This window comes from Cervus elaphus, chromosome 21 (genome assembly GCF_910594005.1).
Source record: "Cervus elaphus chromosome 21, mCerEla1.1, whole genome shotgun sequence".
Taxonomy (NCBI): Eukaryota; Metazoa; Chordata; class Mammalia; order Artiodactyla; family Cervidae; genus Cervus; species Cervus elaphus.
Window position 1 is genome coordinate 77,244,833 of NC_057835.1, and position 144,179 is coordinate 77,389,011.

Genomic DNA, 144,179 nt, shown 5'->3' on the forward strand with positions numbered 1-144,179 from the left:
GAGTTGGTGGTGCCATCCAACCATCTCATCCTGTCATCCCCTTCTCCTTCTGCATTCAATCTTTCCCAGCATCAGAGTCTTTTCCAGGGAGTCAGTTCTTCACATCAGGTGGCCAAAGTATTGGAATTTCCGCTTCAGTATCAGTCCTTCCAATGAATATTCAGGATTGATTTCCTTTAGGGTGGACTTGTTGGATCTCCTTGCAGTCCAAGGGACTCTCAAGAGTCTTTTCCAACACAGCTCAAAAGCATCAATTCTTCGGCGCTCAGCTTTCTTTATAGTCCAACTCTCACATTCATACATGACTACTGGAAAAGCCATAGCTTTGACTAGATGGACCTTTGTTGGCAAAGTAATGCCTCTATTTTTAATATGCTGTCTAGGTTGGTCATAACTTTTCTTCCAAGGAGCAAGCATCTTTTAATTTCATGGCTGCAGTCACCATCTGCAGTGATTTTGGAGGCCAAAAATAAAGTCTGTCACTGTTTCCATTGTTTCCCCACCTATTTGCCATGAAGTGATGGGACCAGATGCCATGATCTTCATTTTCTGAATGTTGAGTTTTAAGCCAACTTTTTCACTCTCCTCTTTAGCTTTCATCAAGAGGCTTTTTGGTTCTTCACTTTCTGCCATATAAAATAGACTTATGAGACTATCATGCTCAAGTTCTGGGTATTGATGCTTGACAACTGGATGAAGAATTTAACATTGATCAGATATCAACATAAATTAATCTTAGTATAGCTGTACACATCAGAAATTATTTTGGGGATTATAGTATTTTTGGAAGATTATTACTATTCATTGCTGATAAAAGATGATACAAATGCTTTCAATTTTAGATCCTAGAAATTCATAAGTATGAAAAAAATCCAGTGCAAAACCAACTTTAAAAAACTGAAGAAGGTGGTAGAAAATCATGCTTGTTTTCCAATTTTCTGTCTTTGCCATATAATTTTTTCACTATTTAATTATGTCAGCACGTATTCAAATATTTTTCTTAGCTACCCATGGTAGAAAATCAGTTTGGACTGTATTCTTTTACAGTCAGAATAATCTTGGTTCAAAAGGTTATTGAGATGCCAAGGAGTTTTGAAGCTTAGTTAAATAGCCTCTAATCTGCTGCTGGGTCACCCAACAAAAAGAATATGTGTATGCTGACATCATTGTAGGTTTTTACAAGTTGATACTTTTTTTTTTTTAAACCTTATTCTAAAACTCATGGAATTATTCACTATGAGGGACTTGTCAGATTGAGTGTAGCGTAGCCTAAAGCATTTGCCCAGGTCCAGGAGAGATTTGAGTCAGGTGCAGGGTGTCTGTTTTTCAGAGTTGGTCCTGGGTCTGCTTTGTGTATCAAATCAATGGCTCCCTTGTAGTCAAGGCTACAGTGACGCATTCAGAGGCCAGGGAGACATGCAATCCCAGCCCTGAAGTTGGAGAAAAGAATACAGACTGTTAGAACTCAAATTAGTCTCTCGGATGTTTTAGTGATAATCAGGTCATTTGTTTTTACAGATAGTTTTTAAGATAGTGCAAGTATTAACCCAAAGCAAAATTACCCTATTGTTTTCAAGCCTAACAGTTTTCTCTCTTAATAGGTCACTTGTGTAAGAACAGGTCTCTAAATATTCACTCAGACTTTATGTTGTTTCGGGGGTAAAGTGAAAGGAAAAATTATGGTTTCGAGAATGTAAAAAGGTACTGATACATTGCTGCCATTATACATCTCCCTGTAAAGTTATTTCTTTAATGGGCTGCCAAATGGGTAGAGATGAGACCAGGAGGAATAATAGCTGGTTAACCTTTAAGTATTTTGTTTCTATTGACTCATATTTTAGCTCTAAGTTAGATATTCCTATAGGAATATCCCTTAACTTAGAGCTAAAAAATGCTCCTTTTAATTGGTTGAGAGATATCACCCTAAACTGATCTAGTGAGCATTGCTTGTCTTCACATATCAGCTGGAAACTTACTATACTTAAAAAAAAAAAAGTAGTATTATTTCTCTCAGAGAGATCCTTAGAGAAGAACTATTCCAGACCGTGTTATTCCTTGTCTTTTTTTTTTTTAAACACACATAACCCTCCCCCCCCCCCCCCCCCCAACACACACACACACATGAAAAAAATATGTAGGCAATGAATTGACTCTAGTCATCTTACTTGGGGTTCGGGGGAAGTGGAAGATGTTCAAACTGGAAAAGAATCAAGCAGCATGAATCTGCTCGTAAAGCATGGAAACAAATTAGCTAATTAACTAGCAAATTTGCAGTTTCTACCCAAGAGAAAAGGTCTTTGGCTACTAACACATGAGCAGGCTGAAGAGCTTCTGGAGACACAGATGTGAATAAAAACTCCAAGACAGTTCAGCTTTACCAGTAAACAATCTGATATGTGAAGATGATTAATCAGTTTCCACTGATGGGGTGGGTGTCTGACTTTTTTGTGTCAAGTGCTTCAGGATAAAAAAACAATATATCCCTTTAATAAAATCTTCTTTAGCTGGGAAGTGTCTACCTAGGAAGAGAAAGGTAAAGAAGATTGGATGGGGGCTGGGAATAATGCTTAAAGGGTTCTGTTAATACCGGACAAGGCTGTAGTTGTATCTACCTTGCTATCCTTTATGTGCCATAATATCCGTATAATGCATAATTTGAGAAGATGATTAAGATGATTCTAATTACAGTTATACAGAAGTAAATGATTTTCCCAGATGTCAACAGAAACAAAGAAGTTGAGTCTCTGTCCTTTCCACTGCTTCTCTGTAGGGAAAGAGCAGTTGGCCAAGATGGTGGCGGGCATGCATTCTCGCCCGTCGCCCTCTCGCTCTGACCCCACGTTTTGTGAATGCGTGGTTACGTAACGGCTGAGCACGCTCATAGCACTGCACATGCGCATCGCAATGTACCTCTTTGGCCACCGGCCGAGTAAACACGCATAAGCTGCCCCTGAGAAGCTCTGGCGTCCGCATCACGGAGGCGTTGTGGCCGTGTCCGCTGGGTCAGTCAGGACGGAATGCAGCGTGTCTGCTGCTGTGGCGGCCGTGCCGGTCCGCAGAGGGTAAGCATGTCCGAGTTTTCTTCCAGCTTCCCCGCTCGTGCCTTGCCTACCTTGGGCTCAACGGAACAGTGAGATACAGCAAGACATTTTCCAAACTCCATTTCACATAGAAGCCAGTTTAATAAGATTCAGTGCACTTTCTTTATTTAGGTATAGAAGACTTCACATTTTGGGATGTACTGTTCTAAGATTTTTGACACGTGTGTAAAGTCTTGTGACTACCGCCAAAATCAAGGTGTAGAGAAGACAGCCAAACACCCTCCACCACCCCTCCCTGCGGTATTTTTAGTCACCCCTCTCTCCACACTTAATCCCTGGCAACCACTGATCTGTTTTTTCATTCCTGTAGTGTTGTGTTTTTCATGATGTCATGTAAATACAATCATTTACATACTTTTTTTTTCTTTGTCTTCAGAATCTCAGGAACATCTAGGTGCTTTTTTTAAAAAAGGAAAGAGATAGGAGGGAAGGATAAATTAGGAATCTGGGGTTAAAATAGTCACATTACTATTGCATAAAATAGATAACAACAAGGACCTACTATATAGCACAGGAACTATGCTCAATATCTTGTAATAAACTATAATGGAAGAGAATGTAAAAACACTCTACATATATATGTATAACTGAATCACTTTTCTGTACAACTGAAACTAACACAACATTGTAAATCAACTATATTTCAATAAAAATTTTTTTAAAAGGAAAAAATAAACTGAAGATGTCATAGTTGCCAAGGGTACTAAATTGTTACATTGGCATTTAATTATTAAAAAAATAAATACATGGGGGTATCAGTTATGATTCCTAGGCTATGAATCTCCTCTTGGTCCATGAAAGATAAGATAAGCTCATGTACATCAAATGAAAACAAAGAACTCTTGCCTCTAAAAGGATATTGAGCTGAGTGCTTTTGAGACAAGAAAGGATGGTTATTCAGTGAAAGAGGCAAGCTCCATTTTCTGCTGGCTTGTGAGTGAGCTGATTGTAGAGTTAGCACTTGATGGATGAATGGTCTTTGGAACCTTCAAATGTGCTTGTGAGGCTACATTTCTAGGTGAAATTGCCATTCACCTGACCCCTCTGATCAAATCTGCTGGCATGGCTTTCTTGATGGTTTCCAGGACAAGTAGACCTTTGCCTGCGTGGTCTCAGGGAAGCACCAGATCCCATGTGCTGGCGGAGGGAAGCCTGTCACTCATCAAGGACAGACGGGAGCTGCACTGCCTTCTGAAAACTTTGAAACAAGTTTGGCTGTAAGTTTCACAATTTTTCCTTACCTGCAAGCTCTTTCTTTATACAGGATGGCTCTTTCCTTTTCCCTGCCAAGCCCCTTGCTTTGCTCAGGGATCAAAAATGTTCCCATCAAAGGACGGTGCTTATCTTGAGGTGATCCTCAGGGCCTCATTGCACATTCAGCCCAACTTGACTTCACTTGCTCAAAATAGCAGACGTGCTACATATATTTGGTAAATAGTTTTGGATAATAAGGATATCAATTTTAAAAAATTTTAAAAAGTGTTCATCTTCATAAAGGGCTGCAGAATAATCTTTCCATTTAGCCATAGCTAAGGAGGCTGTCTGGGGTCAAAAAGCATATCTTGGACAGGTAAATTTTATTGTTATATTGTAGGTATTTCTAAGACTTGGAGATGTTTTACTAAATTCTGTTTAAAAATGTTTTTAAATACATTAATATTAAGGGATTGCAAATACATGTAAATTATTTAAATACATGTAGTAAAACAGTATCTTGAAATATTCATAAAACACACATATTCATTTGTATTTTACTTTTCCCCACTTATTTATGCATGATCTTTCTTCCACATTAATCCAAGAATAAGATTATTTTACTAGGACCAAAAGATTAATAGTTCGTCCATCTTTATTATTTAAACAAAAAAAAAAGATCCAAGTCACACTCTTGTTAATCACCAGGAAGAAATATGTGAAGTAAACCAGCCCCAGATGGTGTGAATTAACAATAGATTTGGAAAGACATGGAAGAAGCAAGCACTCTACCCACACTGTCCTCCAACCCCTTGAGATCAGAATCGGAGTTTTTAGAAAGAGGCAGAAATGACGGAGGGCGAGCAGGAGGTAGGAACTTCACTTCCAGGAGACTGGACGGAGGGGAGGGGGGGCGGGTGGGAGCTAGCCAGACCCCAGGTGTGGAGCTGGGGTGTGAAACTGCTGAGAACCACACGGGCTGAGCGGTGCCAGCCGTCTCTTGAGGGAAGCAGAACTCCTTGCTTTGGGGAAACTGCCAAGCGTCTCTCCACTGTCAGAGACCCGGATGATCCCAACTGATGCCGGAGACTCTCTGATGCCCGTGAACTCTCAGCTGTCCAGGACAGGCTTAGGCTCTGGGCAACGGAATAGTCATCCTCAGTACTCAAAAGGGCATGGGAAGGTGTCGGAGAAAACCCCAGCCCTGGCACTTGAATGAGGCCGGCTGGCAGTGAACCTGAGAAATAAGGAAAGGTAATTATTCAGTTACTGAAAATAGGGAACGTAATTCGAGTAGCCATAGCTGATAGGCTGAGTGTGGACATCACTGGAGCAGCAAAAACTCAACATTTCTCTCTGGTGAGTCCCACTGCCATCATCCCTGTTTCTATTTTTCCCTTGGAGCCCTTCTACTTGCATCAAATTCACAGCTGGCTGCCACCAGCCTCTCAACGAAGCTGCCAACTGACACATTTTAGGTAGAGGTTTGCCTTTTTAAATGTGGCAAGTTAAACATGAAAAACTTTTCTTGACCCAAAGCGGAGTTTCATGGTGGGATTAGAAGTTTTTGGAGGTTGTGTAGGAAAACTTAATTGAGTAATAAAAAGGATTGAGCTGTTGATACATATAATAGTATAAATGAATAAAAAAATATGCCGAGTGAAAGGAGTTAGACCAAAAGGGTATATATCATATGACAGTATTTATGTAAAACTTTAGAAAGTGCAAAGTAAATTTGAGGGACTGGGAAGGGACAGGAGGTAGGGGTTTCAAAATGGCACAAGGAGACTTTGGGGATGATGGACATATTTGGCGTCTTGATTGTGATGATGGTTTTGTGATTGTACATGTATGCCAAAACATATCAAAGTGTACATATTAGATATGTACAGTTTACTGTATATAAACTGTGCTTCAATAAAGCTATTTGAAAAAGAAACAAATGAACAAAACTTGATGGAGTAAGGAGCCTTGAACCAGAGCGGACAGCTGCATGCAGCACCTACCTATAAAGATGTTACCTGAAAACTGCCTCTTGGTAGGTATTGAGCCAAAAGGCACAACTAGGCCAAAGAGCGGGAGAAGGAAGGATTTAGCACTTGGAGCAAGTAAGGAGAATACCGGGGGTCTTTCCCAAAGCAGTATCTTATGAAGGAGCTTGGACTGTTGACAGAGCCCAAGTTTTAGTTGATTGAAGTGATGAGCATCAGAAAAGAGCAACATAATCATCCCTTCAGCTCAGTTGCTCAGTCATGTCTGACTCTTTGCGACCCCATGAACTGCAGCATGCCAGGCCTCCCTATCCATCACCAACTCCTGGGCATGCTCAGACTCATGTCCATCGAATTGGTGATGCCATCCAGCCATCTTATCCTCTGTCTTCCCCTTCTCTTCCCACCTTCAATCTTTCCCAGCATCAGTGTCATTTCCAGTGAGTCAGCTCTTCGCATCAGGTGGCCAAAGGATTGGAGTTTCAGCTTCAGCATCAGTCCTTCCCATGAATATTCAGGACTGATTTCCTTTAGGACGGACTGGTTGGATCTCCTTGCAGTCCAAGGGACTCTCAAGAGTCTTCTCCAACACCACAGTTCAAAAGCATCAATTCTTCTGTGCTCAGCTTTCTTTATGGTCCAACTCTCACATCCATACATGACCACTGGAAAAACCATAGCCTTGACCAGATGGACCTTTGTTGGCAAAGTAATGTCTCTGCTTTTAACATGCTGTCTGGGTTGGTCATAACTTTCCTTCCAGGAGCAAGCATCTTTTAGTTTCATGGCTGCAGTATGTTTCAGTTAATCTAGTGGTTGAGAACTTCAGGCTAATCTTTACCATGGAAACAGAACTGGGAGTCTTGCCAACTGACATATTATTTTTGCTGTGGTTACTTTTCTTGCCTGATAACAGTTGTTTGTTTCTGCATTTTCCTGCTGCCATAAGATTATTAATTATTGAGACCTGTTCAAGGATGAGCATTGTGGCCAAACTTAGATCACAAAATGGCTCAGACGAAAAATGGTTTCTCTTATGTCAAGAAAGCCCTGCCTCGTTCTCCTTCTCCAGGGATTTTCCTACATTACCTGCTTGCAAAGTCACTTTTGAGAACAGTTCTTACTTTTCCTTGCAGGATACAAAGCCACTGGGCAAGCTATGTCACTGACGGGAGAACACACGGTTTGAGCGTCTTCCGTTGTATTCCTCATAAAGCCACAGCGCTGGGGGCGGTGCTCAGGGGTGAATGGTCTCTGAGAAGCAGGGACTGCCCTTCCCGTGACCATGGAAGTATCACTTAGCTGTAGTTAAGTAGTGGTGTGTCTGACTGAGAGTGTCGAGGGAAAATACACAATCATTTAAATTAGGGAGTTAGACTGAGCCCCTGTAGCTGAATTAGTAAGTCCTTGTGATCTGTCATTCACTTTCCTTCTCTTTGTATTCTTTGTCTGAATTGCTTAATAAGCATTTCTAATTAGCCTTGACAGAAAACAGAATTTCCTACCCATCTGTGTGTGTGTGTGTGTGTGTGTGTGTGTGTGTGTGTGTGTGTATTTAGGACCTTGTTTGGGCTTGCCTGGTGGCTCAGAGATTAAAGCATCTGCCTGCAATGTGGGAGACCTGGTTCAATCCCTGGGTCGGGAAGATCCCCTGGAGAAGGAAATGGCAACCCACTCCAGTATTCTTGCCTGGAGAATCCCTTGGACGGAGGAGCCTGGTGGGCTACAGTCCACGGGGTCGCAAAGAGTCGGACACGACTGAGCGACTTCACTTTAAAAACTCTGAGTTCCTGCACAGGTAGAAACCTTCTTTAAGGTGTTTGGGGTTGTGGGGATACCACTTAGTTCTAGAATGTTTGGATAAAGCCCTTTAACCACCGCAGCTCCTCTGGCTTCTCACACTGCCTCCCTCCTCCCCTCCACCTCTAGAAACGGAGCCAGTCCCTGTGATGAAGGTCACAGCTGGCCGGAGAAGGCCCAGGAGAAGACCTTAGGCTGCCCGGCCTTTGCCCAGAACCCTTCCTCAGAGCTGGCTTTCCTAAATGATCCTGTTAGTGTCCTCCACCATGACCCCCAAACTTTACCCCAGCTCCTCACAGCTTAGAGTTTATCTTATTCATAAGCAAATTCCTATTTCTATTATTCAATATTTCAGTATCTTCCCCTAATTGAACATTCTCTCATTCCACGTGCAAATTGTAAAATTGGGAGGCTTAGAATATTTTTCATTAGCAATGTCTCAAGTAAACATCCAGTGGTTAAACATTCTATTGTCTCTAAGGGATTAATTATTGAGTTCCTGAGCTGAAGTCACACCGAATATCAGCTTCTCCCTAACAATGAGTTTAAAAGGTATAGTCTGTGTAAAGAGTATTTTATGGAAAGAGGATTTAAATTATTAAAATAAACCCCTATAGTCTTTCCTTCCCAGAAGAGATAATGAGTCGTTTTTCTGTTCATCTTTGTAGATATGTCAAAAAAGACCAAGAAAACCAAAAAACAATGTCAAGTGTCAAACTTCATCAACATCTGAGACACCCCCATGGGTTTAAGCCCTTAAACAATCCCTTCCTCCCTCCCAGAAAATTAAGTTAATCCCTGCCTGGAAGCATAGCCCTGTTTCCTTTGCTTATTTTTGTCCCCGAGCACGTCTGATCTCTCTCTGCCTGTGCCTGTCTAATCCTGCTTGTAGACCTTAACTCCCTGAGGTCAGACAGGGATGCAGCTCAGAAACTAATTTCAGTGTCCTGAGATAAAGCAGCTCCCTAAGTTCTTAATGCATTTTCAATATGTTTTGAGGTATCTCTTCACCTTTGTTGATTTTTTTTTTTTTTTTTGGATAAATGTCTTCTGTGAAGACAGCAAAACAAACCATCAAGAAATCAATGAATAACTGCCCAGAAGCCAAAGAGTTCCAGGGCTCGGGGAAGTGGGGAAGGTCTCCAAGTGAAGGGCGCAGCAGCTTGTCTGGGCTCTGCCACGTGAGGGAGGGTGGGTGCTGGTGAAGGATTATGCAGTCATGCTCCTGAAATGGGAGAAGGGGCAATGTCTCGGTTTTGTGCAAGGGCAGCTAAGTTATCTTTGCTACAGCCTCCAGAGAGAAGGAGGGGAAGAGGAGGATTAGGTCTGACAGTGAGGGGAGGGGTGTGGGATAGGAAATGATTCAGCTGGCACCTTCTATGAGCCTGGTCATCAGGGAGTGTTTCAAATCCTTCTTGCCCTTTTCATTGAGATCTGTAAGATCGCTGGTTTGATATTCTCAGAGTAAATAGATCATTTTTCATCTGCTCAGAGACGCAAAGTTATGCTTGCTATTTATACTAAATATATATTTCATGGATAGAGCAACTATCCTCTCTACGTTGTCTGACAAAGGAAACAGTCTTCTGACTGAGCAGTCAGCGGAGCAGATTGCCTTCTGCAGAGCTGATGACCAGCAAGCACTGTAGTGGTTCGAAAGCATAATGAACTTCACATCCCACCATCGGTATCCAAAGCAGTTCTAAATCTAGCACAATTCTATGTTTGGTAACATGGGCCTTTCCAAAAGAGTTGCTTTACTGAGTACCCTAAAGAATAATAAAAAATCACTTGAGAGTCAGAACAGCACAGAAGGAATTTCGTAAATGATTTTACTATTTTAAAAGGCAAGCACAAGAGAAGAAAACTAAAGTTTCTTATTCACGAAATTATTTCTAATAGCTTTATTTTAGATTTTAGCAGATTTTACAACTAAAATTTCGCTGTATGGAAGAATTTCTATGATATAAACTTCAAACATGGGCAAAACTGTTAAATACATGAAGGTGGATTATAGGGTGTCTTAACTCCACTTTTGATAATAAGGCTTTAAAAATTTTGATTTCAATGACTTAGACTCAGCATTCTATAAATAGACTTTCCCTAACATATATGTGAAAATTATTTGCCTAGGAGGTTTTGTGGTATTAGACCTAGGAAGCTAGAAAATTTTTTCAGTATCCAGAGGAATTAAGTATTGAAACTTTAGCAATCTTGTAAAGTTTGGCACCAAGGGCCATCCCATAGGAGTCACATAGGTGTGGAATAGGTGGACATGCTGGTCCCAATTTGATTGTCTTTTTATATATGCTGTGCAAGAAACGAAGCAGAAGGCAGTCACAAGATTATCTAGATACCCTTAAGGAAGGGAAGCCTGGACTAACAGCCAGGAAAGGTGTGTAAATATGAAAAGGAGACTTGAAATTTAGACTTTTCTCCAAGCAAAGATGACGGACACTGCTTTCAGAACTGGATGCATTTTGAATGGAAACTTGACCGGTTAGCTTAGAATTCAGCCTCTTGTCTATCCAAGTCCCATGTGCTGTGTGTGTTAGCCGCTCAGTCGTGTCCGACTCTTTGTGACCCCATGGACTGTAACCCGCCAGGCTCCTCTGTCCATGGGATTCTCCAGGCAAGAATAATGGAGTGGGTTGCCATTCCCTTCTCTAGGAGATCTTCCCTACCCAGGGACTGAACCCTGGTCTCCTGCACTGTAGGCAGATTCTTTACCGTCTGAGCCACCAAGGGATCCACCCAGGTCCCATGTTCTTAGTTGCTCAGTCATTCCAACTCTTTGCGACCCCGTGGACTGCAGTACGCCAGGCTACTCTGTCCACGGGGATTTTCCAAGCTAATACTGGGGTGGGTTGCCATGCCCTCCTCCAGGGAAACCTTCCCAACCCAGGGATCGAACCCAGGTCTCCCGCATTGCAGGTGGATTCTTTAGTGTCTGAGCCAGGTCCCATAGACAGCTCTTGATTGCTAATGTAATCATGACTTCATCAATAGTAATCAACATGCAGGCCTATATTTTCATATTTGAAAATGTGGATGCAATGCCAGTTGACCTCTAAATCCCTTTTCCAGATCCTACTTATCAGTGTTGAGGACATGAGATGTCAGAACAAGCTGTGTGCTAGAGCTGACGGCAGAGCTCTGGGGAGTCATGACTCCTCCTCTTTCCAACTCCACACTCAGTGAAATCACTCTGGTAGCCTGATATCCTCCAGGGTGGGAGGAACAGAAATTGGAAGACTCTACAAATCAGTGCTTAAACCACCTCTTCTACTCAGAGGGGATTGTTTAACATTTACCAGCCTTCATTGAATAAGTTTATTGTCTTTCAGTAGCTCAGTCATGTCCAGCTCTTTATGACCCCAGCGACTGCAGCACACCAGTCTTCCCTGTCCTTTACTATCTACCGGACTTTGCTCAAACTTATGTCCATTGGATCAGTGATGCCATCCAACCAACTCATCCTCTGTCGTCCCCTTCTCTGCCTGCCCTCAACCAGCACTAGGGTCTTTTCCAATGAGTCACCTCTTCGCATCAGGTGACCAAGGTATTGGAGGTTTAGCTTCAGCATCAGTCCTTCCAGTAAATATTTAGGGTTGATTTCCTTTAGGATTGACTGGTTTGATCTCCTCACTGTCCAAAGGACTCTCGAGTCTTCTCCAGCATCACAACTCAAAAGAATCAATTCTTGGGCACTCAGCCTTCTTTATGGTCCAACTCTCACATCTGAACATGACTGTCAGAAAGACCATAGCCTTGACTATATGGACATTTGTAGGCAAGACTGAACAAAACTATCATAGCCATGACTATATGGACATTTGTTGGCAAAGTGATGTCTCTGCTTTTTAATATACTGTCTAGGTTCATCATAGCTTTTCTTTCAAGGAACAAGCTTTAATTTCATGGCTGTGGTCACCATCCACAGTGATTTTGGATCTATTTGCCATGAAGTGATGGGACCAGATGCCATGATCTTAGCTTTCTGAATGTTGAGCTTTAAGCCAACTTTCTCACCCTCCTCTTTCACTTTCATCACGAGGCTCTTTAGTTCTTCTTCACTTTCTGCCATAAGTGTGGTGTCATCTGCATATTTGAGGTTACTGATATTTCTCCCAGCAATCTTGACTACAGCTTGTGCTTCTTCCAGCCCAGCGTTTCTCATGATGTACTCTGCCTATAAGTTAAATAAGCAGGGTGACAATATACAGCCTTGATGTACTCCTTTTCCTATTTGGAACCAGTCTGTTGTTCCATGTCTCGTTCTAACTGTTGTTTCTTTACCTGCATACGGGTTTCTCATTGAATAAGTTGATACATATATAAAGTATTTAGGACAGTCCTGGTACACTGTAACTTCAACCCAACAGTTTATTTTTAAAATACACTTTCATGGGAAGTTATTACTTTCAATAATTAAAAGGTACTTACTCAAAATTATAGAATGGGAAGATAAAAAATAGTTTCAGTAGAATTCTGTTTTAACATAAAATAACGAGAAGCCTCTTGCAAATCAGTCATTTCTGTATCCAAATTAGGCATGGCTGTATGGAAATCGCTGAGACAATCCTATTTTCTGGAACCACAAAGCTCACTGTTGTGTTTTCTGTGTTCACGATGGAGATTATGTTCTTAAAAATACCCAAGGTCGTAGGACTATCACAAAACCCTGGGTTAACTGAACCCATTGCCCCAGCAGTTCCAGGGGACTCTAAGTCATGTGATTTCCACAATACCTGCAGCCCCCTTCTCTGCACTGTGCAAGGCTTTTGAGTTCAAAGGAATTTAAAGAGTGATAGTAGGACAATCCTGGGAGAGCTGGGCTTTGGTGGGATGGTTGGCTTGTGGCATTCATGCGCTTATTCATTCCTGTCTTTGTCAATTCACTAAACATTTATTTAGCATCCAGTATTTCTCTAGGCACTGTATCAGCTGACACCAGGAATAACTAGGGCTGATATTTAATCTGCAGAAAACTCTGACCACGTTGGTGGCTTACAGTCAGCACTTGTTCTGACTGGTCAAAGTCTCTCCCTTACTGGTTGTAAAATACATTGACTAGCATCCCTGAATATGAAGGTGGGTAAGATATAGTTCTTGCTCTCAAGAAGCTTATAGTTTTGTAGAAAGGACAGAAACATAAATGAAAGCAACATGATACAGTAATAGTTATTCTTTGCCTGATAATTTATTTTTTAGTTTGGTCTGTTTCAAGTTTCTGGACTAATCTTTTATTTTTATTGTAAAAATTAAATCCACCCAGGAACAAAATAATAGTATACTACATTAACAGTCAGGACATTGCTGCGAGGCTCTGTCCTCTCCCAAGGCAAAGTCTCTCTCGCTCTAATAAATTCTTGGAAGTGATTTATTTTCCCAGGGCTTGTATGATCGTACAGGCATAACTAATTGTGTAGTGAGAGATCAAGGCAGAATATAGCAAATGAGCAGCTGTATTCTCTCTCTTTCCCAGTTATTGACTACAGCAGATTTTCCTAAAACCCTAAAAAAACAATATCTGCTGAGAACCTACTAAGTGCCAGGCAATAGATGTGGGGACTGGAAAAATATTTAGCAGAAGTGGTCCCTTCAAGAAATTGAAAATAACTTAGTAGGACTAAATTCAGGCTATGTGTTCTGTGAAATCTGAGTCCTCAGTTCAGTTCAGTCGCTCTTTGTCCAACTCTTTGCGACCCCATGGACTGTGGCACGCCAGGCTTCCCTGTCCATCACCAACTCCTGGAGATTACTCAAACTCATGTCCATTGAGTCAGTGATGCCATCCAACCATCTCATCCTTTGCCGTCCCCTTTTCTTCCCACCTTCAATCTTTCCCAGCATCAGGGTCTTTTCAAATGAGTCAGTTCTTCGCATCAGGTGACCAAAGTATTGGAGTTTCAGCTTCAGCATCAGTCCTTCCAATGAATATTCAGCACTGATTTCCTTTAGGATGGACTGATTGGATCTCCTTGCAGTCCTAGAGAAGTTAAATAATTTCCCCAGGTTTGCTGACTCGCTACTTCTTCAGTTAATCACTTAGTAGTTGTGACTGCAGCCATGAAATTAAAAGAAACTTGGTCCACGGAAGAAAAGTTATGACCAACCTAGACAGCATATTAAAAAGCAGAGACATTACTTTGCCAACAAAGGTCTGTCTAGTCAAAGCTCTGATTTTTCCAGTAGTCATGTATGGATGTGAGATTTGAACTATAAAGAAAGCTGAGTGCCAAAGAATTGATGCTTTTGAACTGTGGTGTTGGAGAAGACTCGTGAGAGTCCCTTGGACTGCAAGGAGATCCATCCAGTCCGTCCTAAAGGAAATCAGTCCTGGATATTCATTGAAAGGACTGATGCTGAAGCTGAAACTCCAATACTTTGGCTACCTGATGCAAAGAACTGACTCATTGGAAAAGACCCTGATGCTGGGAAAGATTGAAGGCAGAGGAGAAGGGGACGACAGAGGATGAGATGGTTGGATGGCATCACCGACTCAATGGACATGAGTTTGAGTAAGTTTCAGGAGTTGGTGATGGACAAGGAAGCCTGGTGTGCTGTAGTCCATGTGGTCGCAAAAAGTCGGACACGACTGAGTGACTGAACTGAATAAATTTTTAGAGTGTTATGAGTAAACCATAGTCAAGACAAGTCAGTATCTTTATTTTTTTTCCTGCATTTAATTTTATTGGAACCCTTGTCACTCTGGATTTATTTGTGAGGGGGCGAGGTAAGGATGGGTTAAGTGCTATCCCATGCAAACTAGTATCTTTCAATGTGACCTTAGTTCAGTCAACAAGTGAATGAAAAGGAAGAAAATGGCTACAGCATCTTTTTAACTGGCTTTGTTAGAAAGAGATGGTCATTAGGATTTTGGCTTCTTATCTTTTTCCCTTTTTGCTTGGAGTCTATATCATCCTACCAGCACACATGCTTGCTTGTATTCTGCTGTTTAATTTTGTCTATGTTTATGTTATAGATAACTGAAGCCCATGGCCTATGGGGGATGTTCATGTGTATAGGACACACATTTTAAAGGAGCTGCTGGTGCAGTGAGAATGTGTTAATACACCATGACAGACAGAAGATACTTCTATCTGTCCCAGTAGCAACATGATAATGTGAAGTTCTAAGTGGTGGTGTCTGCAAAGGAGACTGGAAAGTGCAGATTATGCATCTCATACACTCATGTGAAAAGCTTCTCTGGGAGCATGAGATTTCTAGTACTTTAAAGAAGCAGCAGCATCTGTCTTTAGCAGGTTGGTTGGCGAGAGGTAATGAGATGTTTGCAAATAAAATTCAAGTTAATATGTTAGATTTCAAATCCCATGAGAATTAATTACTTCAGAGTGCTTCCTTCTGTTTCATATCTCGCCTTAAGGTGAAATGGATGTGTCTTCATTCCTACACATGAAGACAGCCAGCGAGCTGCTGCTTGCTATGAGAACACAGTGAGGATGATTGAAAGCATGCGTAGTTAATATTATTGACACTCTACTTTCTCTTAAACATGGCAACTGATATTTAGTTAAATAAGAAGAAAAATTATATTTTAGAGTGAGAAAACAGACTTTTAAAGTCCTTTAAAATTACCGCCATGTTTGCTACTGGAAGCTTGCTGGTCCTGTAGGTGTTTAATGCTGACCACGAGGTAGGATGTTGGCGAGGAACAGGAAGGAGGGGCGAAGAGGCGCTGGAGCAGCAGAGCTGGAGAGTGCAGCCCCATCCCAGGTTCAGGCTTTCCCAGTTCAGATTCCAGCTCAGCCACCTTTCAGCTGTGCGATCCTGAAGCAGCTTTTCAATTTTCCTGTGCCCTCGGATACAAAACTGATTAATAATAATAATAACAATTTCACAGGGTTTTTGAAAGATCAGTAAGTTAATATTTACCGAGCACCATGGTAGTGCCTGGCTCACAGTAAGTGCTCAATAGGTGTTTGTTCAGCAGAGTTGCAGGGGTTACAGTAGTAATAGCTACCACTGCTGAGCCCGTAGCACTGCGCTGAGCGTTTTGTGGAGATTCCCTCCTCTAGGCCTCACAAAACCCCTGTGAAGGTGGTATCATGGGTTTTCCCAGTGGCTCAGATGGTAATGAATCTGCCTGCAATGCAGGACACCCAGGTTCAGTCCCTGGGTTGGAAAGATCCCCTGGAGGAGGAAATGGCACCCCACTCCAGTATTCTTGACTGGGAAATCCCATGGACAGACGAGCCTGGTGGGCTACAGTCCATGGGGTCACAGAGTAGACACGACTGAGCAACTGACACTTACTTACCAGTTTACAGATGTGGGAACTGAGGATTAAGGTTCCCGGTAACTTGGTGATGGCTGCAGAGAGATGAGTGAGCAACAATCTGGAATCTAGACGACTGGAATCTAAAGAGTTTGCCTCCTCACTCAGCTTAAAGTTTAGTATAATGTATATAAAATAAACACGACGACTTCCCTAGTGGTCTAGTGGTTAAAAATATGCCTGCCAATGCAGGGGACATGGGTTCGATCCCTGGTCTGGGAAGATACCACTTCCCATGGAGCAGCCAAGCCCTCCCGCCTAGAGCCCCTGCTCTGCAACAGGAGAAGCCGCTGCAATGAGAAGCCTGTGCGTTGGATGAAAAGAAGCACCAAAGAGTAGATTAGCCCACCCCTCCCCACAACTATGGAGAGGGAAATGGCAACCCACTCCAGTACTCTTGCCTGGAAAATTCCATGGACAGAGGAGCCTGGGAGGCTACAGTCCATGGGGTTGCAAAGAGTCGGACATGACTGAGCAACTTCAATAAAGCACCACAACTGGAGAAAGCCGTCATGCAGCAAAGAAAACCCGCTGCAGCCAAAAAACACAAAGTCGTTCTTTTAAAAAAAGTAAACCAGTAGTAAACATTTTTATGAGTATGGGGAGCTGTACATCCAACTGGGCAAACCCACACACACACAGAATAGTTCAAACATATCGCATCTCAACCAGGAATTTACTTGATCCATGTATAATTTATGTAGGCTGTCTCTGCCTTTGCTTCTTCTTTTTCATTCTTAATTTTAGTGAAGAGAAATACAATGGTAGAACCTCTAACATGCTTAACGTCTTTGAAAGGAAAGTGGCAGTTTCTTGTTTTTTTTTTTTTTTTTTTTACTTATAAACACTGTATTCAATAAACATTATCTGTGCTGGACACATAGAAAGTGGAACAAAGGTGTCATTCTATAGAAGTCCCAGGGAGACAGTCTCAGGAAGGAAAAGAATGACATTTTCTGAACTTCCTTGTGCAATTTTGCTAAAGTTGCTTTTATCAGTGGTGGAGCGAGAAGGCTGATTACAGAGGGCCAAGGAGTGACTGAGAAATGGAGAAGCAGTGAGTGGAGGTGGGTGCTGCGCCTCCTGACAACGGCTCTGGATTTAACTTGGGGGTGAGTCCCTCCCAGAGCCTACAGGGTTCATGTGGGGCTCAAGTCATTCCAGGACGAAGGCAGATTCCAACTCTTCAGTGTGAACTAAGTGGAGGTGATGGAATTCCACTTGAGCTATTTCAAATCCTGAAAGATGATGCTGTGAAAGTGCTGCACTCAACATGCCAGCAAATTTGGAAAGCTCAGCAGTGGCCACAGGACTGGAAAAGGTCAGTTTTCATTCCAATCCCAAAGAAAGGCAATGCCAAAGAATGCTCAAACTACTGCACAATTGCACTCACAGCCAAAAACAGAGAAGCTCTGTACAGTCAGCAAAAACAAGACCAGGAGCTGATTGTGGCTCAGATCATGAACTCCTTATTGCCAAATTCAGACTGAAATTGAAAAAAGTAGGGCCAGCCACTAAACCATTTAGGTATGGCCTAAATCAAATCCTTTACGATTATACAGTAGAAGTGAGAAATAGACTCAAGGGATTAGATCTGATAGAGTGCCTAGAGAACTATGGACAGAGGTTTGTGACATTGTACAGGAGACAGGGATCAAGACCATCTCCAAGAAAAAGAAATTCGAAAAGGCAAAATGGTTGTCTGAGGAGGCCTTACATAGAAGCTAAAGGCAAAGGAGAAAAGGAAAGATATACCCATTTGAATGCAGAGTTTCAAAGAATAGCAAGGAGAGATAAGAAAGCCTTCCTCGGTGATTAATGCAAAGAAATAGAGGAAAACAATAGAACGGGAAAGACTAGGGATTTCTTTAAGAAAATTAGAGATACCAAGGGAACATTTCATGCAAAGATGGGCACAATAAAGGACAGAAATGGTATGGACCTAACAGAAGCAGAAGGTATTAAGAAGAGGTGGCAAGAATACACAGAAGAACTTACAAAAAAGATCTTAATGACCCAGATAACCATGATGGTGTGACCACTGACCTAGAGCCAGACATCCTGGAATGTGACGTCAAGTGGGCCTTAGGAAACATCACTACGAACAAAGCTAGTAGAGGTGATGGAATTCCAGTTGAGCTATTTCAAATCCTAAAAGACAAACCTAGACAGCATATTAAAAACCAAAGATTACTTTGCTGACAGGGGTCCATCTAGTCAAAGCTATGGTTTTTCCAGTAGTCATGTATGGATGTGAGAGTTGGGCCATAAAAAAAGCTGAGTGCCAAAGAACTGATGCTTTTGAATTGTGGTGTTGGAGAAGACTCCTGAGAGTCCCTTGGAGTACAAAGGGATCCAATCAGTCCCTCCTAAAGGAAATCAGTCCTGAATATTCACTGGAAGGATTGATGCTGAAGCTGAAGCTCCAATACTTTGGTCACCTGATGTGAAGAACTGACTCACTGGAAAAGACCCTGATGCTAGGAAGGATTGAAGGCAGGAGGAGAAGGGGACGACAGAGGATGAGATGGTTGGATGGCATCACCACCTTGATGGACATGAGTTTGAGCAAGCTCCAGGAGTCAGTGATGGACAGGGAAATCGGCGTGCTGCAATCCATGAGGTCACTAAGAGTCAGACACAACTGAGTAACTGAACTGAACTGAAAGAACCCACCTGTCAATGCAGGAGACATAAGAGATTCGAGTTTGATCTCTGGGTCAGGAAGATCCCCTGGAGGATGGTATGGCAACCCACTCCAGTATTCCTGCCTGGAGAATCCCATGAACAGAAGAGCCTGGCGGGCTACAGCCCGTAGGATGGCAGAGTCAGACACGACTGAAGCGACTTAGCACACATGCATAGTGTATAAGAAATTGACACATTACTACAACTGATTTTAAAGAAATTTGAGACCTATATAAAAGTATGTCTTCCTGATTAATTTTACTCATACTGATCAACATGCATTTGATCCAAGGCTTTTTTATTCTCTCTGCTTTTCTGTTAACAATGTACTAATAGTGTGGGAAAGTCAGTTTGCTTACTTTCAGCTCCCTCTTGATCCAATTCAGGCTGCAAATCCTAATTGGATTTGAAGAGCTATGGCATCTTTAATCACCAGCATTTAGTACAGACTGGTCATTATAGTTTTGTTAGTATCCGTGTGCCTTAGAGAAAGTTTCTCTGTTCCTTTACATGAGGGAAACGTCCCCTCTGAGGACATATCATCCATTCAGATTCCTCCAGCTCTCTGCTCCTTTAGTTGGAGGAGGGCACACTGCCTGCCCCACCCAACATCCTCATGCATCCACACTGTATTTTGGCAGCCTTTGACCACCTGTCTCAGCTTCAGGCAGATTTAGAGCTCAGCTTCTGCAAAGGTTCTAAATATAATACAGTAATAATGTCTACCATATACTGAATATGTGCCAGGCTAATTGCTTCAAAGGTATTATGTTGAAGCTTCAGGACTCCACAGGTAGATATGTTTATTATCTTTATTTCATAGAGGAACAAACTGGGAGAGATTAAGCCACAGCTCAAGGCCTCTTGGCTGGTAAATGCCCAAATCAAGTTTTTAATGTTCCATGTGATCCCAAAGCCCATTATCTTCTATTAAAAATGTTATACTTTAAAATTAAAGCTTGTTTTTATTGAAGTAAAATAGGCACATAATTTAAAAGCCAAATAAGACCAAAAGACTTACAGACAACAAAACAGCAATTCCCTGCTCACCTCGCTTCATGCCCTTGTTGTACCTCCCTTTGGCCAACACTTTCAACCCTTATTAGTCTCCGTGGGACTGAACCTCACACTTCTGAGTAATATGCTTACAGCACTGTTTCTTTTACATTTTAATCTAAAATTCATTAGAAATTGCACGAGGAATACATATATTTGCATTCCTATTTAAAATATTCAAATAGAATTGAACTGCATTTACTAGGAAGTTCTCTTTTCTTCCTCCCAACCTTACATCCCAACTCATTTTTTCTGTTAACAGTGAAAGATCTCAAACACAAACAAATGTACAGAGACCACTGCTCTGAGCCCTGTAGCCACCACCCGGGGATCCTTGATTGTGTCCTGGTTTTCCGCTGTGACAAGTTGTCCTGGGCTCATTTTGTGCATTTCCTACTCCAGATCTGAAACCAAGCATTTCTCCAAGAAACTCTCCTCTTGGGAGAATCCCATGGACAGAGGAACCTGGTGGGCAACGGTCCGTGAGGTCACAAAGAGTCAGACATGAGTGGGCATCTCAGCACCCTGTACTGTATTTAGAGACTGAGCAATATCTCTTGACTTCTTTGTCCATAGATGAGGGTTTTACTGTCTATGATCATTCCCTGTCCATCAATAACTATACCATGATTTAGGTTAAATCAACATTCACTGATTACATAGTGTGTTGTGATTATGTTTCTATTCTTGCAGAACCTTTTTTCTTTTTCTAGGCTTTCTGCGTAGCTCAGTCGGTAAAGCATCTGCCTGCAAAGCGGGAGACCTGGGTTCAATTCCTGCATCAAGAAGTTCCCCTGGAGAGGGAAATGGCAACCCATTCCAGTATTCTTGCCTGGAGAATTCCATGGACCTGGCAGGCTATGGTTCATGGGATTGCAAGAGTCAGACATGACTTAGTGGTTTTTTTTTTTTTGACGTAATTCTTTTTCCCTTTTTAATTCATTTAACTTTCTATGTACCTTATTGTATATGCTTGTTTTTCTCCAGTCCCTCAGCTGTTTTTTTAAATGAAATTTTCCTCGTAAATACATCAGAAAATCTATCACTTTCATTTTTTGGATTGTTTTCTTTTGGACATTTCTTTCATTCTGTTACAACTTATTCTGGTTGCTTACATGGCCTCCTGTGAAGTGTTTGCCCTGGAACTTTCTTTCTATCATCAAGGGATCCCCTTTGACATTCCTCTGTGTGAGACCTCATTTCCTCTTGGATCTCGTGTCTTCCTCTTGTTGGTTTATTTCATTATTTTGAAGGAAAGCATCCTTCAGAAATTCCTGAGAAAATTCCGGAATGAGAGTTTCAAATACTTTAGTAAAGTTTCAAAGAACTTGAATGTTCAGAAAGGTCTATTTATTCTACCATTGCTCTTGATTAGTGGCTTAGCCGGGTTTGAAATGCTAGACTGAAATTGCTTTTCACAAATAATTTGATGATGTCTCTTTTTCTTTAAGTTTCTAGTGTTGCTTTATAAATACAATGTTATCCTTAATAGGTGATCTTTTTATTCTCTGAACATTTTGGGGTCTTCTCTTTGTTCCAAGGGTTGTAAAATTTCATAATGATGACCTCTAGGTGCATCATTGTCTTGTTGTTCATTGTATGGGGTACTCAGTGGTTCTTTTAATCTAGATTTCAAGTCCTTTGGTTTTGTAAAATAGTCTAGATTTATGGCTTTTATAATTTCTTCTCATCTGCCTTCTTTCGTCTTTTGGGAACTTCAATTATTAGGTATTTGCCCTGTTGATCAAATTTCTTTATCTTTAACCCCTTTGATGAATATTTTTTTCTCTATAATATTTTATTGCATTTTATTTTCCAAAACCTTCTACTTGTTGTGTTCCTTTATTGAAAAATAAAATAAAAACCTGTTTTTCCTTGATTCAAAACCCAATATCTCTCTAAAGATAAGAAGAGTATGTCCTTTACATGGTTTTGTATATACATCCAAGGGTGTATGGAGAAGGCAATGGCACCCCACTCCAGTCCTCTTGCCTGGGAAACCCCATGAACGGAGGAGCCTGGTGGGCTGCAGTCCATGGGGTCGCGAAGAGTCGGACATGGCTGAGCGACTTCCTTTCACTTTTCACTTTCATGCACTGGAGAAGGGAATGGCAACCCACTCCAGTGTTCTTGCCTAGAGAGTCCCAGGGACGGCGGAGCCTGGTGCCATCTATGGGGTCGCACAGAGTCGGACACGACTGACGTGATTTAGCAGCAGCAGCTGCCAAGGGTATATGTCTGCTGAATAAAGTACAAGCCAATTCTAGTATTAACAGTTGTTTAAAAAATATTATCAAGTGTTTTTGAGTTGGAGAAACAGAACTCTTCCAAAGCTAACAGAATTGGTTAGATCATACAAGAAAGACTTTGCCATCCATAAAAGAAGACTTCTTGTTTTAGTAAGTTGTGGTTCACAAGAGCAGTTATAAAAATGCAATGTCAACACCCATCACATATTCCCCTTTGAAGGGGATGTGGTTGAAGTAGAACGCAGGGCTGTGATCTATGGGTGCCTTGCCTGCTTACCCAGGACCGTGAAACCCTATAGGGAAGCAGTGTGTATTGTGACCGACAGGCTTTAATCTGGAGATTTGTGCCTGCTAGCTCTCTGTAAATTTACCCACGGACTCACATCAAAGGGGAAGTTGTGGCTATGATCATTAAAAAGTGTCTATTAGTTTATATTTCACAAATATCAATAATAGAATATACCCTGTGCCATTCTATGATTTCTTCTTTTTTTTTTAAACTCTCTGGCTTTTGGGACTTCCCTGGTGGTCCAGTAGTTAAGAATCTGCCTTGCAATGAATGCAGGGGACTTGGATTCCATCTCTGGTCTCAGAATTAAGACCCCACGTGACTTGGAGCAACTAAGCAAGTGAGAAGCAACTACCGAGCCCGTGTGCTGTGGGGCTTGCTTGACACAAATAGAGAGTCTGTGGGCCGCATGGAAGATGCCACGTGACACCGCAAGGATCTCACACGTCACAATGAAGGCCCAACACAGCCAAGTAAATAAGATAAATAATTTAAAAATTCGCCTTTTGTCTCCTCGGAAATCTGGAAGCTTCATTTACTCAAAGAACCACTCTTAGGTTCACAGTATACTTATATTCCAAGTCTAGCTGTGTTAAACGTGGCCGATTAAACACTTCCACAAAATTTAGTTAAATGAATCATTCTGTTGGTATATCAATAAAATGAAAGTCACTCGGAACGGCCATTGTTCAACAGCCTTGTTGATACTCTGGATTTTCTCAGCTTCCTCTTCCAACAGGTAAGTCTTGATCCTCAGATAATTTTTTACCTGAGCAAAAGCTGTTTTTTATCCTAACTTTTTCTCCATTTAGGTGAGAAACTTCTGAAGACATCAGACTTGACTTTTTTAAAAAAAAAAAAAATGAAATTTCTATTTCCTACTAAACACTAAACTTAATTGGCAATTTTCTTTGCCCCTTTCGCACACTCCAAAGACTTCTTCCGCTTCTTTTTACACCTTGTCCTCAGCTTTCTGAGCCCCTGTTCTCTGTGAAGAAGAACTGCTTCCTTTATTGCAGTACCAGTGTTCCTCACCATAATGTTGGAATAGCGACAATCAGAAAGAAGAAGAGTTTAGACAGCTGGAGTTCTTCCTCTCTCTCTCTCTGTGTGTCTATGCATGTGTGTATGCTGGTAACGAGTGCATGGTTGGAGAGCCCTGCTTATCTCTTAACTCACTTGCATGGGATTCAGTGACTTAGTTCAGCTGGTAGAGAATCCACCTGTGATGCAGGAGACCCCAGTTCTATTCCTGCGTCTGAAAGATCCCCTGGAGAAGGGATAGGCTACCCACTCCAGTATTCCTGGGCTTCCCTTGTGGCTCAGCTGGTACAGAATCTGCCTGCAATGTGGGAGACCTGCGTTCAGTCCCTGGGTTGGGAAGATCCCCTGGAGAAGGGAAAGGCTACCCACTCCAGTATTCTGGCCTGGAGAATTCCAGGGACTGTATAGTCTATGGGGTTGTAAAGAGTCGGACAGGACACAACTGAGCGACTTTCACTTTCACGTGGTACGCAGATATGGGATCTTGCTTCTGAGTAGATCAATGTTGTCCATGGCTGTTTCTAAAGTTTTTAAAGAGGCCTCAGAGAAATCTGAGTTTGAATCTCAGCATTGCCACTTCATAACTGTGCGCGTTATTTACTTACATATAAAACAGAGATCTATTTCCTTTCACCATAAAAGTGACATAAGGACTAAACAAGCTCATGCAGGCAGTGTCTAGAACAGCAGCTGGAATGTTAATAACAGTTTATTTTTCATTGGAACATGGTTGCTTTACAGTGTTAGTTTCTGCTGTGCGGTGACGGGAACCGACTGTATATATACACACATCCCCTCCCTCTGTTCCTCCGTCCCGTAACCCACCCCCAGCCCACACATCTCGGTCGTCACAGTGCACGGACTGAGCTTCCTCTGCTTTATAGCAGGTTCCCCCTAGCTATCTGTTTTACACAGTAGTGTATATATGCCAAATCCAATCTCGAGATTCATCCCGCCCTCCCTTTCCTCCACTGTGTTCACATGAAGAAAGTCAGAGAGAGAAAACAATACTGTATATTAACACACACATATGGAATCTAGAAAGATGGTACAGACGAACCTATTTCCAGGGCAGGAATAGAGACCCATACGAGGAGAATGAACTCCCAACAATTGATTAAAGAAACTATGCTTTTTTTCTAGCCTGTTTTTAATAGGTATAAAGCAATATTGAGAAAAGGTATACTTCACCCAACTCTTTTTAATGATTTTTTTGTAATTAGGCAGGAAATTACTTGAATTGCCAGAGACTACTATTGGCAAATAATCCCTTCTCAGGGAAAGCAGGTAGGGAATCCAAAAAGAGAAACAGAAAATTTTCATCGGAGGAATACTGTCTCTTGAACATGCCAGTCTTGTTCCTTTTTCTCTGGCTGTTCCTTCTCCTGAAAGGATGTTTATAGGAATGATGTTTGCATGACTAGCTGTTCTTGTTCAGATCTTAGATTAAATTTAAATTTCTCAAAAAGAGTTCCTGACCAATCAACTCAAAGCACACCTTATCATGGTCTAGGTCTTGTTTGTTTCACATGTCAATTTACCACCCTCCCCAGCAATGCACGATGGCACTTTGTCCATCTAGGTCCCTGAAGCCAGTGGGTCACCGAATCCACGTGCATTTAGTACACTGCAGGCTGTAAAAAAATACGTGTTGAATGAGTGTTTAAATGAGCAGACCATATTTCAACACTAAGAATGAAAAGAAGAGTGATGAAATAAAGTTCATGTTTTATGGAAGACAAGAAAATCTAAACAAAACTTTTCCATCTTCTTGGGCTCATCCTTCCCCTGGTAGTGCGCGCTGTATATCTGCATCGATCAGACGTCCTGAAGGGGCAGCATTTCTTCTTAGTCTGGTGAGGGGTCAGGATGACCCACTACTCACTGTCATGCAGGTCTGGATTGTGTTAGCTGTCAGAACATCATTTCAGGTATGACTCTGTCTCAGAAACATATGTAATTGTGCGTCACCTCTAACAGGTGGAAGAGTCCTCAGAGTTTTCTGAAAGACTATTTCCTGGGTTATAATCCTCAGTTAGGCATGAATAAAATCTATTTCTTTTTTAGGTTGATTATTAATCTTTCATCAACAATTGAAAGTCAGTCATTGACTTATTGCTAGTAATTCACTACTCTCTGTGTATAGAGAAACTGCTTAATGATGGTGGTGGAGCAGATACTCAGTAAATATTTGTTGAATAAATCAAAAAGCAGGGAGTCAATTTAGTTTGTAGTTGATGGTGGAATTATAGTCACCGAGAATGTGTTTCAAAAGTAAAGTATCAATTGTTGGCCCCAGGATGAGGCAAGATACAGTGAATAGAGGATGTCACGATCTTTCACGCCCAAGCAGTCTCTCCTCACATTTTGCTCCAACACCGTCCAGGCACCTTCCTGCCGTGGGACTCAATTTCTTTTAGCAGTACCTGCATGCCGTTCTTTGAAACTTTCTGCTGCTCTGAGCTTTCAACAATCAGATCTCGTCTACCGTGTGCTCTTTCACAAAGAGCCTTGTTTAACAGACAGTGCTTTCAACAGCTTTCCTCCTCTTTGACTTCTCTTGCAACCAAACTAATAAATTAGAATGTATTTTAATGGCGCTCTCCTTTGTTCATTGTTCAGTAGTGAATGGTGGCCTGGCTCAAGCACCATCAGCAGAAAGCAGAAAGATAGCTTAGTAAACAGTTCAAGAATGGGCCACTATCCATCAAAAGGCTGAAAGAGGGGTGTGTTTTGGGCCCCTGTCCATTGAGGCAGAAATTCCATTTTGCCACCACCCCTCCCCATCCATTGTCCAAATGATGCACTCTTGATGACTAAGTGGGCCTAAGTGGCCCCGGCCGAGCCTTTGAAATTCCCATGGAAATTTGTAAATTCTATCTATTCTGGGAGTAGCCAGCCACAGCAAATGGCAAGCCTATGATGTTCGTGGTAAAAAACTTTGGTATTTTATATTGACTTGATTGAAAAACTAGGTAAATAGGGAATTTTTGCAATTTTTTTTAGTTTCATAATAATTAACCTGCCATTTAATGAGTAGCTGATTTGCATCAAGGATTTTTATAACTGCTTAATGTGTGCTTTCTTATTTTATCTCCTGAAGGCCAGAGATCTTAGGTAATTTTGCCAAAGGTCATTCAGGTAACAGAAAGCAGAGCCAGAAATCTGATCCCAGCTAATCTGATCCTTATTCAGAACACTTAATCCCTGACCTACTCTTGTTCTGGCAAGAATGTGAATGAGCAGTGATTACATGCTGATCTAAAACACAATAGCGATTGTCTCCAGTGAATTTACATATAAAATTCAGAGACACAACTTTCCTTTTACTGCAGATAATCCTCTAGATAAACACAACTCAAAGTTTATTAAAATAATTTCAAACAGTTTAATTATTTATAATAAGAAATGGTATATCTCATTAAGTATTATTTCAATGATGAAGGACTATTTTGTCAATTGTTCTCTCCGAAAGGCTCTCCTGTTTTATTTTTCTGTGTGGACTTTTCCCACATGTTACCACTAGATGGTGCATGGGTTATGCAAACACCTCAAATCTCTTAGGAAAAATTAGCCCTTAACAAAAATAAAAAAATTCAGCAGTTAGATGTCGAATTTGGATTAAGTTGAAGACAGCAATAGCCGACCTAATGGCTTTCTACGGTTGGATCTCTGGGTCTCTAGTTCCATCCTTTTTCTTTTCAGAATAGATATTAGCATCTGTTTCACCTGAGATAAAGAAGATTTGAATAACAGTCAAGTGCTGTGGGAGACTTTTTCTCAGAAGACTGAATGCCCATAATTGCAGCTAGGGTTGGCATTTTGAAAAAGAGGAACAAATTCCAAGACACCAAGCAAGGCTTCCTCTAATTTTGTGTTTTCTGGAACCGTAAAATCTGGAAATAGTTATTTCCTCCTAAATTTCTTCAATTAGTCTATAATAAAAATGGTCATGAATAGCCAGTTACCACTTTTTAGCAATCATCTGATCAACAAAAATTCTGATAATCTACAATTTAGGGTAGTTTAATGAGTAAGACTGGAAAATTCTTGGAAATCTCATGAGAAGGATTTTTAAAACTCACAAGAAGTCACTTTTTTTTTTTTTTTAATATTCTTCTACCAGGTGAAAGCGTGGATCACTTATTCCCTTTGCAGACAGCTCTATGACATTAAAGCAGAGAACGGCATGGGTGCGTATACCCACCAACACACACACATACAGATCCCCACTGCTGTCTGGTTTTAACCTAGAGTTCTGTTGTGTTTCCATATTTAAGGGTACATTATATTTGCTGAAGGAATAAGGAGAACAAAGCCTCACTCTTCACCACATCAGGTGTGGTGGCGGCTGGAATGAGGTATTGTTCCAAGTGTGTGTTAGCTGCTCAGTCATGTCCGCCTCTTTGTGGCCCCGTGGACACAGCCTGTGCCCACCAGGCTCCCCGGTTCATGCCGTGATGCCTTCAGTTTTTCACAAGGCCTGCAGACTCGTGAGGGAAGTGATGGAGATGGGATAAGAGGTATTAACGTACACTTTAGGCGGAGATCTTTCCTCTAAGTTTTTCCCTCAGGTAAATATATTTGGCCATCTCTTAGTGGGTAAATTTTAAAACTACCCTGTTGTTATTTTTACTGTGGACAAGGTCCAGGCTTTGGGATTAAAAACATAATTGGAAGTGACCCGGTCACAAGCACATGGATGAAATACTGTCCACACAATCATTCTTGCCATCACGATGCCTATTTGCACACTCAGATGGAAACTGTTGCCCCAGCACCTCCGCCTTTGGTGGCGTTCCGAGTTGTGACAGAGCCAGAGCGCGTGGTTTGCTCACGTCTCCGCTCGGGCTGCCGCTCTCGGTCCTGAGTTGGGAGGGGGCGCCAGGGCTGTGTGAGTGAAAAACAGCAGGGTCGCTGTGAGAAGGGGCTTTTCTTTCCATGTGTGCGTGCTCAGTGGCTTCATTCAGGTCTGACTCTCTGCAACCCTCTGGACCATAGCCCTCTGCTCCTCTGTCCACGGGAGTCTCCGGGCAAGAATACTGGAGTGGTGGCCGTCCCTCCTCCAGGGGATCTTCCCCACCCGCGCTGCAGTTGGATTCTTTACCTCTGAGCCACCAGGGGAAGCCCTTTCTTCCTCTATTGGGGTATTGAAGTGTAAATTCCTCTCTAAAGAGGAGAGGAACCAATCTCCCTGCCATGCCCCCGCCCCCCCCACCGGTAATCTGTGAAAGCAAATTTGGCTTCATGTTAATTGCATTCACTGTGCTGAATTTTAGCAGCAATTGTTTTAAACTACTTTTAAATTTTAAAGCATTCATCACTCTATTGAATGTTGGTCATTTGTCCTTACGATTATCAGGCAGCTGCCCAAGTATTAGCGGGCTCATGGGGTGCCTAAAAAAAAATCAGCTTTCTAAGAACACCCACTAGGAGAGAAACATGAAACGTGGTGGATGGGGAGAAAAGGGATAGGAGATCAAAAGGCATCTGTGTTTCTTCTCTCTGAAGACTTCTGACATCTCCGTCATCTTCATTCTGTATTTAGTGTCTCTGAAGATCTGCTAGGGCCACCCCGATGGTTAGTCATCGGTCTCACCTCAGCCCGCTTGTTAATGGGTCAGGACGTGCTCCAGGCCCAGGCGATGCTGGGTGATCTGTTTGGTACAGAGTGTAGAAAGGATTCAGTACACGTTTTCAGGATGTACTACTGAATGCATAAATGGTTATTCGTTGCCCAAAAAGACTTTTACTCCTAGAACCAATCCTTAATTGGAAATATAAAGAACATTTGATTACAGTATCATCGGTCACTTTATATCAGAATACGATGCTTCATTTTCAACAAAAGTGAAAATAATAAGGTTCTGTGTGTCTCTGTAAAACTTGGATGTAATTAATCTTCAGTTCAGTTCAGTTCAGTTCAATCGCTCAGTCGTGTCTGACTCTTTGTGACCCCATGAACCGCAGCACGCCAGGCCTCCCTGTCCATCACCAGCTCCCGGAGTTCACCCAAAACCATGTCCATTGAGTCGGTGATGCCATCCAACCATCTCATCCTCTGTCGTCCCCTTCTCCTGCCCTCAATCTTTCCCAGCGTCAGGGTCTTTTCAAATGAGTCAGCTCTTCTCTTATAGGAAGAAAAAAAAAATTAATGTATGGTTTCAGAGTTGGGAGTAGTTTGGCATCAGATCCCTGTGTTGCAGGTGGAAGATCAGAAAAAAAGAGATTCCAAATGCCGTACGGAGCCACCCAGGTATCTCAAATCTTCAAAGGACTAAGATTAACCTTAAAATGAAAACTAGTGTTTCAAGAGCCTGTCATCCAGCGTAATCTGCTTGTGTTGAAAATGTCCTCTTTTTCATGGAAAAATGTGTGCTGGATTCCACAACGTGAGGGAAATGGCAGGATTTTCTTTGACTTATAGTCTTCTTGGCATTTCCTGTTCCAGGAGGTCTTCCCAACCCAGGGATCGAACCCAGGGATCGAACCCAGGGATCGAACCCGCATCTCCGGCATCAGCAGGCGGGTTCTTTACCATTGAGCCATCTGGGATGTCACTGCTTACAGTCTCTTTTGGAACCACACGCGCGGTAACTTCAGTGGCCATTCACCAAGTGGCCACTCAGGGCCTCCAAAGTGCAGAGGGCTGAGCTCTGCCCTGCTGGTCATCAGCCAGGTGATAGGCTGTGAATTGATTACAGTTAATAAAAACCATGACAATTCAAAATTATTTGAATAAGGAAAATGGCCTTCCCTTGGAGTTCAGTCGGTAAAGAATCTGCCTGCAGTGCAGGAGACCTGGGTTTGATCCCTGGGTTGGGAAGATCCCCTGGAGAAGGAAATGGCAACCCACTCCAGTATCATTGCCTGGAAAATCTCATGGACACAGGAGCCTGGTGGGCTACAGTCCATGGGGTAGCAAAGAGTTGGGCACGACTGAGCGACTAACACGTGATAGTAAGACAGAAAAAAAAGCAGTGGCTAGTCAAGGAAACACCCAGCAAACAAATCCTTAAGAAAAGCCTCCAGTTACTGAGTGTGGGAAGGTAATCTCTAAAGGACTAAGGGCATTCCTAGGAGCGTTTTGTAAACTGCTCCTTAGGGAGTGCTAATATCGGATCGCTTCCTCCCACCTATCTCATGCCCCATTATGGCATATTCTTATTTGGGGGGAAGTGGTCAGCTCCCAGCTGGACGCCGGCTTAGGTGAGGCAGCTGGCTCTCTCGCTTACTGGGTTAAAGGCAAGAAGCGCAGCGGTGGAATCTTTGAGCATGGAGATGGTATATTGGTGGAATAAGCTCATTGGCTACCTTACTTCTAAGGTCTGGATAATACCTTTTTAATTTCTACTGCATATTTCATTGACTCCCCAGGTAAAAAGCGTGGGTTGAGACTGTAGACAAATTATGCTGCCTGCCTCAGCACTAAACCAAGGATGCTGGGGCCACTGAGCCTCAGCCACTGAAGCCCCCAGGCCCGGTGGTGTAGCCCTGAGGGGATTCAGGATGTAGGAAAGAGGATACTGGCCCCAGAGAGTTAAGGGACATATCAGAGAAATGATTTCAATGACTCCAGTCTTCTGCATCTTCCCTGATAGAGAAAAGTACTAAATCCCTAAACTTGAGATGTCTGGTTTTCTTTAATTAACAGTAATCTTTTGAAGTTTCAACAGCCTGTTTTGTGTGTGTGTGTGCGTGTGTGTGAAAGCTCCTATATATCCTGGCTGCTTCCTTATCTCTTTGGAGCAACCCCTCGGAGCCATCTGAGAGGCCGTCCCTAGTCCCTGCTGGCTCAGTCATGTCTGACTCTTCTGCGACTCCATGGACGGTAGCCCAACAGGCTCTTCTGTCCGTGTGGTTTCCCCAGGCAAGAATCCTGGGGTGCGTTGCCACTTCCTCTTCCAGGGAATCCTTCTGACTCTTGCACTCCTGCCCTGGAAGGTGCATTCTTTACCACTGTACCACCAGGGAAACCCCTGAGAGGCTGAGTCCCAGGCTGAAGTCCTCAGTATGTCTGCCAAATAAAACATTATCCCCAACTTTTAGATCGTGCATTTTTGTCAGTCGATAAGACCCATAAAGGAGATACCTCACACAACCTAAGCTGATGAGGGGTTTTGGACTTGCATCCCCAACTAGAAATGTTAGGCCTTTCAAAAACAGCATTACTTATCTTTAATAGAATTTTGATCCTTCAAGTTAAAAAAAAGCAAAACAGTGTAGCAATGAAATGCATAGAAACCAAACAAGTATTCCAGAAGGAATGCAACATTTACAATTCCTATTTTCACTTCACTGGTGTGATTCCACTCCCACCCCCCCTGCACTGGTGTGATTTTTAAACACAGGAATTTATTTTGTAAGATGACCAACACCTTGAATATATTGATTTCATATTTTTCATTCTTTGAATCTTTTCCTCTCAATTTTGGGCAGTGAATATAAATATTTCCTGAACTTTTTTTTTCTAATTAGAATAAACACACTTTAAATGGATTGTATTTTGACTTAAAACATGTTTTCTTGGTAAATATCATAGGTATACTCAGCACTATAATTTCTGGAGATAATTGAAAGCATTTCTATTATCATAAAAAAGTAAGCTTATTGCCACATAACGCAGTACCATACAAACCATGTAAAACAAAATTTTTTTCTCCTTTCAGAAATTCTTTCTCTAAGAAGTTTGCAATCTGTGGGGAAAAGGGTGGGGTTATTTTCACTGATTGCCCTTAATCATCAATAGCAAGATTATATTCATATAAGTGTAACCTTGGTAATATATGCATTATTAATTGTTTTAGATTATATTTGTTAGGCAATTTTACTTAGGTCTCCAGAGCATTTAAAAATTTTGTTATCTAATTTAGTCCTCAAAAGATATTATTCCCTCTTTTTTCGTATAAGTACACTGAAGCTTGGGGAAGTGAAGGAAATTTGCTTAAGATGTACAGATGGCACCTGGGTTCAATCCCTGGGTCGGGAAGATCCCCTGGAGAAGGAAATGGCAACCTGCTCCAGTATTCTTGCCTGGAGAGTCCCATGGACAGAGGAGCCTGACAGGCCATAGTCCATGGGGTCACAAAGAGTCAGTCAGGACTGAGCGACGAAGACACACACACACACACACACAGATGGCAGGCAGCAGAGCCAACGCAGAAGAATCTCGTCTACATCCCCTGTGCAGCGCATCGGGGTTTGCAGAATACATATAAGACATGGTTTCTGATTTTCAGAAACTTAAAAGATTGATGCCCTGAAAACAGCTTGCACAGATGGCAGATGAAGCACAGTCCTGGGGCCAGAGAGCCCTTGCAGCGCCTGAGAATGTGCTTCTCTGAGTTGAATTAAGTCATGTGTAAAGGATAAGGCAGCAAAGCTTTCAGCTGATAAAGGTGCTGTCACAGGCACTTGTTGTCTAAGGATCTCAGAGATAATTTGAGATAATCAAGGCTGGATTTACCTGCATGTAAACGACCTGGGTTCGATCCCTGGGTTGGGAAGACCCCCTGGAGAAAGGAAAGGCTACCGACTCCAGTATTCTGGCCTGGAGAATTCCATGGACTGTATCGTCTATGGGGTCGCAAAGAGTCGGACACGACTGAGCGACTTTCATTTTCACTTTCTTTCAAACGCTTGTCAACCACATAACCATGTCTTCCCAACAGCCATGCAGCACCCAGGATAGCTACACAAGAGAAGCCCGTTGTGTCCTTCAGAAACCCAGTTTTCACTCCAGGCCTGTGGTGGGAGCAGCAGCAGGAGGCATGTCAGTCACGTTGGTTGAACACAGTGCTCTAAGGGACCTCAGGCTCTGTCCTTTGTGAAACCAATTAGCGGTTAATATTCGGCTGGGCTGTTAACTAGAGCACAAAAGTGGGACAAGATTTGCAATCTGTTAATGTTTCCTTAAAACCTTGTTAAGTAAAAGCTAAATCCATTATTAACGGGAGCAATATAAATTAGGTGCTGTCATTAGCAGTCCAAATGTGTATGTACCTTTGCAAAAGGTTATCTTTAATGCCTTTTAAAAAAAATTAATGTAACTGTGTGTTTTGGATAATCATAGTCACAGGGAAAAATTAGAAACTTCGAAAGTACTGTTGCTTAGCCAAACAGAAGTGACAAGGTAATGTCTGCCCATGCCTTGTGCCTGAGAAAGGAAATGAATACTGGATAAGACATTCATGTATCTAACAAGCTAGCTTTAACACATTTTACCACACTTTCTTCAAATTGGTATTTTTTTAAGTGAAATAAAGTGTTTAATGTAGCTAAAAAAAAAAAAAGAAGAAAAAGAATTGGATGTAGTCCAAATGAGCCACCACGTAATTACAGAATACTGTGGGATAGTTGGACTTCCCAGGTGGCACTAGTGGTCAAGGACCTGCCTGCCAATGCAGGAGACCCAAGAGACTCAGGTTCGATCCCCGGGTCGGGAAGATCCTCTGGAGAAGGAAATGGCAACCCACTCCAGCATTCCTGCCTGGAAAATCCCATGGACAGAGGAGCCTGGAGGGCTGCAGTCCATGGGGTTGCAAAAGAGTCGGACACGACTGAGTGACTAAACACACACACTACAAATATAAGTGGACACACACACACGTGTTCAAAACGTGCTAGCTCTTGTGAAGTTGGTGTTTGTGATACTCAGAGAACATGGACCCTCCCTCACTGTTTCTAGGGCCTTCCATGCTTCGCTGTAGCCCTTGTTGGGTGCTGCTGCTGCTGCCTTGATTTGTCCCACTCCTCAAGCTTGGAGCTTTCTTAGGACAAGTACGAATTCCTCCCTGGCAATTGCCACGTCATCTGGAGGACAATAGATACTAAATCAGTATCTGTTAAAGTTAAGCCTTAGGTCTAATTTTTCTCTGTTCATTACTTCATATTGATCATCAGCTAATCAAAGAGTCAAACCTGAATCTGTTCAGATCAGGATAATATCATCTCTCCCCTGTGTTATTTCGGCAGCTTCCCTTACTGTCTGTCTTCTGCTTTCCCCACCCTCTCCTCCGTTATCATTAGTTCAGCCCTCGGGATGCTGTCAGCAGATGTCTATAAAACAGTATCTGATTCTATTATTCTTTTGCTGCTTTCTCATGCCCCCTGGGGTAGATGTGTACCCCTTTTGCACGAGATGCAAGGTCTTTCCGCGAGGAGACTCCTCTTCCTCCAGCTTCTCAGCCCCCTTTCCCCTTTCTTTGACTTTCATTCTATCATACGAGTCCTGTGCCGCATCCTCCTCTCTCCCGACTTCCGCCTGCCCGTAAGGGTCCTCCCTCCCCAGCCTCCCGTCTGGCCCGCTGGCCTCCCCGCTGAGCGTCTCTTCCCGATTCTCTGCCCCGCGGCCCAGTTCTCATCCGTCTGTGGACTTCCCTTCACTGCTCGCCGCAGAGGCAGGCTCCTGCCCTCTGCTCCTCCCACCCCACCCGCCTCCTCCCCCTGCCTGGCCCAGGCCGACACTTATCTTTATGAAATCAAAGTTCTTATATTGAAGTTGTGTTTTCATGCCTATCTTTCTTCAAAGCCACAAGCTCCTTGAGGTAGAGTGCTATTCGGCAGGTAGCAGAAACTCGAGACGTATTTGTTGAATAAATGAACAGATGAGTAAATGAATTTGATATATTCAACTGTAAAAATGTCTTCATGAAGTCAGACAATTAAAAAAAAGCAAACCCCTGTGATCTGGAGATTTGCTGAAATGACTGATTCTCCACGCCGTGGTGACAACGGCGGCAGTGGGAGGAATAGAAACTCAGCCCTCGGGTCTCGCTCGTCACAGGCGCGCACACCAGCTGTCCGATGCGCTTCCCCTCCGCTTCCGGCTTTTCACAGACAGGACAACACAATTCGGAGGAAATTTTCCATGACATTAAAGAATATCGTGAAAGCTGCCGTACAGCTGGTGCGAGGAGTGAAAATAAACTCAGTGATTTAATACAAACTGTCACTTACTTTTTCCAGAAAAGAAGCGTTGCACAGGTGTTCACTGAGAATGACGCCGCCTGCAGGGGCCCCTGTCGCCGAGACTGAGTCCCTCGGCTTCCCCGACAATGCCCACCGTGCGTGTGCATGCAGTAGGTGTTTGCTAAATGCATGGAGGAAGGACTCAGCGGACCCAAATATAAAATCGGGCTCTATTTTATAGAAGCATTAGGTAAGTGATTTAAAGAGTGATAGACATGGTCCTACTTTCTGGATTATGGTTCCAAAGTGATAAGGATGCTGTTGATAGATTTTTCACTCACATATGTAAAATGTGGTCAATAAAAATGAAAAGGGAATGTCTGTCAATGCCGGAACCACGAGAAAGGAAAATGAATCCAAGACTGCTGTTTCCTCTCTGGCCAAAGGTATTTTGCAAAGAAGGTTCCTTGTGTGTTAGAAGCGGCCTGTTCCTGAATCATGTGTCTGCTGCTCTGCTGCATCTTGTTAACTCTGGCCTAAAAAATGAAGCCTGGGACACGGCGGGAATCAGCAAGGCTTTCTAATGTGTTCCAGCGAGAGCCTATCTGTTTTCAGTCCCTAAAGCAGGGATTTTTCTCTTTTTTTGCACCTAAGTCTTTCTCTCATCCAACTACCTATTTTTAATTTTGCTTGAAATCGGAATTGAAATTATTCAACAAATATTCAATGATGAACACTTACTGTGTGCCAGGTTCTGATCCAGGCCCTGGGGTCACAGCAGGTTTCCCCGGTGTCCCTCATCTCAGGAGTCTGCAGTCTCGCTCTGCAAGACCAAAGATCAACTATTAATACATCGCGTGCCTGGGGGAGTAAGACTTTTGGAGGAGCAGAAGGCAGAGGCCCTGAGACTGAAGGAAGAAGAGCTCTCTGAGATGAGGTTACAGGGCTTCCCTGGTGGTTCAGATGCTAAAGAATCTGCCTGCAGTGCAGGAGACCCAGGTTCAACCTCTGGGTCGGGAAGATCCCCTGGAAAAGGAATGGCTACCCACTCCAGTATTCTTACCTGGAGAAGTCCATGGACAGAAGAGCCTGGAGGGTACAGTCCATGGGGTTTCCAAAAATTTGACACGACTGAGTGACTAACACCTTCACCAGGAAAGGCAGCTACTAGGAGGTAACATTTTCCTTTGTTTTATCCCATTTTTCACTTCCAGCCACATGATTGCCATGAAGTCTAGCTGATTTGAGTCTGATGTTATAGCTATTTATTACTACCTCATGGACACCTGTAAAGGTCTTACTGAATCTCAGACTTTCTCTTCTCTAAGGGCTGTGGGGAGCAGTGGGGCCCTGGAGAAGACAGAGCTCCCATCTCTTTGTTGCCTGTAAGGAGTCCCTCCTGGTATTTACCACTTTGAAAACGGGGGAAAGACCTTGTCCACGAGAGAGGGGAGTTGTGCTCAGGAAAAAAAATTTGATTGATTCAAAGTAACTCCAAACTACTTGCCATATAACTCCACTTTCTTTCTGGGTTTGACTCTTTTGCAATTTCACTTGGGTAGTTAGTTATAGATTGAAGAAAATAAGATTAACCTTTATGATTTAAATGTCTCAATCTCTACGCCAACTATGATCTAGAGTTTGCAACATCCTAATGAGAAATAGTGGAACTTGCCAAGCAGAATGTCTGTGTTTAAATAGACTTTCTCCAGAAATTCTTCTGCCAATCAATTTCTGAAGCGGGGGTACTACTCCAATTTGGAATTTACTTTCTTCTCGGTCCCCGTGTTCTAGTTATTATTGCCATGTAACAAAACACTCCCAAACGTAGTCGCTTAAGGCACACAACTATTTCCTTATCTCTCCTGTTTCTGGGGGACAGCTGTCTGGGAAAGGGGCTCTGCAGGAAGGTTCTGGCTCACGGTGCTCATGTGGTTGCAGACAGTGTCTGAATTGGAGAAGCGGGGGCAGGAGCAGCTGGGGTTCTGGTCACGCTCCCCCAAGTCTTCTTCAGAGCTTCTTGTGGTGGGTGAGGTTGGGCTTCCTCACAGCGTGGCTGCTCTGGGGCAGAGGGCCTCCTGCAGGGGGGTTCAGGACTCGGGCACGAGCGTTCCAGCTCACAAGGGAAAGTGAACTCGGCCTCAGAAATCAGCCAGCATCACTGCTGCTTCATTCCGGGGCCTCCGTGTGACATAACCCTGCTCACGATCAAGACCGAAAGGGGAGTTGCAGGCCCTTCGGGGAGCGTTTGGGATGGGTCAGAATAATCTGCCGCTGCCTACTGATAGCAGGCTGCAGAAGCAGACCTATTTTAGGAGACAGGCAACTTCTGGCGGAAAGAAACCGTGGCCACTAGCGTTTGTAGTGGGAAACTAGAAATAAGCAGTCAAGAGGGCCCAGACACAGGTCAACGAAACATTAAAGGGTGAAAGGTAAACCCTCTACTGCTTTTTTTCACATGGGGATAAAAATACCACAGCTATTTTTAACAAAATAGAAAAGTGATTTTTTTTTTCTTTTAGTACTGCCATGTTTTATTCTGTGATGAAACATGATCCCAGATCTCAAGAATAACTTCACTCTTTCAAATGCTGACAGTAGACCTAAAAAGAAAAAAGAAAAAAGTTGATTTTGATAAGTTTTATCCTCTGCCCGAAAGAAGAAGAAAAAACTCAGGCATCTTATCTCACAGTCACAGGAGGAATGTGAGAAAGCTGCATATATTATGCAGTGCTGAAACTGGGGCTTGAATTCCTGGTTTATACTTCTGACTTTGTTATTTTAAAATTGATTTGGTTCTAGTGGGGCTGACTGGAAGTATAATGGAAGCCACATGTTCCTGAACTATAAATTAATATGAGCTAGTTTTCAGATGTGGGATTCTGCCAGCTGAGAACTGAATTATGATTCAGAATTATTCATTTCTTTTTCATCCTATGTAAACATTTTAGCCCTATTCATAATTGTATTCAAGATGACTTGGAACACACGACACTGTGGTTTCAGATTTATTAATGGATGACGACTAATCTACTCTTGACCTTGACTTGTGAGGAATTGGTATTTGTTGTCTCTTTCATTCAGTTATGATTTTGAACATGTGCTCTCATTCAGGGGTTCCCAGGAGAAAGCATACTTGCCCACAAATAATGATACCTTTGGATTCATCTCAGGCCCCAATGTATTTTCAAAGTTAGCACAGTATTTACTTTCATCTTTTCAAACCATCTTTCCAATATGGCTTTAAAATCTGTGTTGTGTGTGTGTGTGTGTGTGTGTGTTATTTGAATGGAGGAGAATGTCTCCAATGGGTGTGAAAACTTGTAGAAACAGTTGCCCCTCATTTCTCATTCTCCTTGCAGTACTTTCAGCAATTCTGCTCTGCATCTCTAGAAAGACATTTGGAGCAGGGCTAAAGGAAGGATGCACCCCAAATGAAGGAAGGAAGTTGGTCCTTCCTTGTGATAAACACCTTGGAATGAAGACTCTGCCTCGAGTGGTGTGATGGTGTTCAGAGCCCATGCCCCTGCAGCAGATTACCCCCGCAGACACCAGAGCCCATCACACTGAGGCGGTGTGTCTGAGAGCAGAACACTTCCATCCCCCCAGCCTCTTGTAAACAGAACACATGGGCAGCTTGTTCTGCAGCGGTGCTGCCTTTGAAAGGGGCTGCCTGGAATCCCACTCGGAGAGCTTGACTCAGACAGCTCTTAGCACAGATGGTTTGTGGGATTTTTTTTCCCAATGCCAATATACTCAGACATTTTCTCAAAAAGAAAGTGGGAGCGTCACCAGCAGGCATTTCTTCATTGTACCTTATTTAAGCTAAATTGTGTGCGGCCCAGACAATTTTTTTCAGATGCGCCTTCAGTGACAGTTAGGGTGTCAAGGCAGACTGGAAAACAGCTTGTTCGTTCGTCACAAAGTAGTTAGATAAACGCAGCTTATACAACTCTTCTGTCATTATCAAGTTATTAGATTATTCTGGGTTAGATTGACATGTCACAGCTGTCTTTAAGTTGAACTGAAAGATCATATCGCATCAAGTTCCGCCCACAATTCCCAAAACCAGAAATTACTTGCAGGGGGTCCACTTCTTACAAAGACCTTCATCTTCATGTCTCCAGGAAAGAATCTGGCTTTCAGTAACTTACACAAACTTCAAATACACACAAAAAAATTAGGCAGCTTGAAAAGAGCGGAAGAATGGCAAGTTTTATCTTCGGTGCCCAGCCGGCGGGTGCTAACGTAGAAAGGCAGTGGACGGAGTTTGCAGAAGAGGTGAGGGACAGACGCGAGGGTGAATGACGGGAAGTGAGGCAAGGGATGTTTCTGTCTGACTTCGGAAGCTTCGGTCACAAAAGCATTCAGGATGTTTGTGCATGTCCAAGGAGAACAAGCAAAATTAGAACACTTGGGTCAAAGAAGCATCTAAAATCTGATGACTCACTTTCTCTTTCATTTGAATCAAAGCTCTGAGCTCAAATATGTGGCCTCAATACATCTAAATATGGCACTGGGGAAAGAAAACAGGTTCTCAAATAAAGTAACAAAAAGGTGAGTGGTAATTAGCAGCTTCTTAAAGATCTCTATGTCTAGGCAAAGAGCCTGTTAATTCAATCATTGAGAGTAAATGTTCAGTCTAGGCTCAGGGATCAGACTGTGTGGTCAACACAGAGCCTGTCCCTTAGAGGTAGCCTGTTTTTGGACAGCTTACTTAGCTTTTGTTCACTTCAGTCTCTTCATGTGTAAAATGAAAATACTAGGAGTACCCATCTCCTGGAAAGTTACTCCTTGAAAGAGTAGGTTAATTAAGTAATAGATACACAGCACTTAACAAAGGTCCAGGTGACTAGTCAGTAAATGCTGAGAGGAATGATGATGAGGGCTTTCCTGGTAGCTCAGCTGGTGAAGAATCCGTCTGCAACACAGGAGACCCTGGTTTGATTCCCGGGTCGGGAAGATCCCCTGGAGAAGGGATAGACTACCCACTCCAGTATTCTTGGACTTCCCTTGTGGCTCAGATGGTAAAGAATCCGCCCGCAATGTGGGAGACCTGGATTTGATCCCTGGGTTGGGAAGATCCCCTGGAGAAGGGAACGGCTACCCACTCCAGTATCCTTGCCTGGAGAATCCCGTGGGCAGAAGAGCCTGGCGGGCTGCAGTTCATGGGGTCACAGAGTCGGACCTGAGTGAGTGGCTAACACAGCACAGCAATGACGATGATGAGCATCTTTTGAAGAACTAACGTTCTTGGGATCCTAGGACCCAGAATCCTGAAAGATTCCAAATATTCTGGGCAATGAAATATATAGGTTTACCTTTGATGTTTTTGTGACTTTAAAGCAATAACAGGGCTTATCCAAGCTTGTTTTCCCTTTTAAATGAATTAGGTTATTGTGTAACTAGATTAAAGTTAGTCAAAAGATTAACCATGTGTGAAAACCCCAGGCAGTATTTCTCAAGGTCACAATCAGAAAATAGCAGACTATAATCCCGCAAGGTGCCCGAACATGAATCAGGCATATTAAAGATCCACGAATGAAGTGAAGAATAGGATTAACTGCTTCTGGTCTTGACGACTCTCTGCCCTGAGTGGAAACCCAAGGACAAAGAAGCCAAATACTCAGCTGTAATGCCTCACACCCTTAATCATCAAACAAGGGTGTGAGGACAGCCCGTTTCCTCCTTGGACACAGTTCCCGTGTGTTGCTTCCCCTTCATCCTCTTCAGCGCTCCTTAGCCAAGTCCTGGTCACTGTGGGATCAGATTCCTGCGATCCGCTAACTGTTTACCCTTTGTGAGATGATTTGTTTCATTACCCAGAAACCCCAACTTAACTTCTGCTTTTAGTGGTGTGAGATAGTGAAAGTGAAAGTCACTCAGTCATGCTCGATCCTTTGTGACCCCATGGACTATAGAGTCCCTGGAATTCTCCAGGCCAGAATCCTGGAGTGGGGAGCCTTTCCCTTCTCCAGGGGATCTTCCCAACCCAGGGGTTGAACCCAGGTCTCCCACATTGCAGGCGGATTCTTTACCAGCTGAGCCACGAGGGAAGCCACAAAATACTGGAGTGGGTAGCCTTTCCCTTCTCTAGGAGATCTTCCCAACCCAGGTCTCCCACATTGCAGGTGGATTCTTTTCCAGAAAGCTTTGTAAACAATTAGGAAAAGCTTTGGAAAAGCAAATCTTTAATCTCTGCTTCCAGTCTTTAAATTCCACATCACTTTATACATTCAGTAGAAAATGTAGTATGTGGTTATCAACATCGCAAAGGAATTTTCCTGTTTTCCTGAAGGCAATTCTATCTTGTTGTTTTTAACATCTAGTTACAGAATTATATTTAATAAAAATGTGATAAGTAGCTATAATTTAAATAAAGTAATTTAAATAAAAATTCCTACAAGAAATATTGTGGAATTTGGCAGGTTAAGTATAAAGTTCATCTTGGAAAATAAAACACAAGGATGACTAAGACTTTTTTCTTTTTAAGTAAGAAGGAATTTTATTTTCTATATTAAAGTGTACTCAACTCATAGTAATTGAAACAGTCTGGTGTTCATGGAAAAATGGAACAACAGATCTGCTACACCCAGTAGAGAGTTCAGAAACAGAACAATATGCATGTTGTTGCTGTCCCGTCGCTCAGTGGTGGCCGACTCTTTGTGACCCCAGGGACTGCAGCACGCCAGGCTTCCCTGTTCCTCAGCATCTCCCCGAGTTTGCTCAAACTCATGTCCATTGAGTCCGTGATGCTATCCAACCATCTCATTCTCTGCCATCCTCTTCTCCTCCTGCCCTCAATCTTTCCCAGCATCAGGGTCTTTTCCAATGAGTTGGCTCTTCACATCAGGTGGCCCAAGTGTTGGAGCTTCAACTTTAGCATCAGTACTTCCAATAAATATTCAGAGTTGATTTCCCTTAAGATTGACTGGTTTCATCTTGCAGTCCAAGGGACTCTCAAGAGTCTTCTCCAACACCACAGTTCAAAAGCATCAGTTCTTCTGCACTCAGGCTTCTCTATGGTCCAGTTCTCACAGTCATACATGACTACAATAAATGCACTGAACTTTGCAAATTATAACAGTAGCATTTGATACAAGAGAGGAAAGCATTAACTATTCAGTAAATGATTTTGTGCCAATGGCAATTCTTTTGGGGGAAAAGGTAAATTGTTTAAATTATACACAAAAATGAACTCAGGGTAGATAAAGCGGTCGAATTTTAAAGCTGTTAAAAATTAGAAGGAAATAGGGGATATGTTTATAAATCTGAGGTGGGCAAAGTCTCTGAGTCAATATGCTAAATGCAAACACAATAAAGAAAAATATTCACAATATAACTCTGTACAAAGTTCCTAGACCATAACAATGATCAAGGAACAGAAACAGAGGAAATATTTGTAACAAATATTTAAAAACAAACAAAAATTGGAGATTGTTATAAGAAGATGTGGAAAAATGAAGGGCATGACAATTAGTTAAGTAGTTTTTAGAGAAATCTGGCAGCTTTTTATTAAAATAATTATCTATACTAGAAAAATATTCCCACATATGTGCAAAGTGGTATTCAAGAGTATTTCTTTTAGCATTTTTTTTCTGGGAAGAGTGAGCATTGCTAAGCACCTCGGAACTGATGATTAAATTATGGTAGATTCATAATTATGAAGCAGCTGAAAGAATACGGAAGGTCTGTGCTTAGAGATAGGAAAATATATTCAAGACATATTAACTTAAAACACATTGCTAAACTAAATGAACAGTACAATTTCATTTTTGTAAGCAGAACAAAATTTCACAAAATGAAACTGCATCATATGTATATTTAGCTATACCTATATCTTCTCATCTATCCCAGACCTAGAAAGTGGTCTGGGAGGACACAAGCCACATTGTCAGTGGTAGTTTCCCTGTAGTGTGTAATGAAAAGGAAGGAAGATTAATGAAAGCCAAGAACTGAGCTTATGTGTATTTTTACAATTAAAATGTTTCCAAGTACAGCTTGTGAATTAACTTTTGTGTGTGTGTTTTACTTTTTAATTTTCATTTTTTAATGAAGTATAGTTGATGTACAATCTTATATAAGTTACATGTGTACAACATAGTAATTCACAAGTTTTAAAGATTATTTTCCATTTATAATTATTATAAAATATTAGTTATGATCCCTGTGCTGTGAAGTATATCCTTGTAGCTTATTTTATATGTAATAGACTGTACCTCTCAGTTCCCTACCCCAATATTGCCCGCTCTCTGCCCCTCCCCACTGGTAATCACTACTTTGTTCTCTATGTCTGGGAAATCTCCTTCTTTTTTATTATACTCACTAGTTCGTTGTATTTTTTCCCTAGATTTCATCTAGAACTGATATCATACATTATTGATCTTTCTCTGTCTGACTTATTTCACTTAACACAATGCCCTCTAAGTCTGTCCACATTGCTGCAAATGGTGAAATTTCATTCTTTTTTTTTTTAATGACTAAGTATTCTATTGTCTATATATACCGCATCTTTATCCATTCTATCTATTGATGGACACAGGTTGTTTTCATATCTTGGCAATTGTAAATAATGCTGATTTGAACATTGACATGTACATATCTTTTCAAATTAATGGGAATTGTTTGGAGGATATATACTCAGGGGTGGAATTTTAGGTCATATGTTAGCTCTATTTTTAGTTTTTTGAGGAACCTTCATGCTGTTTTCTACAGTGTTGTACCAATCTGCATTCCCACCAACAGTGTGCAAGGGTTCCCTTTTCTCCACATCCTCCCCAACATGTGTTGTGTTCCTTTTGGTGACAGTCATTCTGACAAGTGTGAAGTGGTATCTCACTGTGGTTTTGATTGTATTTTTCTGATGATTAGTGATGCTGAGTATCTTCATATTACTGTTGGCCATCTGCCTTTCCTCTTTGGAAAAATGCCCATTTGTTCTTCTGCACATTTTTAAATAGAGCTTTTTTTGTTGTTGTTGAGTTGTGTGAGCTCTTTTATATGTTGGATATTAACCCCATTTCAGTCATATCATTTGTGAATATTTTCTCCCATTCAGTGGGTTGTCTTTTCATTTTGTCAATGTTGCTGAAGGTTTCCTTCACTGTGCAAAAGCTTTTAAGTTTCATTCTGTCCCATTTGTTTATTTTTGCCTTTATTTCCCTTTTTTGCTTTAAGATACAGATTAAAAAAATACTGCTGTATTTTAGGTCAAAAAGTGTTCTGCCTATGTTTTCCTCTAGGAGGTTTCTGGTTTTACATTTAGGTCTTTAATCCAATTTGAATTTGTTTTTGTGTATGGTGTTACAGGATGTTCTAATTTTATTCTTTTACACAGAGCTGTCCAGTTTTCCCAGCACCATTTATTGAAGAGACTGTCTTTTATTCCTTGTATATTCTTGGCTCTTTTTTAAAAAAAGCAGCAGAACTAAATATGATGAGCTAGCCCTAGGTAGGACATTTCAGCATCACCTCTCAGAGCAGGCAAAGTGATACATTGAGTCAGAGGCCTACAGGAAGATGGTCTTCACCTTTCTCATGTTATTCCAGAGTTAGCTGTCTCTGCTAGATGTGAGAGCTCACATCTTGTTGTTTGTTTATATTTAAGAAAGTACTTTGCCCAGTCTGTCTCATTAATTAACATTAACCGAGAGGTTGATGTGAGCCTCAGACCACGAGAGAAAATTAGTAAGTTGGCTGAAGGGAAACCAAGGCTCTGTGAAAAAAGAAAAGCAACTTGTTGAAGACATTAGAGGAGAAGAAAACTTGTTGAAATGATAAGAATCAAGTAAGGAGGATGATTAAAACAGGAGCCCCATCGGTGAGCACGCAGTGACTTGGATGGATGTCTGCTTAGAGCCACAGGATGATGACTAAACCTAGCCTAGATTTCTGACTGGTGAGAAGATGCATCTTACAAATGGAAAGGATCAGTGCAAGGGATAGTAGCAATGATATGCATATATGCACTGATTTATATCATCTTGAAGATAAAGTTCAGCATAATGTTAAATACCCGGCCTCTATTTGTATGCAACTGGCGTGGACGTAGGGTCTGACTCTCCATCTACCCTAATCTAACAGGAGTGCCCATGTACCAGGTGATAAGGATGTGTTCTCAGTCTTCATTTGAGTTTGGTTAATAGCACTTCTTTCTCTCTTAAATGGTTTTCTCCCTCCTTGAAAGAAGAGTGTCAGGCTGGGCCAAACTGGGCCTTGGATTCCAAGTAGGAAGTTGACGAGTAAGAGGGCAACTGAATGAGGAGAGGAGGAAGCTTGGGACCTCAACTCCATCCTTTGCCAACACTAGACCAGTCTAGTTAACAAGAACAGAGGGTGAAGTGTGTGATTTGAAGACCTTTGAGTTCTCTCTCTCCAAGCTAAGTCCTCCATACTTTCTCAGACTTTATCTGCTTGAGATCCATCTGTGTTAGTTAATGCTCCTGGGAATCAATTTTATCCTAACATCTGGCTGAGGACAGATACCATGCTGAAAATGATTATGATTGAAGAATTTAGGAAGTCAGGGTAAATGTATTTTATGAGTCACTCCTTGAGATTAGAGCCAAGGGCTAGCACAGCTGTTGCTACATAGCAAGCCTTTAATAAGTACATGAATGAATGGACGAACTGAAGGGTTCCGAGATTCAAAATATGGTTTTGAGGGTCCATGAGATATTTCAGGGCAGAAGATAATACAGCCTCTGCAGACTTTGGGGACAAGAGAGCAGATTATTCAGAGGTCTGAACTGATTCTATTTAAGGAACTCCTCCTCCCCGCATTTTTCCATTTCTCTCCTGCTGCAATAGAAACACGTTCTAGGACCAAAGGGAGGTTTCCCAGGTTTAGCTGTGCTCCCAGTAGAGCTTTGTGTGGTTTTTTTTTTGTTTTGTTTTGTTTTTTGTTTTTTTTGCTTTGTGTGTTTTTAAACACCCAAGAGTTCACCTTAAAGAGATGGGAATACCAGACCACCTTACCTGGCTCCTGAGAAACCTATATGCAGGTCAAGAAGCAACAGTCAGAACCAGACATGGAACAAGAGACTGGTTTTCAATTGGGAAAGGAATATGTCAAGGCTGTATATTGTCACCCTGCTTATTTAACTTATATGCAGAGTACATCATGCAAAATGCTTGGCTGGAGGAAGCACAAGCTGGAATCAAGATTGCTGGGAGAAATATCAATAACCTCATGTACCCAGATGACACCACCCTTATGGAGAAAGCAAAGAAGAACTAAAGAGCCTCTTGATGAAAGTGAAAGAGGAAAGTGAAAAAGTTGGCTTAAAGCTCAACATTCAGAAAACTAAGGTCATGGCACCCAGTCCCATCACTTCATGGCAAATAGATGGGGAAACAATACAAACAGTGAGAAACTTTATTTTTGGGGGCTCCAAAATCCCTGCAGATGGTACTGCAGCCATGAAATTAAAAGACGCTTGCTCCTTGGAAGAAAAGCTATGACCAACCTAGACAGGATATTAAAAAGCAGAGACATTACTTTGTCAACAAAGGTCCATCTAGTCAAAGCTATGGTTTTTCCAGTGGTCATGTATGGATGTGAGAGTTGGACTATAAAGAAAGCTTTGGAGAAGCTTTGTTGGAGAAGACTCTTGAGAGTCCCTTGAACTGCAAGGAGATCCAACCAGTCCATCCTAAAGGAAATGAATCCTGAATATTCATTGGAAGGACTGATGCTGAAGCTGAGGGGCCAATACTTTGGCCATCTGATGTGAAGAACTGACTCACTGGAAAAGACCCTGATACTGGGAAAGATTGAAGGCAGGAGGAGAAGGGGACGACAGAGGATGAGATGGCTGGATGGCATCACCGACTCAGTGGACATGGGTTTGGGTAAACTCCGGCAGTTGGTGATGGACAGGGAGACCTTGTGTGCTGTAGTCCATGGAGTTGCAGACTTGGACATGACTGAGCAACTACAGCAACTAGACTGAACTGAAGAGTTCATTATGATAGTAACTCTGCCCTTTTCTTCCAAAGGAACCTGGTCCAGGAATCCATAAGTTGTCTTAAGACCTATTTAAATGTAAGCACAAAAGGCATTTGAATGCTTGAGGTCTTAGAAAAAATTAAATTAAGGGTTTATTTCAATTTTTATTCAAAATCATTGAAATACAATTAGCTGTATTAAACTTACCCATTGTAAGATTTTTTTTTGGATGCAACGTTCTTGATTTGTCAACTGCTCTGAATGATGGATAAAATTTGGAAGATGAGGCAGTGGAATAAGGGATGAATTTCAGGCTGCTTGTGTAGAAGGAGGTCTGAAAAGTTGGAAGACTCAACTCCAGTGATGACAGCTCCAAGGATGACAATGAAGGTAAAAGAAGTTAGGTTGATTTGTAACTGGAAAGACAGAAAAAAGGAAAGACTAAAAAATAGATATTGGCCTCAAGTCTCTGTTTGATCTATGGATCAAAAAGGAGGCAAATAAATAAGCAGTTAGGGAAGAAAATGAACAGATGTATAGGAAAAAACAGAGCTTTGATCAAGGAAATAATAAGAGGAGATTTAGGAGAGAAACTTGGTAGCAAAGTCAATGAGATGGTCTTCCAGAGATTAGCTGTCTTGAATCTGCTAAAATTCTTACCTCTTACCTGGTTTGGTTCTTAATGGTGCACCTTTTAAAAATTTTTATTTTTTATTTTGGAATATAGTTGATTGACAATGTTGCAATAGTTTCAGGTACAGTACCGCAAAGTGATTCAGTATATCTATCCTTTTTCAAATTCTTTTCCCATTTAGATTGTTGCATAATATTGAGCAGAGTTCTCTGTGCTATACGGCAAGTCCTTGTTGGTTATCTGTTGTCAATACAGCAGTTGTGTACATGTGAATCCCAAACTCCCTAACTAACCCTTCCCCCAACCCTTCCTGCCTAGTAACCATGCATTCATTCTCTAAATCTGTGAGTCTGTTTTCTAAGTAAATTCATTTATGTAATTTATTTTTAGTTTCACTGCATACAAGTGATATTATATGATATTTCTCTTCCTTTGTCTGACTTACCCTACCCACCAGGGTTCCAAATATGACTTAAAATGGTGCAGAGAGAGAGTTTCCTGGTGGCCTAGGGGTTAAGATGTGGCATTTTCACTGCCATGGTCCAGGTTCAATCCCTGGTTGGGGAACTAAGATCCCACAAGCCGAGTGGTGTGGCCCAAAAAAAAAAAAAAAAAAATAGTGCAGATAATCAGCTTTACTTTCTTTATATATGATCTAAGTGATATATTTTACATATTGACTTTCAATGGGAGTATTTGGCCCACAAATAATGAAATTAATGGATTTGGATTGGATACGTCCTAGAGCAACTATGCTGGAGGCAAATCAAAGATATTCTGTTTAATTTTAGGAAAATACACTGTTTAAAATCAATCATTTTATTTTTTTCTAATTTATTCAAACCTCTATTATATAAACTTTAGGTATATAGTGTTACAGTTCCACATATGCAAGGTGATCATCACTCCAAGTCTAGTTACCATCCACCACTGTGCAACTGGCCCCATTCACCTATTATATTTCATATTGCTTCCTTCAAAATTATAAGAAAAAGATAAATGCTATAAAAAAAAAACCCTGACTATTTTTAAATGAAATAAATTTAAATGTCTAGTTTCTCGAAAATTTTAATTCACAGTTTATGCAAAAATCATTTTCATTTGGCTGCTGACTTGGTAAATATTTGGAACATAAAGTATGGATACAAAGATTTTTTTTTAACACACTCTGCTTAAAGGGCTTTCCAGGTGGCTCAGTGGCAAAGAATCTGCCTGATGTACAGGAGGTGCAGTTTCGATCCCTGGGTCAGGAAGATCCCCTGGAGAAGGAAATGGCAACCCACTCCAGTGTTCTTGCCTGGGAAATCCCATGTACAGAGAAGTCTGTCAAGTCACAGTCCAAGGCATCATCACCAAGAGTCTGACACGGCTTAACAACTGAGAACATACACAAGCTTGCTTAAATCCTTGAATTCCCTCTATCATCTGACTTCTGCAGCTAAGTGATGGTTCCAGATTGACATGGAACCTCAATTTATGTGACTTTATCTTGAGAGATTTCAGCAAATCCCCATTTATTGGGCCATTAGTAAACTTTTGAATCGAATGCAGAAATGAGTAAAAGAGAGAAAACATAGTTTACTTGCAAAATAAACATCATCTTGAAGACAAAGTGTTCTAGTCATGGATTCTTTTTTTTTTTAGATACAAAGTATTAATCTTATGAATCTGGCTGTGATGGATCTGGGGCATCAGGATCAAATATAAATTAAAAATTTGGCTTGCATTGTCTGTATGAGGCAGGAATTTCAGTGTCTGCAAACATCTCATTCAATTTCTTGGTTTTTGACTTTAAAATTTTTCATAGTTCTTGCTAATGAAAAACACCGTTAGCCAGTTTTGTCCTCCAAGACACTAAGCGGGTGCTGAGACAGAACTAGAAAAGCAAGAGATTTATTAGGGTAAAGTCTTGCGAAAGTTGAAGTAGAGAGCGACAGGAGTAGTCAGAGGGAAAAAAAAGTAAAAGTAAAGTGAAGTTGCTCAGTTGCCTCAGACTTTTTGCAACCCCAGGTAAGCTGTGGCTTCCCTGCTGGCTGAGACGGTAAAGCATCTGCCCGCCATGTGGGAGACCCAGGTTCGATCCCTGGTCGGGAAGATCCCCTGGGGAAGGAAATGGCAACCCACCCCAGTATTCTTGCCTGGAGAATCGCATGGACAGAGTCCGCCTACAGTCCATGGGGTCACAAAGGGTCAGACATGAGAGGCTTCACTTTCACTATGGAAGCCTGTAGCCTACCAGATGCCTCCATCCATGGAATTTTCCAGGCAAGAATACTGGAGTGGTTGCCATTTTCTTCTCCAAGGGATTTTCCCAACCCAGGGATCGAACCCGGATCTCCTGCATTGCAGGCAGACGCTTTACCATCTGAGCCACCAGGGAAGCCCAGCGTAGTCAGAGGGAGCCTCCAAACAGCATGCAGGTCTGACTTCAGAAGAAGAGGGAGGTGGAGGCGTGGGTAGGAAGCGCCTTTGCGCGCAGCCCGGCTCAGAGAGGGTCCCGGCGAGGCCAGGGACGGTGCCTGGGACAAAGATGGCCTGCTGGGCAGGAAGGGCCCAGTCCAGCCCTCCTACGTGCTCAGACATGGGGGGACAGTGCCGTCTCAGTCTGGATGCTGCAGCAGATCCCGAGGAAGTGGCCACTGGGGGTGTCCACCGATGCGCTCTTTCTAGAAGGTTCTGTCTTGAAGGACGATCTGAACGGCAAGGCCCCCGTGGCTGCCAGTGAGAGAGAAGAGCCCACGGGCTGGACAAGGAGCGGATTAACTGGAACCTTCTGGTCCAAGTCGTTCTGTCTACTCCCGTGTGGTAGTCGCAATAATAATAATAATGACGATAATAGTAACTCCCTTGGGTAAGAAAGTTAAAGTGAAGTCGCTCAGTCTGTCCAACTCTTTGCGACCCCATAGGCTGTAGCCTACCAGATTCCTCCATGGGATTCTCCAGGCAAGAATACTGGAGTGGGTTGCCATTTCCTTCTCTAGGGGATCTTCCGGACTCAGGGATTGAGCCCGGGTCTCCTGCATTGCAGGCAGATGCTTTAACCTCTGAGCCACCTGGGAAGGCCCTTGGGTATATCGTGGTACAAGTTACAAAGGGCTGTAATGTAGTTATCTGGTTTCATTATCCTGATTTCACAGATGAATGGGGCTGCGAGAGGTGAAGTATCACTGCCCAAGTTCATCCTTTATCAGAGCTAAGGCTTTCCTCACCAGACCACAACTGCTTCACTTGCTTGGCATATGTAATCTCAGATACTTCATCTTGATTTTTCTTTTCTTGCACTTCCCTTGTGGCTCAGATGGTAAAGCGTCTGCCTGCAATGCGTGAGACCTGGGTTCGATCCCTGCTTCGGGAAGATCCCCTGGAGCAGGAAATGGCAACCCACTCCAGTACTCTTGCCTGGAAAATCCCATGGACGGAGAAGCCTGGTGGGCTACAGTCCATGGAGTTGCAAAGGGTCGGACATGACTGAGCAACTTTACTCACTCACTTTGATAAAGTATAACATTGACAAAAAATTAAATATAACTTGTATGCACATTCTAGTAGATAATTATTAGGCAAGTACCTGTTTTTACCACGAGCAGAACATTGCAAACACACTGGAAGTCTGTTATGCCACTTTCCAATCACAGTCTCATCTGTTTCCAGAAAGGGAAGTTTTGAGGGGACAAAAAATGAAAATAACTGTGATGTCTAGCCATGGGTGAATGAGTAAACAAATTGGGGTACATCCAAACAAAGGAATGTACCTCTTAACAGTATAAAAACTGCCCACGGATACACATGACAACAGAAATGGCTCCTAAAATAGTTATCCTGAATGAAAAAAGCAAGACACAAAATGGTACATACTATACGATCCAGTAATACAAATCCTAGAAATGTAAATTAATCTATAGTGACTAAAAAGCAGATTAGAGGTTGCCCGAGAATGGACGCAGTGGAGGGATAAACTATGAAGGGGCACCAGAAAAGTTTTGGGGAGATGCAAATATCCTGTATCCATCTGTAAAAACTCATTGAAGGGTACACTAAGAAGGATGCAGTTTACTGTGTTAGAATTACGCCTGTGGGGTTTCCCTGGCAGTCCAGCCGTTAAGACTTTGCCTTTTAATGCAGGGCGTGAGGGTTCGACCCCTGAAAGACTGAGCAGAGCACAGAAGCCAGACTGCACCAAATTCAGTAAAGACTGTAAACCCTGACCAGCATTAACACGGAGAGAATTATACCTGCAAAATATTGGAGGGGAAAGCCCTCTAATGACAACAACGACAATCTCAGGCTATGGTTGTATATGTGTCTAGTTTTCCTTGTGTTTTCTGTCAAGTTTTGGTTTATATACTTTGAAACTGTTTTATTATTTGCTTACAAATGTAAACATGGTGGCATCTTTGTGGAAAATTGAATCATTTATCAATGTGAATTTACTTTATTCTTGGTAATTTTTTTTTTCCTTAAGAGCAAATTTTGTCTAATATTAATATAGCTATATTTACCATGTGTTTTGCTAGAATTGCACTGTGTATCTCTTTCAGTTTAGTTCAGTTCAGTAGCTCAGTCGTGTCCGACTCTTTGCGACCCCATGAACTGCAGCATGACAGGCCTCCCTGTCCGTCACCAACTCCTGGAGGTTACACAATCTCATGTTCACTGAGTCGGTGACGCCATCCAACCATCTCATCCTCTGTCGTCCCCTTCTCCTCCTGCCTTCAATCTTTCCCAGTATCAGGGTCTTTTCCAATGAGTCAGCTCTTCACATCAGGTGGCCAAAGTATTGGAGTTTCAGCTTCAACATCAGTCCTTCCAATGAACACCCAGGACTGATCTCCATTAGGATGGACTGGCTGGATCTCCTTGCAGTCCAAGGGACTCTCAAGAGTCTTCTCCAACACCACAGTTCAGAAGCATCAATTCTTCGGTGCTTAGCTTTCTTTATAGTCCAACTCTCACATCCATACATGACTACTGGAAAAACCATAGCCTTGACTAGATGGACCTTTGTTGGCAAAGTAATGTCTCTGCTTTTTAGTATGATGTCCAGGTTGGTCATAAGTGTATCTCCGTATGTTCTTTTAAATTTTTTTTATTTTTCTATTTTTAATGCCATTTTTAAAGGTTACTTTCCATTTACAGTTATTACAAAATATTGGCTGTATTTGCCGTATTGTGCAATACATCCTCAAGCCTGGTTTGCACCCCATAGCTGGTGCCTCCTGCTCTCCCGTCCCTATGTTGCCCTCCAACCCCCCCCTCCTCTGAAAAACCACCAGTTTGCTCTCTACACCTGCGAGTCTGCTTCTTTTCTGTTGCAAATTTTTAGATTGCACATGTAAGTGATATCATATTTTTTTCTCTGACTTATTCTCTTAGCATAATACCCTCCAGGTCCATCCATGTTGCTGCAAATGGCAAAATTTCTTTCTTTTTTTTTTTTTTTTTTGATGACTGAGTAGCATTCCACTCTCTATACACACCACATCTTCTTTATCCACTCATCTACTGTTGCTCTTAAAACCTTGCGTTTTTTAGTAAGATTTTTTGTGCTTGATACCATCACACTGCAGCAAGAACAAATCAGGCATTGCCTGTCTTATAGCTGAAGAAGGGTATTTGTGAAGGCAACTTACCTTGTCCTCCTAACTCAGCAGTGATTCTGGCAACCTGCTCAGTACAATGAATCCTGTTAGGCAAGCTTACCTCTGGTTGTCCAGAAAGTTCCATTTTTGCCTTAACTTAAACTCTGCTTCAGCTCAGGGACGTTGGATTAAGGAAGGTGGTGGTAGGTGAGTTGTGGTGTGGGGTTTCTTTTAGGGGAGTCCGTAAGACAGAATGTGTCACACATTACATATCTCTTAGCCTGTGCTCACATGTCAGACTTGACCTTCATAATAAATGCTGGTGGGGGTAATATTTTTACCTGTCACCTCTTAAAGACATAGAAACTGAGACTCAGATAGGTTAAGGAGTTTGCTGGAGGGCACGCCTGCTGCAAGCTTGCCTGATGTTACTCTCAAACACTGCTGGGATCTTAACGATGTTCATTGGAAGGACTGATGCTGAAGCTGAAACTCCAGTCCTTTGGCCACCTCATGCGAAGAATTGACTCATTGGAAAAGACCCTGATGCTGGGAGGGGTTGGGGGCAGGAGGAGAAGGGGACAACAGAGGATGAGATGGTTGGATGGCATCACCGACTCAATGGACATGGGTTTGGGTGGACTCTGGGAGTTGATGATGGACAGGGAGGCCTGGCGTGCTGCAGGCCATGGGGTCAAAAAGAGTCGGACACGACTGAGTGACTGAACTGAACTGAACTGAACTGATCTTACGATGGGTTACATGTGGCAGCTCTGTCCAAAAGAAAGATGAGGTGAGCTGCATATGGAATTTAAATTTTTCTGGTAGCCTTTTTTAAAAAAGGAAGTGAAATCTTAAAAAAAAAAAAAAGCCTATTTCTGTACCGTTCTTTTGATAATCTGCTTTTTTCCCTGTGGCTGTTTTAAGAGAGCTGCATTTTCTTTGGTGTTTTGTGGTTTCATGACGACATTTCTAAATGTGTTCTCATTTATTGAGTCTGTTTTGCTGAGTTCTGGAAAATGATCAGCTATTACCTTAATTATTACCTTTAATTATCACCTCTAATTATTACCACTGTCCTCTTTACTTTTCTGAATCAGTCCCCTTTTGAAACTGTGATTAAAAGTACGTTAGCTCTTCTCTCTGTCATCCATCTCTTAACTCTCTACCATGTTTTCCAACTTTTTGTCTCTGCACGCTGGCGAACTTTCTGGTGTATTTTCCAATTAACTCAATCTTTTTCAGTTGTGTCTGATTTTCTCTTCACCCCTCAACTAAGTTATTATATTTGTCTCTTATGTTTCTTTTATACTATTCCTTTCTTTCTTTTTCAAGTTTTCTTGGTTTATTTTTATAGTTTTTCTTTCTTGCAGATGTTTTCAAATTGTCTTTACTATTAATATCTTTAAACAGAGTAAGCATATTTGTTTTATTTCTGGATTTGGTCATCTCAATATCTCAAATATTTTGAGGTCTGTTCTGTAATTTTATCTTTCTGCAGATTATTTTTCATGGTGCCTTATTCTTGGGTTCAGTTCAGTTCAGTTCAGTTCAGTCACTCAGTCATGTCCGACTGTTTGCGACCCCATGAACCTTCAGCACGCCAGGCCTCCCTGTCCATCACCAACTCCCGGAGTTTACTCAAACTCATGTCCATTGAGTCGGTGATGCCATCCAGCCATCTCATCCTCTGTCGTCCCCTTCTCCTCCTGCCCTCAGTCTTTTCCAGCATCAGGGTCTTTTCAAATGAGTCAACTCTGCATCAGGTGGCCAAAATATTGGAGTTTCAGCTTCAACATCAGTCCTTTCAATGAACACCCAGGACTGATCTCCTTTATGGTGGACTGGTTGGATCTCCTTGCAGTCCAAGGGACTCTCAAGAGTCCTCTCCAATATCAGAGATCAAAAGCATCAATTCTTCGGTGCTCAGCTTTCTTTATAGTCCAACTCTCACATCCATACATGACCACTGGAAAAACCATAGCCTTGACTAGACAGACCTTTGTTGTATTTTTATATTATTAGTTTTACTGTGGACTTCTCAATGTTTCTTGAAAAGTTACTTTTTAATGATTCTTTGAGGCATAAGATTAAAGTGCCTTCTTGCAGAGACAATCTGCCTTTCTTCCTGCAGACTTCACCAACCAAGTTTGTGACTCGACACTGACAGGCTGCCCAAATAATGTAATCCAAACTTTGGGCCGTCCCAGGATATGGTTGTGGTGACCACAGCTTCTCAGGGACTTTCTCTGCCCTCTGATCTTTTCTATTTACACAGTGTTGTGGCTGCAGCCTTCCCTGCAGTCTCCTGAGCGATGCGTGTGGGGTGGGTAGGGGACTTATTTTTGATTAGTTTTTACCCTGGGATGAGCCCCACGGCACCCAGATAATGAGAGGTGGGTCTCCTTGCAAACTTACCACTGTTAGTGGACTCTTGGCCCTAGTTTTTACAAGTCAAAGTGATTCAGTTATAATTATACGTGTGTGTGTGTGTGTGTGAGAGAGAGAGAGAGAGAGAGACCTCTCCTGAGCCTTCCCCCTCCATGCCTCCCCTCCAGATTGTCACAGAGCATCAGGCTGGTTCTCCACTAGCTCTATTTCACACATGATAGTGTATATATGTCAATAACACTTTCTCAATTTCTCCCAGCCTCTCCTTTCCCCACTGTGTCCACAAGTCCATTCTCTACGTCTGCATCTCCACTTCTTCTCTGTACATAGGTTCACTCATACTATTTCTCTGGATTCCATTATATATGTGTTAATATACATTATTTATTTTTCTCTTTCTGGCTTGCTTCACTCTGTATAATAGGCTCTAGGTTCATCCACCTTACTACAATTGACACAAATACTTCTGACTGTCTCATTTCCCGGGTCCAAATTTACCGAGTTCAGCAAATGCTCTCAAGGCACAAGAAGCTTGTCTTTGTCTGGTTCCCATTTTCCTTTAGGTTTCAGCTTAACAATCTCTATTTTGTTAAATATTTTATTCTTTCAAGACTAGTGCAAAACAATATACTTACACAGTATTTTAGTTATTTCTAGCAAGTTGCTGTTTAACTGCTAAGTCATTAACTTTTGTGATCAACTCTTCTGTGACCTCAGACTGTGTAGCTTGCCAAACTCCTCCATTCATGGGATTTCTCAGGCAAGAATACTGGAGGGGGTTGCCATTTCCTTCTCCAGGGATCGAACCCACATCTCCTGTATTGGCAGGCGGATTCTTTACCACCGAACCTCCAGCAAGAGTTTGGTGTAAATTTATTCTGCTGTTTACTGGAAACAGAAATCTTTGGTTCTTAATCCTATGATAGGAATTGTAAACTGAATGTTAGCTAATGGAAATAATTAGAACACATCAAACATGGATGAATAACACAGTATGGAAAAGCACCACAATGTTTTGCAAAGCATAAGAAAGACAAGTTTGGCTTGGGATGTGATTCACTTATTTCCTTTTTCAAGATATGATTTTGCAGCCTCAAAACTGGCTAGACTCTGTCACCCAGTAAAATTGTCAAACTCTTCAGCTGTTTTGGCTCAGACATAAAGAATCTGGCAGCAATGTAGGAGACCCACGTTCGATCCCTGAGTCAGGAAGATCCCCTGGAAAAGGAAATGGTGATCCACTTCTGTATTCTTGCCTGGAGAATTCCATGGACAGAGGAACCTGGTGGGCTATAGTCCATGGGTTTGCAAAGAGTCGGACACAACTGAGTGACTTTCACTATCAGTTCATCCTCAGTAGACTCTAACCCTAAAGCAAGTATGTCTTAGTCCACTTGGGCTGTTATGACAGAATACCACAGACTGGGTGACTTATGAGCAATAGAAAATTATCCCTTAGAGTTCAGGAGGCTGTAAGTCCAAGATTAAAGCACCTGTAGACTTGATGTTTGGTGAGAGCATGCCTCCGTTCATGGACAGCTGTCTACTCCTGTGTCCTCACACGGCAGGAGGGAGAAGAGAGCTCTCTGAAGACTCTGTCAGAAGGACACTAATCCCGTTCAGGAAAGCCTCACCCTCGTGGTCTGATTACCTTTCAAAGACCCACCTCCTAATACCACCACACTAGGATTTAACAAGTAAATTCTGGGGGAACACAAAAATGTAGTCTATAGCAGTAAGAAACCCATGGGTGCCTATGATGGTCAGTTATACAATGGAGGGCAAATCTTGAATAGGAAATATTCCACTCCATCCTGTTTTATCTATAATTTTCTCTCCTACTCGAGACTAGTTGAAACATATGGAATTTTAGGATAAAAAAGAGAGATTTTGATTTTGTGGTTTATTTTGAAATTTATTATTAAATACATTATTCCTGGGACATGGGAAGTTTGCAACAGACCATAGGAATAATTAATAGCTAATAGATACTAAAAGATAAGCTACAGAGAAACAAGAGAGTTGGTTTTTCACTATCATTCCATGCTAATTTGATTAAGTAGCATGAAATAGTAGTGGAAAAACTTTACTGTGGTTTGTCAACTACTGGTAGACAGAAAACAAACAAACAAACAAACAATTTCTTACTTGAAATATGGGTGAAATAAACATTACCAGAAATAAAGCTTTCAATTTTTCATAATGAATGTGAAATTAAAAAGAAAAAAAAAGGTTCAAATTTGCATTGTAATGGGGACTCCTGTGAGAGAATGTCAGTTTATAATGAATGGAAAAATGAGACAAGGCACTAAAGCTTACAAATGCCTTATTAATAAAGCTTAGCCTCTGTTTCCTGGATAAGAACATTTAAACCACTGTTTTTGGTGAGGAGAGAGACAATAAACACGGAAGTCATCAATTTCAAATGACCTGCTTTTTAAGATCTTCCTGCCCTTCTGATATTAACATGTTAAAAAAAAATACAAGAATGTCAATAAAACACTTCCTGTATTTCAGATACGTTTGCTGGTATTTGTAGCTCTACTAAGACATAAAAGTCAATATGAAATTTCGTGGCATGAGGCCTACAGATTGGTATCTTACAGAAACTGTATCTTTCGAACATCAGCCCTTATTAGTGTTCACCAAATTAATCTTTCAGAGATAATTTAGAAAAGCCCCTGTCGTATGTTAAAGTTCTAGCTTTAAAATATTAACTCAGTACAAAATAAAAATAAATGGGACATTGTGGAGTGGTTTATAGACATGGAGTCCGTTTACGGCTCTCTAGAAGACTGACGAACCCAAGGAACTGCCTAATTTGAGCAGACTGCTAATGCAGGGGCCTTCTATAGGTCAATGAAAATTTAGGAGTTAATCATATCAATTAACTAAGATTGGGCCTTAATTCTTAATCATATACCTGGCTTCCCTGGTGGCTCAGCCAGTGTAAAGCGTCTTATCTACAATGTGGGAGACCCGGGTTCGATCCCTGGGTCAGGAAGATTTCTCTGGAGAAGGAAATGAAACCCACTCCAGTACCCTTGCCTGGAAAATCCCATGGACAGAGGACCCTGGTAGGCTACAGTCCATGGGGTCGCAAAGAGTTGGACACGACTGAGCCACTTCACTTTCCTTTTCTTAATCATATTGGGACTTAATTCTTTTCACAGAAATTCCTAGTACAGTAGATAAGAGCTTGGTCACTTCTTATTCAGGATGCTATAAATAAGTAAACTTCATGTGCTGTGCTAATCTGATATGCTTAGCTAATTTTTTTTTTTTTTTTTCTCAACCAGAAATTATTTTTTACTGGGCACATTTAGTAGGAGGCCTTTTTCTTTAAGTTTCCATCATCTAATGAGAAGGGCAGTTGAAGCATCAGATCCAGAGAAGGTTTCCTGCTGGAGCGAGCACAGGCTAGGGTTACAAAGGACTGAATATGTATTGTCTCAGACAGGCTCAAGGATGTCTGGCCTCCGTAATGCAGATTCTTATTATGTAAATAATTTGTGTGTGCCTAAAAATAGGCTTAAATTTTTTTCTTTTTTTTAGCATGTCCTACTTTACTTTTCTCATATTTTCTTTCTTTTCTCGCTTCATTTCCCCTTTCCTGGTGAACTGATGATAAATAAGGCTAGTTTCTTCAATTGCCAGCCAGGCCTCCTCTGCCTGACCCAAGGCTGAGCTCGCGATGACAGCATCAGGTGTGACGGATGCGGGTGGAGGAGACTCAAGTGAGAAGATGAGCCCTTTCCAGATCTCACCATAAGTCTCCAAACTGCTGAACTACTGCCCACTCGTTACCTCGGTTACAGCCCACACTCTGTCTCCTCACAGTCATAGATGCTCCTCAATAAAACGAAGTTCATTACTACTAAAGGATTTGTTTTTTTTTCTTTTTTGCTTCTCCCTGGAAGGAACAAATTATTCTTGCGTTGAACTTGCTGCCTACTCACGCCCAGTCTCCTTTTGTGCCTTCCCTGCATCCAACCCCGCTGCCTTCGCGTTCACTCTCTGTGCTGCTGAACTTACCGATTTTAATCTGTGGCGCAGCAAACGAAGGCCCGGCAGCAATATGATAGACCTTCTTTGGGAAGGACAGAGCAAGGCATCCGGCTTTCCTCCGAGATGCCTGCTTCACTCATTTGACAGCTTTGACAAACTCCCAGCTTTTGTGCTACCAGAGCCGTGAAAGCGAGTGAAACTGAAAGTCGCTCAGTCGTGTCTGACTCTTTGCAACCCCATGGACGAAACAGTCCATGGAATTCGCCAGAATAATGGAGTGGGTAGCCTTTCCCTTCTCCAGGGGATCTTTCCAACCCAGGGATCAAACCCAGGTCTCCCGGATTGCAGGCAGATTCTTTACCAGCTGAGTAATCAGGGAATAACATCTAACATAGTAAGTCAAATTTATTCTGGCTAAAAAAAAAAAAAGAAATTGTGATGCTAAGGGCAAAAATAAACCATTTCTATGGATTTTTATTAACAAAGGAGTTGTTTCCAGAATCAGAAAAGGAATGCCAATAGGTGAAGCTGAGTGAATAGAAGACATTAAGGAGTGGGAAGGTCAGGAGGCAGTAGATCTCTAGTGTCATCTCAAGTGGGTCAAAGTCAATTGTAAAATGGCCAAGACAGATTTCTCAAGTACTTGATTCTATCGATGAAGTCATCAGTTTGCAAAACATTTGAATATATATGGCATGTACACAAAGCTAAAAGTTTTAATAATACATGCTGAGTGCGTCTGTGTATCTATAATGCACGCCATCACCAGCCCAGGACAGCAATTCTGTACTGATGTGCCATCTACACTGCCTACATCCAAATTAGCTCTGTGCAAAGAGGTGAACTCCCCGAGGCTCCAGCTGAATTTCTACTCTGGTTTCTTCAAGTCCACCAGGGCTTTCCTGGTGACTCAGCTGGGAAAGAACCCGCCTGCAATGTGGGAGACCTGGGTTTGATCCCTGGGTTGGGAAGATCTCTTGGAGAAGGAAATGGCAACCCACTCCAGTATTCTTGCCTGGAGAATTCCATGGACTATATTCCATGGGGTTGCAAAGAGTCAGAGGCGACCGAGAGACTTTCACTTTCTCCAAGTCAAGCCAACAAGCTGACTGCTTGCATGAATTTTCCAACAGAATTGTGGTCTGCAAGCAGGGTCTGTTGCTTTCCCCGTGGGTGGCAGTCTCTCCAGCGTGAGGATCTCTTAAAGGTCTGCAGAAGATGGACTCAAAGTGCTCTTATTCGAAAGAGACTGACAATTCAGAAGCAGAAGGGCTGCTGGAATGCAAGGTGAGAAGAATTTGTTCTTGTTCCAGTGATTCAGAAAACACTTAGGGTGCCTAGTCATTCTGGTAGAGAAACAACTTCAGATTTTAGACACATAAATCAGAAAAGAAAAAAAAAAAGTGCCATAGCTCCAGCCCTATCTTTTGGATTCTAGACACAATACCTGAATCCAAAATAACACTCCGGGAGTGGGAGATCTCATCTCCCCAACTTTGAAGTGGCTGAATCAGGCGATTTTTGCAGGAACATCATCGCAATAGGGCCCCCAGAGAGCACTGTGCATTCTGGACCACTCTTGGTCTTAAAAGGGACAGCCAAATAAACAAGGGCCCTCGGAATAGAAAAAAATGTTTTTAGAAAACAGCTATCTAACCTAAGCTTTCCTGACTTCCATTTTATTCTCTCCTGTTCATTTCAGAAACTTGACTTTAAACTAGAGGATATTTGCATTCAGAGAAAGGAAAAGCTTCACCTGCATGCTGTCCTTCCCATTTTGGGACAGACTGTGGATGTGGAGCATACAGTTTGCTCTTCTCTTGACTGTTCTGGCCTGATTGTGGGGCGGCCCAGTCACCCAGGCTTCTAACCCCTGGGTTTCTTTTCCTTTTTTTTTGGTCCAGTGCAGGCTTCCCTGAGTGAAGCAGAGGGAAGACAGCTGCTGCCCTTTCCCCCAATTCTTGCTTAGCTTTGAGGATGAGCTGTTTGTAGGCATCAAAAGATTTCTTGGATACCAGAGGTTAAGCAAAACTTGGAGGATTTAATAGGCTAGTGAAGGGAAATGAGTGAGTGAAGTGAGTGAAGGTCACTCAGTCGTGTCCGACTCTTTGCAATCCCATGGATTAATACATTCCACGGAATTCTCGAGGCCAAAATACGGAGTGGGTAGCCGTTCTCTTCTCCAGGGGATCTTCCTAATCCAGGAGCCAAACCCAGGTCTCCTGCATTGCAGATGTTTTTTTTTTTTACCAGCTGAGCCACAAGGGAAGCCCTTAACAGGCTAATGAATCCTCAATTATCCACAAGCATAAGTGATTCAGATGATATGTTCATTCACTAGTGCTTTTGATCTTAAGAGTATCACTATGTGTCAGCCCAAGTTCAGTCAGTTCAGTTCAGTCACTCAGTCGTGTCCGACTCTTTGCGACCCCATGAATCGCAGCACGCCAGGCCTCCCTGTCCATCACCAACTCCTGGAGTTTACTCAAACTCATGCCTATCGAGTCGGTGATGCCATCCAACCATCTCATCCTCTGTCATCCCCTTCTCCTCCTGCCCCCAATCCCTCCTAGCATCAGGGTCTTTTCTAACGAGTCAACTCTTCGCATGAGGTGGCCAAAGGACTGGAGTTTCAGCTTCAGCATCAGTCCTTCCAATGAACACCCAGGACTGATCTCCTTTAGGATGGACTGGTTGGATCTCCTTGCAGTCCAAGGGACTCTCAAGAGTCTTCTCCAACACCACAGTTCAAAAGCATCAATTTTTTAGCGCTCAGGTTTCTTCACAGTCCAACTCTCACATCCATACATGACCACTGGCAAAACCGTAGCCTTGACCAGACGGACCTTTGTTGGCAAAGTAATGTCTCTGCTTTTTAATATGCTATCTAGGTTGGTCATAACTTTCTTTCTAAGGAGTAAGCGTCTTTTAATTTTATGGCTGCAGTCACCATCCACAGTGATTTTGGAGCCCCCAAAAAATAAAGTCTGACACTGTTTCCACTGTTTCCCCATCTATTTCCCATGAGGTGATGGGACCAGATGCCATGATCTTAGTTTTCTGAATGTTAAGCTTTAAGCCAACTTTTTCACTCTCCTCTTTCACTTTCATCAAGAGGCTTTTCAGTTCCTCTTCACTTTCTGCCATAAGGGTGATGTCATCTGCATATCTGAGGTTATTGATATTTCTCCCAGCAGTCTTGATTCCAGCTTGTGCTTCTTCCAGCCCAGTGTTTCTCATGATGTACTCTGCATATAAGTTAAATAAGCAGGGTGACAATATACAGCCTTGATGTACTCCTTTTCCTATTTGGAACCAGTCTGTTGTTCCATGTCCAGTTCTAACTGTTGCTTCCTGAGCTGCATACAGGTTTCTCAAGAGGCAGCTCCAACAGCGACTCAGTAAGGCAGATGTTATTACTAACATCTTCATTTTAGGGGCAGGAGGATTAATGTACAAGAAGATGGAGTAAGTGGCCTAAGGTCAAACAGCCAGCAAGTGTCAACACTAGGACTTTAGCCCAAAGTTTTTTTTTTCTTCCCACTCAGACATTCCACAACCTCAAAGGAGGGAGGGGTCTTAATCCCCTCAAGAGGGCCCATACTTGCTCCAAGAATGCCAAGCATGAACCCTGACCCCAGGGTGATTGCCGCTGGACCTCAGCGAGTACATAGGCAGGCTGTCTCGCTTTTCCTTTAGGGACAAAGAGGTGTGTGAAAGCTCACAAAAATCTGCCAAACTCAACAGTATCTGGCCTCTGTCTTCTCTCAGGAAGGAAACTGATGACTCATAGCCGTACAGGTAGGGGTTTTCAGGCTTTAGAGGAGGGCTAAGGGAAAGAATGAGAGGACATACTTCTAAAAAAACACACCTGGTAGCCGTTTATCAGCACAGCTGTCCGGCAGAGACACCGAGCAGTGTCTGGCTCAGTCTGTGCACAATAAACGCCAGATAATCGGCGAAAACTCTCCTGAGCATCAGAAGGTTCTGTTCCCTTGGGGGAGGGAAGGTTTAGAGGGATTTAGGACTCAGGCAGGATTGTCCAAATGCATACATTATCCACTCTTTCTTGTCCAGTTCTCAAGTAGGGAGCTTCGCTTTTAAGTCTCATTTAAAGTCTCACCTCCTCTCTTAAATTATTCTCGTGTAGCCAAGGCAACAAAACTTAATACTCATTTTATCCTTTCTTTTTGTTCCAGCCTGCCTGATCTCTTCTGTTCAGTTCCCCAGTCTCCCCGAAAGAATTAACGTGGCTATGATTACTGCTCTACTAAACTGGAAAGCTGAGAAAGCCAGTCAGAAAGTCTTCAAGGAAGGACAGCTCTGCTCATTAGTGTGGTTAGTCCGTAAGGGAGGCTATTCATTCCAAGAATATTCCTGAAAGAAAGCGGCCAAACAGATGGGTAGGTTTGGGAATAAAAGATGGAAGGTGTGAAAAATTGAGTACAGTTCCTGGCCCACAGAAAAGACGGAACAAAATGTCAGTTGTCTCTCCCCACAAAGTCCTACTCACAGAGCTTATGAAAATATTAAAAGACGTGATGTGCTTTCACCTGTGTTCCGAAGAGTGAAGTGTTATCTATATGACCTACTCTCAGTGTGATTCTGTGGTTGAAAGCTGGCCCACGGCCTCTCCTCACAGCAGTCAGCTCCAACCTTTTCAGGCCTCTCCTCGGTCCTCAAGGCTGAAGGTCGCTCTGTCCTACCTGTCTTGTCACAGTCATCATTGCAGTCTCAATGGCCACACTGATGATGCTCCTAGCACCTTCGCCTCTTGGTTCCTTCCCTCTGTTACCTTGCCTCCACCCTTCCTTAGATCAGTTCAGTTCAGTTGCTCAGTCGTGTCCGACTCCTCATGGACTGCAGCACGCCAGGCCTCCCTATCCATCACCACCTCTCAGAGTTTACTCAGACTCATGTCCATCGAGTCAGTGATGCCATCCAACCATCTCATCCCCTTCTCCTCCTGCCCTCAATCTTTCCCAGCATCAGGGTCTTTTCCAATGAGTCAGCTCTTCGCATGAGGTGGCCAAAGTATTGGAGCTTCAGCTTTAGCATCAGTCCTTCCAATGAACACTCAGGACTGATCTCCTTTAGGACGGACTGGTTGGATCTCCTTGCAGTCCAAGGGACTCTCAAGTGTCTTCTCCTTAGATACTCACTGTACAATCTCAGCTGTAACCATCCTGCTCTCTGCCACCCCTCCTTTCTCTTAGGCTGCCTCATTTCGTGTCCCTCATCCAATCACCCATTGACTCACCAGAATCCAGCATCCTTCACCCGCTCACGCCTCACTTACCCAGGTTAACTTCCAGAGCACGCCATCTCAGCCAGCACTGGGCTCGCCCTTCACAGCCTGTGTCTCTCTTGTTAACTGAATTCTTGCAGCCTCCGTTGCATCCACACCTCCACCCAGGCTCAGAGCTACTGCCCGGGTGCTGCCCCCAGGAAGCTGTGAACAAGAACAGAGGCGTATGTGACCCAGGAACGTTTAATGACGTGATCGCATCCTCGCATTCATGACAAATTGCCTAGCAAGAGTATAAAGTTATAATCACATCTATAGTGTTCTCGCAGGAGAGGAAGGGGTTCTCCCCCACCCCAGTTCCCCCACGTGGTCACTTCTAAATCCTACCCTGGATGATCGCAAGGGCTTGGCTGCCACCCGCCTCTTTCCTCTGAGCTTACAGGTGGGCGATCAAGGCAGAGGAGGCACATCTGAAGGCTCTGAGGGGAGAGAGAGCCTCTGGTGGTGCTGAGTTTCCAGAAGGGAAAAGAGGCCATTGAGACTGGAGAGCCAGGAGGGGGAGGAATAAAAAGGTGTAACTCTGCAGCTGTGAATCAGCCCAGCAGGCATCGCAGGACCCGGTTAGAAACTTAGACTCGTTTCTATGTGAGGTGGGAAATCATCAAGTACAGTTGACTAAAATGTTAAACTGACTAGTCTGGCTGCCGTGTAGCAAAACTATAAGGACAAAAGGAGATGTTAAAGAGCAATGAGGAGGCTATTAGAGGAAGTCAAGTGAGAAATGATGGCATTTGGACTGGGGCCACGAGCCGCGGAATGGAGACTAGAGTTGCCATCTGTTTTACGGACAGAAGTGACCAGACCTGAGGATGCAAGGAGTGGGATGTACATTGGATGTAAGGAACGTGAGAGAAAGAAAGGGTTCAAGGATAACTTTTAGGATTGTTTGGTTTATGCAGCCAAATGCCTTATGGAACTGAGAGACAAGCAAATGTTGGGAAGGGGGCACAAGATTAAGAATGGGTTTTGTTTTATTTTTATTTAATTAATTTATTTTGAAGTTTGAAATATTTATTTTTTTTTAATTGAGGTATAGTTGATACACAAAGTATATAACAGTGATTCAGAATATATATATTCTTTCATATATATATTTTGAATGTATATATTCTATTTCAGTTTCTTTTCCATTATAGGTTATTACAAAATATTGAGTGGAATTCCATGTAGTATACAGTAGGTCCCTACCTCTTTTGTATATAGTAGTGTGTATCTATTAATCTCAAACTCCTAATTTATTCCTCCCCCCCTTTCACTCTGGTAACCATAGGTTTGTTTTCTATCTCTCTGGGCCTATTTCTGTTTTATTAATAGGTTCATTTGTATCACAGACATGTTAAGTTGGAGAGACCTGTAGACCCTGCAGATGATGATACCAGTGGGAGGTTGCATTTATGAGACTGAAACTCAGACAGGAAGTTAGCCTGGAAATGTAAAATTGGGCATCATCGGTGGGTAGAAGAAACTCAGAGGCACAGGAAAGAGTGAGATAACTTAGGAGGAGAATTGCATCAGTAGAAGGAAGACTTCAGAGCCCAGGACCAAGCGGGACAAACAGCAACCAGGAGAGGTTAAATGGAGGAGGAAAACAAACAACAGACTAAGGGAAAGAATGAGGAGGGGAGACACCTGCAGAATCTGCTCGAGGTGCTGGGAGGGACACGCGGTGGCATCAAGCCTCTGTTTCTGAAGAACAGAAAGACATTTACTCAAGTTCAAGCTTTCTTCTCGTATGGCTTTCCCACATCCTTCACATCCCCAGGCCTGACTCCAGATTAAATCAAGAGATACACATTTAGGGATTCAGTCAAGGAAGGAGAATTTGCATGGCAAAGAGGAAGGGAGTGCAGTCTGAAAGATCAAAAGAAGCTGTGGATATTTTCCATCATCTCTCTGTGTCCTGGGTTCCTAATTTTACTTTTAGGGAAGTATCGATTTCTAAGTTCTTTCTTATTCTCAATTCAGAAAGAAAAATGTGAGTGGGAGGAAGAAGGGGAGAATAGTACAGAGAAGTTCAGCTAAATGATCACTTCTTGACTAGATTATATAAACACTTAAATATAATGCACCAATCAAGAAGACTGCCTTTGCCACTGTTACTAACGCACTGAATATGAGTGCAAACATTGCAGCGAGCACCTTTTCTGAGACACACAGAATTCTTTTTAACTATCTTTTGATTGGAGTATAGTCGCTTTACAATGGTGTGTTAACTTCTGCTGTGCAGCGGAGTGAGTCAGCTGCATGTAAACATACCTCCGCTCCCCTGGGGAGCGCCCTCCCTCCCCATTCCGCCCATCAGGTCTCAGAGCGCGCGGAGCTGAGCCCCCGGTGCTGCTCCGCTGCGAGGCCCACGAGCTCTCTGTTTTACGCAGGGTTGCGTGTATACGTCAGTGCTAATCTCCCAGGTCTTCACATCCCCTTGCCCCTCCCCACCCTGTGTCACACATCTGATTTCTACGTCCACACCTCTATTCCTTCCCTGCAAATAGGTTTATCTACACCATCTTTCTAGATTCCACATATATGCATTAATATACAGTATTTGTTTTTCTCTTTCAGACTTACTTCTCTCTGTATTACAGATGCTGGGTCCGTCCACATCTCTACAAATGATCCAGTCCCCCCCCTTTTCATGGCAAAGTAATATTCCATTGCATATGTGTACCACATCTTCTTTATCCATTCATCTGTCAATGGACATCTAGGTTGCCTAAATAAAATTGTAAGAAAGCTAATAGCCTCTGGGAACCATCTGAAAGTGCTGGGAGAAGATGTCTACCACAGCACCATATACTGAATTCCACGTATATAAGTATAATGAGGTATATAAATGATTCAGCAAGTAGACAAGGGTTCCCTGACCTTCATTGACTTTTTCTCTCTATTTTCCCTATAACTTCCTGGAGAAATTTTCAATTTTTTTAAAAATGGAGATTTCTCTGGGCCTGGAAATGGAGCCAGTAGTTTTCTATCCAAGAAAAAGTGAAAAGAAAGTGTAAGTGAAGTCACTCAGTCCTGTCTGACTCTTTGCGACCCCATGGACTATAGCCTACCAAGCTCCTCAGTCCATGGAATTTTCCAGGCAAGAGCACTGGAGTGGGTTACCATTTCCTTCTCCAGGGGATCTTCCTGACCCAGGGATCAAACCCGGGTCTCCCGCATTGCGGGCAAACACTTTACCGTCTGAGCTACCAGGGGGGCTCTATCCAAGACTGTCATTGAGATAGCCTGGGATCTGTGAACAAAGAAAATAGAACTAAGAGCAAGAAAATGGAGTATCAATGGTCTGGAGTCTATTGGAAATTGTCTTATGGCTGGAACAGTAAGTGCCATTGCTCTCAGTTTGCAAATGTTGTGGATTGGATGTGGTACTTTGATACAGTAGTCAAATAAAAGGGGTCAGGGACAGACAAAAGAGAAATCCTTGTTGGTTTTTTTGTTTGGGGGTATTTAGTTGCTGCTGTTTTGCAGAATTTTTGTTTCCTTGTGGTCTTTGTGGCCCTGAGTACCCCCACCTGGTATTCACCCTTTATGAACTTCCCTCTTGCACTGGTTCAGGGGCTCTCTGTGTGGCCCTTAGAATGTGGCAGAAGTATTGGGACATTATTTCCAAAGTTAGGTGGTAAGAGGCATTGGGTATAAACCTTGCTCTATCTTTTGTTTTATCACTCTGATGTCTGAGTGGCTCAGAAGGTTATGGATCTGATCTGCAAGGAGTTCGATCCCTGGGTCGGGAAGATCCCCTGGAGAAGGGAATGGCTAGCCACTCCAGTGTTCTTGCCTTAAGAATTCCATGGACAGAGAGGCCTGGTGAGCTACAGTCCATGGGGCCACAAAGAGTTGGACACAACTGAGTGACTTACACACTACACTACCCTGAAGGCAGCTAGCTGAGTGATGGGAAGGCTCTCAAGGAGCTCTAAGCCACCAGGGAAGCCCAAGACTACTGGAGTGTGTAGCCTATCCCTTCTCCAAGGGATCTTCCCAACCCAGGAATCGAACTGGAGTCTCCTGCATTGCTGGTGGATTCTTCCAGCTGAGCTACCAGGAAAGCCCATATAATATGTATACATATATCTATATATATGCCCACATACATATATGCATACAAATGTATATATGTGGATACACATGCACACATGTATGTATATATATATAGGCACACACATAGGTACATACCACACACACATATATACACATATCCAACTTACCGAGTATCCAACACAAAAATACTGCTCTAGAGGAAGAGACATGGTTTTTAGTGATCAACTAGCCATCTTCGATACTGCTGGTTTGCAGTTATAATTTCCATCTTGTGTTTTAGTTCTGATGGCTAGAAGCTCATTTTGATTTCTGTGCTTCAGACTTTCTTTTTTGGTAAAGTCCACTGTCCTTCTCTAACTAGCCACGAGTCCCAGCATGCTTCTTGTCGCTTCTTCATGAGGCTCTGTGTCCCGGGCCGGGGCTCTGTGGTCACAGTGAGCAGGCTCCCTAGTGCTGCCTTTCTGAGCATCCTGCTCCTGGCTGCTTCTTCACCACGCTCCCTACAGCTTATGTTGAACTTCCCAGCTGTTATCTGTAGTTGTGGACCTGTAACCTGCAGGCTAGATGCACCTGCCAGACTGGATCTCCTCTCATACCTGGGACTGTCCTTCCACTGCCCACATAGACATATCTTGAGCTCTAGATTGATACATGTTCTATAATGGAAACCTAGCAAACTCACTGACTCTTAAAAACTTGGATGGCTATAAATCCCTTTTGAGCAGCTAATTAGAACTGTAAGCTCTCTGTAGGAAAAAAAGGATGCAAATATACATAAACATTTGTATCTACTATAAGAGGTAAATGGACTTTTGAACTGAATATCTAGGGACCTGCAGATCTGGGATGGTTGAGAAGCAGGCAGACACTACAGCCATCATTGGGGATTTCCCTCCTAGCTCAATTGGTTAAGAATCTGCCTGAAGTGCAGGAGACCTGGGTTTGATCCCTGGGTTGGAAAGATGCCCTGGAGAAGGAAATGGCAACCCAGGCCAGTATTTGTGCCTGGGAAATCCCACGGACTGAGGAGCCTGGGGGGCTACCGTCCATGGGGTTGCAAGAGTCAGACACGACTGAGCGACTCATCCACCACCACAGCCATCACTACGGTGGACACCGATTGTCATCTCAGTTGTCCTTGCTACTCAACAGGAAAGGGACTGGAGACCTTAGTTGCCATGGGTGACTGCTAGCTCAGGGTGGCAATTATTCAGCAGGACCAGACTCCTTTTACATGTGCCTTTAAAAATGAGCATAAAAGTTACTTTCAAAAATCATAGTCTCCAAAGTTATTTCTAGAATAGCCCGCAATGTTGTGATTACTGAACAAGGAATATATTCTATCTGTCAGCAGGGGACAATTGCCACCTTCCACTTAATGATTTCAGTGCCAACAGAGGCGTGGGCAAACTGAAAATCCCACGATCTAAACTTTTAAAAATGTATAAATAATGGGGAATGAAAAAGAGGGAATGTAATGATCTTAAACAGAGAGTATTTCAGACCTTTTTAAAACAGCCATATTGCAAGTGATTTGGAAGATTGATATGAAAAGAAAAGCAAAATAAAAAAGAATGTCTGGATTTCATGGCTGTTAAAAGGAAAAAAGAAGAATCTTGTGGAGGTTTAAACTGAAGTTTTCTGAATCATTCTTTTTCACACAGAGGTTAATCAGCCTCAGTTAGATAATTCTGAGGTGAATTGGGTGAAAGCTTTTCAACATTATATACATTGGTAATATTGTCACCCTGCTTATTTAACTTATATGCAGAGTCCTCATGAGAAACACTCGGCTAGAAGAAGCACAAGCTGGAATCAAGATTGCCGGGAGAAATATCAATAACCTCAGATATGCAGATGACACCACCCTTATGGCAGAAAGTGAAGAGGAACTAAAAAGTCTCTTGATGAAAGTGAAAGAGGAGAGTGAAAAAGTTGGCTTAAAGCTCAACATTTAGAAAACTAAGATCATGGCATCTAGTCCCATCACTTCATGGGAAATAGATGGGGAAACAGTGGAAACAGTGTCAGACTTTATTTTTCTGGGTTCCAAAATCACTGCAGATGGTGATTGCAGCCATGAAATTAAAAGACGCTTACTCCTTGGGAGGAAAGTTATGACCAACCTAGATAGCATATTAAAAAGCAGAGACATTACTTTGCCAACAAAGGTCCGTCTAGTCAAGGCTACGGTTTTGCCAGTGGTCATGTATGGATGTGAGAGTTGGACTGTGAAGAAAGCTGAGTGCCGAAGAATTGATGCTTCTAAACTGCGGTGTTGGAGAAGACTCTTGAGAGTCCCTTGGACTGCAAGGAGATCCAACCAGTCCATCCTAAAGGAGATCAGTCCTGGGTGTTCATTGGAAGGACTGATGCTGAAGCTGAAACTCCAATACTTTGGCCACCTCATGCGAAGAGCTGACTCATTGGAAAAGACCCTGATGCTGGGAGGGATTGGGGGTGGGAGGAGAAGGGGATGACAGAGGATGAGATGGCTGGATGGTATCACTGACTCAATGGACATGAGTTTGAGTAAACTCCGGGAGTTGGTGATGGACAGATAGACCTGGCGTGCTGCGATTCATGGGGTCGCAAAGAGTCGGACACAACTGAGTGACTGAACTGAACTGAACTGAATGAGGATTAAGCCCATGGAGGATATATAATATGCATATGTCAATATTACATATTTAGGTTTTCTCATTTTGCAAACTGCTGCAAAAACATCACGTTGTATTCATGAGATTCTAGTCAGACTCCAGTGGTAGATTACCTACTCTTGTGAAACTAAGCAAATATCACAGGCTACCAGGATAGCAATGCTCATCAAAGAATTAACTTCCTAAAAAATTTCAGATAGTGGAAAAGAATCTGCTTCATCCTTGACAAAGTTTAATCTTGAAGGGAACAATTTTTTTTTTTTTTTTGCAATATAAAAGAAGAATTCTTCCCTGGTGGTTCAAATGGTAAACAATCCACCTGCAATCTGGGAGATCTGGGTTCAGTCCCTGGGTTGTGAAGATCCCCTGGAGAAGGAAATGGCAACCCACTCCAGTATTCTGGCCTGGAGAAGTTCATGGACAGAGGAGCCTGGCGGGCTATAGTCCATGGTGTTGCGTAGAGTCAGACACGACTGTGTGACTTTCACTTCACTTCACTTATATTTTCTGTGATAACTAGGTAAAAGCTATTTATTGAATAGATTTTGTGTAGTTATTCCCACCTTATTCAAAGTGATTTCTAAATGATTTTCTTTTAAATTTTTTTATATCTAAAGAATCTAGAGCTCAATTACAGCTATGCTTCCCTTAAGTAATGTGAAAATAAATAAGTGAATAAATGCTCTTTCTTTGCCCAATCCTGACTTCCTTGTTAAAGAATTCTCATTCTTTCATTTTGAGGAGAACATAAAATCCTCTTTCCCTTTCCCCAAATAATTCTCTATTTCTGCTCATGTCAATATAAGCAGGAGTAGCTCTTGAGAAAAAAGCAGTTAACATGTAGGAGATTCTCCTACTATTCACCAGCATCCAATGCCCTACACATCTAGGCCCGTGGGAGGATTGCACTTCTCAATCCCCTTGCATCTGAGCGAGGCCACGTGACTGACTCCAGCCGGTGGGTGGAGGGTCAGTTACTTCGCTGAGTGTTTTATTGCCGGACAGTTCAGAGGAGGCTTCTGCCACCACAGCAGCAACATGTAAAGCGTGTGTAAAGATGGCTCCGCCACTGCTTTGGATCCTAGGGACACTGAGATGAACAGAGCCATGAGCCAAGACCCAGCTAACACACTCTGGTGAATGGCATAAGCTTCATTGTTTTAACCACTGAGATTTTGGGATAGTTAGTTAGCACAATATAACCTAAGCTGTTCTAACTAACACAGAGAGAACAATTAACAATAATTCTAATTAAACAACTAACAATATCTCTAATACAAGCTGATATGGATCTGCTGTATACCATGTGTCAGACACTTAAAACTACCCTGTAAGAGAGTTATTAATATGATTCCTATTTTATAGATGAGGCAACTGAGGCCCTGACAGATAAATAACAAGATTACCCAATTAAGCATTATTAGAATGAGAATATGACGTTAAACAGATTTACTTCCCAGTTTAACTATTAATCAGAGTGACCTTCTACTAAACTCCCCAAACTCTACCTTCTAAGATTTCATCAATGTGCCCCAGGAAAAATAATGTTCTGGGCTATAGCTCTAAGAGTTCCATTTTCTAATCAATAATTACAGATGAGAAATATTTAACTGCAAGACAGTTTCCTACTCACCTAATAAAACTGTTTATAAAGTTTCAAACCTGAACACATATTTAGGGAATATTTATTATGAATTAGGCGTTCTATTAGGTTCACTTTACATATGCTTTTAAATTATTCCTCCTCAAAATCTTTTCCATTTATAGCACTATTGCCCCTTCTTTATAGAAAAAAATTAAGGGCCAGGGAATATATATAATATGCTCAAGATCATCTAGCTTGTAGATGGCAGAGGAATTCAAATTCTGTCCTGTCTTAAAACTCCATGCTTTTTTTATCAGGAGAGAATTCATGCTTGTAAATAGTAAATGAAGCAAAACTCTGTGAAGTCGATTCCTTTAGGATGGACTGAGTCTTGAACACAGTTGGCTCAGAGGACTGAGAATTTCTGCCAGCTTAGTTGGACTGTATCTCATCCTACTCATTCAGTGTTGGCTGTGTGCAGGCTGGTGACCCAATAGCCCTGAACTGGGGAATGACTCTCCTTGGAGCTCTTAAAGGCAAAGTGCAGAATGGATTTCCAAATATGCCTGAAACATCACTGCAAAAGCCACAGGCACCCCATCTGACATGACTTTCAGTTATTCTAAAGGCTTCCTCTGGAACACCCTCCAGTGAGCACCAGGGTTTTGATCACCTACAACTTGTGGCCTTCTGTACAGTCTGATCACTCTTTCAGCCCATGGTCTGACAGCTGTTTTTCACTGGGTCCTTCACTGTAACCCTTCCACCTTCGTACTTCCAAATTCCAATTTTAAAAACGCATTAAGAGGACACTTTCAGACTTTACCCTTTAATAATAATACTGACAACCTGCTAAATTGGCACTATTAACCTCCTCTCCACTACAATTCAAATTTAAATTCAATGTGAACACAAGATTGCCCCAGAAGCAGCAGTAAAACAAGGATCAGTCGACTCCTGCTATACCCAATCTTAAGCATATTAATATTTGGTCAGTAAAATTCCTCAGCAAGTTGGCAGTGCCTTGCTCCAGATATGATAACAGTATTTTTTTTTTTTTTTACCGTAATACAAACAAGTGAAAAGCCCTGCCCTGTACTTACTCTGTACTTTGAAGTTTCTTTATGGAATGTCTTGAGTTCCTGATTCCTCTCTCTATGTGAAAACCTTTCCTTACACAATGTTTGTCAGAGGTTAAGACTAATTATAACCCTGACTTTGTTTTTGAAGCTAAATCAATCAAAAGTGTCAGTGTCCTTAGAGAACAGACTTGTGGTTGCCAAGAAGGAGGGGGTGAGGGAAGGGACAGATTGGGAGTTTGGGGTTAACAGGTACGAACTATCACATAAAGAATGGATAAGCAACAAGGTCTTACTGGATAGCACAGGGAATGATAGTCATGATCCTGTGACAAACCAAAATGGAAAAAGAAGCTAAAAAAGAACATCAGTTCAGTTCAGTTCATCGCTCAGTTGTGTCCGACTCTTGCGACCCCATGGACTGCAGCACGCCAGGTCTCCCTGTCCATCACCAACTCCTGGAGCTTGCTCAAACTCATATCCATTGAGTTGATGATGCCATCCAACCATTTCATCCTCTGTCGACCCCTTCTCCTCCTGCCTTCAATCTTTCCCAGCATCAGGGTGTTTTCAAATGAGTCAGTTCTTTGCATCAGGTGGCCAAAGTATTGGAGTTTCAGCTCAACATCAGTCCTTCCAATGAACACTCAGGACTGATTCCTTTAGGATGGACTGGTTGGATCTCCTTGCAGCCCAAGGGACTCTCAAGAGTTTTCTCCAACACCACAGTTCAAAAGCATCAGTTCTTCAGTGCTCAGCTTTCTTTATAGTCCAACTCTCACATCCATACATGACTACTGGAAAAACCATTAAAAAAAATATATATATATATCACTTTCTGTACAGTAAAATTAACAGAACACAGTAAATCAACTATACTTCAATAAAAAATAAATAAAAGACACATCCTTCTTAAAAAAGTGTTAAATTCTTTAAGATTCCTTCCATGAGTGGTATTTACACTCTTCTTTGATATTTGTAGTTTAGGGAGCTGACTTTTCCTGAGGGAAGAATCTGAGCATTGTTGGCAAGAGGGTCAACGTCCAATATCTGTGTCCTCTCTGTCTGAACCTTCTATTTCCGAAAGTCAGATGGATTTCTAGAAGCAGCCTTTCCTGCCAGGCTTCCAGCAGGAAGCTGTTTAGATGGTCATTACTATTTCCTTTCAAACTTTTTGATATCACTGGAGTCACAGATGTTTTAACAAGTAAAAATAATCAAATATAACATAGAGCATGGTAAATAAAACGAGAAAATTATGTTAAAATTTTACCATCTCGTTAGCCCCAGAGACATGAAGTCTGCCTGAGAGAAGTCACTGGCTCTTCTTTGGGCATAATTTCTTGAATTTATACACTTATGTTTGAGCCTATTTTTTTCCTTTCTTACGTCACCCATCTCCCCCAATCTCCCCTCCAGTACTACCACCACGTGGACAACATAATCAGAGAAAGAATTTAATTGCAAAATGGCAGAACTTCTTGATAGCAACATCTGCTTTTCTTAGCGCTTCATTTAAGATCAAACTGTATTCAAGTGAAAATGTATGAGGCTGAAGAGGTGAAGTAAACAGAAGTCCTAAATCCCAGAAAATATGTCCCCAGTTAAAATATAAACGTGACATTTCATCTCCTAGTTCAGTACTTCTAAAATGTTGTAGGGCCTCAATGTCCCTTGAGATTGTAAAAAATATTTTTCAGTCTCTTCAATTGCTATTCCCCTTTCTCCACCTCGCACACAGGCGTGTGTGTATGCGTGCATGCGCGCATCCACACGCACGCAGCCACACCCACCTACACACACAGAGTTTCCTGGCAAGTGAGTGTGGGTGAGTTTGAGAAGCGGGTGCTCTTGGTGATTCATAACGTGTCTAAGCATCCTAGAACCTCTTCGGAGTTGTCTGAAGTGGACTCTGACGTTGTGTCGCCCCACCATTGTCCCAGGAATGCTGATTTTATTTGGGGGATTCACAGCTTCAGAAATGCCGGACTAGAAATACGAATAAGAATCAGGCGGCAGATCTGCAGCAACTTAAGCGCTGGCCAAATCCGAGCCCTGTGGGGGCGTCCCAGAACCGTGGCGGGCGGCAAAAGGACGTGGTCCGGGAGGGGGGCCCCGCGCGGAAAGGCTTCAGTCTGAATCCGGTTCGACAACCTGCCTGTGCGTTCGTGGGCAGGGGACCTCACTTCCCTGCAGCTCTGATCCCTCATTTTATAAAGGCCAGAGTTGTGAATATACACTTCATGGGGATATTGGGAGGGGTTGGCACACTTTGAGGGGCTGGAAGACTATCGAAATAGAAATTCCCCAGGAATGTTATTAGAAATATCAAAGTCTCAGTGCATAATGTTCTCTATAACGTGTTAGTCAATGGTTCTAGAAATGTCAACCAAATCAACTTCCTCCTTATTTGCTGGTAATTACAGGTTCGCCGAGTCTTTTTTTTCTTTTGGATCAAAGCAGGTAGCCTCCCTGAGGAACACGGGCATGAGTTCATGAGTAGAAGCAAAGGTAAAGAAGAAGTGAGTCAGCTTTTCTCAGCGCATGAGAATTATCGGCACACAGACAGTTCTGAAGGCATCAGGGGAAGAAACGACTTCTCTTTATCGTGTTTTATCTTGCTGCTTTTCGTATTAATATTGACTGTGATAACCTGGCTGTAATATTCGTTCTTTATTACTCTTGTGCCTCTGAAGTTCATATCATCTATAAATAAAATAAAATACAAATGTGCTATTTTTCCTTTTCACATATAAATACGCGGATGCATGGAAATATACCGTAAAATTACAGTGAGAAAAGCAGCTGTAGCAGACCTATAAAGTAAGAGACATCATGAAGGGGAAAGAAGAAAACGAGAAGAAATAATGCTGGCAACTGCCCCTGAAATGAATCAGGTCCTATTTGGGATTGACATGTACACACTGCTCCATACAAGAACCTACTGTACAGCACAGGGAACTCTGCTCAATATTCTGTAACAACCTAAATGAGAAAAGAGTTTGAAAGAGAATACATGTATGTGTAAAAAAATAAACTGCATTTTGTTTTTTTTAAAGAAATGAATTGAGTCCTATATCTGAATGGAATTTGGTGATGCGAGCTAAAGCAGAAACATGGGTTTGGAATGACAGTTGCATTTTCAGAAGATGGAATCTGAAGCAAACGATGAAGCATACACCCATCCTTACGCTTGATGTGGGCATCACCTAGCATTTTTGGTTTCTGATGTCTTTTTTGGCCGTGATGTGCAGTTTGCGGGATCGTGGTTCTCTGACCAGGGAGCAAGCTCAGCAGTAGCCAGAGTGTGGAGTCCTAAGCCCTGGACCACCGGGGCAGTCCCCCGGCACTCCTTTAGATAACACGTCGCAAGAGTGCTTGTCTGATGCTTCACATACTCTTAGAATTGGTGAGTTTTGAAAGTATATGGATGTGAATTATGTCACAACCAACATGCCATTAAATGAGAATTATCTCAAGAAATTCCTGTAAGATTACACGGATATATTTGTCACACAGATTTTCTTCCCTGAAAAATTCTTCATTGCAGTGGACCACCACTGCCAGCAAAGACAGTCTTGAAGATATGAAGTATTGGTTCTTAAAAAAGTTGAGAAGACAAAAACAACTCTGCTTTATTCAATCGCTTAAAGAAAAACAAGAACACACAGATATTTATTCAGATTCCTCTATATATCAGACATTATGGTGGGCTAAAGTATTGAACTGGAGAAATAAGGCCTGCGTGCATGCATGCCAACTTGCTTCCATCGTGTTTGACTCTTTGCGACCCCATGGACTGTAACCCTTCAGGTTCCTCTGTCCATGGGATTCTCCAGGCAAGAATACCCAAGTGGGTTGCCATGCCCTCCTCCAGGGGATCTTCCCTACCCAGGGATCGAACCCATGTCTCTTGCATCTCCTGCATTGGCAGGTGGATTCTTTACCACTAGCACCACCTGGGAAGCCCCGAAATACAGCATACACAGATTAATTCATTCAATAGACACCGAGGGCCTGCCACATTCCAGACTTTAGATTATATTCTAGTTGGCTAGCGGCAGGGCGGGAGGTGGTGGAGTGGGGTAGGGACATGATCAGCATAAGTAAATTGCAGACAGATTAGAGAAGGATGAGGGATACATGCTAAGGATAAGATGTAATGTTGAGAAATGAAGGGAGCTGAAACTGCAAATAAGGAGGCGAGGGAAGTTCTCACTGAGAAAGTGGGCTTTGTGTAAAGACTCCGGGAAGTGACGAAGTGAGTCCTACGGGAACTGGGGAAAAGAGCATCCAGACAGAGGAATCAGCCAGTGCTGGGAGTCTAAGTGAAAAGTGTGCCTGGCACGTTGGAGGGAGAGTTGGAGGCGGATGGCTGAACAGGGTGGAGGAGGCCCAGGAGGTGTGATCACAGGAGGAATGGAGAACCAGGTCATGAGGGCCCTTGTTGCTCTTAGACCAGCTCAGACTCTCATTCTGAGACAGAAAGTCATTAAAGGCTCTGTGTTTGTTTGCCTTCGTTTTTATTTTTATTCTTTTGGCTCCACTGCATAGCTTACCAGATCTCAGTTCCCTGACCGGGAATGGAACCTGGGCCCTTGGCGGTGAAAGTTCAGAGTCCTAACCATGAGACCCCCAGGGGATTCCTCGGCTTCCATTTTAACAGTATTCCTTTGGCTGCTGTGTAGTGACCAGAGAGAGGGGAGAAGGTGGAAGCAGGCAAACCATTTAGGAGGCTGCACAAATAATCCAGATGAGAGACGATGTGTCTTGGAATAGAGTGAGGATGGGTAAGAAGTGATCAATGTCTGGGTACATTTCGAAAGTGCATCCAGAAGGTCTTTGGTGGATTAATTGTGGAAAAGAGAAATGCCAAAGACTCCTCTGGAACTTTCCGGCTGAGCAAATCATGAGATGCAGTAGACCGAGACACTGGCATCTCAGTGATGTTGGGTTCGGGCTGCCTGTTAGACCGCCATGTGGTCATGGACACAGGAGCTGGGAGTTGAGGGAAGAAGTCTAAGCTGGAGATATAAATTTGGAACTTGTCAGCATAGAGATGGCATTTAAAGCAATAAAACTGGATGAAATCATCTAAGGAATAAATTTTTTTTGTATAAAAGAGGAAGGATCCAATGGGTGAGCCTGGGATCTCTTTCAAGTTTAAAGGTGCAGAAAATTGGAGAAAGCAGCAAAAGTGAATGAGAAAGAATAATCTGTGAGGTAGCAGGAAAATCAAAATAGGAATAAAACAAAATGTAGAAATTGCTCTGACAGAGAGGGAGAGATATCAAAGTGCAAACTGTGTCAAATGCAAATTAAAGGTCAAGGAGAGATGAGGACCCAGAATTGATACCTGCATTTAGCAACACGGTGACCTTGGGAAGCACAAATAAAAAAGAAATAATGGTGTAGCAGAGCTCAAGTGCCCCGTGTGTGGTTTAAATCCTGTACACGAGGCTGACCTAGAAAGCACAGATTTCTGGACTCCTTTCCCAATGAATTGACCCTCAAAGTCTAGGATGGTGCTGGGGAAAGTTTATTTTGAACACTTTCCCTTTCTCCCAGATGACCAGCCAAATTTGGAATCCTGCAGGTATTTCACAGTCAGGGGAGCAGCACACGGTTACTTGGAGCAGAAATCTTAAGCTGAAGAGGCAAAGAGAGGCTAGGAAACCTTGTTGCTGTCTCACGGGCCATGCAGCCAAGGGAGGGTGATGAATATGGAAAAGGGGCCCAGGCTGCTGAAATGAGGGGCGGGAGTGTGCAGAAAAGGAGACTGAAGGAAATGGCAACCCACTGCAGTGTTCTGGCCTGGAGAATTCCCTGGAGTGTATAGTCCATGGGGTCGCAAAGAGGGAACACAAAAAGATTGTATACATCTAACGTGGACTGTATGCATCTACACATCTGCCTTTCTTGCACAATTCCTTAAAAATGATTACTCAGAACAGTTTCTCTGAAGGTTTGTTAAGAATAATAAAAAATTTGAGACATGAATTGTGTTTTAACACTTCCATTAACTTCTAGGAAAGTCTCCTTAGGTTGCATTTCCTTTGTCTTCAGATATCTTCTGGTATCTCAAAACACAAAGAAGAAAATGTCAGCATGACCCTGACAACATTTTCTTAAAATTTTACCACATGGCATTGAACCTAATGATAGATTTTCAATCCATTCTGTTTGCCAGTCTCACAGTATTCAGCGATCTCTCCTTGTGGAAACACGCCCGACCCCCATCATCTTTTTCTGTTGGAAACATTACACTTTCCTCCTGTGTAAATGGTCTAGAAGAAAGCTTCACTGACACTTTTTTCTCCTCCTTCCCCAGAGTTGTCTGTATTGCTTAAGGGTAATTCTCTGCACATTCTTATGCCCTTTCTTTTCTAAGTTATTTTCATCCGACCCTAGAGTTCAATATCAATCATGCCCAGGACCCCAAATCTTACACTAACTTTTTTCATCTCTCTCTCAGTTGCTGGATTTCTCACTGTATCTCAATTTCTGCTTATTTCAAGCAAAACTCATCACTTCCTTCTCATGATCAGTCCCCACATCTGACTTTCTTGCACAATTCCATAAAAAGGTTGACTGATGGATACTTTGTTACAGAACAGCACAGCTTTCACACACCCACACTGCTTTTCCAATGCTTGACAGCAATAGTCATCAGCAATTTTTCATTTTATAATTCTGCCTCAGGAATCTCAGCAGTGCAGTTAATTCATATAACCAAGCCCAAGGCATGGGCAGTGCAAAACTTGGGCAGCCTCCCTACTTGGGGGCAAAGATTGACTATAAAGCTTCCAGTATGGAGTTGCTGAGCAGAATGCGTGACTCACACGGCCAGCTTATCCCCAAGAGAAAAAGGAGAGAAGGGGGAGGGTCAGACTCCACTTGTCCAGTTTTTCTTCCAAAACTCACCAAATTAAATCAAAGAAGCCAGGAGTGTAATGGAAATGATACTTCCCTTGCATGAAAAGAAAAAACATGGGTGGAAAGTAGTCTGCTCCCCCCTCCCCCCCAGTAGCCCCATTCTTTAAAACTAACTGGGCAACTAGTGGTGGGGTGGAGTCATCGAATCTATCACATAACCCAACAGCAAAGTGAGAGTGATGAAGTATCCCACACTTGAATATAAAACCCATCCTCAAACCGTCCTCCATAGTGGCTGTATCAGCTTACATTCCCACCAACAGTGAAAGAGGGTTGCCTTTTCTACACACCCTCTCCCAGCGCTTATTGTTTGTAGATTTTGATGATGGGTATTCTGATCCGTGTGAGGTGATACCTCATTGAAGTTTCAATTTGCATTTCTCTAAAAATGAGCGATGTTGAGCATCTTTTCCTGTTTCTTAGCCATCTGCATCTTTGGACATCTTTGGGGAAATGTCTATTTAGATCTTCTGCCCATTTTTTTGATTGAGTTGCTTGCTTTTCTGGTATTGAGTTTCATGAGCTGCTTGCATATTTTGGAAATTAATCCTCGTCAGTTTTTTGCTATTACTTTCTCCTATTCTGAAGATTGTCTTTTCACCTTGTTTATAGTTTCCTTTGCTGTGAAAAAGATTTTAAGTTTAATCAGGTCCCATTTGTTTATTTTTGTTTTTATTCCCATTACTCTAGGAGGTGGGCCATAGAGGATATTTCTGTGATGTATGTCATAGAGTGTCCTGCCTATGTCTTCCTCTAAGAGATTTATAGTTTCTCATCTTACATTTATGTTTTTAACCCTTTTTGAGTTTATTTTTGTGTTTGGTGTTAAGAAGCATTCTACTGTCATTCTTTTACACGTAGGAATAAAACTACTATATGAGCCAACAATCCAACTACTGGACATATGCCCCGAGAAAGCCATAATTGAAAAAGACACAAGTACCACATTGTTCACTGAAGCACTCTTTACAATAGCTACAGCATGGTAGCAACCTAGATGTCCATTGACAGGTGAATGGATAAAGAAGCTGTGGTTCATATATGCAATGGAATATTACTCATCCATGAAAAGAAACACATTTGAGTCAGTTCTAATGAAATGGGTGAAACTAGAGCCTATTATACAGAGTGAAGTAAGACAGAAAGAGAAAAACAAGTATCGTAAGTCAATGATCAATGTGTATATATGGAATCTAGAAAGACGGTACCGATGAACCTGTTTGCAGGCAGCAATGGAGACACAGACATAGAGAACAGGCTTGTGGACACAGTGGGGAAGAAGATGGTGGGACAAATGAAGAGAGTAACATGGAAACATACATGCTGCCCTATGCAAAACAGAGAGCCAGAGGTGACACATGAACCTATGGCTGATTCATGTTGATGTACGTCAGAAACCAGCACAATATTGTCAAGCAACTATTCTTCAATATGTTGTTGCTCATGTCTGACTGACATGACCCACTCAGTCATGTCTGACTCCTCACAGCCCCATGGACTGCAGCATGCCAGGCTTCCCTGTTCTGCACTGTCTCCCAGAGTTTGCTCAAACTCGTGTCCATTGAGTTGATGATACCCTCCAACCATCTCAACCTATGTGTCCCCCTTCTCCTCCTGTCTTCAATCTTTCCCAGCATCAGGGTCTTTTCCAATGAGTCAGTTCTTCACATCAGGTGGCCAAAGTAAATTAAAAAAGAAAAAAAAATCTCATTTTCAGATTGCCAAAGGGAATTAAAATCCAAAGATTAAATCCCCCAAAATTCAAAGTACAAAGCATCAAGTCCACAATCAAATCTTCTTGTCCTGTGGATTAAGTTCACAGGAACTAAAGTACAAAATTCATTAACCATCCCAACTTCCAGTTCTGCTCAGTCTCAGCCAGATGGTTCTTGATGCCTAGGAACTGCTGTGATTGCTTCAGTAACTACAGGCAACTCTGTCTCAAGCCAAGTTCCTCATGTTTCACTTGAGAGTCCCAAAAGATTATCTGAGAACTGGCCTTACCACCTGACCAAATTTAGAAAACAAGCCAGTCTTCAGGATCTTGGGCCAGTTATTTCAAGCAAAGATTTATTCCCCGGAACCTAGGGAAAACCCACTGTATTCAGTGTTGCCAAAGATCCTAACTGGTATTCATGACATTGGTGTGAGAGACGACAGATGACAAAAAAAAATGTGATTTCTGCTTTGCCAGGATGCTAGTTACTCCAAAGCCAGTGACTCAAAATCTATGATTGAATTTAAACTCATCTGGGAAATAGTACTCAGTAAATTTATTTTGACGTCATATATTTATTGTCCCTTGGATGTAAATTCAACTATATTCATGCTTAATTTTCTTCTGGAGGCTAACACATTTAGACACTGCTGCATTCTTGCAAACTTTTGAAATTAGCAATTGTGGTAACATCAGCCACTAGGTGTTATTGAGGTGTGCTCCAGTCTCTCGAAAAGCTCTTGATTTCCATTGAACCCATAGTTCTATTGCTCAACTCCTGAACTAAATGGAGGGTCTATTTCGTGACTTGGAATCACTTCCCTAGTAAGCAGGTGTGTTCGGGTCTGAGCCACAGTGGCTGTTTCTATTGCCTCTTTTGGAATTGCTTCAGCCTTAAAACTCTGCCTCAAGCATGTTTAACCAGATTCTCAAGTAACAAATTCATATGTAACCAACCAGTTCAGAGCCAACTTGAAACTGCATGTGCTTCTGGAGTTAACTCTTGAGTGTGGGCAAGCCTCATTAACTCCAGAATTGCCTCTTTCAGATGTAAAAGTGAAATGAAGTTTGGGACAACTAACCCAGTGCTTACCTAAATTAAGTGTTAGTTGCGCAATTGTGTCTGACTCTTTGAGACTCTATGGACTATATAGCCCTCCAGGCTCCTCTGTCTTTGGAGTTCTCCAGGCAAGAACACTGGAATAGGTTGCCATTCCCTTCTCCAGGGGATCTTCCTTACCCAGGGGTCGAACCTGAGTTTCCTATATGGCAGGCAGTTTCTTTACCATCTGGGCCACCAGGGAAGCCCTGATTAGAACAGAGGCCAAGAATTGATTGTCCACAGTTGTTTTCATAAACACGTTCCTTCATTTGTGTGTTGTCTATGACTCTTTTGCAGTAAGACAGCGGGGCTGAGTTCTTGTGAAAAGCCCCTGGTGCTCTAGGACACAAGAAATTCATCCTTTTACAGCATGAAGCAGTGCACGGAATTCTATCCCCCAGTGCATAGAAGGTCTAATCTCACTGACAGGGTTCAAGGCTAAGGACAGGCACATGCATTCTCAGTTCACCACAGGCAGCCCCATGCAGCCAATGTCTGCTAAGCAAGCTCCTTTGTTGGCACTTGACTGAGGTTTCCCAAGGCCTGAGGGTTTTCTGAGGTTTATCCCCCCATTTTATTAAGACTCGGTACAGACCTGCCTCTATAAAAAGAATCACTCACTGCTGGACAAGGCTGCTATAAAGTTTATAGCAATGAATCATCATGGTCAAAGTCCCACGGTCTGCATCTAAAGGCCTAGAGCTGTCTATATAGGTTGTTATAATTAAAAGTCCACAGTATAAAACCCAGTCTTTTATCCTTTAGAAGCCTCTACAAACCACCAAGGTCAACATGTCCTGCCTTCACAGTTAAGTTCAAAGCCTCAAATCACAGGCCCTGCCCTTCAGAGCCTCACTTTCTATTATTTGACTTCTCAAAGCCACTGGTCAGTGGACACAATATCAAGGTGCCTGGTGGAAGCTAATAAAGAGCGCCCTATACCTAACTTGATTCCAGAACAAATTAAGAGCTAAGTAAGGAGTAAAACGGGGCTTCTCTGATGCCTTGGTGGTAAAGAATCCTGCCAATATAGGAGGTTTAATCTCTGGGTTGGAAAGATTGCTTGGAGGAGGAATTGGCAACCCACTCTAGTATTCTTGCCTGGGCAATCCCATGGACAGAGGAGCCTGGCAGGCTACAGTCCTTGGGGTCACAAAATAGTCTGACATGACTTAGTGATTAAACAGCAGCAACATATAGTAGGTAAGAACTAAAAATAAAGAGAAAAGCAAGTACTTTAATTCTCTTGGCTTATTCTTTTAGACTCGTTTATTCCTCATCCAATAGCTAATGGAGAAAACCAAGGCAGGCCGGTGTGAACCCTGCTTCATTGTCAACTAGGCTCCCTTTGGTGGGTTGTGTGTGCTGAGTCATGTCTGACTCTTTATTTTACCTGGACTTGTTTATTTTCCTCTTTGACCTCAGTTTCCTCATCCGAAAGTGTGAATAACACTGTTCCTACCTCATTGGATTCACAAAGGTTTGTAAAACACTAAACATCTTGCCTATCCCATTGTAAACGCATTGGATTCACAAAGGTTTGTAAAACACTAAACACCTTGCCTATCCCACTGTAAATGCTCAATTTATGATTATTAAAAGAAGGACAAAGGTCAGTTGCTGTTCAGTCACTCAGTCATGTCTGACTCTTTGCGACCTCATGGACTGTAACCTGCCAGGCTCCTCTGTCCGTGGAGTTTTCCAGGCAAGAATACTGGAGTGGGTTGCCATTTCCTTCTCCATAGGATTTTCCCAACCCAGGGGGTGAACCCATATCTCCTGCTTGGACAGCCACCTGAGAAGCCCCAAAGGACAGCTATTCCTATGCTATCTGACCTGCAAACAAACAGCTGCTTCATTCCCTGTTGTTCAGGTGATTTCTCTCTCTCTCAAACCAAATCATAGTATATTTATTAACAGAGATTTTTCTTTCTGCCTTTATTTAAAAAAATCTTCTGGAGATTTTTAGTGAAGAAGCAAAAGTAAATGCTGTGTAAAGTGGAGGACTAGATTGCTTTCAAGTATGTCTGTCTGAAATTCGTGAGTCTTTATAGAATAAATGGTCTTTATTTTTATTTGGATATCATCAAAAAATACCCTATTTCCGTTTTACTTTTAGTTCTGCTTTGTATGGAAAGATTACTGATGAATTATACACAAGGCATTAAATAACCCTGAATCATAAAATGAGACAATTCTTTCTTAACTATCTTCCATTCCTTCTGATTATGTCAAGGAAAGATGTCTCAAGTTCAAGTAAAGAAGACCTTATCACCTTAGCAATCGTCTTTGTTAACAGAGAGGGCAGATCAGACTGTAATTACAGGAGGCAACAGTACTGAGTGGGAATTAAATAATACTGTATTGCTTTTATTGTGTGTATTTTTATGTTTAACTCCTGTTTTTGCTAAATTAAAGTGGTTACTAAAATGTCATTTAAAAATCATTCAAATAAATAATGAGCCATTTAAAGACAAGTATTTACTAAGTAACATCCCAATTGATATCCATACGTGAAAAAAGTATTACTGTGGTTATCAAATAGCCCCAAATAGGGAAACGTCCAGAGGAGGTGGCGGGGCACCTTCCTTGCATCAGACTGCAGGGGCTCTGAATGATGAAGTGAGAACTGACTCAGCCCTCTGCAGCTGGGAGGAGCTGATCAGCGGGGTGATGACTCAAGGGGCCACGCTGGAAGGAGTGTTTCCCTCACCTCCCACTCAGCCTGCCTTTTCCTCATGGGCTGCAAGGAACAGGAAAGGAGCTAGGAGAAAAAAAGCAGACTGGAGTAGGAATAAGAAGAATATTCATTCTCAGATGGTCTGGCCATGGCATATGTTTCTTAAGGGGGTGGGGCGGGGGGAGAGATTCTCTGGTGAAAAAAAAAGAGACAGCTGTAGTCTGAACACCTCTCACAGCATTTGAACCCAGCAATGAAAGTATCTCAGCAGCTGGAGCTATTGGCTTACTCATGGGCTAGCTGGCATTTCCCCCTCCCTGATTTAAGCAGGCCGCCCTCCAGCATGAACAGGAGGTAACATTTGCCACACTGGGCCTTATCTTGCTCTTTCTTTCTCCCTCTCCCTTTCTAATCTGTTTACTCCTCTAGATTCTCCGGAGACAATTTTACATTACCTCAAGAATATTTGCCCTGAGAATATGAAACCATTTCTTCACTAAGTTTAATGAAGCATTCAACAGGCAAAGAACATGAAAATGTTAATTAGAAAATTTTAGTCTTATAAGATTACTCCTAGATGTCTACAATTTTGTAGTACTAATATACTAAAAGTTAATTGGAATTTGATTTTTTGTGTGTGCCTTTTTTAACCGTGTCCCATCATTGAATGAACAAGCCTATGATTATTATCTAATTCTTAGTATTCATTTAAAAATTATGTCTGTCAAGGTGAAGATTTTGCATATGATTACTGGAGTGTGAGTATTTCTTAGTTAAGAGGAACTAAGGAACAAGACAGGGTAGACAAAAATTATTTCCGAGATGATCCAATTTATCCAATTCATTTTATGAGTAGGCAAGCTGAGGTCCAGAGAGATGAAATGGACTTGCAGGGTTACACCACTAGTCACTGCCCAGAGGTAGAGAGGGACCTAGACTGACCCCAGCGTTCCAGGTAAGGGCCCCACCATATTGTTCCTCCGTAATACACACATGGCTAGTAACATTTGTTTTAATCTCCTGTGGCATGTCAATCTTGACAATCTTCTCAGTTGTTTAAAAAAATAGATAATTCTTTCAAACTAATCATACAAAGCCATCCATGACTCTTTTCTCAACATTTTATTGAACACTTCATACCCCCTTATGAGTCGTGAATGTAAACATGCACTTTCCATTAATAGGATCCTTTAATTGAGATCAAAGCTCTCATTGAAACTTTCTCAAGAGTTGAGTCTTTCATTCCCTTTTTCAGGAGTTTGAACTTTAGGAAACTGTACCTCAAGTTGTAGTTAGCTAGGGAATCTATCCATCCTGTTTTCAGAGCAATGTCTTTTCTTTCATATTTGTTTCTTTGATAAATAATGTGGCATTTTTGCTGAAGGGAAGAGAGAAAAAGAGTTATCATCTAGGCATAAAATGAAATATTTTGAGACATAGAAAATAATGTTTTAATCTGAGGAGTGATTTTCCATGTAGACACATACATCACTTTCCAAGATAATTTATGTGTGCAAATGGTTGAGTAAGCTCACCCTTATATTATATATACTAAAGTGAAAGTGAAAGTTGTGTCCGACTTTTTCGATTCCATGGACTGTAGCCCACCAGGCTCCTCTTTCCTTGGAATTCTCCAGGCAAGAGTACTGGAGTGGGTTCCCATTTCTTTCTCCAGAGGAACTTCCAGACCCCAGGATCGAACCCAGATCTCCTACATTGCAGGCAGATTTTTAACCAACTGAGTTACTAGGGAAGCCCTAGTAGCTATATATACTAAAGGTCTACATGTACACACATATAAATACATATACCATTAATATCACGTTAATGTATTAGTATCTCTAAATTATACTTCTGGACCATAGTTGTAAGGAGCATTCAGGCAATGATCTAAACTGTAGCTAAATAGTCAATATAGTCAGCAAAACATTTAAGTAGTATCATGTATATAGGCTACATGTGATAAATCACCTATTGAAAACGATGTAAGAAACATATTACTCTCTCAGTTGCTAATAGAAGTTGCTTCTGTTGTTTGTTCCTTTTTTAATAAGAAAAAATATGAGAGAAAAGTAGTATAAAAATTTAGTCTGAAAATTTTAGAAATCTAATATTCAATTCTGATTTTCACATTAAATAAAACAAGAATACTCCCTCTTAAAATACACATAAAATCAGGTACAAAAGTTAGGGATTTCCCTGGTGACTGAGAGGTAAAAAATCCACCAGCAATGCAGGAGACGTGGGTTCCATCCCTGGGTCGGGAAGATCCATTGGAGGAGGAAATGGCACCCCAGTCCAGTATTTTTGCCTGGAGAATCCCATGGACAGAGGAGTCTGACTGGCTGCAGCCCATGGGGTCACAAAGAGTAGGACACGACTGAAGCACGAAAGGAAATGAAGGAGAAGGAGAAGAAAAAGACAACCTTTTCTGCTAGAGAACAGAGGATCGTTGGTACCGTGGTGTCTAGTGGTCCCTAAAAAAGAGCAGAGATAAATACCTGCTGAGCGATATAAATCCTTTTGGTCACCACCCCAAAACATTGAATGCATAGCTCTGCACAGCCTTAGGTTACCTTTATTACTTTAGTTTTGATGTGATTAAACAGAGAATCTTAGTCTTATGTTTGATAGCTACGAAATCTTTAAAATAAAGGAAATTCTTTCCTCTAAATGCCCTGAAACCATAGACAACATTTTGTAAGAATGTACACTGGTGCATTTTTTTTTTCTAGGATGTTAGCTCACAGAATCCATTAAGGCTTCAAAGGGATTTTTGGCATAACAAAAGTTAAGAACCACAATAAAGGGGTAATGAATTGGAATGGAATTTCAAGCACATCGCAGCAGCTGGGGAAAGATTCTGGGTAGGCCTTCTCCTTCAACAACCTCAGATATGCAGATGACACCACTCTCATGGCAGAAAATGAAGAAGAACTAAAGAGTCTCTTGATGAAAGTGAAAGAGCAGAGTGAAAAAGCTGGCTTAAAACTCAACATTCAGAAAACTAAGATCATGGAATCCACTCCCATCATTTCATGGCAAATAGATAGGGAAACAATGGAAGCAGTGACAGGTTTTATTTTCTTGGGCTCCAAAATCAGTGCAGATGGTGACTGCAGCCATGAAATTAAAAGATGCTTGCTCCTTGCAAGAAAAGCTATCACAAAACTAGACAGCATGTTAAAAAGCAGAGGTACCACTTTGCAGACAAAGATCCATAGAGTCAAAGCTATGGTTCTTCTTGGAGAAGGAAATGGCAGTCCACTCCAGTGTCTTTGCCTGGAGAAACCCATGGATGGAGGAGCCTGGCAGGCGATGGTCCACGGAATTGAAAAGAACTGGACACAACTGAATGACTAAGCACATGATTTTTCCTGTAGTCATGTACGGATGTGAATGGGTGAAGTCACTCAGTCGTGTCCGACTCTTTGTGACCCCATGGACTGTAGCCTACCAGGCTCCTCTGTCCATGGAATTTCCCAGGCAAGAATACTGGAGTGGGTAGCCTTTCCCTTCTCCAGGGGATCTTCCCAACCCAGGGATCGAACCCAGCTCTCCCGTATTGCAGGCAGATTCTTTACCACCTCAGCCACCCAGGAAACCCAGGATGTGACAGTTGGACCATAAAGAAAGCTGAGCATCAAAGAACTGATGCTTTTGAATTGTGGTGCTGGAGAAGACTCTTGAGAATCCCTTGAACAGTAAGGAGATCTTTCTCTTATGTACCAGGGGTTGTGCTTTAAAAACATTATCTACCTTGATTCTTGCAACACTTTTGTAATAAATGTTATTCTCCATATTATACAGATTTTAAAAAGAAACAGATACTCAGAAAAGCTGAGCAAATTTCCCCACATTGTGCAATTACTAGGCAAGAAAGGGTAGCTGAAAAAGGTAGGGTAGGGCAGTCCAGAGTCAGTGCTTCCTTCACCCCAGCTTACGGATTCTTTTGATAACAACAAATACATGACACATTAATTACATGATTACTTGTCCACCAAGTTTCATTCTGATTGAAAAATTACTTGACTTAAATTTTCTCTCACATTTCATCCGTGGTGGAATCAAGTTGCCAAGAGTATGACAAGAGGCAAGAAAAGCTGGGGTAACCCACCACCTCAAGTGTTGCAGAGATGGATTATTTTATTTTTATTATTGATAGCTACCAACAGGAAGCCAAGTTAAAAACTAATTCTTTGGGGAGTATAATTGGGGTATATTATTCTCCTTAGAGTAGTCACCATCCAAAATTATTTTAAAATTTATTAGATGTGTGCCATCTCCATGTCTACCTTGCCCATTACATGTGATTCAAGGAAAAGTGCTGTTTGGTGGGGAGAGGAGCCCATTTCATGAGAACAGAAAACTGTAATGCTTTTAAGCTAGTGTTTGAGTCACATAAAATTATAGTCAACCCTGATTCTTTTGTCTTTACATATGCAAAGATTAAATAGTGTGATAATAATTTTTTTAAATAAGACCATTTGCACAATCAACCATTTTTATAGACTAAAAGAATTTGCTATTAAAAGTTTAATTTGATGTTAATCCTCTTGGATGATTTAAGGAGGGGCCAATCTATATTTATTGCCTCCTGAAAGACCCTCCCTTTGCATCAGCAGGGCCATAAATCTGCCAGAACGCCAGGGCACGTGACGCATGAAGGCCATTAAGCCTTGGCATTGCCGATGCTCTCTGTGACTCAGCATGCACTAACCTCCCCCAGCAGGTGAGGTCTCACTGCGATTTCCCCCCAGTTAGGCAAAGTGTGGCCTGAAGGCCTTTGCAAACCGTTTAGAACAAAATACACACTTCCGTGCTTGAAAAAAACCTGAAATCACGAACTATGTATTATTTTTACTTTTATGTCCATGTTATTATTTTTATCTGTATATTATTTTTTATGTGCATAAAATCAAAACAAATTTTTTTTTCTTAACCTGGTGCACTCATTCTTTCTCCTGCTTCCTTTTTATATCCTGTTGAATCCCAAACTTCAAACAGACTTATTAACTGTTTACACATATGTCCTCACTTAGTTATACCAGGCTATCCGGTGTTTGGCTTATGATATTTAAAAATTCACAAGGGTGGGGAGCACTGGCAAAGAGGGTTCTTTTTTTTTTTTTTTCAAAGAGGGTTCTTTTGAACCTAATATCCTTTCCTGTTAGAATGACACTTAAGTCAGACATGCTTTCTTCTGGTCTGTTCTTCCTGAGTTTACATAAAAGAAATTGCAGAAATTAATTCACCAGAGAGGCAGTCTAAGAATTTACATATTCTCTTCAACAGAAATCATTGAAGGTAACAAATTAATTTTCCTTAACTTAAGAGAAGCTTTTCTTCCTACAACTGTAAAGAAGTCAATATACTTGGAGATCAGGATTATGTAGAGTAAAACTTAAATAAAAGGCCATGCTTGCTATTAGGTATATCGACTTTTAGCAGAAAGATTATCTCCTATAGTCTACAGTCTTTGATTTCTGCCTAGCATTTTCTCCCACTATGCAATCTTCTGTGTTAGTATAACTACATAAACACTTACATGGATACTTTTTGCAGACTTACTGAGATGTAATTGACATACAAAAGGTGTAATGTTTAAAATGTAGTTTTACAAGGTGCAAACTGTGTTTACCCCTATGAAACCCTATGATTGTAAATATTACTGTAGCTGTTCTCATGTACTTGGTTGCTCGTCATGTCCGACTCTTTGCACTACCATGGACTGCAGCCCACCAGGCTCCTCTGTCCCTGGGATTCTCCAGGTAAGAATACTGGAGTGGGTTGCCATGCCCTCCTCCGAGGGATCTTCCCAACCCAGGGATCGAACCCAGGTCTCCCACATTGCAGGCAGATTCTTTGCCATCTGAGCCACCAGGAAAGACCAGCTGTGTTCATAATTACATGGATTTTTAAATCAAAGTCCAGTTTTAAAAGAGAGCATTCCTTCAGTGAAATTACAATTTAGGTGATTAACTCCTAGTTTGGTTTACTTTCTTTATCTAGTGTAAAGACTCAAGGTAGTATGCTTTGGGTGGTAGATGTGTTAGGATTAACTTCATAGTAATGCTAAATGGATTTTTTAATAATTAAAAAAAATGGATTCTGAATGACCAATATCTTTAAGAACTTGTTTCGAACCTGACATTCTCTTAATGTTATTTTATTATTTAATGGGACAGGTTTGCAGTCTAAATTTTGCAAGACCTATTTTTCTAAACACTCCAGTAAGTGTATTTGACTCTGAACATTCTCATCGTTAATATTCACTTGACCTGATTACCACATACATAAATTCCAAAGCAAAATCAGAGTATTTTAACAATTAGCTCTCATTTTAAAATGACAAAATGACTTATGACTCCCAAGGTGTACTTTCTTTTCATGTTAGTCTGTACCCTAGTTAAACATTTATGCACACACACAAGTGAATGCCCCCAGAAACTGTCCTTTATCGGTCCCAGCTGTCCAGAAGGGGTCTCTGTGTTGCCACTGGCCTGCAAAGTCTGACAGCAGTCAGATCTCTCTGAGCCAGGGTAAGGTTGTGATGGGGCCTCACGCAGGCTTCATGTTAAATAACACACTGTCTGCTTCTGCGTCCTTGTGACACCACAAAAGGGAAGAGCAGATGGCAACTCTTCTCACACTTTCTCAGAGTTCTAAAGTGAGTTCTTTTTCTTGGAATGTCAATGTCTGGACGCTTGGTTTTCTGAGCTCAGAAAATTCATCTGTTTCTCAGCTGTAAAAACGTGTTCTTTATGCCAAACAGATACTGATTTTTAAACTATCTTGTTTTTTCTTCTGGTACTAATTCCTTAAAAGAAAAAAAAATGTATGCTGCTTTGTGCTTCTGACCTCTAGATAAGGCGAGGGGGACGAAGCAGCGCTTCCTTAACGTCGACTCCACCAGAGTTAATGTGAACACGTGTGGCTCACGCTGGGGAGACCTTCCAGAGTCATTGTTCCCCAGCAATGGTGAAGTTCTCAGGAGTTGGGTGAGGTCTTGTATCCTAAAAATCGACGTTAGATGGTAAGTCCCTTGAAGGTAATTTATTTTTGCATCTTCGCTGAGCTGGCACAGTCCCCACATGTAGCCAGTGTTAACAACTGAATCTCTCTATGGCTGGGAGCTAAACCCGGTGCCATATTATGTCAGGCTACAGGCAGCAGTGAGTAAGCATAAGACAAATGTGGCTCAGTGCAATTTTGGAAATGAATTTCTGGTTCCACAGTTTATTTGATACACATTTAAGTGGAGACTTTTAAAGGTGATCCACTGTTGCCCAGACCCTTGGAATGTGAATGTTTAATGCTATCGCTACATGGGTTAATTGTGGACTTTATTTGGTTGCAGGACAGTCATTGAAGCAGTTTTACAAACTCAGTGGACATCATTACTTCTACTGTCCAGCGAAGGACACCTTGGAATGAATTCTTGCTACAATAAGAAACACTAAAAGAAAAACTACAGAGAAAACTAATTTTTAACATATGTTTTATATCCCTCTAGCATTCTAGGTAAAGTCCGGTGGGGAAAGATGGAATGGTCAAAACACTAGCAGAGATCCACGCCATCCTTGAGATTCTGGGAAAATCTAAGAAAGGATAAGGAAAAGAAAAGCATCTAGTTGTGTCTTAGTGATAAAGAAAAGATGGATTCTTTTAACCTAATCCATGTTGAAAATCTTTTAAAGTATACCGATCTATATCTCTACTGCGATAAATACATTATGCTAATATGCAATTGAATACTGTTGAATATTACCTTAAAAATCTAGAATCATTGGTTCCTTGGACCATGATTTTACATAGTTGTTAATTGAACTCTTGTTGAATTCCTAAAACATAATTAATAATATTCTAGTGGTTGGAGGTACAAGAAGACAGAAATATAGTCCTACATACAAGTTTGGGAAATAAAATATATAGACAGGATATGATATTTCAAATACCAGCAAGATTAACTTTTATTGAATGTAAGATGCCATTGACTATGATATACATGATTGCTTTTAAGACATTGAAAGGAGAATAGTCAATTATATTTGCAGCATGTCTTTGAGATGCTTTCTGATTTGATGCTAAAATACGAAAAGTGTGCATCTCAGAATTAACAGCACACTGCATGTTTGACATAACAGAGAGGATAAACTGTAATCAGTCCTAGTTGGCAGCAGAGATGATAATGCACATGAGTGGCAGGTAGGACTCCATTGGGAAGGAGGGGCAGAGTATGGTCAGAAAGAGGAGAGAGTAGATGTGATATATCGGGAGCAAGAGAACAAGGTAAAGAGAAGTACATCTACTAGATGATATATGTGCTTCTTCTTGTTCACTCACTCAGTCGTATCCGACTCTTTGTGACCCCATGGGCTGCAGCACACCAGGTTTCCCTGTCCTTCACTATCTCCCAGAGTTTACTCCAACTCATGTCCATCGAGTCAGTGATGCCATGCAACCATCTCATCCCCTTCTCCTCCTACCCTCAATCCCTCCCAGCATCAGGGTCTTTTCCAGAGTCAGTTCTTCGCATCAGGTGGCCACAGTATTGGAGCTTCAGCTTCAGCACCAGTCCTTCCAATGAATATTTGGGACTGATTTCCTTTAGGATGGATTGGTTTGATCTTCTTTCCATGTGTGCTAGACCTAGGATATATCTTGAGATACAAATTCTAGTATGTATCTTCTGGTGTTTATAGAAATAAAACAAATTTTAGATTTTGGGACCTAGATCTTAGAACTTTAAATTATCAGCGTCTAAAGCTCTGTCATTATGAACACTTGTCCATCCCAGAAAACTGAGCCAATGTGAACAGACACAGTTAACGTTACTCAGGCAATACATGGTGAAGGGACAACAAGGGCTCAGGTCTCCCAGCTCAGACAGCAACGACCCCGGTCAGCACCAAGGTGCTGAGGGCTTCGGCGAACAGAAGTCTTAGTTTACCTTCTATGTCCACATCTCAAGATAGAAAGCCAGGCATCTCCATTTTCAAAAACGTTTATTGAGGATCTTCTGACATGTTTTTAGTTGATGCTTATGTTCTAATACATGTGATTTTTAGATGCTACTAGTTGCTAAAAATATTTCTAGTGGAAAATGCTAGAGGCAACAATTGTTAAGTGAACTGGGCATCATGAGAAATTATTGAAGAAAATATGGGCAGTTGTGACCTTCATTGACTTGTGAAGTCCTTGAATACATGCAAAATACTTTCAACAGTGCCTAGCTGCTAAAGTATATTAGTTGTTATTATACCCTTCTGATCGGAAAATAATGGAATTACATAGAATTTGGATGAGTATTGCCTAATTAGTCAGGATTAGTCATATACACATATAAGATTTAAATAGCTGAAGGATGAAAAGATATATGTAATATAAAATAAAACATAAAAATTAAAAATATGTGATATAATTATACTTAAAATACATAATTTAAAAGAATTTTGGACGATTATGGATAACGCAAGAAGTGGGTTTTGTTCATGTCAGTACATGTCACAGCAAAAATGAAAACGGAAAGCCGAGAGCTGTGCTGTGCTCTGCTTTCACCAGTGAGATTTTAACCTTAACTCATCTGTTTACAACATGCAGTCACTTCGGGGGATGTGCTAGGAGGCTGGAAATAAAGTTCCTGAAAGGGCGTATTTCTTCAGTGGCCTGAATATGATCTAAAATGTAAAGCTCTAAAGGAATGTTTGTGATTAAAATTCTGTTCAAATCAAGTATTCAATATAACTGTATAATTTAATCTCTTTGGGGGCATTGGGAAAGAGTTAAGGCACTTAGAAGTGTTGGGAATAAGCAATACAAGCATAATTTAAACATCTGGGCTGTTCCATGGTAATACATATTCTGTACATGTACGTATTCAAACACTTGGTCTATTTTCTGTCCTTGAAATTCTGCAGGCAAGAATCCATTCCCTTCTCCAGGGGATCTTCCTGACCCAGGGATTGAACCTGGGTCTCCCGCATTGCCCTCTGAGCCACCAGGGAAGTCCTTTATCCATTGCTGTCTCCTTTACCAAAAATAATTTAGGCTTTTATTTAAAAGAAAGGAATTATAAATATTTAGAATAAATACTTCTAGCACATTACTGAACCTCTATAGTTATTGAAAACTGTATTTCTCATCAGGGCCTGCGTCTTATTATAGTTTAGCTGGACTTTGGTATATTGTCAGATTTGACATGTTTTCCAGAATCAAGAACCTTGGAAGAAATTTTACATCTAGGGTTACATTAGAAAAGAGAAAATCATTTGGATATCCAGGATATAAAGCAAAAAAGTAAATTTATGTGTATGTGTGAAGGGATAATTAGACACAGTTCTTATCCTGGTGAAATTTTAATAAGCCTTTTATAGATGTTTACAGGCTTCTCAGGTGGCTCAGGGGTAAAGAACCCACCCAGTGCAGGAGACGTATGAGACATGGGTTCGGTCCCTGGGTTGCGAAGATTCCCTGGAGGAGAGCAAGCCTGAAGCGACTTAGCAGGCACACATGCACGTATAGATGTGTACATGTATATTTAACCCAATAATAATTGTTACTAACAATAATTACTTTAGCTCTATTGGTTGAGCTTTTACTATGGTCAGGAGCAGTGTTGATACTTAAATGCACCAGTGAATTGTTGAAACATCTCGAATAACTATATTTATTCCTATTTGCAGATGATGAAATTATGTTCAGGGAAGTCTAGTTGTTCAACGAGGGCACACAGCAATTCCTGACAGAGTGAACTCTGAAGCTGATCTTTAAACGTTACTACGGATGAAAATGTTAGGTACCCTGTTCAGGATATGAACAAAATGCTGCAGGATCTAGGGAACCATTTACTGTCCCTGTGGGAGTGAGTGGGTGAGTCAAAGAGAGTTTTACAGAGAAGAGGACATTTGAACTGGAAGACCAAAGACATGTGTTTCTGGAGAGCGGGACCAGTCTGTGTAAAAGGCTGGAGGTCTGAGAGAGATACTGGAGGAGCAGTAAAGAATGTCGTGTGTGTAGATTACAGAGAGGGCTTGGTGAGCGTGAGGTTAGATGATAACGCTGTAGAATGATGCCAGACTTCAAAGGACCCGAGACCATGCCAAGATGTTTGGCTTTATCCTGCGTACAAAAGAAAGCATATCTACCACTTGCTTGGGATGATAAGCTCGGTAGCCTTGTGAATTAAATAATGACCTGGGATGCTGGAAGAGGCACTTAATTCAAGAATCATTTCAACTGGGTGAATATGGGTGATGAAGTGAATATGCAGATTGAGGAAGGGAGAGTTAAGAACATCATGAGAGCGTATCATAGGGTTTACTATGTAATCGAGCTTCCCTGGTGGCTCAGAGGGTAAAGCGTCTGCCTGCAATGCGGGAGACCCGGGTTCGATCCCTGGGTTGGGAAGATCTCCTGGAGGAGGAAATGGCAACCCATTCCAGTATTCTTGCCTGGAGAATCCCATGGACCGAGGAGCCTGGTAGGCTACAGTCCATGGGGTCACAAAGAGTCGGACACGACTGAGGGACTTCACTGCACTTCACTTTCACTATGTAATTATGAAATATTAGGGCGTGACCAGACAACCACCATACGGTTACTTCTTAGATTCCAGCCAGCAGCATAGACAGGTTTGTCTTGGGATCAGCTGGTTTTCCCCTATGAATTCTGGTTGGCAGCATGTATCTTTTTGTTTCCATCTGGTAGGGTTAAGTTTCTAAATCTGCATGTCAATTTTAAGTCTATACATCTACTTCTGGGCAGTTTGAATAATTAAGGAGGCATGGCTATGTAGGACATTTTAATAAAATAGCTTTGTTAATGAGCAAATTTATGATGGTTTAATTTTTTGCCTCACTGTGTAAAAGCAGTGGCCCAATAAATACAGTTTCTCAAGGGCCCCTGATTCCGTGTGGCCGTCCCGAGGCGCTCGGGGACAGGATGTGGTTTCACCACCTCGGTCGCTGCTCCGCCAGCCTTCTCTCCTCCCTGGTTCCCACGCCCGCCCTCCAGTCGTGGGCTCTCGGGTCCTAAGAGGGCTATCGCTCCCCTGGGCCCCCAGACTGGACCAACTGTTGAGGCAACAGGAACTTGGTTTGGGATAAGCAGAAGAGATAAGATCAAAGTCTTAACACAAACAGAGTAAGAAACAGCTTGCACTTTGAGACCTTGGCCGACGACATGCCGGCCTTGTGTTCAGAGAGCCTTCAGGGCCTCACAAGGGCCTTGCGGGGACAGAAAGATGAGGCGAGATGTTCAAATTTCTCCATAGTGTAGGTTTTAGGAGAACTCAGTTACATACCTTAGCGTCTTTTCTTTCTTTTTTTTTTTTTTTTTTCTTGTTCTTAGAGTTGCTTTCCAAATCAGATCTTGTTGAAATCAGGTTGAAATGCCCTCTTTGCTTCATAAGGACATGCTCAATTGAATTTCAAAGCAATGTAATAGATAGCTAAAGCTCTAATAATTTAAAGTGTCCACTTTAGAAAAGAAGAATAATCAAAGTTACACATAGGCTTGAGATTTTTGTAGATCTGCCGTTCTAGTTTGAGGTCAAGATCAAAATTTTACTTATTTACTTATTTAAATTTAATTTTACACTGGAATATATTGATTTACAATGTTTTGTTAGCTCCAAGTGTGCACGCAAGTGATTCAGTTATACATATACGTATAATACGTATATCCATTCTTTTTCAGATTGTTTTCCTACATAGGTTATTATAGAATATGGAATAGAGTTGCCTGTGCTAAATTCTAAAAAACATTCCTTTTCTATTATCATTTCACTCAGCAGAATTCTTAGAGCTGCTAATTCTTTTGCTGAATTTTCTGACTTTTCTTTTTCAGGATACAGTAATAAATGAACATATTATGAAGAAGTGTTTCATATAATATAGACTTACTTACATAAATCTTTTTGCTAGTCTACATTTTATAAAGCAAATAATATGTTGATGCGAATTAACTAGAATAGTCACATGAGCTTTCACTATTAGCCAAATAACTAGGAATCTCTGTGATTTGTTTTCATTGAGTAGAATCTTAGCACTCAGTGGTATCTTAGGAGAGAGTTGTGGGTATGTTTTAAGTCACTTCAGTGGTGTCCAACTTTTTGCAACCCTATGGAACATAGCCCACCAGGCTCCTCAGCCCATGGGATTCTCCAAGCAAGAATAGTGGAGTGGGCTGCCATGCCCTCCTCCAGGGGATCTTCCCGGCCCGGAATCAAACCCACATCTCTTAAGTCTCCTGCATTGGCAGGTGGGTTTTTTATTTTATTTTTTTAAGCACTAGCGCTACTTGGGAAGCCAAGAGAGTATCAGCCTAATTCTAGTATATATTAAAACCTTACATGTGCACTCTTCATTTTACTATGAAAATTGGTATCTGGGAACTTCTGAACTACGTAACTCAAGATCTTTTGCTTATTTATGTGAAAAAAAGAGCATTGCTAAAACCCACGGGAAGTTTGAATTGATTCTTGAGCTTAATATTTCTGTCAAAATGTTTCTGGAGGCCATACATGAATGTTCAGTTTCTGAGAAGTTGCTCAGTGTCCAAAGAGTGAGTTTAAAAAAGCACAACACACACAAATAATGAATTCTCCATGAAAATCCTGAAGCCCTTGGAGAGAAAGGAGGCTCTAGGACCTTTTAACCTGGAACCCCAGGGGATATAGATTTTTCCCAAGGTCATGACACATCTTTGTAAAGTTTTCATGGTTCTTCTCTAGCTTCTCAAAAGAGTCCTTGGCAAACAAATGGTTGAACACCCCAGGTCTAGGACCTCCCATTGCTCTAAAAGTAACAAATCTTATTTTTACCATTAGCTAAGCATCCCATTAAACAACAAACACTGGGTTTGTCCTGAGAGTGACCTATGCTTATTTTTATATACAGAAGGTTGTAACCACAAAGGCAACGCTTCTTCTTCTATTTTTTTGGGTGAGTTTTGCTGTAACATCATTCATTAACTTCCAGGCTGTGGGGTTTCTTTGATTCTCACATGCTCAAGTTAGTACAGTGGACTGTGTGAACTAGGAATCCCACAATTCTGACTCACTAACCACCTTCCTGGGTTAATCTGGTCCCCTCACAGTTCCTGCCACGAGACACTCAGCCACACTCAGGGTGAATCAGAAAAGCTAAAAATGGTTGGGGGAAAAAAAAATAGATTAATGGTCATAGTTTATTCTTGAAATGTGTTTATTAGCTTGATCCAGTTAAATGTTAAATGAAGAAGGCATATTTAACTAGTGTTTTACTAAATTGCTATTTTCTTTTTTAGTAAATTATTTTTACCTTATTTTGTATCTCACAGAAATAACATTCCTTGGACAACACTTTGGGAGATGTTACTGAAGGAAGAAATCAAGAATTACAGTTTCATCACAATTGTTATATTCAATAACAGATAGTCTTGGATACATATAAGGTGCCTGTGGACTAGTTTTACTTTTAATCTTCATTGCAGTAGATCAGTGTCTTCACAGCTTTACTAGAAAACAGGGTCTTTTAAAAGGAAAAGTTCAATTAGGGTCAAACTTCCCTAAAGAAACTGAAATAACGGAACTTTTATTGAGCTCTCGTCATGTTCAAGGTGCTAGAAATTAGGCAAAGATAAGAAAAAGACAATTTTGATTTTCAGAGGCCAAAGTTTTGTGGAGAAGTTCACAGATTTGTGTATTTTATGTACCTAATATGATTTAACATTAGTTACTTTGGTGAACTATATTGCACTGGAATCTCAGAGAGAAAGAAAAACAAAACTGAGGGGAGGAGGAAGGTTTCCCAAAGAGGTGACTTTGGGTCAAAGACTGCCTGAAGACTTGGTAGCACGTGTGTGATGTTTGGGTCCCTCCCCCTCCCCATCAGAAAAACAGGAGAAAACAGAAGCAGAGACAGGAGTGTGCCAAGGCATGACTGGCCCAGAGAACAGTGAGCAATGCCAGGCGGCCGGAGGCAGAGAGCAGGACAGGACTGGGAAGGAAGGGAGGAGGGTGAACTCAGACTCTGCTCCAAGGACACCGGAAGGAATTCAGACTTTCCTGCAAAGCAGGGCTTCCAAAGGAGAGTGGGCAAGGGGTGTTAGAGTCCCATTGACAATTTACGTTTGTCTTTTTCTTTTAAATGTTCGTTTTTAAAGTGTGTGTGTGTGTTTCCAATTTACCCATCAGTGGAACAGTAAATGGATATCTTATGTGGGTTAATACACATCCATAATTAAACATTTTCCCAAAGAGCACAGTTCAAAACATGTGGATGACTGGTATGAAGGACTACATTTTCTCCAGTTTCAAGTAGAGGATGGAACAGATTAATTTCTAAATTAGATGATGGAGATGATTAGATCTGGAAGGATCTTGGATAGATATAATTTGACTGAGGGGCTTCCCAAGTGATGCGCGTGGTAAAGAACCCGCCTGCCAATGCAGAAGACATAAGAGATGCAGGTTTGCTCCCTGGGTTGGGAAGATCCCCTGGAGGAGTGGATGCTCCACTCCAGTGTTCTGGCCCGGAGAATCCCGCGGACAGAGCAGCCTGTTGGGCTACCGTCCCTGGGGCCGCAAAGAGTCAACACAACTGAAGCGATTTAGCACAGCACAATCTTTCTATACATGAACGGGATCCGAGTGACTAGAAATAGTTTGCTAAGATTGACCTAGAGTGTGTCCACTAACAGGTCTGGATAATCTGCCTGCATTTCCCTCTTGAAGCTCACATGTTTTTTTCTTTTTTTTTTTTTTATGTTTTTTTCTTAACTAAGGACATTCTTGCCTTTTAATGATGTACTGTCAGTAAATTGAACATAAATCCTGTGTTTGTGGCACCGATGGAAAAAACCCAAGTAACGTTAGCTGAAGCAAGATGAACAAGAGATAAATAAACGTGGACCCTCATGACAGGAAGTGTTTTAGAAAAAAAAAAATCTCTATTCCTAAAAGAGCATTTAAGGTGAAAGCTTGTGTCTGCAAAACTGTCACACAGTATAACGCCTTCCCCTCCAGACCGCCAGGGAGAAAGTTGCTTTTGCTCTGAGATAAGAGGAAGCGGCTGTGCAGGCAGATAATCTGACTCAGGCTCTTGACAATTCTCACGTCTTCGACTCTTAGCTGAATTTTTTTTACAATATTGCCTTGTTTTGAAATTTGCTGCCTCCATCCTTTTTTGTCCCATGAAAGTTTAATTTATTAATTAATTTTTAAATTTATTTTGGGTTTACCACATGGCTTGCAGGATGTGGGTTCCCTGACCAGGTTTATTTGTTTGTTTGTTATGATATCAGCAATATATTTGAAGAATTCAGGTCAGTTAATTTAGAAAAAGTCTCTCAGTTTGGGTTTCTCAAGTTTCCTCAGGATTGGGTTGAGATTATGCATTTTTGGCTGGAATACTGCATAACAGATGTCTTTCTCAGGGAACAGTGTTGTTAGCACAAGATGCCCCCTCCCCTGCCTTGATGATATTAATTTTAATCACCTGGTCAAGGTTTTGTCTATTTTCTCCATTTTGTTGTTATACTGTTTTCCCTTTTGCAATTAAGTAATTTGTGGGGAGATGCTTTGAGACTATATAAGCTTCCTGTTCCTTACCCATCTCCCTTCTCTACCTTGATTTAGCATCCATTACTGACTCAAACCAGTCCATCCTAAAGGAGATCAGTCCTGGGTGTTCATTGGAAGGACTGATGCTGAAGCTGAAACTCCAATACTTTGGCCGCCTGATGTGAAGAGCCGACTCATTTGAAAAGACCCTGATGCTGGGAAAGATCAAAGGCAGGAGAAGGGGATGACAGAGGATGAGATAACCATTAGATGGCAACAGATGGCATCACTGACTCAATTGACATGAGTTTGAGTAAACTCTGGGAGTTGGTGATGGACAGGGAGGACTGGCGTGCTGCAGTCCATGGGGTCGCAAAGAGTTGGACATGACTGAGTGACTAACTGAACCGAACTGCCTCTTGCCTAAAATAACTTTTTCTTATAATAATTATAAAGTAATGATTTTTCATTCCATCATTCTGTCTCTCTGAGAGTCAGCTAAGGAAGAATTGACTTTGCTTTTCTCTTTTTCTTTCTTTCCTCCTTTCTTCCTCTTCCATGTCTTTCTTATCAACATGAACTCTGATTTTTATTCAGTTTTGTTTTAATCTGTTACTGTCTTCGTTTATTTTGATTCTGAAATTGTCCCAGCTCTGTCTTCTTCAAACTACCTACTCGTATCCTCTTGATTCTTTCATTAATTTATGTATTTATTCATTCATTTTCTGGCACAAGACGGTCTGGATCATCTTTCACTTTCCCTGCCTCAGCTTCAGAACCAGCCATGCCTAAAACAAACAAAAATTGGTTTCTTTTGGTGAGGAACGATGTGAAGGAAACTCTATGGTCGCTGACCTAGACGTTGAGATCACTGCTTCTGAGATGTATTACGTCCACGGTCTTTCAGCAGGTTTTGGCTCTCTCTTGCTACATAACAAATGACCCCAAAAGGTAGTGACTTGAAACAACAATAGATTATTACCTCTCATAATTGTTGTGTTGGCTGGCCTCAGCTAGGCAGAACTTGCTTGGGCTTTTTCGCACAGTTGTTAAACGGTGCCTGGGACTGGAGTTGTCCAAAGGTCCGGCTGGAAGGACGTCCAGGACGGCTCCCTCACAGGGCTGGCAGCTGATGCTGGCGGGCAGCAGAGAGCTCAGCAAGGGTGTCGACTGGGGAGGCGCTCGGGGTCTCTGCGTCAGGCTGGTCTTCCATAGCACCGTGGCTGCATCCTGAGAGGAGTCTTGACAGGAGTGAAAGGAGGACGCTGAAACTGCCCGTCCTCTAACAGGCAAAGCCTGGAGCTGGTCCCCTGTCCTCTTCCGCATCTTCTACTGGGGTCACGAGACACAGGCGTGCCCAGATTGAAGCCGGTAAAGAAAACCAGGTAACCGCCTCTCTCTCTGCAAGTCTGGTGTGCGTGGACAGGGAGGGGAGATGTTGATGGTAGCCATCTTTGGAGACAAGCTACTGTTTGTTTTAGAAATGGTGCGTTTACACTGATACCTCCGATTTCATCCCGACTCCACACTGATCTCCTTTGTATCATCCTTCTTCTCAGTTGTTCAGTCTAACAGCACATTCAAAATAGTTTCAAGATTGCTGCGTATATAGCATGGAAAGCAAACCCACTGCCAAGAGATCAAGATTTGCTTGTAGTTCTTATTTTTATAGACTGAGGATTTATCATTGAAATTTTCATACACCTTTACCTTTTTCTTTTTGTTTGTTTTTAACAATTTCTCTCTTTTGTTGCTTTTGTAAACAGGATTTTATCTTTCATAATGTTCTTGAACTTGCATTTATTTGCCTACTCATCATTTTTAAATACATTGATTGTGAGTGCTTTTAGTTTGAAATGCACTATTTCAGAATGTCCACAATTACTCATTGTCTTAGACGTTGTCTGTTATTTGGCTAGCTTTTAAAGGCATTTGAGTTTTTTCAACCATTGAAAACATATTTCAAATTATTTTATAATAGAATACTCTGTAAATAGTTTGGGAATATAAAGAAGTTATCCAAAATGCAAATCTTACTCCAATACAGGTGTTTTAAAAATTTTGTTTTAATAGGTGTGTGTTTTTTTTTTTCTTAATCAAGCACACTGACCTCATAATTCATTTCTTTTTCTAAGCCTTGCATTTGGCTACAAGGTGCTACTCCTAAGTTAAGCAGTGGGTTATGTATTTTGAGAAGATTCTCTCAGCAGTACAATAATAATTAAACATTGCATGTGTATTAAACATGACCTGCTCTAATAAACTTTGCATAAACAGTCTTCATACTGCTTGGCATTTACACCTTCAGTGGCCTTTAAGAAAGAAGGATGCATCAAAAATTTCCAACTATTCTACTTTTAAGTCATTCAAAAGTAAGCAAAAGTCAGCCCTTGAATACAAGTACAAATATAATAAATAACCCTTGAATATTTTATTAATAACCAAGGACCTAATTATCACAGGCAGTTATCTAATCAGCCATTAATTCTGAAGCATTTGTAGAGCGGTGTTTTCTAACATCAAACAATTCTTCAGTTCTCCAGGACCGGTTGGCTGTCCAACAATTCGATTCGGTTCCGACACTATCTATCTGAAGTTCACATCAGATCACCCAGATTAGGGCGCTTCCCCTTGGGATACCAGTGGCAAAGTTCAGAGCCACTCAGACTTCTCATGGACAGGTTCCCACAGCCCCCTCCTCAGCTTTGATAATTAGCTGGAGTGGCTCACAGAACTCAGGAAAACACTTCAGTTATGTTTATCAATTTATGATAAAGGATGTGATTCAGTAGCAGTCAAATGGCAAGATGGGTAGAGCAAGGTGGGGGAGGAACCAGAGCGTCCACGGCCTCTCCGGGGGGCCCACCCTCCAGCAGCCTGGGTCTGCGCACCAACCTGCAAGTCCCCTGAATCCTGTTCAGGGGGTTTAGACAGCTTGATCTCCACCACAGAGCTGGGTGGATGAGGCGAGAAACTCCCCCCTGTCATCTCCTGGTCAGCGACTAGTTTAATCCAGAAGTTATCTAGGGGGCCCCATTGTAAGTCAGTTATTCTGTAACAAATAACAAAAGACACTTCTGTCACTCAGGAAATTCCAAGTGTTTTCGGAAATCTGTGCCAAAACTGGGGACAAAGACCCAATATATTTCTTATTATGCTACATGTAGGTATTTACATACAAACTGTGGCTTTTCTTTGTATTTTCATAAAGAATGGTGGAAAGAAGAAGCAATGTGAGCGGGAAAAAGTGAATAAATTGAAAGGGAGAAAACAAGAGGAGGAAGGACGTAGAGATAAAGCAGAAAAATAACAAAGTGGAGAAAATAGTTTCTGTGCTTTATGCAACTTTTCAAACCACTTACAACATCCCAGAGATTTTTACAGAGTTAATTTGAAGTTAGAATTCGTATTAACTCTGAATGTTAATTATGATAAAAGCTCTGATCATTTCTAATTATTTTCTCTTTCTTTTAATAATGATGATGATAAATTACACTATTGAAAAATAATGTCTTTTAAAGTTTGCTTATTGGTAATATATCAGTCTGACCACTAACTTGGATGATTGAGTATTTTCATAAATAAGTAGTTTATTTTCTTAAATGGAGAAAAGATTGCCGGTATTCTAGAACACTACAAGAAAACATGACCAAATAAGTGTCCTTGAGACTTAATGCCTCGGGAACCACTCTGTGTGTGTGCTCAGTCAGGTCCGACTCTTTGTGACCCTGTGGACTGTATAACCTGCCATGTTGCTCTGTCCGTGGGATTTCCCAGGCAAAAATCCTGGAGTGGGTTGCCATTTCCTATTCCAGGGGATCTTCCCAACCCAGAGATGAGACCAGCCAGAGTCTCTTACATCTCCTGCCCTGGTAAGCAGATTCTTTACCATTGAGCCCCCTGGGAAGTCCCAGCCACTTTAATGCGATGCAATTATTTCAGTAAAGTTAAGCTATTACAGTCATTCATTAGCCATCCATAGAGTGGTTCAGTGATGTTTTCTGTTTGAAATACATAGCCACCAAAGTCACGTTACTAGGTTATATAAATCAGTGTAGCAAATTTGATTAGGACTGACTTGTCAAGTATTTATCAGGTATTTAGCTCAATAAAGACATTACTTTAAAGTGTCTAATATAGCTCCCAGAGGTAAATCCAGGAACATAGGAATAACGAAAATGAGAATAGTTCTTCTTCATGGAAGAAAACTTGATTAATTGCTCTTCTCAGTCAGAATCTGTAATGGATAAGTGAATAAGTGGCAGTTTCTCTTGGGAGAAATATCATTGGGAAAATTTTTATGATTACCATAGTAGCAGGAATATGTTTTATTCTCATTGACTATCTAAATGATTTTACTTTTCCTCTTCATTGCCATATAATTCTAAGAAGAGAGATATAACAATTAATTGAAGAAGTCTGAATTTGTTCTTGGATATCAACACAGTAGGAGAATCAATGAGAAAGGCTCAGGAAATGATCCCCAAAGGCTAAACACAGCCCCACCAGTAGCTGCTGTGCATTGAGAAACCCGTATGCAGGTCAGGAGGCAACAGTGAGAACTGGACATGGAACAACGACTGGTTCCAAACAGGAAAAGGAGCACGTCAAGGCTGAATATTGTCACCCTGCTTATTTAACTTATATGCAGAGTACATCATGAGAAACGCTGGGCTGGATGAAGCCCAAGCTGGAATCAAGATTGCCGGGAGAAATATCAATAACCTCAGATATGCAGATGACACCACCCTTATGGCAGAAAGTGAATAGGAACTAAAGAGCCTCTTGATGAAAGTGAAAGAGGAGAGTGAGAAAGTTGGCTTAAAGCTCAACATTCAGAAAACTAAGATCATGGCACCTGGTCCCATCACCTCATGGCAAATAGATGGGGAAACAGTGGAAACAGTGTCAGGCTTTATTTTTGGGGGGCTCCAAAATCACTGCAGATGGTGACTGCAGCCATGAAATTAAAAGACGCTTGCTTCTTGGAAGAAAAGCTATGACCAACCTAGACAGCATATTAAAAAGCAGAGACATCATTTTGCCAACAAAGGTCTGTCTAGTCAAAGCTATTGTTTTTCCAGTGGTCATGTATGGATGTGAGAGTTGGACTATAAAGAAAGCTGAGCACCGAAAAATTGATGCTTTTGAACTGTGGTGTTGGAGAAGACTCTTGAGAGTCCCTTGAACTGCAAGGAGATCCAACCTGTCCATCCTAAAGGAAATCAGTCCTGATTATTCATTGGAAGGACTGATGCTGAAGCTGAAACTCCAATCCCCTTTGGCCACTGGATGTGAAGAACTGACTCATTTGAAGAGACCCTGATGCTGGGAAAGATTGAAAGCAGGAGAAGAAGGGGATGACAGAGGATGAGATGGCTGGATGGTATCACCGACTCGATGGGCATGAGTTTGAGTAAACTCCGGGAGTTGGTGATGGACAGGGAGGCCTGGCATGCTGTGGTTCATGGGGTCGCAAAGAGTCAGACATGAGTGAGCAACTGAACTGAACTGAACTGAACTGATTGAGTGGTTTGACAGTGTCAGTCACTGTGGTAAGTCTTTAACAAGAAATTTCTTCCTCTTCTTCAGAACTGTTGAGATAGATATGGAACCACAGACTATATGGGTGGATATGATTTTTCACCTGTTGTGCCCATTCGGTTCTATTGAGCAGCAAGAAAATGTGTCTAATCTTTCATATCTACAAATCCAGTGATCAACAAAGTCTCTCCAGCGTGTTTTTTTTTTTTTTCTTCAAAGGCCTTTCTTCTTCATACCAAACAGTCTATATTTCCTCTTCCACTGTCTTCTTAATATTGAAATTTGTCAAGCACTCCTGTAGATGTGGCTGTCTGAAATGTGCATAGAAATTTGATGATCTTCTAATACAGATACAATTGTGGAGGAAAAAGAAAAAACACTTCCTTTGTCTGATCTATAAAATGTATGTTGCTGTTCAGTCACTCATTGGTGTCTGACTCTTTGCGAGCCTGTGGACTGCAGCACTCCAGGGTTCCCTGTTCTTTACTATCTGCAGAGTTTCCTCAGACTCATGTCCATTGAGTCGGTGATGCCATTCAACCATCTCATCCTCTGTCGTCCCCTTCTCCTCCTGCCCTCAATCGTTCCCAGCATCAGTATTTAGCTTAGACTATAATACCTGTTGGCTCAGCTCCTTGGCATTATTGATGGTGCTTAAGTTTCAGTGGCAACTATAGCACCAAACTGATTTTCACAGGTGAGCTACTTAGCCATAACCATCTATCCTGAACTTGTGATTGTTGATAGGATGGATTTTTTAATTTACATTTTATGTATTTATTTTTATATTGCTGTACAAATATGTAACATTTATTTAGTACTTATGTATTATTTAACCATCTTATATAAAATGCAGAAGTGAGCTTTATTTTATATTTTGCTTATACATTTGTTTGAATATTGATATTATATGTTGTAAATATTTACCTCATTAAATTTGTCTTATTAATTTCATCTATCATAACCTTAAAATCAATTTCTCTAACATTTTCTTTCCTTCTACTTTCATGTCATCTCAATAACTACTGGTTTAATTCATTTGCCAATTTGTCATGCATGTCTTCACTGGAGTCACAGACCAAAAAAATTTACATACGCATGCATATAACTCATCTTGGATAGAACACCGGGCCTATACCTTTATAAAACATTACTCAAATTTAGATTTGTTCATTAGCCAGTCTTTTGTTTGTTTCATTTTGTCAATAACAATATACTTTGCCAGATACCTTGCTAAAGCCCTCACCAAAAATGGAAAAAATGTTTTCTTAGTTAATCCCCTTTTAACAGTAATAAGTCTCCATTCTCTAGGTATTCTCCAAATCATATTTGTTCAAAAGTTTTGTATGACTGACTAATAATGCTAAGATCACCTCTGCACAGTTTATAGCATTTGTCTTTTTCTTGTTTCAAATTTGGAAAAACAGCAACTTTTCTACTGTCTTTCTACTACTTCTTCTGAGGTCAACATTTCCTTAAAGATTGTGGATGATAGTTCAATGGTTAAGCTGGAATTTTTCACTGCACCTATAAGTCTCTTCATACAAGAGACTCAAGCTCATTCAGAATAAAAACTGGATCTCCTGCAATTTTCTACCCTAACTTCTCGTATAATTTTATTGAATAATTTAACAATTTTTCTTCCTGATAACGATAATTATCTTGACAGAGCAGAGGAAATGCTGGAACATTTTCACTCTGTCATTGATTAACATGATGCTGCTCATCCTAATCACCTATTCTTTACTTTCCTGAGGCTGCACTTACCTGAGAAAATGGTTTTTAGTTTGTTCTTGGTGTATTTTCAAGCCCTGGCTCATTCCTCGATTTGCTAAGTCACTTCAGTTGTGTCCAACTATGTACCAGGCTCCTCTGTCCATGGGATTCTCCAGGCAAGGATACTGGAGCGGGTTGCCATTTCTTTCTCCAGTTCCTAGCTTTAACCTTTGTCAAATTGTTCTTAGAGAAGGCTTATTTCACACTTTGTCTTCACCTCAACCATGTCATGATTTAATCTATCTTTTATTGAGCATTTTATATATGCCATTATTTGAAATTCACAATATTCTATGAAGCATGTATTATTATCTCATTTTACAGATAAGAAATTAAATATTTTGACAAAGTCTGGCCTCTGATATGCAGTAGAGCTGGACTAAAATGAGCAATTTTATCTCAGAGTCTGCACGCCACTATGATATATTTGTTCCTCATTCCATGTTTTCTCTAGGCCATCTAGAAAGATCCTTTTATAACCAACCATTTTAATAAGCCCTTTCTTGCTATTCAAAAGTATTAAGTGCAGAATAATCTTGCTCTCCTGAGTCATTTTTTCCTCTTTAAAGTACATCTGACTTTCTTTGGACTTTTTGATATTCAACTTCCTAAATTTTAGGAAGCATGTATAATTGTGACTAAGATTTTCCTCCTTGGGTATCCCAAATTTAAAGATTACAGTGTACTGCAAGTCTTGCATTAAAACGCTATGATCAAATTTGTTCTTGAAATTCAGGATTAGAAAAAATATTTTCTCACAGCTTCTTTCACTTTTGGAAAAAATTAACTATCAACAACATAATTAAAATTCTCAAGTATATTTATTAACTTCAAAAGAGAGTCCAGTGATTATACCATGGATTTAAAAATGGAGATAAAAGAAAAATTTTCATATAATCAGGATTATAACACAATAAGAATAAGTTAGTAAGTGACCAGTTTGGGACTGAACGGGCAGAAACTTCGGATGACCCAGTGGGGACAGGAGCTGACTCTTGTCCCGGTGGGAAAAGTTGTGGAAAGAGGAAGAGAAGTGAGGAGCTTTCAGTCATCAAAAGCCAGCAGACTTTAAAAATTTATTTGTCAAAGGAAAACATTTCAAAAGAACAGTTGTAAAATGCATGAAAAGAAATCTTGGAAATACAACAAAACTGCAAAGTCAAAATAACACAGAGAAAGAAAAAAAGATCAAATATGTGTAAGAAAAGACTAAAGAGTCTACTCAAGAGAGCTATATCCATGAGTCTATCCACGAGGCCAATGGGAGTTTTAAACATGCACACACACACACACACACACGCACACACTCACTCACTCACACACACTCACTCACACATAGGGGAAGAAATGGCCCAAATAAGTGCGTTGCTCGTTGAACAACAAAAAATGATACAAAGAACTTGGTGTGAAATTTTACAGAAAAGAATTTTCTAAAAGCTCTGAGAGGAAAAACATCTTGAGCGTTTCATCTACAAACAGAAGATAATCAGAATAACATTGAACTTCTCAATGATATGCTCAATGACTTGTTGACAGCATGCCAGAGATGGTAGAAAAGTGCTTTTAACTTTTTGAAGGAATGGTTTTCATCCTGAATTCTATACTTAGCCAAACTATCAATCAAAGTTGGAGAACAGAAAAAATGTCTTAAGATAAGCAAGGGCTCAGAAAACATCTCCATGAAATCTTCATTCTTTCAGGACGCTTCCTGAAAGAATAAATCAAGTAAAAGTCCCGGGATCTAAAAATATTGATGATGGATAGCATTTAAATGCCAAAAAATGATTATCTAATTTTAGTGGAAAGGTAGATAATGAAGTGGGAATGAAAGAGAACTAAATCATTGTCTACTGCAGCAGGAAATAAATCATGTCTGAAACTGATAAATCAAAAAAATAGCAGTATAAAATATAATTTAGTGATGGCTATCAGAAGAAATAGCTAAAAGCATTAAAAACTGACTATTCTCGAGAGTGGGAAGGGATTAGAAAATGGATGGTGGTTTCTGATTATCAGCTATTAAGCACCTTACTATTTTTTAATCAAAAGTTTTTGAATCAATTAGACTAGGCTAGGTTATGCTTGAGTAGTAAATGACCCTGAAATCTCTGTCAAGCCATCTTTGTAGCTAAGCCTCTACATAGATTAGAAATGATGAGTTTTACACTGAGGCCTTCAATTTCATGATGTCTCTGGTTTGTGGATTCCCTTCTTCTCAGCCGCTCTTCCCAATTTAAAAACACACGCAAAGCAGATTCAGGACTGCTGCACATATACCACTCTGAAAAACAAATCTATTCCTTTGAGAAGAAATCAAGCGTTGTTTGCAGTTCTCTACACAATCTCTGGAACTTAATTTCTAAGCAGTAAAATCAGAAAAAAAAAAAAACACCTCTCCAAAGTAGGTTCCACCTGGTCTCTTAAAATATTCTTCTAAAACTTGAGATTAACTTGACATTTACAATGTAGCATCTGGAAAAATATACAATGTCCAGTGCTTAATAAAAGGAAGCACAGAGAAACTCAGATAGTGTCAATAGGTGGAAGTGGCACGGATCACCGGCGTGGAAAACTACTCAGAGAGCTCTCTGGCGTTCTTAGCAATTCTAAACATCTTGAAACTTCTGAGTCACTCTACATGGGCTTTCTTTCCTCATATGCTTTCTTCTTTATCACATGCTGACTTTTGGTTTCTATTTACCTGGTTTTTTTTGGTGGGACTATATAATTTTCTGCTATCTGCTTAACAGGCACACCCGTAACTGTGTATTACAAAAAAAATGAACCAGTCATTCTCTGTCTCCATTATTTTTGTTGCTCATGGATCAGATCTCTTGGCACAGAGGCCTTAGGCTACAACTCTCCCACTGAGTTACACAGGTGTAAGAATGCCCCTTGCCCTTTAAAGGAAGAAAAAGTAGAGCAAAAGCATCTAGTCAGGTTGGGCTCCAACTCAGCTGAAGTGAGAGATGCTGACCTACTGGAGCTAATTAATATCAATGATCCAAACAATGAAAGGCTAGGGTCACCGGGAAATAAGAGAAACTTGCCAAACAGAACACCATACTGACACCTAAGAACAGGCCAAACATCCTCAAAACACAGAGAAAAATGCAATTCCTATCAAAACACTGTGTGGATCACAACAAACTGGAAAATTCTTACAGAGATGGGAATACCAGACCACCTTATCTGTCTCCTGAGAAACCTGTATGCAGGTCAAGAAGCAAAAGTCAGAACCAGACATGGAACAATGGACTCGTTCAAAATGGGGAAGGGAGTACATCAAGGCTGTATATTGTCACCCTGCTTGTTTAACTTATATGCAGAGTACATTGTGCAAAATCCCAGACTGGATGAAGTTCAAGTTGAAATCAAGATTGCTGGGAGAAATATCAATAACCTCAGATATACAGATGATGCCATCTTTATGGCAGAAAGTGAAGAGGAGCTAAAGAGCCTCCTGATGAAGGTAAAAGAGGAGAGTGAAAAAGATGACTTTAAACCTCAACATTCAAAAAGCTAAGATTGTGGCATCCAGTCCCATCACTTCATGGCAAACAGATGGGGAAAAAATAGAATCAATGGCGGACTTTATGTGTTAGGGCTCCAAAATCACTGTGGATGGTGACTGCAGCCATGGAATTAAAAGAAGTTTGCTCCCTGAAAGAAAAGCTATGACCAACCTAGACAGCATACTAAAAAGCAGAGACATCACTTTGCTGACAAAGATCCGTCTAGTCAAAGCTATGGTTTTTCCAGTAGTCATGTATGAATGTGAGAGTTGGACCATAAAGAAGGCTGAGCACTGAAGAACTGATGCTTTCTAACTGTGGTGCTAAAAAAGACACTTGAGAGTCCCTTGGACTGCCAGATCAAACCAGTCAATCCTAAAAGGTGTCAACCCTGGATATTCATTAGAAGGATTGATACTGAGGCTGAAGCTCCCATATTTTGGCCACACACACACACACACACGCGGCTTCTCTGGTGGGTCAGTTGGTAAAGAATCTGCCTGCACGCCACCCGCTCCTGTCCCATCGCCCCTGGGGCCCTGGGGGCTCCACCCTGCCTCCCCACTCTGGCTGAGACTCACTTGTTCCACTAACCCAGGCAGGTGGCAGGTGGAGGCACCTGGCTTTGGCTGCCTCCGAGAGCAGAACACTAACCTGACCGTGGTGGACCTGCCATGCTGGCCCCAATAGAAGCAATTCCAACCTCAAAAAAAAAAAAAAAAAAAGAAAGAAAAGAATCTGCCTATAAAGCAGGAGACCCAGGTTTGACCCCTGGGTGGGATCCCCTGGAAAAAGGAAAGGAATACTACTCCAATATACTTGTCTGGCGAATTCCACGGACACAGCCTGGTCAGCTGCAGGCCATGGGATCGCAGAGGCGAACATGGCTGAGTGACTCACACACACACACATATCCCTATGCTCATCACAGCGTCATTTGCAATAGCCAAGCTGTGGAAGCAACCCAAATGCCCACCAATATACTAACCAATATATGAATGGATAAAGAAGATGTGGTGTGTATACACACCCTCACACATACACACAAAATGGAACATTACTCATTAAAAAAAAAACCACCAAAATCTTGCCATTTGCAACAACATGAATGGACCTAAGAGGGCATATGTTACCAGGTGGTAGTGAGCACATAGGTGTTATCTCTGGATGGTGACATACCCTAACTAGAGAGATGAAAAAATATGGGGACAAACCTCTATGCTGTATAAAGCAAAAACAAAAAGGGGGAAAAGTCTCGAGTTTAGAGGAAACTGACAAACTTTTCCTGGAAAATTTATCCCATAAATTCAGTTTTGACTGGAAGGAGAAATCCTTCAATCTAATATTTATTCTCATTAGCTCTAATCCATATGTTCAGATTGAAAAATAAGACAAATAAGTAAATATCTTGGAAAGTCCCATGCAATTGTAGCCTTACTTCCCCTATGTCATTTAGAAGCACACTTTGAAACCTAGAATTCATTTGATTTTGAAAATGAATTTCAGAGTGGTTAAACCACTTGTACCTAGCAGAGTAAAGCAATTATTAGATAAGCTAAAAATTTAAATTTTGATCTGTGTTTTGAACTATACCATCACTCTACACTCGCATGCCTACCCCAGAAGTATACCACGGTTTGTAAGAGAAGATTTCAGCCAAACCCAGTCATCACTGCAATAGACCTTACACCCTGGCCTTAGTTACTCACTCAGCTGGGGCTCATTCTGATTTTTTTTTTCAGGTTGTTTCCACCTTCAACCTCTGAAATCAGAAAGGAAAACCTTTAGCAGTTTACTGATACAGTCCTCATTAATGAAAACAATACTATGAATGAAATTTCCAATATTTTCCAGGACTAGTGCCCTTTTCAGTAAACGGTCTCTTGACAATTGCTCCGTGAACACTTACACATGGTGATTACCGTTCTTAACATGACTAGAAGTCATTACTCAAAAACTTCCTTACCACACAGTTACTGGGTCATGTGCTTCTTCTGCGCTTCTGTGCTACTACACCATGATTCAACTTTTGTTTGGGAAACATAGACTTTGTGTCAGCAACAAAAAAATCACTGCCTTTCACGGAAATTAAAAAAAAACCTTGCATTTTTTAAATGAAGTCAAGAACATGGAAACATGTATTAGGAGTATTATAATTCTAGTATCTTAATGAACACTTATTATTGTGCCAAGTTAACGTTGCTGCAGGAATTATTGCATGTAATTTAATCTAGACATTGCCCTTCTGGAGTGGATACTAAGATAAACCTGATTTTGAAGAGAAAGAAATTGTTTAATAGCAATTCCTGTGTCACTCAAAGAAAGTGAAACTATTAAAGTAATTCTTGGAGAAGAAAATGGAAGTCCTAACAGCAGTGGTGAGGTTGGTGAGAAGGAGGCTGATTACTGTAGGGACAATTGGGAAACTCCATGGTGGATATGCCTGGGAAGGCACTAGAGAATCAGAGGAGACCAAGCCATTTCTAAACTTCATGAAACTAGTCTTTGCTCATCAAAAGTCATGCTTTACCTCAAGGCGTCTCAGTATGGACTGAAACTTCTTTGGGGAGTTCAAAGGCTGTGTGAGAGCCTTGGCATTGATTATCTCTAGCCAGGGAATTCTCCAGGCAAGAATATTGGAGTAGGTGGCCATCCTCTTCTTCAGGGGGTCTTCCTGACCAAGGGGTTGAACCTGGGTGTCTTTCATTGCAGGCAGATTCTTTACCATCTGAGCCACCATGGAAGCCCCAATATCTATATCAAATCTCTCCACATCTCTAACTAGATTCTAAGGTCATCTTAGACCTGGTACAGAATGCTGTCATTTCTCTTCTGTCAAAGATGAGAAGGAGATGGAGGAGGTCATGCTAGAAAAGATTGCTAAACTCCCAAGGGAAGTTGAAGGTAAGGGCAGAAATGTACAGAGAAAGACCAGGGATTAGCAGGTTGGGATGTCAATCAGCTACTGCAGGGCATCTTCACTATAGGCTCTGTTCCAAAGTTAAGATTCTCTTTGTCTGACAAAGAGGAATCAAACCAATGATCTCCAGAGCTTCGGGGGTTTTGTTTTTCTTTATATCCCAAGTTTAGCACGGACTAGATTCTTACAAGCTATAATTTTGTATTGTTTCCCAAACTAAAATCACAATAGGTATGTAGGCTTTTGTTCTCTGTCAGTGTTGTCAGACTCCAGTCTGCCCACTAGCATTAATCTTCATGGTCACTACACTTCCTATATTTGGTTACAAAAGCTCTAGCCTGAATATGTATGAACCAAACAATAGCCAGGAGAGGACAAAAGTTCATTCATGAGATCGTGTCAAAGCTGCAACAGATTAGAGAAACTATTTTTTTTTTCCCCATTTAAATGAAGATGAAACACAACCATATATTATTCACATTGTCTGTCCTGTCACAAGGGTAGTTAGTGACAATTGCTGCTCATAATTCTTTCTTTCATTCCTGCTAATAAATATCTATTCAGATCATTCAATGAGAGGAGGTGGGAAAGATTTTGCATGAATATGAGTGTTTATACAGGGGAACAAGAAGATTCTTGCTTGATTTTGGAACTAATTCTATTTAAAACATATCTTTTCCAAGTTGCCTTTGAATATTTAATATTAATGTTAAATTAATAGATAACAATATAATTAACATATTAATCAACTGGATAATTTATTTAAAATATCAAAAAATCATATTAATAATAAAATAGCAGTGCCAATGATATAAAAGAAGAGAGATTTTATATAAAATTCTTAGGCATAAAGCTAAAGGAGGCAACATGCCCATTCTGATATAATGAATAAATGGTTTAGATTCCCATCTTGTTTTGTTAGACCCAGAAACTGGATTCTAGTAAAAACTAAGGGTTTAGTTATATGAGGGCTTCCCTTGTGGCTCAGTTGGTAAAGAATCCGCCTGCAATGCGGGAGACCTGGGTTCGATACCGGGGTCAGGAAGATTCCCCTGGAGAAGGGAAAGGCTATCCATTCCAGGATTCTGGCCTGGAGAATTCCATGGACTGTATAGGGGTCACAAAGAGTTGGACATGACTGAGCGACTTTACCTCACTTAGTAATATGAAAAAGAGTATCTTGGAAATCTTCATCAGCCCAGTAAAAAACCAGATCTGCCTGCCTCAAAATGTAATTGACCTACTTAACTATGCCATTTTACCACCGTTTTTCAAATATAAGTCTTACTCTAAGTCTTTTCTGCAGACTGAATGACAATAAAACATTCAGCCTTTAGTAATCCATTTATTTATTTATGAAACACTTTCTAAGCACCTACCATGTAACAGGTACCACACTAGGGGTTGGAGACAGAGATGATTTAGTCATTCTCTCTACCCTCAAGGGACTCGTAAATGCTTTGGTCAGATCAGCAATGCAGATAATCATAGCAGTAGCTGGTATTTATGGAACACTTTACTTTATACGGTGCGTGCCTGTGTGCTAAGTCACTTCAGTGACTCTTTGTGAGTCTTTGTCTGACTCTTTGTGACCCCATGGGCTGTAGCCCGCCAGGCTCCTCTGTGCATAGGATTCTCCAGGCAAGAATACTAGAGTGGGTTGCCGTTCCCTCCTCCAGGGATCTTCCTGACCCAGGGATCGAACCCACGTCTCCTGAATTGCAGGCAGATTCTTTACCACGGAGCCACCGGGGAAGCCCATGAACCAGGTAGGGTTCTAAAAACTTCTTTGGTACAAGCTCTTTTAATATATAGCAGTATACTTTTAGAGACAGATATATTATTATTCTCATTTCACAGATGTCAAGACTGAAGCAAAGAGGAACTTGCCTAAGGTCATAAGGGACAATAAGACATAGTGATAGGATTCAAATACAAGCAATTTGACTTTGTCCTCAAACATTTTGCCCAGAGGATGATGGAGTCAGGTCAGGGGGCAGACTTTCAGAAATAAAACGGAGATCAGACTGAGCCTTAAAGACTGAGATGGAGTTAGCTAGCAGAGGGATGAAGGACAGCAGGGGAGGACATCGTAGAGATCGGGGATATGAGTCAAGACAGGCTTGAAAGTGACATCCAGCGTCCATCCATCACGTCGGGAACTCCATGCTGCTGCTCCTGCTGCTGGGCAGATCCCAGGAAAACTGATGGGAAGCGGGAGGGAGATAGGGCTTAGCAGTGAGGCTGGGCCAAGTGTAGGACTTCATCAGAGTGGGCCTGGCACACCTCCTCAGGAGACCTGGGTCTTACCCTGTTCCTCACTGTTCCGTTGCTAAGCCGTGTCTTATTCTCTATAACCCCCATGGACAGCAGAGTGCCAAGCTTCCCTGTCCTTCACTATTTCCCGGGGTTTGTGCAAACTCATGCGTATAAAGTCGGTGATGCTATCCAACCATCTCATGCCCTTGTTGCCCCCTATTCTTCATACACAACTACATTTTATGGGGCTTTTGTCATTTGTTCACATTGCCTTGACCCACATTTTTTTTTTTCATTTATGCAATTTTATTGAAGAAAAATAAATCAATTGCTAGCAGAGCTATTACTTGATCACTCATCCGTTGACAACTTGCATCATTTGTTCTGTTCTATATCAAACAGTGTATTGGAAGATAGATTAGCTAAGAGCTCCGAGCCTCCTAACAATTTAAATGAAAATCACAAAATGTTGGAGGCTCTATTTTGGAATACAAAGGGTGTTTGACTTCCAATTTCCATTCTCTGTGGAACAAGAACAGGTCATTCCCTTACTGATATGCATAAAATGCATCACATTTTCTGTCCTGTTGATGCTGTAAATTCAATACCAGTTCTCCAGCCACATCAGTTACGAGCATAATGTATATCATGTAGCCTCAAATCTCTAATGGTGGAAGGCTTAAACATGCATGGAAGCTGCTAGAAAAATGCTGCTTCCTTTGATGTGACGACTCAGCATCCATCGCCTTTCCTCTCAGAGGATCAGCTTGTTAGAGCAGTGGGGAACGGTTTTAATCTCATGATCAAGTTAGAGTGAAGGCGTTGGCCACATAATACACATGCTCCTTTTCAAAAAAACAAAACAAAACTCTGAACCTCAGGCAACTGTTCTCTTGTACAGTTTCTAAAAGCAGTCATTGTCCAAAGCTGGAAGAACTTAAGTCTTCTCAGATGAGCATGTGAATGAATGGAAGGTGGTAAACAAAAAGTAGAATTAAAAAGATGAGGTCTGATGGGTTGCAGCTGAATAAGAAAAGCTAAAAAGGAACAGTATAAATTTATTCCAGTTATAATGCAGGTTATTCTGACTTTAAGGCAGCATCACATGGTACACTCCTGAGTCCATTCCAGAGCTCTTCTGCTGTACTTTGCTGTTTCATAGATCCGTGAAATCTCTGGCAGTACGGGGTCACCTGGGTTTGGATCACACGGCAGCGAACAGAGGGATAGAGGAACTTCAGAAATAGCGGAAGCATGAGACCAGCGTGACCTTAGAGCACCGAGACTAATGCTGCCATTACTGCTAATACTTGGAGGGTAAATTCTTTACAAATGCGTGTCGTGAGTGCAACCTTAGGTGGTTTAAAAGGGTAGACATAGGAAAGTGAATTGTCAAAAACAAGAGGCCAGCTTGATACGGGCTGTCATTTGGTCCCATGACTGTGGCCTCCCACGAATCTTATCGCCCCCACCGGCCCTGCCGAGCGCTGAGCTGGAAGGTCACGGGTCACACCACGAGGCTCCTTATTAACCCGCTCCAGCCCCACAGTCTGTGCTCATCGCCTGGCTGCTGGCTGTCTCAGGGTGGGCTCGAGGTCCGCCCAAAGCCCTTGAGTATCCCGGCGGCTCTGAAGGGAGGTCTCTTGGTCTCCCACCGGCTCTGCCAGACACAGGCCTCCCTCACGCTGGGGCCTCAGCCTCCGGCGCACGTGGCAGCTTGACCTGCAATTTTGAGTCAATGTCAAGTGACTTTTCGGGGGGGGGGGGGGGGGGCGGTGCCCAGTCTCCTCATTATGATTTAAGGAGTTTGGTTTAGATGACCACTTAGATCCCTTCTAGCTGAGCTTTATATCCATTTATCTCATCTCTTCGGCCTCTTGTTTGCGTGCTTACGTTCTTTCTAAAGGTAAACTTTACCAAGCTTGTGTATCTCTGCCCCAGCTCAATATGGAAGCGAAGTTCGGTGAAACCCTAGGTGATTACAGTTTAAAGGAGTACTGCTCCTCATGACTCACTTCAGTGGGGAAGCTGGTGGTGATGCTGAGGGGTGACCCAGCAGGAGTAGAATTACAAGTTAGATGTGCACGCGGGTAAAACCAAATTACATATCATTGAGCCACGGTGCTCATAAAATGTCACTACTGTAGCGTGTGCTAATTCTTCGTTCTCCAGCTCTCCTGACTGCAGGGAACTCTGATCCCGGGGCCGTAGAATGACCTGTCAGCTGTTTTCTCAATTGCCTCAGCCCCATTTCTTGTTCTGCCAAAATCACGTTGTCCTGTAGCCAGGTCAGCGTCCGCCTCCCAGCCTCTTGAGCTCCTTTTTGACCGTACTCTCTTCAGGGCCCTTGCTGCAGAATCCGTCTTGGATTCGCCCTGTTACAAAGCTGTCTTTTTCTCTCTTACTACAATCAATAGGCTTTGCTTCCCGTCTCTCTTTAAACTTGAGTCTCATCTGTTTCATGTTCCTTGATACTCTTGAAAGAAATTTCCATTTGCCAGAAGTTTCTTGAAAGCTACCTGTTTGCAAAAAACTTCCTGGTCACTTTTGCTTTGAGGTTTTATTATGCGTCGGGAGGAGGGACCCACCAGACTTGCAAGGCAGACTGTCTCACAGCGTGGATTTTCTCCTTCCCCTCTGCTCTCTCCTGCTCCCTCTCTCATCCCCTCCTCTTTGCCCAGAAAGGACACAGAACAGGTTTCACAAAGGAATACAGCGTGACTAGAGCCAATCAGACTAGAACTTTGTGATAACGGAAATAAAGGGAGAAGTCAGGAAACAAATGGTACCAGGTCCTCTCTGTAGATTTGTTAAAGGCAAGACACGGCTTGGCTCTAATCGGGAGCTAATGCCTAAGGGGAACCTGACCCACTGGACCCAGAGGACATGTGCAAGGGGCACCGAGGTGAAAGGCAGCGTTACTTGGGCTGAGAATTCAGAGGAGTTTCTGCCATGAATCCCCACCAGGGAGACCCGACCACGTACAGCGTTCGCAGTGCTCTCTTTACAAAAAGCAGCCACACACAAAATATGTTAAAGATCTGTGCTTTGGGACTTACATCGTGCCAAAGCCAGCTCAGAAAAATTAACGTCAGAGGCGGCCCTGACGTGCCGTGGTCAGCCAGTGCGGGCTGGACTTGCCAAGCCGGGGAGCAGCCTGGGGCCTTGGCTCATTAGTTACAGGAAATGTTGGGGGCAGGGATACAAGCTTCCGTGGCCAAAGTAATTTGAATTTGCAAACTCTCTTTGAAGATTGGAAATGCATATTAGAATATAAGGACTCTGGATAGTCCTTCAGTAAGGAAATGGTCTCACCTTTGTTTACACACTTTCTCCCCAAACATGATAAACGTGGAACTGGCTTTTATTTTTTCATTGTGTTGTTTTTGTCTTCCAGCTCATTACTTGGGCCACTTTATTATGTTTAAGGAACAGATTAGAGATTAATAAAATCAATTGGATGAATCAAACACAAATGTTTATCTTGCTTTCTTAATGCATTTTCTTACTTTCTTAATGTACTAGAAGTTACACTAGCTTCTAGGTTGTTATAAAATCATGGTGGAAATTAAGTGAAATTGAATTAAATCTCACTAAGGATTTTGATGACATTTTGCTTTGGGTCAGAAAAAAAGCTTTTCCTTTTAGAATACAGGAAAATGTCCATTTTTATGTTTTAAAAATGACTACTTAAAATACTGTTGACATCATTTTAACCATACTCACTTATAACTTTTCAAATACACTGAATATTAGTTTAGAAAAACTGCTGTTGGTTGAGGTTTTTTGAGCAATGTTCTTTTAACTGAACTAGTGAATCATTTTAGGGATACACCATAATTAAACATAAAAGACAAACATTTTTTAGCTGTGTACCAGACACTTTCTAATCTCTAAGTAGAAATGAATAATTAACAATACACTCTACCTTTGGTCCCTTTTTCAGTGTAAAGAGACAGGAAATTAAGAATATTTAAGGAAACACTGTTGCAAGCCTTCTGGCTCTATTATTAGATGTACAAAATCCTCCTCAGGACTATTTTTACCCCAAGCAAACAAATAAACAAGCACCAGTGAATGAACTGTGTATGAACCGCCAAGTTCTCCCCCAGATATTCTCCAAGCAGTATTTTGCAGTAGGTAGTTCTTTTCCATTCTCAGAGCATTCTCTTTTCTTTAGGTATACAGACTTGCTATTTTGGGATCACTGTTTATCTTAGATATAAAGCCGATTCTAGCCCATCTTCATGGTTAGAACCCACATGACAATTAAATTCTCCTGCTGAGAAAATTACTAGACACAGAGAATAAATCCTCCTTTACTAGGTAGACTTTTCTGGTTAGGAGAAGTTCTTCACATTGGGCATTTTTAAAGGGTTATATATAATATAAGATAATACTTTATAGAGTAGATAGATATTAGTTGAAACTGATCAGTCCAATGAGAGATATTACAATACTCCTCTTTTGAAAGTTATGCACAGTACAACATATCACAACTAGAGGAGTCTTACCCCATAATTTTATAGCTTCAGAGACTGGAAGTTAGAGATGGGAAGGGATTTTCCCATGGTCACATACAAGTTAGTGGCAAAAATTAGAACACATCCTGGATGTTCTAATTCCTAGTTTTTCTCATAACAACACGCTGATAGTTCAGAGAAATCTTTATAGAGAAGTCACATTTTTTTTTTCTCTTCCTCATGTAGGTTTATAAAAGCACGAGGTCATGGAGTTTATAAGTGTTTATTAAGCACTGACTATATTTGTAAATAACATGATAGCAACACCCTGAGTCAGAGTCTCCTAAAATGTGAAGAGATGCTGGTGCTTGGGGAAGCTCACCCACACTCAGGACACTTACGGGATTCAGAGAACACACATCACGTATCACCATCACATTTACTGTGCTTGTTCCTCTTAGCCTCTAATGCCCACCCCCATCTATATGCTGGTGACACTGAAATACACATCTCTAGGCCAGATCTCCATCCTGAGGTCTATCGTCAGCAACCCAGAGGGCTATGGGACATGTGCCTTAATTTCTTCAGAGGTCCTACACTTGACATGGTGAGATCTGAACTCATCTTTTGAGCCCTGAATTCTTATCTCAGGAGCACCCTCACCATCTCTTCCCAACCTGAAAGTCTGGGCATCACCCTGAGTGCCTGCCTCTCCCCCAACTTTCACTTCAAGTCGGTCACCAGTCTCAGAGCCATTGCTTCCTCGGCTGTCTCTTGCATCCGTGACCTTCTCTGCATCTGCCCTGCAGGGCTTTAGCTCAGATTCCCACGCGTCCTGTGCCACAACAGCCTCCTAATTTCCCACAAGTTTCCTGCCTCTCCTGTCATCATCTGCCAGACCAGGAGCCAATCTTTTCTATTGTTTTGGCAACAGGAAACGCCCTATTTCCTGTTGGGTTTCCATAAGGGTTCCTATAAGAACCCTTTCGAATTCTGTATAATCTAGTAGTCACCATAGATCTTTGCTTGGGGAACTGGCTGATGTGACAGGCCAGGTGACTTGATGTGACCTGCCGTTTGAGTTCACTGCTCTTGGCACACTTCCTGGGCCTCCTCCCTGTTTCGCCAAACACCAGGGGAAAGAGGGAAGGGGGGCATGGCAGGTAGAGACTGGCCCTTCTGGACATGTAGTTCAGTAGGTTTTAATCATTTTCAAGAAACACATGAGTAGTCTCATCACTTACTTAGGAACAATATTCACAGTTTGATATAGATATGAAAATACAGATATGGCATTATCTACCGTGTTCCCCTTTTAAAAATGGTTATTTAGATCTAAGAAAAGAGTGAAGTTAGCAATGTACATAAATGTCAAGCAGGTACAGGTTTACAAGCAAAGATTTATAAGCGTGAATTCATGTTAGAGTCCCTGGGAGAAATTCTAGAAAGCACGATGTCTAGCACGCATGTGTGTGTGTGACTGGGCTTGCACACATGTGACTGCGCGTGTGATTGTCTCACTGTCCCCCCCATTCATGACAAAGATGGTTTTGAGACATGGCTTCATAAATGTCAACGCTGCAACTGACACCTCTGGCCTCTGTGCTTACTGGGGATGATACGGGGATAAGCTGCTCACTCTGCCCTCTTCTCTGTAATTTTCCTCACGGGCTCATCAATCCCACCCTTTCTATAATTTCTTTAGCCACTATAAGAAATTGCAGGCCTTCTTTTTACCTCAAAGAAGCTGAAGAGTCTAATTTATGACACCTGTTATGGCTAGGCACCGCTATAGACCGCAGACACTTCATAACCCAGCCATATGAGGCAAGCACCTGGGGTTAAAAGGGGCGCTTGTGTTTAGATCCAGGGATTCTAAACCTTTCCAACCCAGTGCACCCTGCTGAATAATATGTATGATTCTTATTCAAAAGAGGAATCCTAAAAAAAATCCTCTAAATGTCTCCATTTACTTAGTTACATTACATGAATTTCTCCCTTTTCTTTCATTTCTCTCTCCATTTCTAGGGTGTTCTAGTTGGTATACCTCGGAAGGCCCTTAACACTCACATTAACTTATGTATAAGCAAGTACATAGGCAGATATAGGGAACCATACAAAAGCAAAATAGACCCGCAGATTCATAGGCCTTTCAGAATTTGACAAGAATGCACAATCCTATATCTTCATTTTATAGATACAAAAACTGATTTTGTATCAGGCAGATAATTCAGACTTAGGTTACAAAGTCAATAAGTAGTTAAATTGATATTAGAATTCAAGATTGGGCTTCCCAGTTGACTTCAGTGGTTAAAAAAAGAAAAGCAAAAAAACCGTCTGCCAATGTAGGAGACACAAGGCTTCAGGTTCAGTCCCCGGGTCGGGAAGATCCCCTGGAGGAGGGCATGGCAGCCCACTGCAGTATTCTTGCCTGGAGAATCCCACGGATCCAGGAGCCTGGTGGACGACAGTCCATGTGGTCACACAGAGTTGGACTGAAGTCCCTTTGTACACATGCACTAAGATTATTATTTCACGGAGGGCCCGGGGAACAGGAGAGGTCATAGGAACGGCTGCCTTCAGGCCGCATGCTCTGAACTGGCAATTCCCAAGCCCATGTCACTAAACTACCTTTTCAGGATTAAGCATGTTGGAACAAAGAAAAACACTCCTATACAGGTCTGGAAATACATATAGACACAGAAGATGACAATTATTTAGGGTGAATTGGAAAGCTTTTATCCCAAACTTCTCATTCCTTAGTTTGCCCCCTTGCTTGCCACTTCCAACTAGAGGAATTACACCACCTGGCTTCATTAGCAGAAGTAGGCTACGTAAGGCTACATCGCTGTATCACGAAACCGGAGGGTCCCTTCCTGCTTTGTTACCCTTTCCTTCTGTCTCTTTTCCTTCCTTCCTCCATCCTTTCTTTTCATTTCATTGCATTTTTCTTTTCTTTCTCCTTTCTTTCTTCATATATTTATCAGTGTCTGTCTCGTACCAGGCACTGTAACAGTTATCACATACAGAAAGATTAGAAACTCATTGTCTTAATCAGTAAGGAGTTCAAGGTCCAGTGGGAAGATAGATCTATAAAAGCACAATTACAAGGGCGATTCAATGTCATAAGTGTTAAACCATAGCTCTATTCACAGTATTATGGGGAGCCAGGGGAGGGAAAACCTAGCAATGGAGTTGGGTTGAAAGGAAGAGAGAGGGTGGAGAGGATGAAGAAAGACTTGAAAGACTTCAGGAGATGAGGCTATGTCCATGTGGTCTAGAACAAGAAGCTCCCCCTTTCATTTAGTTTATGAGCATGTGCTGAGGATTGTTCTAGGTGTTGGAAATTAAAGTAGCTGATCCTGTACATTTGCCTAGAATTCCCCTGGTTTTCAAACCGAAAGACCCACATCTCAGGATGTTTCTCAGTTCTGAGTAAGGATGCAGTTGAGGTGCTTGTAAGATATCCAATGAGAGGTGTCAAGCAGAGAGTTAACATACCTGCTCCAAATGCAGAAGGGAGCAGGGGGGTGGGAGGTCAGCACAGAGATGGTATTTAAAGCTGTGAGACTGGGTAATACCGATAGTAATTTTTCTTTTTAAATTTTTAAGTGGAGGATAGTTGCTTTGCAATATTTGCGTTGGGTTCTGCCACACCCCAGTGTGGGTCAGTCATAAGCATCTCTTTCTGTATATATATCTCCCCTCCCCTTTGAGCTTTCCCCCGCCCACCTCGCCCCTCCGGTGGTCGCGGAGCCCCAGGGTGAGCTCCGGGTGTGACGCAGCAGCCCCCACCCTCAGCCTGTCTGACCCACGGCGTGCTACACGTCAGGGCTATCTCTCAGCCTGCCCCACCCGGTCCATCCCCGCTGTGTCCACGAGGCCGTTCTATACCTCTGCATCTCTGCTGGGAGTGGATAGCATTATTTGGTGAGCCTGTGAAGTGTGGTATGAGAAGAGGATTTCACAGGAGTTTTTTGTTTTTTTGTTTTTTTTTTACTAGGGAGATACGATAGAAGAGAGGCAAATAATTGCAAGAAAATGAATGAATGGACACGCGGTGGAATTTGAGCCAGCTAAAGGAGGCCTGGCGTGCTGCGATTCATGGGGTCGCAAAGAGTCGAACACGACTGAGCGACTGAACTGAACTGGACTGAAAGGAGAGATTGAATACTGAGAGAGATGAATGAATAAGTAGAAAGAAAGGAACGATCGCCATCAGGAGTCATTGTTCAGGGAAGGCAGCTAGTCGGTGAGGAGGACTCCGATTTTCATTAGTGAGTAAGGAAGCTGGACTGTTTCACCTTGAAGACGAGGTCTTTGGTGCAACCATGGGAGGCTGGCGGGGGCAGAAGCAAAGGTAAATGTCCGCATAAAAGCTACAGTCTCCAGGAAGGGAGCTAACCCTGGGTGTTTCTCATACAGTCTTCAGCGAGGGAGGTGAGACTGGGAAGCCAGTGGATGCCTACAATGAGGAGGAGGAGGGCAGTTCAGCTCAGAGGCAGCAGCCTCAAAGCAGAGGTGTTATTTCTCTTTGGTTTGTCCAGTTTTATTGAGATATAAGGGACATATAATATTGTACTATTCCAGAGCATATAACATAATGATTTGATATATGTATATATACTGCCAAATGATCACTGCAATAAGTTAACATCAATCACCTCACATAGTTAAACTTTTTTTTTCTTGCGATGAGAACTTCTAAGATTTATTCTTGGCAGCTTTCAAAAATACAATACAGTATTGTTAGCGATAGTCCCCATGCTGTACATGACATCACCAGAACTTATTTATCTTATCAGGGGAAGTGTTAATCTTTTTGACAACTGTTATCCATTTTCCCTACTCCCCCACCTGTTGTCTCTGGCAACCACCAATCTCTTCTCTGTGTCTGAGCTGGCAGATTGGTTTAATTAAGGAGGCGTTTTAATGAGTAGTAACTGGTGAAACCAGGAAGGGCTGAACGGTGACTGAACCGGGAGGGTAAATGTTTGGGCTGAGTAGCAATGAAAGTGGTTGTGATGTGGGACCAGGCATTATTCTCTTAGTTGTCCTGTCTTCTAGTGGGTTATAACAAGTGTGGCAATTGTGGCTGGGGAGGCGCAAACGTGGTCCTGAGGGGTATGTTAGTGAGTCACGTGACCCCAGTGCTGGCGTGAGAAAGGACATCACCATGGCCATGCTTCCAGACGTGGTCAGCATCCCACTGGTCTTCCCAGGATGAGTGCTGAGCGCCCTCTAATTGAAAGGGACTGGGAGAAAAAGAGACACAGATGTACAGAACAGACTTTTGGACTCTGTGGGAGAAGGCGAGGGTGGGATGTTTCGAGAGAACAACATCGAAACATGTATACTATCTATGGTGAAACAGATCACCAGCCCAGGTTGGATGCATGAGACAAGTGCTCGGGCCTGGTGCACTGGGAAGACCCAGAGGAATCGGGTGGAGAGGGAGGAGGGAGGGGGGATCGGGATGGGGAATACATGTAAATCCATGGCTGATTCATGTCAATGTATGACAAAACCCACTACAATATTGTAAAGTAATTAGCCTCCAACTAATAAAAATAAATGAAAAAAAAAAAAAACTAAAAAAAAAAGAAAGAAAGGGACTGGGAAAAATTCTAAAGAGCCTAAAGTTCCCATATATTTTATAGTATCCTGTCTGTCTCTTTGGAGGTATTGATGTAAAAAACAAAAGAATGAGTAAATGATCCATTCATTCTAGAATCTTCCATGTCCAGGGAGAAGAGGGAAAATCCTTTGAAACCTATGTCATCTTCCTCTGAAATTAATTTGGGTCTTTCAATATTTTTGGCTTCCAATAGGTCTTCAGATTAACTCCTCATGGCAGTGTTCTTAAGTATGCTTTGATCTTTGGCTATCTAACTCTGGCCTAACATTCAACTGCTTCATTCCAGTGATCACAGCTTTATAAATTTTCTTCTGCTAGATGATAACCATTGCTGTATTTTTATCCAGCTTTGATGCTGAAGCTGAAACTCCAATACTTTGGCCATCTGATGCAAAGAACTGACTCATTTGAAAAGACCCTGATGTTGGGAAAGGTTGAAGGCAAGAGGAGAAGGGGACGACAGAGGATGAGATGGTTGGATGGCATCACCGACTCAATGGACTTGAGTTTGAATAAACTCTGGGAGTTGGTGATGGACAGGGAGGCCTGGCGTGCTGCAGTCCATGGGGTTGCAAAGAGTCGGACACAACTGAGCAACTGAACTAGACTGAACTGATCCTTTAGTATCAGTAGCTCTAGTATTTAAAAATGCATATTTACTTAGCTGAGTTTCTCAGGTCATGAACAATAAAATCTGGCCCCGTGATGTATCTGGGCTCAACAGTCTCTCCATGTTTCCCCCAGCAACCTTGCTGCAATGTGAAAATTCACCTTGCACAGTTTCTTGATGCAAGACCTCAGAAAAAAACACATGAACACTAGCATGCCAAGAGTCAAACAAGACTTTTGATATTTCCATGAGTTATTTTCTGTAAAATGGCTAGTCACAGATTGCTTGCTGTTGTTTGATAGCTATGGGATGTAGAGACCTTGAGAATATGTCAGAATTTAGCCATGCACATTAAAAGTTAAAATTGACAAATGAAGGGCTAAGAATTTGAGCTTTTCTTTGCTCTGCAACCATTCTCTGTGTATTGTGTTTATCCCCGAGGGTTTGGCCCGATCAACCAGCGGCACAGAGATGTCTGAACCGAAATCCCTCCTGGCTTGTGTTTATGTAACGTTCTCTCCTTGGCCTCATCACAGATAGGCCAGAGGGCTGCCCCTCTTATTAGGAAAACTTACCAGAAACTAAGGGTTCCTGCTTTCATTGCAAAGTAGTCTAAAAAGAAATATTGTATAATAACACATATGTACGGAAGCTAGAAAAATGGTGCAGAGGAACCTATTGACAGGGCAGGAAAAGAGAGGCAGATGTAGAGAGGAGACAGGTGGACGCAGGAGGGCAAGGGGAGCGTGGAACACGTGGGGAGTGCAAAACTGCTAGTGGGAAACTGCGGGACAGCACAGGGGATCAGCTCGGAGCTCTGCGATGGCCTGGGGGGTGGGGTGGGGCGTGGGAGGGAGGCTGAAGAAGGGGGAATATATGTATACGCGTGGCTGATTCACTTTGCTGTGCTGAAGAAATTAACACAACACTGTAAAGCGATCACACTCCAATGAAAAGAAAAAGACACCGGACAGGCTTCTATTTAGAATCACCTACTGCAAGTCTAAGCTGCCTCATTCCCATGCTTATGGCATGACCCTCAGAAAGGGAAGACCTGGTATGTGATACCACCCTTAGTTCCTGTTCTTGAGTGAGTCTGCATTTGTTTCAAGTTGCATATTTTTGTTTGATTTATATGTCTTTAATATCAATATATATTTATATCCATGTGTTTTCTATATTTATTTAATAAGCTACTATTGTTTGTGTGGTCAGTAAACCTCAGGTCTCCTCTATTGCCTGTTTTAAAGTAAACAACCAACACAGTTAGTGCTGTGGGATGTTCAAGGAGAGATTCAGTCTAGACCACAGAATCAAGATTCCTGGAACTAACTGTGATACCCTCTACATCCTATAAAAATATTCCACTCCTCCAAAAAGAATCTTGTAGAAACACACAGTGTGCTTCTTTCAGAGAGGCTGATGCTGCTCACAAAAATCTAGAATTAGTTTTCCACATGGTCTACAAAGCCACTGCGTAAGTCACGCGGGAAAGTATGATAGTCAATGTGTCAATTTTCTAAAATTCAGCCTTCCATTTACGTATTGAGATATAACTGACATTCAGCACTGTGTGGGTGTGAAGTGTGCGGCATAGTGGTCTGATTTACAAACATCATGAAATAGCACAAAAGTTTGGATAGCATCCATCTTCTCATATAGATACAAGATTAAAGAACTAGAAGAAAATTTGTGTTTGTGATTAGAACTCAGAGTTTACTTTCTTAATAACATTCATAGATAACATACAGCGGTGTTAATCTAGTACTTATTCGTCTTGTAACTGGAAGTTCGTGCCTTTTGACCACCTTCATCCAGTTCTGCTCTCTCCACCCCTCCACTTCTGGTAACCAGAAATATGACCTCTTTTTCTCTGAGCTTGTGTGTTTGTTTATTTGTTTTTTATAACTGACTTACGACACTGTTAATTCTTGTTACACAACATAGTGAATTCTTTCTTTACGTTTCAAAATGATATGACTTATTTCGTGATAAGTCTAATTGTGTCACCATACAAAAATATTACTTAGCTATCCACTGTATTGCCCACACTGAACATTTCGTGCCGTGATTCGTTTATTTTGTAAATGGAAATGTGTGCCTCACAGTCTTCCCCACTCATGTCTCTTCTCCCTTCACCTCTCCTCTGGCACTCACCTGCTTGTTTTCTGTATCTGTAACTCTGTTTCTGATTAGTTATGTTTGACCTTTCTTTTTTTTGTTTTTAACTCATAAGCAAAATCATATAGTATTTGTCTTCCTCGGTCTTATTTCACTTAACATATTGCTCTCAAGTTCCATTCATGGTGTTACAAACTGCAAGATTTCATTCTTTCTTGTGGCCAAGTAATATTTCATTATATATACCTCTCTATATGTATATATATATCACACCTTCTTTATCCATTTATCTGTTGATGGAAACTTAGGTTGTTTATATATTTTGGCCAATTGCAAATAATGATGCAATGAACGTAGGGCGCATACATCTCTTCTAATTAGTGTTTCTGCTTTATTTTAATAAGTACCCAGGAATGGAATTGCTGAATCATATGGTAGTTCTATTTTTAATTTCTGGAGAAATTTCCGTACTGTCTTCTGTCATGGTTGCATCAGTTTGTTGATACATTCCCATGAACAATGCACAAAGGCCTCTTTTTTCCCACACCCTCACCAACAATTGTTATTTCTTGTCTTTTGGATAATGGCCATTCTGATAGGTGTAAGGTGATATCTCATGGTTTTAATTTGCATTTCCATGATGATTACTGATGTTGAGCAACTTTTCATGTGTATTTTGGTTATCTATATGTCTTCTTTGGAAAAATGGATATTCAGATCCCCTGCCTATTCTGAAATCATGTTGTTTGCTTTTGCGATGTTGTGTTGTAGGAGTTCTTTGTATATTTTGGGCTTTTAACTCCTTACCAGATGTATAGTTTGCAAATCTCTTCTCCCATGCAGTAGGTGGATTCAAAGTGAGTTCTGCCTGTGTTTTCCTCTAGAAGTTTTATGGTTTCAGGTTTGCATTTAATTCTTTAATCCATTTTGAATTGATTTTTGTGCATGGTATGAGCGAGTAGTCCAGTTTGATTCTTTTGCAGGTAGCTGTCCAGTTTTCCCCATCCCATTTATTGGAGAAGTGTCTTTTCCACATTGTATATTCTTGCCTCCTTTAATGCCTCAATTTTATTAAAAACAAAGCAAACAATACAAACTCCCCGCTCTTACCCAGTCTGGTTCCCCACCTTGTTTATAACAACTGCCTCTTAACAAATTTTGTGTGTTTCCAAAATACCATGCCCTGTCCCAAGGGATGATTTGTCACTGGTGGAGATATGCATATACTGAATTTTTAGAAACCTTTAACCCTCAGTGCAGGGTCCGAGGGTGAGAGTCTGGGCTCTTACACTTATGACGCTGACTTTGTGAAAGTCATTCACTTTTTCATGTTTCCGCGTCTTCACCTGCCAAACATGGTTACCAATAATTCCTTCAAGTAGGTATTGAGGTCCTGTGAGGTGTGCTCCCTTCACATTCATCGTGATAATGCCCTGTTCTTAAAAGGATTAGACAGTGTTTGTGCATGGCCTCCATGAATGAAAGGTGTTATTATTAACACACGTCAGGCCCTGAAAACAAATGAAAAAGAATTTCTGAAAGTGTTTTGATCATTGCCAGCTTTACCAGAGTAAATATTTGGTTTACCAAGGTGCCTGGGACTCAGTGACTGTTTATCAAATGGATACATTTACTGAGCACTAAGACTTTAAATCAGTAGCCTTACTCATGACCTGGCAGAATCTGTGAATAAATGAAGGAATGATAATTCTTATTGGCAAAGTATATATTTTTATATGTTAAGGACGGTATCTGATATTATTTAACACTTGCACTTCATACCTTAAGAAAGGTTATATCTGAGGTTTAATTTCCTAGAGACAAGAACTCTGAATAATAATCTCCTAGAGGAAAGAAATATCCCTATGATTCCTTTTCCTAGCTTGATCATTGACTCTGAGATCCATTTAAAGAGAAAAAGCCATTATTTCATTTATCCCTTCATTAATCACTCTAGCAAGTATTTTGTGTGATGGGTGCTGGTGTATATCCGGAATGAGACATTCCCCCAACCTTTGTGAAGCTCACATTTGTGCACTGTATCTTTCCCAATCCAAATCCACGTGGGCAAACAACCACAGTCAACTGCAGTTGGGTACCATTGTGCCAATTATTTCTGCAATAAGAGCATCACCTTACTCATCATCATCTGCCTGAAAGGGGCTCACAGGCTAAGCAAAAAGGGAGTTACCTGGAGACTTGAACCCAGGTCAGAACAGCTCCTACATAGGATTTATGATCATGAGGGTCTGGGATAATTACCTACTGTCATTTGTCAGTTTTAATAAGAGTAATATTAATATAATAATAATAGATCTATATAGTGCTTTAAGCATTATCTTCATTACATATATAAGAACTGGACCTCAGAGATCCAAGAAAGCATGGTTTTGGGTGACACAGACAGATAAGACTTCAGGCCTCCTCATTCCAAACCCAGAGCACATTCAAACATCCTGTGATGTCCCTCCTCTGGCAACTCCTTTTCTGACGTAAAAATCGACAAACTTTATTTTAGGATGGATTAGGAAAGGAAAATTATGATCATTTTATTAACCAAGATTTTGCCTGCAAAAGAAGAAATAAACTCTATTTTAATCAGAAGATTGCTTAATTGGCAGGTTCTTGATAGAAAGAGCTATCATTATCGACTGAATTATGGAAATGTCCAGACATGTTTTATGGGCTTCCCTGGAGGCTCAGCATTAAAGAATCCACCGGCAATGCAGGAGCCGCAGGTTTGATCCCTGGGTTGGGAAGATCCCCCTGGAGGAGGGCATGGCAACCCACTCCAGTATTCTTGCCTGGAGAATCCCATGGACAGAGGAGCCTGGCGGGCTACAGTCCATGGGGTCGCAAAGAGTCAGACACGTGAGTGACTTAGCACACACGCCAGAAATGTTTTATGCATACAGAGTTTCTTGGTAATAACAAATCTCTTAAATATGCATACACTAAGCATCTTCTTTATCAGAAAACACAGGATGTTTATAGAAGACAGCACAGAGAATTCATGTGATTTATTTGTTCTAAATAAGTTAATCAAGTGTGTTTAAGAGTGGATTCCCACAAAGTTGTTTCTTTTTTTATCTTGGAATTGTTACTGAATTAGTTTTACGTCAATGGAAATCCCACGCAAGCCAGCATCCGTAAGTGAAACCGATTTTAGAAACAGAAATGGAGATACGGGGTAGACCAGACTCGGAGGTGTGGGATAGATAGCAGAACAGGCTAATGAAGACGCTGCTTGAAGACAGGTTGTGAGGGGGTTGAGACATTCAGCTGATCCATACTGAAGCACTGGGCCCTGGGGTGGGTCTAACCTTCTAGGGGCACTCTGAAGATAAGAAAAGCAACAGCCTTTTTTATTTTTATTAATATCTTTTAAAATAATAATAACTTTTGTTATTTGTTGTATAATAATATTAAAATAATAATAACTTAATATTTATTGCTGATGGAGGGTTTTGAAGGTGAAGAGCCCCATGGAGAAACCTAGCTCCCGTCCTTGTCAGCTGTGTGTCTCACATGGGTTCTTCCTTCCGAATTCTGCACTTCAGTTATCCATAATAGGAAAATACTGATACCAGCATCACAGAATTGTTGGGAAGATTAAATGAGACATTAGAAAAACAGTCAGCATGCCACCTGGCACTTGGTTGTCATTTAGTAAATAAACACTTGGAGCTCTAGAAAGGAAAATATGACATACTGACCAATGAATTCTCAATATCTATGCTAGTGGGAAAGAGAGAAATGTAAACATCCCGGTGGTCCACGCACAAGGAAGCAGAGGAGAATCCAAACAAGTGCAGCGCGTTTCTGAGCATCAGATCAGCCTGAAAACGAAGGCCAAGTATGGGCCATGAAGGGGTGCTGGGGTCGAGCGGGCCTCTCAGGCGTTAGGTGCTATACATTCCCAACAGAGGGAATTATAACCCTGTGTACAAAGGACATCGCATCCGAACCAAAGTCCACCGGAGTTAGTTCCAAGGAACATGATGCAAACCAGCTAGAATGTTTCGCCCAGGGGATGAAGCAGGCTGCCAGGAGCCTTCCTGAGAAGGGAGCAGACACTCAGGCCAGCACTTGCAACCAATTACACAGCCTCTGTCAGGACGTCATGAGTGGGAGAGCAAAGACCACGTCTGTCATCCAAGGCAGCTTGGATCCACCGTGTGTGGGGATTTAATTTGAAAAAGCTGTTGGTTCAAATCACTTGGGTTTGAATCCGGACGGGGAAGCCTGGTGTGCTGCAGTCCATGGGGCCGCAGAGTCGGACATGACTGAGTGACTGAACTGAACTGAAATCTTCCTTTTATTGTTTACTGTCTGGCTTATCTTGGGCAAGTTGCCACTATTAATTTTCTGTTATTTTGTAAGATCACCATACCTTACGCCTTAGCATCACACCCACGATCAGCTTGCAGTCCTGAAGGCAGAAGTCCAGCGGGGTTCTGTGATTGGATTCCAGGCTCCCTAGAGTCTCTGGACAGAGGTCAAGGTGTCATGTGGGTTGGGCTTTTATCTGATGGTTCTGGGGGAAGAATTCACTTTCCAGGCTGTTCACCTCCTTGGTAGAATTCTATTTCTTGCCACCATATGTCTGAAGTTCCATTTCATTCCCTCGTAGCTCAGTTGGTAAAGAATCTGCCTGCAATGCAGGAGACCCAGGTTCGATTCCTGGGTTAGGAAGATCCTCTGGAGAAGGAAATGGCAACCCACTCCAGTATTCTTGCCTGGAGAATCGCATGGACAGAGGAGCCTGGCGGGCTACAGCCCAGGGGCTTGCAAAGAGTCGAACCCGACTGAGTGACTTGCGCATACCTTGTCAGCCTCCAGTCACTCTTTCCTTAGAGCTCACTGCATTCTTCATCACATACCCTCCTCCACATGCAAAGCCAGCATTAAACTGTTTTAAGCATTAAAATCCTCGTGCTTCAAATCTTTCTAACTTCCTCTTCTGGGGTCAGTTGGGGAGAACTCTACTTTTAAGCAATTTATTTGATTAGATCATTCTTAACCTGGGTGACTCTGAAACTTAAGGGAAATTGGTTTGGAACTTAAAGTACATCTGCAAAATCCCATCAAGAGCAATTTCTGTATTAGCCTTTGGCTGAATAATCGGGGGGTGGAAACTTGGAGGTTCCTCTCCGGGATTTTCCTCCATGTTCCCTAACCTCTCTGTGCCTCAGTCTCCTTACCTGTAAAGTGGGATAATAATAATGCATACTTCATGAGGTTGCTGTGAGGATTAAGTGATTAAATGTTGTGAGGATTATGTGATTAAATGTTGTGAGGCTTGCATGCTCAGTGAGATCTGACTCTTTGCAACCCCACGGAGTTGCCAGGCTCCTCTGTCCATGGGGACTCTCCAGGCAAGGATCCTGGAGCCGGTTGCCACGCCCTCCTCCAGGGGATCTTTCCGACCCAGGGATCAAACCTGTGTCTCCTGCAGCTCCTTCATTGCAGGCAGGCTCTTCAGGCTGAGCCACCAAGAAAGACCTTGTGAGGATTAAATGATTAAATGTGAGGATTAAATGATTAAATGTTGTGAAGATTAAATGTTGTGAGGATTAAATGGTGCGATATGTGCAAAGTGCCTAGAACAATTCTGGCAGAGAGGGAGAGCCAAGTGTTTATTATTACCAGTGTTGGGTCCGAGTGGCCCTGATTCTGAAGACGGTACCTGGCTGACGGCCCGGTGGCCCCTGGGGTGGGCCGCAGCGCCTGTAGAAGCGATGTTGGTGATGAGGCAGAGACATCCCTGGGCGGAGAGAGCAGGGTGTGGCTGCATCAGGCCGACAAGGTGGGGCCCACCAGAAGAGGGCATGACCAGGAAAGGAAGGGAAAGACGGAGCCCACTGGCGGCTGGCCAGACCGGACCCTCGGCACCCTGGCCGCTCAGAAACGCTCCAGGGGGCACTTCCCAAGCTCAGCTCCGGCTGCACATTAAAATCCCCTGGGAGCTTTTCAAAGGCACTTAGCCTGGGCCTCACCCTAGACCAATTAGATTAAAATTTAGGGCTTGTGTCTAAATAGACTTTTAAAAGCTCTCTGAGCAGTTCCATGTCCTGGGAGGATTCAAAACTACTCAGCTAAAGGGAAACACGAAATACTCCTGAAAGATACCAAAGAACTTTGGTCATTCTTTCAGGCCGCACTGTCTAAGGTTGAATAGGAAGCAATCGATTTGGAAATAAAATCTCTGCTTCTTTCAGGCAGAAAGCGCCTGGGCTTCCAGGGGGGCAAGTGGAGGCCAGTTCTGACCTGGCTGTGGGCGCAGTGGGTTGGGGGCGGGACCCTTGGGGCTGATGGGTCAGTCGGGGTGCAGGCGAGCAGTGGGAAAAAGGGCTTTGCAGGGACCCCCATCCCCTCAGTCCTGCTGGGCTAATCTGGCCGGTGGTTCCGGGCCAGCCGGCTGGTGCAGGGGCCTCTAGACGCGAAATAACGTTGGTCGGGCTGGAGCCAGTCTTGCTGTGGTTGTTACTGAAGGCCTGATTTTTTGCTGTGCTTGTTCCAGTCTAGGGAAATCAGGGTTGCATGTAGGGTTAAGTTTAATCTTTCTCAGCTGCAGACGTCTCAGCTGACGCTAAAGCCAAGTTGTGGGGTTTGGGCACAAACTGGGCGGGTAGATTAGAAAAGATGTGCGACCCCATGGACTGTAGTCCGCCAGGCTCCTCTTTCCATGGGATTTTTCAAGCCAGGATATTGGAGTGGATTGCCATTTCCTCCTCCAGGGGGTCTTCCAGACCCAGGGAGGGAACCTGAGTCTCTTGCATCTCCTGCCTTAGTAGGCAGGCGGATTCTTTACCACTGTGGCACCTAGAAAGCCCATGAATTAGAAGAGATGGCTGGAAGTAGATTGAATATGTTGGCAATGAGGAAGGCAGTTCAGGATTTCAACTTGGACTCTGCCAATACACTGTGAAGGCAAACTGCTTGATGGAGGGGTCTTGTCGTTGTTCAGTTGCTGAGTCGTGTCCAACTCTGTGACCCCATGGACTTCAGCACACCAGACTCCTCTGTCCTCCACCATCTCCTAGAGTTTGCTCAGATGGAGGGTTAGCACTCTACTGAAATGTGTAGGGCTGTTTTGGAATGTCTCTTTTAGAAGTGCTTTCATGAATTCAACAGATCCTATTTGAGAGTACTTACAATTAGAAATATATAATTTTTAAATTTACATCACATCTTCTTCCCCCGCACCCCAAAACAATTTACATAGATTTTGGGTCTGTTTATATTAAATTCCTACATCAATTTTTAAAAATTTTATATCTTTTTGCTTAGTGGAAGTATTGAGAGGTGTTAGTATAGGTGTACAGCAAGTGATTCAGTTATAGACATGCATTTTTTCCATTTTAGGTTATTATGAAATATTGACTATTGTTCTTTGTCTATACAGTAACTCTTTGTTGCTTATCTATTTTATTATAGTAACTTGTGTCTGTTAATTTAATCCTTCTCTGTGAGTCTGTGTCTGTTTTGTACATAGATTCATTTGTATTATTTTTTAGGTTCCACATATAAATGTTATCATATACTTGTTTTTCTCTGTCTAACTTATATCACTTAGTATAATATTTCTAGGTCCATCCATGTAGCTGCAAATGGCAATATTTCATTCTTTGAAATTTTAAACCTTGATAATTTGCACTTTATTTATTTATTTTTTTTTTTGATAATTTGCACTTTAAAGCATTTAAAGATCCTGTCTTTATTTATATAGCTTTCTAGGAAAAGTTCAACTTCTAAGCACCCCCTTGAGTGGTAATATTGCCATTGAGGTCTCTTAAAGTGCTTTTAATCTTTATCTTTAAAGCGCTTTCTTGAAAAGTACATTTCCCAGCAGACTACGCCCACCTTACTTAACTGGGGTCCCTTGGCTGGCTAGGCTATTGGTAGAGGAAGTTCTTGAATCCAGGACCTTGAACCATTCAATTCTCTTCACAGTGATCGCGAAACCCAAGGCAGTCATCTAATGCTCTTTCCACCTTTACATTAGTCTCACTGTGCCAGTTCGACACGCCTTCCTGTCTTAGGGCTCAAAATGGATGTGAATTATTAAAGGCCAAACTAGTAGACTGATCTAGTGGAAAAATAGATTATAGGCTCCGTGAGGGGAAGCTTGGGCCTGAGGGCAAAAAGACCTAAAGTGACTCCTGACGTAGAAGTCGGAATCCAGCGCTCTTGCTTTCTAGATATATGTTAGCAAATAGAAAGCAGCAGTTTTGTTTCTTCTTCAAGAACTGTCCTTACCAGTTAAAAGCTTATTGAAACAGTCCCCAAACCAACCAAATAGAGAGGTACAGTAGGTAGGTCATTCTACAGCTATAGTCTCAGATCTAAACTTGTTCCCCCCTTGTGCAATATGCATGTTTTCCAAGTTACGTGAAAAAAGAACTGGCTGGGATTGTTTTTGAGATATCAACTTTCTTATGTGTTTTACAGAATTAACTTAGCTTGGTTAAATTCATCATTCTTTGGATTTTTAATATTATTCATTGATAAAGCATTTTTAGATAATTTTAAACAAAGCTAGTGGATGTGATGGAATTCCAGTTGTGCTATTTCAAATCCTGAAAGATGACGCTGTGAAAGTGCTGCACTCAATATGCCAGCATATTTGGAAAACTCAGCAGTGGCCACAGGACTGGAAAATGTCAGTTTGCATTCCAGTCCCTAAGAAAGGCAATCCCAAAGAATGGTCAAACTACCACACAATTGCACTCATCTCACACGCTAGTAAAGTAATGCTCAAAATTCTCCAAGCCAGATTTCAACAATACGTGAATCGTGAACTTCCAGATGTTCAAGCTGGTTTTAGAAAAGGCAGAGGAACCAGAGATCAAATTGCCAACATCCGCTGGATCATCGAAAAAGCAAGAGAGTTCCAAGAAAAACATCCATTTCTGCTTTATTGACTACGCCAAAGCCTTTGTCTGTGTGGATCACAGTAAACTGTGGAAAATTCTGAAGGAGATGGGAATACCAGACCACCTGACCTGCCTCTTGAGAAACCTGTATGCAGGTCAGGAAGCAACAGTTCAAACGGGCCATGGAACAACAGACTGGTTCCAAATAGGAAAAGGAGTATGTCAAGGCTGTATATTGTCACCCTGCTTATTTAACTTATATGCAGAGTACATCATGAGAAACGCTGGGCTGGAAGAAGCACAAGCTGGAATCAAGATTGCCGGGAGAAATATCAATAACCTCAGATATGCAGATGACACCACCCTTAAGGCAGAAAGGGAAGAGGAACTAAAAAGCCTCTTGATGAGAGTGAAAGTGAAAGGGAAGTTGCTCAGTCATGTCCGACTCTTTGCGACCCCATGGACTGCAGTCCACCAGGCTCCTCCGTCCATGGGATTTTCCAGGCAAGAGTACTGGAGTGGGTTGCCATTTCCTTCTCCAGGGGATCTTCCTGACCCAGGGGTTGAACCCAGGTCTCCCACATTGTAGGCAGCCGCTTTACCGTCTGAGCCACCAGGGAAGCGGAGAGTGAAAAAGTTGGCTTAAAGCTTAACATTCAGAAAACTAAGATCATGGCATCTGGTCCCATCACCTCATGGGAAATAGATGGGGAAAGAGTGGAAATAGTGTCAGACTTCAATTTTTTGGGCTCCAAAATCACTGCAGATGGTGATTGCAGCCATGAAATTAAAAGACGCTTACTCCTTGGAAGGAAAGTTATGACCAACCTAGATAGCATATTAAAAAGCAGAGACATTACTTTACCAACAAAGGTCCGTCTGGTCAAGGCTATGGTTTTTCCAGTGGTCATGTATGAATGTGAGAGTTAGACTGTGAAGAAAGCTGAGCTCTGAAAAATTGATGCTTTTAAACTGTGGTGTTGGAGAAGACTCTTGAGAGTCCCTTGGACTGCAAGGAGATCCAATCAGTCCATCCTAAAGGAGATCAGTCCTGGTGTTCATTGGAAGGACTGATGCTGAAGCTGAAACTCCAGTACTCTGGCCACCTCATGCAAAGAGTTGACTCACTGGAAAAGACTCATTGGAAAAGACCCTGATGATGGCAGAGATTGGGGGCAGGAGGAGAAGGGGATGACAGAGGATGAAATGGTTGGATGGCATCACCGACTCGATGGGCATGAGTTTGAGTAAACTCTGGGAGTTGGTGATGGACAGGGAGGCCTGGCATGCTGTAGTTCATGGGGTCGCAAAGAGTCGGACACAACTGAGCTACTGAACTGAACTGAACTGAAGACAATTTTAAAATAAACACAGCAGCATTGGGATACCATTGGCTCCTGAAACCAGCCCTGAAGTGCTTCTTAAAGCCATTGGCCCAGGGCTAAAGAAGAGCAGCAGGCTACACTTTATTTTTCCATCAACATCTCTAGTTTTTAAATATAACCTATGGCTTTATAGAGAATCAATCAGTGATCTGAATTGTTAGATACGCAACTTAGCTATTCCAGATTTTTTTTTTTTTTTTTTTTCATTTAAAAAATGCAAAACTGACTGAGAATGTTTAAATCCCAGCTCAAAAAGGCCAGTGCTATTTCGGGCTGTCTCAGAAGACTATCATAGAGAAGGGAGGGAGGAAAACGGAGGTAGACACATCTGGGATGCTATTTTCAGGCTCCTGGATCCCAGAAAGGCTCTGGAAAGCTGGAAAGAGACCAGAAGTGTGAAAGGAGATGATTAATGAGGTGAGGCCTGGGCAGACCCAGAAGCGTGACTGCCCAGGGAGGGGCTGAGAACTTGAAAGCGAGGGAGACTTAGAGAGGCGGGAAAGAGCCCCTCATCTCATCAGTCCATGGGGGAACCACATATTCAGATGAGCTAAAACTACAAAGAAAAGAAAAATCCTAGAATGAAAACTACATTTACAAAAAAGCAAAACAGGGTTCCCTTTGGTTCTGAATACTGCAAAGACCTTGAGGCTGTGGATCAGACATTCTGGAGACAGAAGTGGTCCTTGGTCCTGGTTGCATATTAGCTTCCCCAGGAAAGCTTTAGAAGACCCCCAGGCCTGGCCCACATCTGTGGAGGCATCGGAGATCCCTAAGAACAGCTTTCCACACTGGATACATGCAGAGGTTACCATGATACTTGTAAATCACATGAAAACTTCTTCAAGTAGAAGTCAAATCACAGCCACTTTAAATAACAGCAAGGTATACATCATTGTGGGGCTTCCCAGGTGGCTCACCGGTAAAGGATACAGGAGACTCAGGAGACGTGGGTTCAGTCCCTGGGTCGGGAAGATCCCCTGGAGGAGGAAATGACAACCCACTCCAGTATTCTTGCCTGGGGAATCCCAGGGACAGAGGAGCCTGGTGGGCTACAGTCCATGGGGTCACAAAGAGTCAGACCCGACCGAGCATGTACACATGCATACATTTGTTGTAAGGGAAAATTTAAGGTTAGTTAAATGGTGAAATATAGAAACGTTTTATTTTAATTTGAAGAATGGTAATAGGAATGAAACAATGTAATATGGTATCTTTTAACA

General features: G+C 41.8%; 1 long non-coding RNA gene, 1 other non-coding gene and 1 pseudogene across 7 annotated transcripts; 1 reads left to right on the forward strand and 2 right to left on the reverse strand.

Annotated features, from left to right (window-relative positions):
* The first annotated feature begins 2,924 nt into the window (after positions 1-2,924).
* On the forward strand, positions 2,925-60,049 carry LOC122679419. 6 transcript variants are annotated; one of them, XR_006336391.1, is made up of 5 exons: positions 2,925-3,062; positions 4,187-4,318; positions 35,682-35,874; positions 36,431-36,798; positions 59,815-60,049. It is a non-coding gene; the product is annotated as an uncharacterized LOC122679419 (long non-coding RNA). The 6 variants fall into 6 exon arrangements; XR_006336393.1 differs by having other exon boundaries at positions 59,820-60,049; XR_006336392.1 differs by lacking the exons at positions 35,682-35,874; positions 36,431-36,798 and adding an exon at positions 5,004-5,165.
* TRNAC-GCA lies at positions 50,517-50,588 on the reverse strand. Its single transcript has one exon. It is a non-coding gene; the product is annotated as a tRNA-Cys (tRNA).
* A 60,167-nt stretch (positions 60,050-120,216) lies between the features above and the next one.
* LOC122679405 lies at positions 120,217-122,239 on the reverse strand (annotated as a pseudogene).
* Positions 122,240-144,179: the final 21,940 nt, after the last annotated feature.